At 39.8% G+C, this 144179-nt stretch overlaps 1 protein-coding gene and 1 long non-coding RNA gene across 4 annotated transcripts; one reads left to right on the top strand and one right to left on the bottom strand.

Moving 5' to 3' along the window:
- Positions 1-3537: 3537 nt before the first annotated feature.
- SYT9 (synaptotagmin 9) lies at positions 3538-72945 on the bottom strand. 3 transcript variants are annotated; one of them, XM_058026237.1, is made up of 8 exons: positions 72724-72945; positions 41420-41771; positions 37756-38302; positions 11438-11558; positions 10240-10411; positions 9512-9641; positions 8779-8935; positions 7702-7791 (listed from the first exon to the last, which is right to left on the bottom strand). In XM_058026237.1, exons 1-7 carry the CDS (start codon positions 72869-72871, stop codon positions 8828-8830), a joined length of 1578 nt encoding a protein of 525 aa, XP_057882220.1. In that variant the 5' UTR covers positions 72872-72945; the 3' UTR covers positions 7702-7791; positions 8779-8827. The 3 variants fall into 3 exon arrangements, with proteins under 3 accessions (XP_057882221.1, XP_057882220.1, XP_057882222.1); XM_058026238.1 differs by lacking the exon at positions 8779-8935 and having other exon boundaries at positions 3538-7791; XM_058026239.1 differs by lacking the exons at positions 7702-7791; positions 8779-8935 and having other exon boundaries at positions 9544-9636.
- A 28292-nt stretch (positions 72946-101237) lies between these two features.
- Positions 101238-116470, top strand: LOC131085026 (uncharacterized). The gene is made up of 3 exons (XR_009114605.1): positions 101238-101375; positions 108878-108984; positions 116417-116470. It is a non-coding gene; the product is annotated as an uncharacterized LOC131085026 (long non-coding RNA).
- Positions 116471-144179: the final 27709 nt, after the last annotated feature.

Raw genomic sequence — 144179 nt, forward strand, 5'->3', positions numbered from 1 at the left:
AGTAATAATAACAATAATAAAATAATATACAATAGTAAATATTCATAATAATGATAATAATAACGATAATAATAACAATAACAATAAAGTAATAAAAATAATAATTTAAATAGATAAATAATAGTAATAAAAATAATAATAGTAGTAATAATAACAATGATAAAATATTATATAAAATAATAATGATAATAATAATGATAACAAAAGTAATAAAGTAATAATAGAAAATAATAATACGAATAGATAAATAATAGTAGTAACAAATAATAATAGTAGTAATGCTAATGCTAATGCTAATGCTAATAATAATAATAATAATAATAATAATAATAATAATAATAGTAGTGGTGCCACCAATTGACAATTAAAATGAAGATCTGTCAGGCACATACGTAGGTACCACTTGGAAGTTATTTCTACTGGCAGTGGAATTTCCAAGGCAAGTGGTCTCAGATCTTGTGAAAAGCTGCAGAAGTTTGGAGGTTCAGCTGAATTTTGCTGCTCTGCCTTGGCAGGGCAGGGGCAGAACAGGGAGTGAGTGGAGCAGAGTGGGACTCCAGCTCTCAGGCAGATTGGAGGAAATGGAAAAGCAATTCAGCAGAGCCCCACACCCAGTCATAAAGATGCTCCTGATGAAAGGAAGGATAAATTTTTTTTTGAGCAATCTCAGCCTATTATTTGGAACAATAAATTTTTATTTAAGATGGATTTATAGTAAGAGTAGGAGGAAGTAATTTCCTGTCCTTCCTCATCAAGGGACGACACAGCTCCAATGTCACATCGGAAATTGCTCCTCCCGTTTCAATCCACTTTAACTTTTCAAGTAGTTTAAGTAGTATAGAAAGGAAAGAAGTCTTGGGGCATTTACAAACAATTGGGTAAAGATGCAAGAAATGAATTAATTTGGGGCAATCTGACAGAAAGCCTTAACTCCTGATAAGAATAGCAAAACTTACTTTATTTTATTGTCCAAAATTGTATTTCTAATTGATTCAGGGCCAGACTTAGAAAAGATGTTCTGAGAACTTACTGTTCTTTTCCTGAAATGTGGTCTATATTACACCCATTTGAACTGAAAGGAAAATGCCAACATGTTTGGAGAGCTGAGGTTTTGAAGTGAGGAAATACCAATATAAAAGGTTATCTTCTGGCAGATGGAAGAGATATTTTCACTGGAACAGCAAATATTTGGACTTGAGTTTCACTAAAATACAAAACTGATTGATTATTTCAGATTTTTTCCTCAGCTATGTGATTATTCTTCAGATGTTTTCCAGGGTTTTTTTAAATAATATTTTATGTTGGGAATGATATATTTTTTTTAGGAAGATAGAAGTTATGGAAAAGGGTCCAGACTGTTACATTTTGAAAAGATGGTTATTAAAACTATATTCAATTTTCAGGATGTAATGGCTACCTAATGTAGCTGAAGTCTATTTAATATATTGCTTTAAAACTGCTTTTGTGTCAGTTACCAGGATATAAATTATAGGATTACAGTGACATTCTTGAAACAGAAATTGCCTGCTAAATTGAAAATTACAAAATAAGGGTTCCATATACAATTTGTTGTTGTTATTATTGAGAATGGTTACTCCAACTCAATAAAAATATTTTTATTGAGAGTTTTACCTTTGGGTGAGGATCTAACACTAGGTAGCTTATTGACACTTCTAAATGATTCTTTAATATTAGACAGCTTTAGTCAAGCTCTTTGAACCAGACTGTTCAGGCACTTCTGACATCTTGGAATATTTACAGATTTTCCTACATGTGCTGGTATTGGAACACGAATTCACTGAATGTTTTTTGGCAAGTTTTGAAGTGGTTTAAAGCCATGACCTTTGGGATGGCGTGGTGGGCTAGCTTGAAGTGTGTGGTTAATTAATATGGGAATGATAAATGCATGAGTGCACCCAGAGAATTACGTGATTCTGTTTAAATAGCAATGTAAGAATATCAATCAGGGAGAAAAAACCACGTGCTGCTTACATGAGAAACCTCATGCAAGCAAGCATTGTTTAACCAAAGGTACCTGTGCTTACAGTGATTGGATGGAACTACTGTCAATGTGCTTTTGCTTTGTGTGATTGGGCAAAAAACTTAAAAAAGTGAGTTGTGACATTGAGTTCTGTGTCTGCTGGCTGGGATGTGAGCTGGTGGCATCTTCCCATTGCCATAACCATGAAATGAGGCTGATGCTGGAAAATCAAACAGCTCAAGGCACGTTCCACAGCAGTCCCATCCTGTTTGTGATTTGTACACAGCCCCTGGCCAGCAATAGTTTCTCAGGTTTATGGCTATGTGGGATGCCTTGCTATTGATCAGGCTTCTCCAGGGAAGATTCCCAAACTTTGGCTTGCAGGCATTAGCAGGCTGGTGCAACCACTGCCCCTTTTCAGGCCTCTGGGCTACATATAAAGACTTAAAGGATGATTCTGCTGGAAAAGTGTCTCAGAAGGAGAAACGTGTGGGCCCATTTTGACAGAGGAAGAGGCTTTTGCTTGCTTATTAACACAGAAGCAGAAACCAGTATTACCGAAAGGCATTAAAACTATTTTGAAGTTCATACACCTCCTGTGCTGAGGTGTATTTTATAGTGACATATGGGCCAGAGAGGGATAATTAACATTGCATTCACTGCCAAAATGCCTATAGATGTGTCCCTTGCCAATCATCCGTCTCCAATACACCCAGGGCCTAAAGGTGTTCCCACTATTAAAGACAGTACCAAGTTCAAAACTACAGGCCTGTTCTCATCTCTTTTCCATGCCTCTGTGATATCAGATATTCCCTAGAAGACAGCAGAATGAAATTAACTTCATAGTGGCATGGAATATTGTTTTGTGTCTTAGCAGCCCTTTATTAATGTGGTGTGTGCAAGCAGGCCAGATATGCCAAATGAGGAGAGACTGAACTGACCCCTAAAGGCACAAAGAGGTTCTCAATTAGAAGTCATGGACATGTAGGGCTCTTGCTGATGGATGTATAAGTTCAGTTGGTGTAAAAGAGAAGGAAAAGGACAGGAGTGCCACCTTTTTGGGCGCAGTTTGTGTGGTCATACAAGATATATTTTTGCTCTTTTCCATTTGTTTCTGGCCTCTGCCAGGGAACCTCTCAGAATTTCCTGGAGCTACATGTCAGGTGTTGACAGGAGGACTGCTGATTTTGCCAGCATGCCATGCTAATTACTAATTTTGGTAATTTAACAAAATGTCACTTGATAGAAACACTTCTGTAGCCTCTTGATTTTCTTCTTAATATGAAACACAGATGAAATTCACCACTGACATGTCAAGTAATCTTTCTGCCATGATGACTGTGGACATGAGATGAAACATGAGGTTTCAGTATCCAAATTCCTAAATTATGTGTGAGTGCTGTAAAATTAAAAGCTTTTTCTCTCTGGCCTTGTATACTTTATCAAAACATGTTATCTGCGGAGAAAAACTGAGCAATAACATTTCCAAAGTGTTTTCTGGCTTTCTGAATAATGAATTGAACTTTAATATTTATTAAATACAAAATAGTAATAAATTACAATTGCACAATTTCTTACAGTTTTTATTAAGATCAAAACTTATTTGTTCAGACTAGATTTATATAAATAAATCACAGTACATTTTTACTTGTGTTCAGAAGATTGTAATACATATTACAAAATTAAGAATTTCTTTGTCCCTCGAACCATCACCGCGAAAAGAATCATGCATTATTTCTACTAAACAAACAAAATGCCCACCTAATTGAGAGAGCCTCGATACAGGTATGGCCCTGCTCTCCAAAATTAGACATGAAACATAGAGATACCAGGACTACTTACTGAACAAGAAATAATAAAGTATAGTACAATGCTGATGTGCTACTGAAACCAAAAGGATACCAGAAAACAACACACCTCTCTTCACACACCTTCGCGACGGGCATCGAGGATGGCAGCTGGCCAGCATGCAACCGAGTAAAACACCTCAGCTTTACAATGTCTACGTTTGAGCAGAAAGGAGGAGGAGGAGGAACTAAAGAGCCCAGACAAAACAAAGGAGCCAATGAAGAGCCCAGATGTTTGCAAGTCCTCCTGTCACCTTCCCCCTCGCTCCGCGGGCAACGCTTTCCGCGGTGGGCAGTGCCACTGCCGCGCTCCAAGGAGACGGATGTGCTGCCAGGGAACTGCAGGGCCCTGGAGATGGATGTGCTGCCAGGGAACTGCAGGGCCCTGCAGAACTCCCAGCTGGGGTTCCTTGCCCAACCCACTGTGTTGGAAAGGAGCTGTGAACGCAGCTCTTGGAGCTAGCCATTCTTGGAATGCAGCTGGCACCTGGCACACGCGCTGCCACGCTGTCACCTTCAATCGTGTTGGCACTAATTGCAGCAAGGTTCAAGGTCACCAAGTCTGTCCTGCTGCCCTTTTCTGCAGCACAGGGGGCTCCTGTTAAATTCTACAGTGTTGTGGATTACTTTCACTATATGATTTTTTCCCCCCCCTACTAGATAAGAGATCCATTGTTTTCTCTCTTGATACTGAGATGCAATCGTTTGGCAATGCACTGTTCTAAGGGGAAAAAAGCATTTCATCAATGACACTTCAGATGGAGTCACCTGATCGACTTTTATCACTTCCTTCTGTTCAAACAAAATGTATTAACAACAAAGTCATTTCTGATGGATTTCTAGCTGGGTCAAACAGATTTTTCAACTGAATTTCCTGGTCCCCGTTTATTGTTTGTTACTTTTAAACCAAACGAGTTTTCAGCTATTTTTTATTTCAGTTGCAGACACATCCCCTCAGTGCTGGAATGTTGCTAGGTGATAAGCATGTAAATCAATATATCTCTTGTGTCCCTGCCTTTGGGTGCTCATGTTAATATAGCTACATACCATGCTTGGTGTTTAAAACACGTGAACGAAACCAAACTAAACCAAATCAAACCAAACCAAAGAATAAAAACAACCCAAAAGCCCCCTCAGCAACCATCCCCTCAAGCCAAGAAGGGTGGACATTTTTTTCATTCTTTTGCATTGTCCTTTGCTGTTGTTTCATTTTGTATTGATCCAGGAGTTCCCCTATGAGCAATTGAATTGTACCTCAATGTAACAACTGTCTCACATGTGCTGCTTTTGTGTTTTATGGATCTGCTGGCATGGAAAACTGAGCCATGCAATGGCTGGTGAGAACAATTTTAACACTGGGCTTTTTATGCTACATATTGTTTTTCTGTTCTGGTTGTCCCTGCTTCCCCAGACTGAGATGAATGTTTGCTTATCCACCGCCAGGGCTTTTTGCAGGGAAAAGCAAAACGAAGAAAACAGCAATGCTTTTAATGTCTTGTGATTTCAGTGGAAGCAGATAAAGAGATATGTGTGCACTCAGCTGCAGAGGAGTTGTGCTGTGAGTGTTTTGTCATGGGAATATCAGGGCACTGTTCATGGGGCTCGGCCTCACTGTTAGTAACTCTGAAGGTTTTCCCATTGCCACTCACTGCTTTGTCACAGAACAGCACCTGACACGGAGGCTTCTTATGGAAAACTAGAGGTAACAATTTAATAGCAGGTTGTTAAAAAGCAAAATGGGATTAAAATCTTGCTGAGATGCATTTCTAAGCGATTCTCTTTTCTATTTTAGAGTTACGACACTTGTCACACAGTGTAATAATGCATTCACAGCAAATAAGAAAATAAATGAGGGTTTCAGCTTTGAAACCATTCTTGTGAGCCTACTGGTGATTACCACTGAGAATCACAGCTCAGAGAAGAAAGACTGAGCAGCATTGGGACCATAGCTTTCCCTGGGTTTCCAGTTGAGTTTGTAGCAGAATTATCCAGTCCTTCCAGGCTGTGGTATTATTGTAATACAGCCCAAAGATAGCAGCAGTCTACTGGCCAACCAGAACCATAACAGAAAATTATTTAGGGTCTAGGGAATATCACTGGTTGAGTTTAAAGGTGAAGAGTGAAGTATCCAAATATATAAAATCTCTATCACTCCATAGATGCACTACTATGATAAGGCAGGTATCTGTAAAAAGCACATAGTAATGCCACAGCCTGAGTAACAGTTTGCAAGTCATGAGCAAAAATTAGGAGAATTCAATAAATTTAGGGGGTTTTCCTCATCTCTAAGCCTTTGAAGTCTGCTGGATTCCACTTGAAATGCTCATGGTCACAGAGACATCTTTCCGTGTTTTAGAAGAACTCTGTTCAAAATAATTCTTTTGATACATTAAATAAACTGAGCATTGTAATAAAACAGAAGAACTGCAACCCACTGGCAATTATAATAATACCACTTTTCAGCTGATGTCCCTTTGAGCTGTTGGCTGATTTATACCTGCAGCATACATTTACAGCAGATCCAAGATCTCCTGCAAGTTCCAAGATATTCTTTACCCACAAGTAATTCTGATTTTGTGAAAGATCCTCATAGATAGGTTATAAAACTAATTTTTTAGACTTGAGGCCAAAATGTTACATATTTCTTCAAATCTGTGCATGCATATTTGTGTCAGCAGAGGTGCAGGTCCAAAATGCTTGGTGAACACTGATCACATACAAGATGTGAAGCAATGTGTGTGCACATAAAATTATCTGAACTCTATCTAATGACCAGTGCTCCCTCTCTGTAAGTACACAGCAGACAGCTGTATTGTATAAAACATCCATATTTTGCATTTGCATCTTTTAAACAAAAAAATTCCCATGTAAAGATGTGAGTCAAGTTCTCTGCAGAAGACACTGGAGGATGAGAGAACTCCATGCATGGCTGAATGAGTGGTGAAAAATTTATTCCAGGGTCTCCTGCTTTGGGGTACAAATTTCATTACGTGACAAAATGCAGTGCTTTGATTCATTTTCTTTTAATGGTCAGAATTTGTCAGAATTTACAATATACCATCATGTAAAACAGCCCTGCTAACTCTACCACAAATAATAAAGGAAGTCTTCACAGGCACTATATATTTGGAACAGCATTTTCAGACGACATGGGGGTGTGTGTGTGTGTGTTTGTATGATCCAGCATTGCCACCTGGGACACACTTCCAACAGTCTGCAGTGCCGTGGACACGACTCAGAAACGTTGACTGGAAAATCATCCACAAAGGTTGAGGACTAACAACCTCCATGTTATACAGATGGTTATCTCCTCCCTCAAAGAACATGCTGTCATTACAAATACCATATGCATCTTGTTCTCACCCAGCAGAACTTTTTTTACAGTTTTTCAGATTTGAAGGATTTCTGCAAGGAACCATATTAATTTGTTTTCACGTCAGGTGAAAGGAGGCACCAGCTGAGACTGAGGACGCAACTTGTCATCAAAAAATAAGTATCTGATGGCAATCATTCTTGAAAAAAAAATACTAAGAAAGCTAATCATTCACAATACTGCACCTTTTTTGCAAGTACAAGGACAATATCTGTTGCTGCTTCCCATATTTGTTGGTTTACATTGCTATCATTTTGCTTGTAAACCTGAGTTATTCTACTGAACAGAAATGATGACTCCAATTTGGGTAATGCTTACGACCATACAAATAATCTATCAGTAGCAGTAGTGTCAGCTGGAAAATTAATGCTACAAGTGGATAACATCACGCTATTTGAAACCAATAGCTCTTCACACAGTAGAAGACTGAGGGTCCTATTCAGCAAATATTCAGGGTCCTACGGCTGTGGCCACAGAGGTTCCAGAAGCTCTCGCTGAGTCTAATCCTGATTCAGGAACCAAAATGATATGCTGTGTATATATTTCTCTGCACAGCCTGGATGCGCTGGACACCCTCCCCCACTTGATTCCTGGGAAGGAAAAAAAAATGTCTCTGTTCAGCTTTCAGTGACATGAAAAGCAATCCACAGCAATGAAATCTAAAGAAGTTAGCCAGGCATGTATGAAAAGAACAGGATGCCTGTGAAAAGGGAAGAGCTGTCAAAACCTAATTGTGGGCTCTGGCTGCAATGAAATTTATCAAAGAGGGAAGACAGGTTGGATATAAGGATGTAGACAACTTCTGCTAAGAGACACTTGTTGTGCTCTGGGCGACAGTAACCCTTACACCACACCTCGTGTGCCCTGTCAGGACGTTCCTGCCAACACTTGCCTGCAGCAGAGAGCTCCCAAATGCCCAGGTCAGCATTTCAAGCGTGGCACTTCAGCCAGCATCACCCTGTCACTGGGGGCACAAACACCTGGGCAGAGCTGCCCCACTGCTGGCAGCAGCTGTGCTCAGAAGGCATGGAGCCTTCCTCCTGCCATGGGCACTCCCTGCTCAGCCTGCGCTGCTGTGGCACCAGGAAACACAATTCCCTATGGACACAGGACAAGGCTGTGGGATTATTCCCAGCTTGCAGCATCTTCATAATGCTTGGCAGTCTTTTCTGGAACTGCCTATGGCCAGTGCTCAGAACCAAGCAGGGAAATCTCCAGTGGCACTGTGGTAGCACAGCTGCACTCTGGTGCAGGAAGGAAGCTCAGAGGGGCTGTGAACTGCCTGCCTCCAAGTATTAGTGCCCACAGCATCACTCCTGGCTTCATAAGGGCTCTGTGCTCTTTCCTGTCTTTCAACATTGAGTATAGCTCTGGGGCTGTTCATAAACAAGACACTTCCCTTTGACTGGGAGCACTGCCTGACTCAGCCAGTGAGAGCAACAATGGGAGCAAGTCATGGTAACTTTAGGAAGCAATTTAGTTCGATCTTTGATGAATTTCTGTGTCTCATGACTCAGGATTAGTGTTCCCTGTATTGGGGAGAGGATTAGACAGAGGGATTAAAAGGACATCTTTACCCCACTGGACTCTGTGGAATAGCCCCTGAGGATATGGCTAAGAAAGAGTTCAACAGGAATGCCAAATTTCTGCTGAATAGGTTAAAAGGGTGAGGAAGCCTCTTCGGCAGCCATCCAAGCGCAGAAGACCTGCATAACATTCCTGCTGAATAGGGCCCTAAAGACAAAAAACAAAACAAAACAAAACAAAAAAAAAGCCATAGGAACCTTGAAAAGCTTTTCTGATTGTGTCGCTTCTTATGAGCGCCTCAGATCTCCAAAGACACTTAAACATATTTTTCTCACTGCAGTTAGGCATCCTTTGAGATGTGCTAGTGCCATGGATGTTATATTGTTACAAGAAAAGAAGTCAAATTAGGTTGTTGTATATAAAAAAAATAAGTCTTGATTGCTCTGTAAACAAGATCCATTTCTTTACATCAATTAACGGTGAAAGTTACCCAAGATCTTAATTCAAAAGCAAAACCAAACCCTCAATCAAGTGTATAATGTTTGGTGTTTTCATATCTGCATATTACAGACAACAATTACCTTCTGTCTCCCTAAAATTGAAAGGAGCAGACTTAACCTGCGTGTCACATTTCAACTTTAAAGCATTTCCAAACCCTTTTCTAGCATTCACCTCGTGCACACGGATCTTGGGTTTGCTCATAAAATTTTATCCAACTTCTAAAGCCGTGTGGGAGAACATTTCTGATCACTGCAAGGGGGAAGCAATAAATGAGAGCCTTACCTCCACAAGAGGATGCCAGTGAGCGATGGGCTTCCGAGGGTACGAGAGCATTTCGTTCCAGTGGTCGCGACCTAGACTCTCTGCGTCGTTGCCTACTTGACAAACTCCAATGACCTCATTGTGACCTACACTGTGAAAATGGTCCATAATATTTTTTTCTTAAAATTTTACCTTTGGAACCACACAAGTTGCATATTTCATTCAGAAACGTTAACCGTGGGGGTTTTAGGATTAATTCTTGCCCGGAGAACACAAAGCACTAGGAAATACGTAGGCTTGCTCTTTGCACTTCCCACTGCTCAGAACAATTTGAAATATTGAAATATTTCCCCCCTTGTAGCACACAAAAGGTTCTTTGGTTCTTTGTCTGTGTTCTGTAATTAGCTGCAAAGGCAAACAGGCTCTAAGACACGACTTTATAAATGGAGTGTGTGTATATAAAGGCTTAGCATAAATGTACAAACTGAATATCAGTGCTTAAATGACCAGTTACTTCAGTTCTGCCAAACACATCTGCAGCTTACTGATGTCAGTTATGGATGCAAATCTATGTTTTAAAATTTAGTAAGGGAGTTCTGCCTGGCAAAACAAAAATTTTGGAGACTTCTACCAAGCTCAACCTGACATTAATTCCCCACTTTTAGGGAAAAAACCCCACTTTCTTTCTGGGTGCAAATCCAGCATGCAAGATTCTATCAGCCAATATTTGACAGCTACAGGCATCTCACCGGTCATAATCCATAACAGCTATCGACAAGTTAATTTGGTCAATGTTTTCTGGAGGGACGTCAAAGACTATGGCTTCATTGTAAACGGGATTTAGGGTGTTCCTCTTGGTGGAAGTTTTCCTTTTCTTTAGCCGCCTTCCTTCACACATTAAAGAAACCTTCACGTAGGGATCTGTGTGGATCATAAGAACAATGTTGATTTTTTTGACAAATGCAAATGGAAAGTGAAGGGAGACTTGTTGTGTGTCCATACCTGCTTGAAGGATTAATCTCCTGGACCTGACTGGGATTGGAGCTTCTCTGTCAGCATGGAATGCACGGGAGGCAGTGCAGCTTTGAAAGCTTTACCTGGTTGGCTGCTCATAATGAACTTTCTAGGATCAAGAAGCTCCTTGTTGTGTACCAACTTCTCAAAGGGTATTAAGATATCCACTGAAGCATCTTATACATGACTATTTTATACAACAGCCTGTGTATCAGCCTATCTATAGCAGCCTAATTACTTGTTAGATTTGTAGGACAGACAGATGATGACAATGTTTTTCACAATGGGATTTACTGATGTATGGTTAAATACAATTCAGAGTGCAACAATTAGTGACTTATATTTCTCAAGAGAATTATAATTATTTTTAAACTCCTGAATGTATCAGAAAAGAAAGCTATTTCTTTGTAGCTCCTTTCTGAACTCTACAATTCCCTGCTAGTATTTAAAAGTAATCTATGAAATCTTATTTATGTTTATACTTTTTTTTGTGGGCTTTTGAAAGGGTTGCTGAAAGGATTCTGGGATGATCACCTCTTTCTCCATATGGTAGCAACAGCAGAACTGGCTCAGTGGCTCTTGGGGACTGTCAGAGAGGGCCAGTCTGTGTCATAGCTGTAACAGTCTGCTGCACAAACAAATGCCCAGTGTTGGGAATGCATTTTGGCCAGCTTGTTTTACTCTGAATTACAGTGGCATTGGAAATAACAATCTTGCACTCTTTATGAGTGATAAACTTGTTTTAAACTGTTGCTTGGATCTAAGAGAACTAAAATGTGTTATTTATTTCTCATCAACTTCTGTACTCAAGTAGAGCTCACAGTAAAATCACCCCCCTCTCAAAGACCATTCTGGGATCTGACAGTGTTGAATTCTGTGTCTTCGGAGGGAAATGGGACAGAAATCCACACTGAGAATTTAATTCATTCCTACCTGATGCTCCTGTGATATCCATTGCCTTTAGATTTCTTGCCTTTATTATTGTAATAGTTAGTCTACCAGCTGTTGGAAGGTAGCAGAGCGAAAACATAAGGTCACCAAGATCCACGTTATCCTGTTCCAAGAAAAGAAAGATAATGTGAAGCAATAATAATTTTTCTGCTCCTAGCAGGATTTAAAGATAAAAATATACCTTTGGAGATCTGCAGTAAAAGCTGAATTCTCATTCTGAAACATATCTGAAAAAAACAGCCATCCATGTGCATACAAAATTCAAGTCACTCTGTTGCTGCACCACCAAAGTTCTCCAGGGTAAATGAGGTTATAGTTTCTAGCACTCAGTCCTTGGAGATGACACACATTTAAATGATGAGGTACCCTGTGAGGGACTGGAAAACCTTTGTTCTATTTTATGTATTTTAGTGATTTGCCTGTTTCACTGACAAGCAGCCACAAATGTCTGTGCCTTTCTCTCTGGTCTGCAGGATGAAACCCACAGAGAGAGTCACAGAAAAAAATGTTGGAGAATTTTGCTCAGAAATGGCTTATAAGGCAGCTGTGAGGAGCAAATTCTCACAGCCTGTTTCAGTAAACAGCTAAGTTCTCAAGCCTGTCTTCAATAAGATGGAGTTCTTGAGAACTTAGCTGTTTACAGAAACAGGCTGTGAGAATTTGCTCCTCACAGCTGCCTTATAAGCCATTTCTGAGCAAAATTCTCCAACAAAAAAACCCCATAGTTTGGGCAGGACAAAGCTTCTTCCAACTCTTAAGTTTGCATGAACTCTCGTGTGACAGGTCTGAAGTGTCTATGGCAATGGGACAGTCTCCACCAGAAGAAGAGTAAGGGTTATTATTAATTTTTGATCATAATAATTACAATACTAACAAAGACAAAATCCTGTGCCTCACACAGACAAGCTTCCTTAAGATTTATACTTCTGTTTCATTGATAGAATAATTTGCAACCCTTTCCTCTGTTGATGGCATCAGGGCTCCAGAAAAATGCTAGAAAATTTACAAACCCTGTTTGCAGTTACAAAGCATCACTATTTTTTAAGAGGGAAATCCAGCTCTTTCATTAAGAAAATATCAAAGGAAGGATTGTATTAAATGATTTCTTTTATTTGATTTGCATTTTTTTGACTGAGCAGCGAATTCACACTTTCACAGACCTGCTTCCTGTAGCTTAATATTTCATTCTTGACTGAAAAAAAAAAAATAAATTACCTGATCCTTGAAATTAGCAATATCAAAGCCACATTCCAGGTTTTCTAGGGAAGGGAAATGCAGCTGTTGTGGGGTATGTTTATCTTGCTTACTTAGCTTTGTGCAATAGCTTCTCATCTTTCCCAAGCTGGTTCTTTCTCTTTCAGTCACCAAAAGCTGAAGGGTGGTGGGTGACACAGAAGGAAATAAAAATACCTGGAAGGAGCCCCTAGCACGGGTTTGTGTCTGAGGCAGCTGCTGCCCAGAGCCTGTGTAGTCCCTTTGTGTCACTCCAGGAGTTAGCAGGGGACACAAGCAGAACAGAAAGCATTGCTGGCACACAGCTGTAGAAAAATGTTGTGTCAGAAGGGAATTCTGCTCAGTGTTCAACCCCTTGCTCAAGAGAGGCACCTTTGCTTTAGCTCACAGCTCATTCAAATTAAAAACCCAACAGGGACAGTCACTCAAAAGTGAGTCCTTTCCTTGTGCTGTTATTTAAGAGATGCAGCCAAAGAAGGAAAAGGCTGATATTATGGGCCATTTGTCAGGAATAACCAGCTTTTAACCTTATCACCTTTTCCATTCTGAAGATCAGTGTTTCAGGGTGGCTGAAAAGTTAATAAAGGCTGGGACAATATCGAGGTGGCTGCTATGACTCAGGCTGTTTAGTGCCTCTTGATAGCTCCCACTTGGAAGCAAACCTGCTGCAACAAATTGTGCCACAGACTCACTTGGTGGGAGGATCAAAGCTGCTTGGGATGCTGTGAGAAGTCCTACAGGTTAAAGAGGTGTCAGCACATCCAGCAGAAATTTCTCTTGGCTAACACCTGCCCTTATCATTACAGGAAAATAACTGACCTCTGAGGTTTTCCCAGTGATCAGCTGGAGCTTGGTACCTATAACCAGGAAAACAGGAAGCAAAGTTTTCACTTGTCCTTCCCAGTGTGAGAGCAACTTCCAACGTGGAAATGTACTTCCCCAGCTCTGAGGGGCTGAGATTTGTAGCTGTGAAATTCTCTCTTGTGCTGCAACTTTAGGGGACCAGAATTTCAAAAGCCATTTAAAGATATTACTGACTGAAGCCGTCTTTTGGGAATTTGTCACTCTTGCAAATATTGATAGGTTGTTTTTCCTGAATTGGTCACTGCCCTTTAGAAGATAGAATCAGTCAGGTTTTCTCTGACCACAAAGGAGCCCATCAAACATCTGTTGTTTTAACTGTGTATTTTGGCATACTTCAATATTGTCAGCTGTGGCATATGTATATGCATAAATATGGACAGCTACTGATTGAGGATTTTACATAACTTTTTTGTAATTTATTTTGTAGCACTTTGCAGTTCATCTGTATCGGATAGGGGTAAGTTTGATTTCAAATGTTTCAGAATGCACTGACACAGTATTTTGGATTTTAGGTAATCATGGAAGTACTTCAATAAACAACAACTGACCTATGCACCACTGAAATAGATATATATGTATTTTATATCTGTAGTGCAGAATATCCTTCTTATATATTTTGTACTACATTATGTTAGACACTCAGTATATTATTACTTGATGCAGATATGTTTTGTGTGTCTGAATACAAAATCCAGAGACCTATTCCATATTGAATACTCCATATTCAACTCCAGTGCTCCATGTGGTGACTAGGAATTCATTCTGTGAGTACTGTGAATTTACTGCCTCTACCAAATACAGAAGTTTCCACTCCAACTTGATCATCCTTAATGAACAATTTAAAAAATGTATCCATTTTTTATCAAGGAGTTTATAGGTAAATGAATTATTATACATTGGTTTTAGGAATTGAATTCAGATGCCGAGCAAAATCAGAGAATCATAGAATGTCCTGATCTGGAAGGAACCCACAAGGATCACAGAGTCCCATTCCCATCCCTGCACAGAACAACCTGAAGAGTCATACCCTGTAAACATAACTGCACAAATGAACTGCTTAGGAAAAGAATGGATCACATGTGTTGAATGTAGTATTAGGAATTAGGCCATAATATACTTACCCAAAAGCTTTGCCTTACAACTGAAAAATAATTGTCACCTGCACGGTGATGAGTTTTTAGCAAATGCTGTGATATATATAATATACGATATACGATATGTAATATGTAATATGTGATATGTAATATGTAATATATAATATATAATATACAATATGTAATATAGTATATAGTATATAGTATATAGTATATAATGTATAATGTATAATGTATAATATATAATATATAATATATAATATATACTATATACTATATAATATATAATATATAATATATAATATATAATATATAATATATAATATATTATATATAATATATAATATATAATATATAAATGTGTGATATATATATAATATATATAATAGTTCTTTATTAATGCTTCTTGAAAAACTGCACTGGACATTACATGGGAAAAGAACAGAGTTATACTGGAAACAGAGCCTGTGATTTCTTTAGCCTTTTCCAGTTGTACAAGTTGTAGGTGTTGCAGCAATTGGTCACAGATGATTGTGAGAGGGTCTGTTCACAAGTCAATGCCTGAGAATGTGACTGAAGGGCAGCCTGCAGGCAGCAGCAGGGAAGAGACACCTTTTGCCAAAAAATCCTTCTGTCACTCTGAAAAAGAGGCCTTATCTTCTCATACTTTCATTTCAAAGTGTAGGGAATTAATGACTACTCCATCGTACTGGCTATTTGTAAAGGTTTTCTAAAGTTTGGAAAGGATTTTTATGACAGAGAGAGCCTTGCCCTTTGCCCTGGCTATTCCTCCCTGTTTTCTCTAACCAAAGGGCAACATTGAAAATTGTTACAAACAATGGGTCCTCAAGGTTCATTTAGAAAGGTTTAACGAGGGAATGTTCTTCAGAGAGCCCCACAAACTTTGTCTGCCCCTTGTGGTGGTGAAACAGCAGCCAAAGGCCTAAAAACAGAATCCTGACTCGAGCCGACATGAGAAAGCTGACTGCTCTTCCTTAGCATTATCTCTGGCTGATTGATGTATTGTTTGTTCTTTGGCTTCTTTATTTACTATTTGTCTTTCTAATGCATCTTGCAATCGCTCTACAAACCGCAAATATGGCTCTGTAGCACCCTGGCTCATGGCTGTGTAGCTTTGAGCTGCTGTGGACACGTCAGCCACTTTTAATATTGCCTGCAATCCCAGGTCTTCAGGCTGCTGCTTCATTGCCAGAGCCCCCCAGAATCTGCAGGTGTGTGTTCATCTCTCTGGGGGGATGCCTTGTCACAGGCATCACCCTCACACCCAGCACACACAGGTCTCCCCTTCAAATTCAGCTAACAGAATCAAAGCCAACGTGTCAGAGCACCGAGAGGATTAGTGCACATCTTCACAAGTTTAGAATCACTGAGCTACACAGCTTAAGCCACGGATTGTCACTAAAGGTGTGCTGTATTAGCAAGGAATCACTTTGAGGAACAGAATTAACAAGGATAGAGGGCAGGATCTTCTGCAAGGATTAGTTCCTGTTTGAATTGAGTGCTTAGGCATTACTGTGTACGCTCCACAAAATGTGGCACTACAGGCATTACACTGCCAGAGGCATTTTGGAATTCCTGCTTATGAGGAGATTTCATAAATAGTATAGGTTATCAAGTCATGCATGTTGTACTTTCCAAATTTGTGCCTAACCTCATTCAGTGTGGTCGAAATACCATAATGGGCATGTTACAGTGCAACTGTGACAGCCCCAATATAACCAGACCTAAAGGCTGGTCAACTCAAAAGAAAATAATCAGAAGATAATGAAATTGAAATGCTAATTTACTTATATGTACATGCTCTATATTATTTTTCCTTTGGTCCCATTCAGCAGGAAGCATAGCTAAATAAATATCTCTAACAAACATACCACTCTCCCATTGTCCTCAAAACCTGCCCAGGCTCAGAGGTGAAAACACAGCCTTTATTTTAAATCTGTATTCTGCCTGTTCCTGTATTCTAAAAAAAGTGAAACAAGGTTGGGATCGGCTTTGCTTTTGCAGTGCTCCAGGCTTGGGTCCCAGGAGTGCCTTGATGTTGTGAGCTGTGCCTTACAGGGAGCCTCTGATAATCCCACCTGGATTTGTCTCTGAACCCTTGCCGTGTTCTTGCAGCTCTTTATTCCATGGAGCAAGAGCATGAAGATTCTTCATTGAAAATGTCCCAGTCTTATCTGGGAGAGTTCAAACCAGAGGTGTAAATCACAAGGTTTGCCTGAAAACTGCAAACAGGATGAATCCTATAATCCATGAAACCACCAGGTAAGTAAGATTGCTGTTAGGAGCATGGAGACATGCCCCCCTCTCATATCAGACTTCCTTCTTGTTCTGTTCCTGGTGGAAATACTTGATACATTACAAAAGTCATATTTTTTAGCAATTTTCAGTGGTTTCTACTGAAAATTGTTCCTGCTTTTTCCAGAAAACATTTCAGGTTTTCCCCTCTGTAAAACTACCCCTTTGAAAATGCTGAATTCTAATAGTAACATTATTAGGCTTTTAATCTATAATCACACATGATTTATAGTTTTTAAAACTATTCAATTTTGCTGGAGATTAGACTGCAGGATAAATCCTTCCCCAGTACTGTCAGCAGCTCCATGCTGTTGCTCAGTGAATATAACTCAGCATATTAAACAGGGCAATGTGCAACCTCAAAGAGGATGGTGACTGAAATGGCCTCACCTTTGATGCCTCTGAGGCTGCATTAAGCAGCTCAGGGTGGATCAAACCTCCCCAGTGAAACCTCCAAGCCACCTGGTTGTTAGGGATATTCTGACAAATGGGAATGACATTTGGGATCGGAGCTCTCCTCTGCCTCCTCATAAATGCGTTAGAGTGCAGAAAATGGGTATGTAAAGCAGGCAGCAGGGGATGGAAGAAAACAAGACAATTTATATAATTTTGCCTCTGCCTCAGATCTGGAAGGAGATTTGCTGTCCTCGAGTTAGGCATTCATGAGGTTTGTGCTCATTTCTTTGGCAACTTGAGTTTTGTATTTCTGGAGCAGAGAAGCTGTGATGGGCCTGCACCACGCAGTGCCTGTGCCACTCTAATTAAAGCATATGTCTCAATTATACCAGGTTCCTCCCTTCTCCAGCTATAAAAAGACAGACACTACTTTGTCACTTTTCTGCTATGTTGCAAAACTAATTATGGGCTGTGAGGTGCCCACATGTATTTTTATGCATCTCACCAAGCTAACATTAACTGGAGCACTTAGCAGGCACTGATGCCCTTGCTTATTTCCTATTAAGTTGGTAACTCTGTGGAGAGGCTTTTGAGGCAGAAGTGGTTTTAGGGAATTTGCTAAACTCCTGCTGCTGTGTCAGATCTGCACAGCTCCATGGTAGCTCTGCATGCTGCCTCCTGCAGCAGCTGGACATGTCTCTGCAAAGGACACAGGAAAGCAGGAACAGAGCAGAGGTGGCATGGAATGAGAAGGTACCATTTGAATTGCACAGAAAGGACAGTTTGCCACTATTTTATTGAAGTCTCTCTTTCTTCTGGCTCCCAACCTGAGGAGCATTGGTTGCATTTTAAACAACAATAAAAAAAAAATATTCCTAGTTACTTCCAAATCTTTCCTGGAATTAAGGGAATTATACTGTTCCAGTGCAAGATAAGTTTCACTGTACATCATTCTAATATTTGTTAATGAGGGGATTTGACTTTTGCAAGGATTTATTTCAGAGGAGTTTCACTCAGCTAAGGCAAGGATGAGTTAAGTACACTGGGTATATGTGTTAAGCCCAAATGACTTACATATGCTTTAAGTAGTGTTATCTGCTTTTTGGGATATACATTTATTAAATTACTTATCTGTGTTGAGAAGCCTGGAATAAGATTTGAGTGATAAGATACTAATTCTGCTGAGGAACATGGCCAGGACACAAATATTATACAAATGCCATAGACTATAATCTGTTTGGGAATGACAGTAAAACTAAAGTATCTAACATGAAGAATTTGTGAAGTTAGCTCTACTTTTTTTTATAATTTCATCAGAGTCATTTTGAGTTATATCTATGAGAAATATATACTGATAAAAACTCTTTTGAAATGTTGGATTTTAATTGAATTTGCTTGTGACTAGAAGAGTGCCAGTTGCTTCTCATTACATATTTTGAGATGAATAGAAAAGATATGACTGGAAAATTCTATTTTCATGACATCTTAAATCAAAGAAATGAACCCTAGTAGAGGAGATATTTATTAATGCCTGAATCAATCCCTATCTACAGAGATGTGATTAAGTAAAGTAAGTGGAAAATGGGAATGGCCTATCTTTTAGAATTATTCTTTCAATACATCAATGTCAGGCTATATTTCATGTTTTAAGTTAATTTTCAAGGGGTACCATTTTCTCACTGTAATTTCATTTTTTAAAAATTTTATTTCATTGTCTCTATTTCTTTTCTCTATGCTTTTCGTAAAAAATGAAAGCAAATAAGCAAAGAAGCCTTTTGAGCTTGGTACGTTTGATTTCACTTATTGGGAAAGAACATGAACAAACAATTCAGGAGCTTGTTTTAACTGCAGTGAAGGAATTCCAGAAAGCTGAAGAATTTGATGTAATTCATTCTGGATTTTGCACTCATAGTTTCCTGAGCATTTTGGCAACTTCTCTATAAAGACAGTATCAAAAAGAAAGTCAGCACCATATCCTCTGTCTTCAGAGTGTGAACATCTTTAATATGGATTTTTAGAGTTTGTGTTTTGGGTTTTTTTTGGGTTGTTTCCTCTCCTGATTCCATTATCCTTGTGTCATGACTACTTTTCTTTAATCCAGGCCACATAAGACAACTCTGCTGTCATAATTTATGTCCTAAAAATAAGGTGGCAGTGATCACCTGAAACCTTCCAATTGGTGAGCTGCATATCATCCTTGGGATGCATTTACAGGACATATTTGTTCTTAGAGTCATTTCAGACTTCATTGGTAAATTATTCTGTATTAAGATCCTTCTATAAAAGCCTCCATTGCATGGGATAAACTTTATCCCATAGCTGTTCTTAAACATATAAATATATATATGTTCTTAAACATATATATAAACCTATATATATATAATATGTTCTTAAATCCTATATGTATTACTGCCTTTGAATCCTTTATGCAGATTTTCAGCTCACAACAACTACAGTGGTTTGCTGAATCTGGGCCTAAGAGTGAATCTAATGAATTATCCTGTAGCTATTGAGATAGAAATAATGTCTTAATTTGTTCCAAACTAAATTGATGAATGGCAGAGATAGTCTGAATTGAGCTAATGAGAATTAGCAGAGACATGACTGCAAAGGCTGCAGTACTTGTCCAGTTTGTGTGTGTCAGAAATTGATTTCATGGGAAAAGCAGAAATGAGGCCTTCTGAAAGTGAAACTTCTGTAGAAAGTTAATAGAAGTAATTTTTAACTCCCTCATCAGTTATTAAGGAAAAAGTATAGAATTGGTTCTGAAGGTTTGCTAGATGGCATTGTTGGCCAGAGAGAAAAGTTAATTGAAGTGCAAGTTTCTCCTTGCAAATTAAACTATTCCTCTGAAAGTTATGTTAGTTTCTTGAACTGTTACTGCCTTTTTAGAAATTATTCTATGACGTATCCCTTTCTGGAAAATGAAAATTTCAGTATAGATTTAATCATACAAAAATTTCTGCCCTGCCCCTTTTTCTCCAGGCTGCCTTGGATAATTTTGGTTGGTGCTGGGAGGCAGGGTGTGCTTATGGATGGGTGTAGGACAGGGAAGGCTTGAAAAGTAGAGGAAATAACTGTGTCTTCACGATGGAATGCATGAGAAATGTCATAACCTGTGAGACATGGGTTCACAAGCAAGGTGCTGTGGAGAAATTGGCTTCTCCTCTTCTCCCACCTCGAGGCATCCCCACCTCGTTGGTGCTCACACCTTTGGAACGACACCTCCAGAGCCTCCTGGGGGTGGGTTTGGTTTCCCACTCCTGGAGCTCTGGCACAGAGCTGAGTCAGACCTTTCCCTCCGCAGGGAAGGCAGTGGCTGCTCCAGAAATGTTGACAAGCTTGGGAATAGCAATGAAATGCAAATTGCCCTAGACAGGGAAATGTGTTTGGAGGGCATGTGCTTTCTCTAAAGGAAATGAGGAGGGAGCTTCCACGGGGAAAAATAAGAGTGTTGGTGTCAGGTGAAGGTGGTGGATATGGAAGGACAGGTAGGTCAGGCAGACAGGGAATGTTCCACACAGGACAGTGTCACAAACCAGTGGAACGCTGCAAACCAGTGGGACACTGACTGGATTTGTCCTGAAGAATCCATTGCCTAAATTAAGGACAAAAGTTTTTATGAATGTCTATCAGCATCTGTCATGTGAAACCCAGTAATTTTTCCACAGGCTGTTAGTGATTTGGATTAGAACTCTATTTTTTGTGAAAGAGTGAGACTGAAATGACTAAAGTGAAGCAGAGGTTAATGGCATTGTAGTATGCACTACCTTAAACCAGTTTAACCTGGGGGGGGACAACCTTGCAGATTAAAAAAGAAAACTTCTAGTGAACATCACAGAGATGGAAAGAGATGAGAAAATAACCCCCCCATAGTTTCAAGGCTGAAGGCTGGTTTGCTGTGTGAAGGAGAGGCTAAATTATGTGTTAAGTGTTCAGTATCTCTAGGCAAACATGAGCTTGAAGAAAATGAAGCAGCAAATCCATTCTAATGCATAAAATTATTTCTACCACGAATTATTTGCCAGTTACCCTTTGCTTCCATTCTGACATAAGTTGAAAGATATGTTCAATTATCTCCATATACCACTAATAATGAAAATTTCAAATACATCCAGGAAAAATTGCAAGGGAGGAAGCTGATTTTAAAAGGAAGTTAACTAATCAAAATGTTTTAATCCAAAATGTCTTGCCTGTTAATTTTTTTCCCCCTAGTGTTTTAAAATGAAAATGTCAATTTAAACTAGATCTGTATGCAAATGAATGGATTGGCCTTTCACTCCACCTTGAGTTACAATGGCTGCACGTGAACTTACAGCTCCACTAAAATGTGAATTTCATTCTGAGTGCAGGCATTTTGTGTTGTGCAAAGCAGCTGTCTGTTACATCATGTATTCTGAGCACATCACTCTGAGGAGAGAAACAAAGTACCTGGGTAATGCTGCAAAAAGATGGAGAATGTCACAGTATCAGGGGAAAAAAAGTTCTTTTCAGTCTGCAGAAGAACCTGTAATGTGTTGTGGATGTACACATGGTCATTACACTCACATTAGGTGTTCTGTACTGACTTGGCTCCTCAGGCTTAGCAAACTGAGTTCACAAAATGGGTAATAAGGAAAGGCCATTTTCACAAATCTAAATCTACTATTAGTCTAAGTTTTCTCTACAATTTTCCAGAAATCGATACAAAAAAAGAGAGTAGTCCAAATAGCATCGTGCTTGAAAAACAGAAAGTCAATGTCAAACTCTATGCTGCAGTAGCCTGCCATTCTAGACATTTTCTCTGAGATATGTTTAATTTTTTTATTTAATCAGATGTCTCTTGATAGATTTTTTCCATCTGCAGTGGAATTCCACTCCAGGTGTGATTTCAGGGAGGAAGATGTGGTGGCCAGTGCAAAGAATGCAGAAGCTGGAGAGGCACATGTGCCTTGCTCCCTGCAAACAGGCAGCAAAGCAGCACTTGCATCCTGATCCCCTTGGATACACTGTGCTCCCTTCACAGATCACAAAAATAACTTTAGTGCCATTAATCCAAACCCTGTTTGATAATTTAAAAATTCTGCCGAGTGGAACAGGCTGCCCAGGAAAGTGGTGGGAAGGATTTAGAAGACATAGGGATGTGGCACTCAGAGACGGGGATTAGTGGTGGCCTTGGCACTGCTGGGTTAATGGTTGGACTACCTGATCTGCAGGGTCTTTTCCAACCTAAACAATTCTGTGCTATCAGGATATCAAATCCGCATTCAATGAAACCCCTGGTGCACCTTTTCTCTGTCTCTCTGATCCCTTTTGACTTCTCATCCCACTAAAAAGGTAATACAAGTGTTATTATCTAAGTTGGACTTTACAAAAGCAATATTTTCTGTGAGTAGCTCCTTTTAAGTTCAGTGCCAATTTAGCAGGTGGGGAAAGCAGCATCAGCTTATGAATCTATTTCTCCTACTTTTTATTCCCTATGATTTACAAAGGGATTTTCTTCACTGCTATTAAAAGTTTGGTTTGTTTTTGTTTTTTTTGGGGGTTTTTTTTGGTTTTTTTTTTGTTTTGTTTTTTTTTTTTTTTTTACTTTTCCTAGGCATCCTGTGATTCTAAAGCCAATAATCAAGTGTCTTTCTGCTGAAATTTCTCCATGTGTTTTGTTTGTCTGGAGACAATTTTGTCATGTTGTGCCATGCATGCCCTCAGGTCAGGCAACAGTGAGGATACTTCACATGAAGAAGTTGTTTTTGCTGCCAATAAGCAACTTCATTTCTGATGCTGAAATTCTGTTACCTTCAACTTCCTTGCTATTAAGTGGTGCCATTAAGTACTAAAAAAAATAAAAAATAAAATACATTTTCTGATCTGTCACCTGTGTAACAGTAACCTAAATAACTGTGTTATTTAGTGCCAGACTCCAATGTACCATCCACAGAAAGTTTCCTCCACCTGAGAAAAGGTGAAAAGGGATCATTGTGACTCAAAACCAACTCTGAGAGCATTCCATTGGAACAAATGCACAACTAAATTTCACAACATGCATTGTACTAGTGACACTCCTACATAAAATTGCCCACTTTTAAAGACAGAGAAAATGATTTCCATAGAAGTTTCATTTACTTCTTTATATGGGTAATATAGAAAAGAAAATATCTGCATATTTCAAGGTGAAGCAGCCAAGGTAAAGAGAATACTTCACTGCTGGCAGTATTCTACTAATGGATGGGGGCAAAGGTGTGCAGCTGTAGTGCTTTGAGTGTCCTTGCACAGCCATTCCATCTTAACTGCAACTTAAATGGAAGGATAGAATCATGGACTTTAATCCTATAAAACCCAGTTTTTAAATATGTCAATATGGATGAAACTCCTACATCTTCAATACTGCGAAATTATCTCATTTCATAACGTAGAATCTCTCTGGTTTCCAAATACAAAAGGAATTAAAGCAGTAGTGGGAGGAAGAAAAAGGATGACAAGAAAATTAATGATGACCAGACGGCATCATTCCAGAAGTGTGGACAAGATGACAGTTTTCATCCTTTGCTTCTCAAACCATGTTAAAAAGACAATTACACATTTGAATCAGGAGAGATGCTGGGGTTTTGGTGATGGTTTTTTGAGGCATGGGGAGAGATCATGGGAGAGAATGCTCTTCTGTTTCCTCCTAGAGGTGCTACAGACGATTTCATACCAGTCTGCAAAACCTGCAGAGTGCACGTCCTGCTGAGATTATGTGGGTATCCAACCCTGCCTCACCTCCCAAACCAATGCCATGGAACCCATGGTGATCCACTTCCCTCAGGCAGTACCAGGAACATCTCACTGCCTCTTGGTCCCCTCACAGCTGGTTCTGCCCAGAAGCTCATGCAAATCCTGCTTTTCTACAGAGACAGCTCTGGGCCATTGTCATTAGGACGCAAATTGACACACATTAAGATATATGGATCTGGTCATAAAGAATTTATGCTGTTGATGTGTATCATCCCCCTGCCTTACAAATAAACAGAATATTTAAACAATGAAGCTGCTAAGGAGTTTACCAACCCAGCAGTGTGCTGAAAAAAAAAAAAAGAGCTTTAAAGTGAAATAAAAGGCTGAGGAACCTGAAGGAAGGTGAAGAGAGAAGACAGGAATCCATTTTAGAAAATGCAGACTCTGAAATCGAGTGTACCATCCATCCAGGTGTCTGCAGCGTGAGCAGGGGAAGATGTGATTGTGCAGACTGTGATAACAGCTCTTTTTCTGTAGCACTTCTTCTCTATCACATGTGTTCCTGCCTCCCCATTATATTTAGATGTGCACTGGAGGCAATTTTAGGGCCACCTCAGTGAGCACGTTTTTTCTCCCAAAGAATGCACAGTGTAAGATGTGAGATAAAGAGAGCACTAAATATAGAAGTGCTTTAGTGCTTTAGGTCCACAAAGATGAGTCGACAGAACCCTCTCCTCCTAGCACATTTTTCTTCCAACTTGTTTTACCTTACACATGCTACATGTGAAACACACCTAGAGAGGAAAATTAATGTTTTCTGCAACTTGTTCTGCTATTCTCCACAGAATTATGAGATGAGTGTGGTGAGCTGCCCAGACTTAGAGCTGGTTATGACTATATTCAGAATAAATGGCATTATTCAGTACATTCTCACTTATGGGTAGGGAAAAAAAGTAGCACTGTTATGCAGCTTGTGACTTAAAATCTCAAGGTCACTTAAATGCCTTCTCAAACTTTCAGTTTATTTGAATCAGTTTGATTTTTTTTGTAATTTAAATAATTTGATGGTTTTAGATGAGAGTTGTAAACTGGCTTGTCCTAAATTATAAGTATACTTTAGAACTTTGTTAATCTGATTTTGGGTACTCGATCTGATACCTTAAAAGGGCCTAACTTCAAATTTTTTTGGAAGTATGATTTTGAAAGAATTTAGTGTACTTATCTCTGACCTTCCTGACTCAAAACTGTCAGAAAAGAAGGATGTGTGTGCTGATTTAGCACTGAAAGGTTTCCCAAAATAAGTAACTTTTGAGAAGAACATGATGATGGGGATGAAGACAGTGAGCATCTAATGCTATAGATACATTTGTTTTTAAAAATACCTGTATTGTAATGAAAAAGGTATTACTGTTACAGATGGGATGAGAAGCTTTTTCTATCTCCTTTTAGGATAAAAGCTTGGTGTCAAATGGAATGTTTTTCATGGCTTCCCCAAGAATGCTGGTGTTCTATATATTAAGTAAAGTGAAGGAGTTGGGAAAGGAGTTGGAAAATGGGAAACAATGCTGAGCTACCAAGAGAGATGGGTCAGGGTGCTCATAGCAGAAACCTTGGGGGAAAATAATCTGTCTTCATTCCAACAGGATGGCTGCAGCCAGTGACAAATGAAAAAGCAGATGCTGAACTCAGGTAATTCCTGGTGGAGAGAAGCCTATCTGCTTTCTTCTAAACCAAAGCTGATAGCTCACGCACACTTTAATCATCAGATTTTTGGGAGGAGGTCTACCTTCAGATCTTTCTTGAGGAGGTCATTGTCAGATGTTTCTTTTGTAGAGAGGAACAGAAGGGTGGTAATTTGCTCATTCTTCAGTTCTATTGCATTTCCTGATGCACAGCTCAGGCTACCTGTTGACATGATTTCATTTGTCTTTTTGTACTGTTTACAAGATACTATTGCCAGACTACAGCAAGAAGATGTGCATGAAATCTGAGCTTCGGTGGGAATTCTTTCCCTGACTTTACAGTAGAGTCAGGATCTAATCCTGAGCACCACTCATTTCCACCTGCATAAAATGTGGCGGTCCCAAAAGAGTGAAGTTTACAGTTAAATTAGCATTTACTGTAAGATTCTGTGCTCAGTGAAGTGCAGATATTGAAAGGTTTTCATTATTTTAAAGTGATTCCTTTCTTCCTGATGATCATAAATATCTCTCTAGGGTGCTTGAAACCAAAGTCTGCTGTTTTTTCTATCATTTTTGTACACACTTTTGTTTCACTTTACTGCATACATATTTATTTTATTGTTGGGGTTATTCAGAAGAGTTTTCATAATGCAGATCAGATGGTTGATTAAATCACAGCTGGCTTTTAAAAATACTCATAAAACCCCAGCATGCTTTTAAAGAGAAAACACATATAGAGTTCAATGAATTCTGAAAACAGATGTACAAAATACAGTATGGAGAATTGTTCTTTTGTTCTTCAGAGTTAACCTTCAAAGTGTTTCTTCTATTCACTGCTCCTTTCCAAATAATTTTACTGCAGGAAACAGGAGGAGATGTTATGTAGGGAAGGCAATGACTTTAGACACACATTATTCTGAGAATGTCAGTAATTGGCTGCCTGGCAAGAAAGGGGATGTTTCCTGATGTTGTGATAAACTGCTTTTTTTTTTTAGTTGTCAGGTTTGCCTCAAATACCTGAGTGGGGGATTTTCCCCCAAAAGTTCATATAATCCACTGTGAAAACCACCAGCTGTCAGTTGCTTTCTGCTTCCCTGCCCATCACAAGCAAGATTCCACCACGAGGCAGGAATCCTTTTCCAGATGGTGTATGCAGCTTTAATTTGAAGTTTGTCTGGTGAAGGGAGTAGTGAATGATTGAGCACTCACTAAGGCAAGAGGTAGCTTGTGACTCCTGTTTTCTTGAGTAAATAGAGCAAGGTGTTTAATCAAGCAATGAAGGGCCAGGAGAATGTAGCTACACAAATCTCAAATGTCATGATAGCACAGACATTGCTAATGCATTCCCATCATTTGAGCCTGTCACTTCTCCACAGTACATGGTGTGAAATGCTCACTCTAAATCTCTGCTAGGAAGCCACAGGAAGGCTCAGACACTGCAAAAGCCTCTCTGCCTCATTTACCCCTGTGAATACTTCCAGTAACTTCAGCAAGACTAGCTACAGGGGTCATAATATCCATGATTTTAGAATTGGAGTGTGCACTGAGCCTGCACTGCCTTTGTGAGAACCAGGGCAGAATTCAGAGATTTGTGTGCCTGTCATTTAATCTTCCCCAGGCAAGCACAAAGCGATGTTGCCATGGCCTGTTGGATTTTTTGCAGGCAACATCACACTTTTCACGTTGTTCCTCATACCCATGTATTGAGAATGTTTAGAGAAATGAGCACACATGACAGGAAATGAAATGAAACAGTGAATAAAAATGAAGCTCTCTGCTGCAAAGGCGTCATAAGGCTGGGGCTGATAAATCTCCATGAAAAAGCTTTCAGTCAGGTCCTCAGTTCTGCCACTGTTTCTTTAGCTCAGCTCCCAGAAAAATAGCTCACTTAGCATGAAAGAGTGATGCCTCCTGCCCCTCTTCCCCTGGGTGGTTTGGCTGCCTGTTTTTCACAGAGTGAACGAATGGAGGAGCAGAGCTGTGGATCTTTCTGCAATGACCCGAGCAAGGTTCTCTACAGAGAGAGCCCTCGTGCTCCGAGGGGCTGTGACTGAACACAGCAAAGCCGCCACACACCTCCACCTCCATGGCCACCCAGGGCCTCCACAATACCTGCAATTCTACTTATCACAGCATGACAGGGAGTTGGAAGGAACCCCCATGCATCACCCAGCCCAACCCTTCAGTGAACAGCCCTTACAGGGGTTGAATCCACAACCTCAGCATTATCAGCACCCTGCTCTGACCAGCGCAGCCAATCTTGCACTAAATATTGTCCTTTGAAGTTCCTACTGTCATTCACGGCAGTTCAAAGTTTCCTGGATGAGGAGAAAAGCTAGAGAATCTATACATACATATATAGATACATAATGTGGGAACAGTACGTCCTTCTCCTCAGGTCAGCTCCCACTTCAGCTGCAGTTTCTAATGTTTCCCCCCTGCAAGGGCAGTGGAGAGGCCTGAAGACAATCCTTGTGGGGTTATTTAGTGCAGGGGCATACGGTATGGGTACATGAAGGTGGTATAGAATGAAATCTTATCCCCTAAAGAGTTGCAGCTGAGCCAATTATTGAGGATTAGGAGCAGGCCTAATGTTAACAGACCACATCTGTAGCCAATAAAAGGAGTGAGAGAAAAGACTGGATTGGTGGGAATTGGACTCAGCTGGCTGCTGTGAGGACAAGGAAGAGTTAGTGCCTAGAGGAGATGCCTACAAGAAACATCAAGGAGGTACAAAACTCTGGTAATATGGAACCCTTGCAATGTAATGACAATAGAACTCTTGCAATATAATGACAACAAACAGCGACCCTAATGTGATTCAGGAAAAAGGACTTAAGTACTAAACTATGTGACCTCATGGATTTGGGATGACCCCATGGATTTGGGACTAAAGCTATATGACCCTGTGGATTTGGGAAACAGGACTTGAATACTAAACTATTGGTAAAATATATCAATTGCAGCTATTCGTGTTTGTTAAATATGAGTATAAAAGATTTTGAAGATAGGTACTTTGAAAACTGAGAAAAGCTGCAAAACTGGACCAACACTCAGAAATATATATATTTGTACTGAAATATGTTGTCTGAACATCTGTATAACTATTAGTTCTCAATGAAATATATGAATATATCATAATGTTAATTTATTTGAATACAAACTTCTAGAAATGCTTCAACTCTGTAATTAAAAGAAAAAGGAGGAATTGTTGGGGGATACAGTATGGGTAAATGAAAGTGGTATAGAAAGTAATCTTATCCCCTAAAGAGTTGCAATTATTAAGGATGAGGAGCAGGCCTGATTTTAGCAGGCTGCACCTGTAGCCAAAAAGATGAGTGTTATAAAAGAGTGGGTTGGTTGGTTGAGGGGAACTGGAGTCAGTTGGCTGCTGTGAGGACAAGAAAGAGTCAGTGCCTAGAGGAGATGCCTACAAGAAACATCAATGAGGTACAAAACTCTGGTAATATGGAACCTTTGCAATGTAATGATAATAGAGCTCTTGCACTATATAATGACAGCAATTTAGCAAATGGTGCAGTCTTATCGTAATTTTGGCAAGATCTGTAATTTAATCTCATGCCTCCTAGCACTAGTTAGGATCCAGCAATTCCTCCTCTCTGTGCAGCTGGTATTTTTGTCCTCTGTTACAGATCCTGGAATCCTGAGAGGTGCCATCCTCTAACAAGACTTTGAAGGGGGCCAGACAAAACTTTTGGGGAGAGACGAGTCTGTGTGTAGTGGCACTTTCTCTCCCACCTGTTTACCTGGGCCACAGGTGTGCTGGAGGAGATGTAGGATGTGCCCTGGCACACCCACATTTCAGGCTGTGTTAGCATGCCAGCTTGTTGGATCTGGAGGTGCTTCCCAAACAGATCTGCTGTCCCCTGAACAGGGCACCCTTACAGTGAACCCCTAAGGAAACTGGAACAGAAAAAGTCCACTTTCTCTTAAATAAAAAGCCCTGCCAAAATAACATGAGGACTGAGTAAACAGACTGCGCAGAGAGGGAACTGTAAAACTCTGAAATACCCTGTTTGGTGGAGAAAGATGCCTGATGGCTGTGATATCTAGTGGGGATTAAAGGCTAAAAATGGCTTGAGGCTTTTCACATAAGCACAGTATGTTCAGAGGGAAGAATACTTTCAAGTTTGGCTCCAAATATTGAAAGTTAATTTAAAGAGTAGGATTTTGCAGAAATTTTGATAAATCCATAAGCTATTGAAATGCTTTTTGTGACCTCTGCTAGAAAAAAAAGATGGAGGAAGCATTCCCAAAACTGTTCAATAATTAAATGTGTGTTTGAAATTATTTTTTCCCTCTGCCTCGCTAAATACATGTTTAAATTGAAAGTTATATAACCCTGTAGAAAAAAAGGCTATGGCACAGTCTAATCCTGAATTATGTGCAGAATGGTTACAACCAAGATCCCTTTAATACAGCTATTTTAGTCCCAGCACTGTGCAAATGCTCTTTGCTTGTCTTCAAGAATTGCTGCCTGTGAATTGTAAAATACTGGGGGCAAGGTTTTTTTGGTATTTGCAGCACCCACTGACAATTTTGGGTGGCATAATTGAAGGACAGGCTTGGCTGACCGGGATCACAGCCTGACTTTGGTTTATGTGCAGTCAGTGCTGCTATGAGCTTTTTCTCTCCCAGAGCCTTGCCTGAGAGAGATTTCTGGGGGGAAAAAAAAGGATTGGCAGAGGAGGGTGAGAAGAAAGGAGAAGGGGGACGTGTGGAACAGGGACACTCAGAGACACTTTCACTTGCAAGGAAGCAGGAATTTAGGATGGTGTCTGACCTTTTTCAGCATGCAGCTAATGTGTGGAGGAAATTATTCTTCATACACCACTGCTGTTCTTGGGGCTGTTGTACCAGGGAAACATGGAGGGTACAGGGACCATGGAGAACTCAAGAAGATGCAGCACTGATAGGCAGGGAAAGTATCAGTTTAGAAAGTAGTATTCTCATCTGATAAGGGATTTTGAGTTATTTCTGTTTTGAAGCAGAATACCCATCACTTCACTCAAAACAATTTGCTTTCAAAATATTTTAAAACATAGTCATAGAAGGGCATTCCAAATGAGAAGTCAAAAGATCTTATTTTGAAATTTCAGTTTTCTCAAAACACTAACTCTGAAATATCTTTTTTCTATTAATTTTTTTTTAATCTGGAATGATGCCATTTCTACTACATAGCTTTTGGTTTTATTCTTTTGACTGCTTTAGTTTGCTTGGGTTTTTTTTGTATGTAGGGTTTGTTTTGGTAGAGAAATATCCATCCTGAGAAAGCTCCCTTGGAAATTCTGATGGCCACACTCCTGGGCTCTGTAAACTTCACATGGTGCATACACAACTCTCTGAATTATTATTCCTTTAAGCTGCTCCCAAACCCCTGGTAAATGGTAGCTGAAGCCTCAGTGATATTACAGGATCCATCCTGTTTCTGGCCATGCCTGTGGAATTACAAGGCTGTTTGGAAATGCCTTGCATGAAACTTCACTCCCTTTAGAGCCAAGCTTGCAGTGTTTGTACCGCTGACTTGGGACCAACAGAAAAAAATTCCTTATCAAACCACTGCTCTCCAAGGCACTTGGCTTTTTTTGGCTTTTTTTTGGGCTTTTTTTTGGGGGGTTTTTTGGCTTTTTTTTGGCTTTTTTTTGGCTTTTTTTGGCTTTTTTTTGCTTTTTTTGGCTTTTTTTGGCTTTTTTTTTTGCCTTTTTTGGCTTTTTTTGGCTTTTTTTGGCTTTTTTTGGCTTTTTTTTGGCTTTTTTTTGGCTTTTTTTGGCTTTTTTTGGCTTTTTTTGGCTTTTTTTGGCTTTTTTTGGCTTTTTTTGGCTTTTTTTGGCTTTTTTTGGCTTTTTTTGGCTTTTTTTGGCTTTTTTTGGCTTTTTGTTTTTTTTCCCCCCGCCGACCTTTCCCAAGTTTTGTTGTTTATTACTCTCACCATCACCCATTTGCCCCAGCAGAATTAGGCACATGCTGCCTTTAACTTTCTGAAAAGCTGGGAATAGTTTATCTCTACCCTGTGTGATTGTACATAACTGTGTCCTTTGTTTAGCCATGCTGAGCGCTGGCCCCCAATCATTTAAATGCATGGCATTCCTGACAAATCTTCTCCTACAAAGTAATTATTACAATCATTAAATGTACAAAGCAAAAGCCCCCAAAAGACAAAAGGAAAAGCCCAGCTTTGAAAATTAATGCATGTAAATAGTAGTTTAAAAGGTATTTAAAAAGAAAAACACTGTCTGCAGCTGTTCTCTACTGTACACTGAGTACTATACCTGTTATGCTGATGCTGAAGCCCAATTAATTTTTATTTCCTCCTTACTGTGGTAACCCTTAGGAATTGGAAGGATTAAAGATCTTTGATTTTCCAGCATCTTTTGGCTATGAAATGATTCATTACACAGGCACTTTCATTTTTTTTCTGCACAGTTGATTAAGAATGGACAGAAAAAATCATGCAACAAAGGGTGACCTTGTGACTCAGGAGAAGATGAATATCCATTAATCTGCCTCTCAAAGGCAATTATGTTTTCTGGTTTTGTTTTTCTTTTTGAGTACTTCTGGTTTTGATTGTGGTTTTTTGTTGTTTTTTTTTTTTTTTTTTATTTAAAAAAATCATTAAACAAGGTGAATCTTATCCCATGTGTTTACTGCCTTAAAATAGCCATAAAATAGTTGTTGTTGCTGCTAAGATTTGCCATGTTTTTAAGATTCGTGGGTTTGCAAATCTGTCTCTCCTAAAGAGACTCGTATTTGCAAATCAATTAAATAGGTACATCTCCACAACCACAACTGGTTGCTTCCCTGATGCCAAAGCCTAAAGAAATAGAACACCAGGTTAATACAGGATAGGTTTTCTGTATTTAAAAAAAAAAAAAAAAAATAAAAATCAACTTTTGTTTCTCTTTTACTGACACAGAAAAAGCAGATATGGCACTTGACATTGATGGGTTGGATTCGAATTCATAAACAGAGACTTGGTTTGTTTTTGTTCCTCCTCAAATTCAAAAGTTCTGTTAACCACTGTAAATATTTTAAAGGCTTTTCTGAGCTCTTGCTCGCTGCCATCACTTCTCCAAACCCTGCAAGTTGCCAGAACAGGGTTTTCAGAAACACTAGCTAAAACATCTTGACAAGCTAAACAGTTTTTAGAACTGGAGTAGGTGGACTTAGCTGACTTCCTGCCAGCTCCAGAGTCTGCACACTGTCGAGGGAGATAAGCAGCGCAAGTAGAGCGGATTAAGGCTGGTGCCAGGAATATGCAGATCCTGGGCCTGCTCTCATCCCTGCCATTAGCAGCGCCGTGTCCTGAGCAAGCCCTTCCTCTGTGGGTGAGCTAGGGGCAGGATTTACCTATTTCTTTCAAAGAATGTTTATTTTCCTCCATTTTTGAGGGTTTAAGCCCTCAGCCTTATGACCTGCACCTATTCATGTGCATTTGGCAGATGCTGAACTGCTCACAGCTCTTAGCAGGAATGGATTTGAGCAATGCAGCCTTTTCCAGTTCAGATTTCAGTATTTTATACTTTTATTATGCTTTCCATGAACGACTGACTGAAAAATTTAGCCTCTTTTCATCTCTCTTCCACACATACTGTGGTTGGTATGAACATCTCCAAAACAGGGAACTTGAAACTTCCTTCTGGTGATGTTATGATTCCAGTTGCATCTCAGTTATACAACATAAATGCCTAAAAATACAAATTCTCAAATCTTTCTTGCTTGGGCAAACTCAAGAACAGCAGCAGTGATCAATTAGCATTTTTTAGAATGCAGAATTTAAAATACTTATAGACACCCTAATTTTTAACTCTCTCCTTGCCAAAACATTAACATGCATTTCAACATGCATCCTAAATTAATTTTTTTCAATAAGCGTTTATTTCCTGAATGTATGCAGAAGGAATTCAGCATTGTCTGATATACTGTTTTGTTTTTGACCCAGACCCTAAAATAGCTTGAAGATTCTTACAAACAGATCAAATCAATTTCTTGGCTTTGAAATTTCTGGCATACGCCGGTTCTCTCTGGATGTCAAAGTGAACAATTTGATATACAGCTCATGTCTCTTCACAGCTTTGAACTATCCATAACTTTCTTTTGGGTTTTAGTAAATACATTTCTTAAAGTCTGTGGCATGTTACTTCTCAAATTCTATCTGTATTACTCAGGATCTTGTTTCTGTACTCGTTTCTCTCTTAGATGCAGAAATATTTCCCTGTATTTCCATTTCTATTTGCACCTTGATCTATTGGGGATTTTTGAGATGAGAGAAAGCTGCCAATGGGGTGTTAGGAATAGGATATTTTTTAAAGTGTATATATGAACTTAAACATTCAGAAAGAAAGAGCAGTTTTTCTTCCATGCCTAGATATTAAACATAACTATATTTGACAACTGAAAAAATAGCATCAGTGGCAGAAGCTATTACACTCTAAGAGTAAAGCCACAAATTTACCTGCTAAAATGACTTCCTTACTCCAGTTATCCCCCTCATCTAAGTTGAGAAAACTCCTCAAGGAAGTTCACCTGCTTATCTGAGCACTTTGAGAATCCCAAGAGCCAGGAGAAACCAGAGCTGTATTTCCAGCTGGTTCTCTGTGCCTTGCAAGTGATGTTTAACAAGCCAAGGATTTTCCTTTCTAGGGGCACAGCAAGTTATGAAAGAGGACACTTGGCACCTTCTGAAAGAGAAGGTTTTCCTTTATCTGAAATGGACCCTCTGACACTTTCCTGCTTCTTATCTGACACCTTCTTCTTTCATGGTTTTCCATTTTATCTTGTGACAAAGCCATGTGGTTTTGCTTGATCCCACTTGAGTTTGAAGATGGCAGCCAAGGAAATATCAACCCCTTGTTTTTTCTCTTCAAACATGCCATCAGTTCATGAACAAATACAACCAAAAACCCTACCCCTAACCTTGACTATGTTTTAGAGGCTACTAAACAAAACATGCCAACAAGAGAAACTCAGACTAAAAATCTAAAAATAGAAAGTATCTTTTTTCCTTGATAAGCCAGAAATCAGTGTAATCTGACTGGCAGATACTTAAAAAAAAAAAATAAAAGCTTATCTTGTTCATTTCATGCTCATGCTACAGTTGGTCCACTTAATTATTTCTACCATCATACAGCCCACTGCTGCTTTTTTTCTGCTTGGAAAAAGTGTCAGTGTTACAGTAGAGAGATTTTATATTCAGAGAGCCTTGGATTAGAAGAACAATCATTTTGATATTGGAGATTCATCTTTGGCACCAGACTGCTTTTAAGCACGTAAAAAATTTGTATGCTGATTTGTGTCTGTGTTACAAAATAATTTCAAACACTGGGATGGAAACAGATGCTATAGGCCAAAGAATGAAAACTGCTGGTTTAGGAAAAAAACATCTTCCAGTGTTATTAGAAAACAGAAGAAAGCACATGGCATAATAGGTCAGTTTAATGGCATTGTTTGCAGTAAAGCTGACATTTCAAGCATAATCTGCAGCGCTCACTTGAAGTAGGACATTTTGCTGGGCAAAGAAGGTTTTGATACGTTCTTTTATATTGCTGTGTCAAATTGGATTAGAACACAATAAAATGGAGAATGTAAAATAAAGGCCTTTGGGCTCGCTGCTTAGGAGTGTAATAAGATGCACAAGGAATTAAAATGAGTTGTACTCTTCAGAAGTATGTCAAACCTGTCATGTGCAGTTTGTGTGGAGCTTCCCTTTTTCTCATTCATTTCCTAGGAATATCCTTCCTGTGTGCACTTTCTGCTGACCTACATAAAGTGAATTCCCTTCAGTGACTTTGCCCAGCATTTTTCTGTTCTCCTAATTATTATCTGAAACAAGACGATGTTCGAATATGAATTATTGAAAACCTGTTACAGTTGATACAGTTTTGGTTTCCAACCATAAACTTCCCAATGGGGCTGAAAACTTTGCCAGAATTTCTTCCTGAGTTTCACTGGAGCTGCCTGCTGGCCTGGAGAGCAGCCACAGGAGGATTCACTGCAGCACTGAGTAGCCCTGGATCAGGATCCAGCTCCTGCTGTTAGGCTGAGAGAAATCTCAGCTACACAGACAAGAAAATGGGCTGAAACTTGGTTTCTTAAATGATGCGTGGAGTATTTCTCATAACCTCATGGAATGAATTCTAACCTTTGAAATTTGGGAAATGTTAATCAGTAAGCTGGGTACTCCACATTTTCATTTATCTGCTACTCTTATCTCAGAACTCACATTACCCAAAATTGGATTTGTCTCCTATGTGCCATGAGTCACTTGCTTTGAAAAGGCCTCTGTTAGCTGGAAAGCCAGTGACAAGTCTAGATGGCAGGGCTTGTGTTCTGTTTGGATAAACAGGGTTACACTTCATGGGAGAATTGGTATCAGGAGGAATTAATAAATGACTCATGTTGCAGTCCTGAATTTCATTTCAGATATTACAGAAAATCTGAATGTAAACGATATGCTGCATCACTTTTGAAATTTGGAAGAAGTGATTCAAAAGAAAATACCAGAGCCAATCTTCTGCCTAAGTTAAAGCAGGGAAAAATGACCTGTTCGCATCAAAGCAGCTCCAGTGTGCGTGCACTTTCAGCTTTCAGTTGACTGTGAAAAATGAAGTTGATCTTTGGACACTTAATGCTGTATGAAGGCAGCCTTTCACTTGCAATGACTGTCATCTGCTCTGTCACATCCTTACTTTTCCCTTGCAGCTGAGAAGCAGTAACTTCTCCTACAAAAGCCAGGTTTATCCTTCCTGACACCAAATGTCCGTGCCCCTGCCCTTAACCCCCCCAAGCTTGCGCTGCTGCTGCACTTCCATCCTCCTGTGGGACAGGACTGTGCAGAGACTTCTCCTTAAGGCTAGGAAAATATCCACTTTCATAAAGAATTTTCCAAGAAAAAATAATAAATGAATCAATTTGGTCTTTCATACGGCATGTTACCAGACCACAGAGGTATAAGGTGAGAGTCTGAATTCAGGCAAGTTATCTGTCTCAGAAAATCCTTTCCTTTTCAATGACTTCTTGTTCTCAGCTAAGCAGATGTTTCAGTGCTTTTCTGAACCGAGGTCTGACAAACTTACCCTTTGATCTTACTGCTAATGATGTCTGGTTTATTTGACTCTAAAATGTGCACTGCACTGGAGTGTGGTTTGACACAGCAAATGAAATGTTTCCTGACACTTGGCACTGGTGGCCTCACCCCTGTGGATTTCTGCAGTGTATCATTCTCACTGAAGGTCTGTCCTCCCAAGGATGTGTGGGATTCATCTCCAATGGCACTGCAAGGTGGTTGGCTCCTGCTCTGAGTAGAAAGCTCCTTCTTTTTTTTGGAAGTAATTTCCATGATTTTATACCTAATTCCTGTTTGGATTCCTGCATAGAACTTGATAACAGGGACTTTGAAATACAGACTTCTAAAATACATTCCTCATTTCCCTGGGAATATAGTGATGCCGAACAAAGAGTTAACCAATTCAGTGTGTTAAACCATTCACTGCTTTCATGGAACAGCACTGTCTGAACTCTGTTTGGCTGGATTGTAGCTCTGGGGTTTTCTGACTTTATGAGAATCAAGTCTTCAGTCTTTTGAAGAACCGAAGATTGCTACATAAGAAATGTTGAATCTGCAGTTCTGGCTGATTAGTGTGCTGTAAGTTACATAAAAAATCATGCAAAACAGGAAGACAGGCAAAATAAGAAAAGTAATATTTCCTTAAGTAAGTTTCAGATTAAGTAAGATTAAAACATTCTCCAGCATTTCTGCCCTATCAGCAGGGCAGTGACAAAACCCACTGTCTCCTACATAAAACATTCTTTAATATATCCAAAGAACAAGAAATGAGGACTGAAAATGTACTGTCAATTTCCCTGGATTAAGGTCAAAGCTTGAGAAAGAGAGTGAATAGAGTATTTTCCTTCACAAATTCAACAGACAATTTCAGTTTTAATCAGATTAGGGAAATAAAGTCAGAAACGAAAAAAATTCAAAAAGAAGAATTATAATACTTACATTGGTGACATATTCAATATCCTTCCAAATATTACATTCCCTGGGAAAATCTGCCAAATCTAAAAAATTATCCACTACCACTTGGCCAATCAAGTCGTGCCTGGAGAATCTGTCAAAGTCATACACAGAGAAATGGAGTTTCCTTGTGCTGAGATCATTGTAGGGCACAGTAAATAAAAAAACTTCATCAAACACTGGATTTAGGGTCTTTCTGTGCACTTTAGTCTGGTGCTTTGTTTTCCTGTCGGGGAGCAGATAGATCTTCACGTAGGGATCTGAAGTTCCAGAGAAGTCCTTGGCGGGCAGGTTGACGGCCTTGTGGATCTTCACTATCAGCTGCTCCAGATCACAGTCATACTTGAGGATGAAGTTGAGTTTTCCACAGGCCTTGCTGTTGCTCCTGCGGCCGTCATCCGTGTCCAGGGATCTCTGCTTGTACAGCTCGGGCTTGATGCGGCCGATGCCTGTCAGCTGCTCCTGCTTCTGCACCTGCTGGATGTTGAAGTCAGGGTTGGACAGGTTGAGCTGCCTCCGGAGAGAGTTGTGCCTTAAAGCCAAAGGGAAAGAATTGAAACAGGCTGTGTACACACACGCTGAAAATCCCGCTCACCTTTGGTGTTTCCATAACGTGGGGCTGGGTTTTTGACAAAGGGATGAACCGGCGCAGCGTTTGCGGGAGCTGACCCTCAGCACCACACTGCTAATGCCACATCAGTGTCTGTTCCCATGTCTCAAGCTGGGCTGAAATGGTTTGCTGATCACCCCAACAATTGTTTTCCTTTTTCCCTCACACCTGATGTAATAAACTCTGTGGTACTTTAGGCTGAAAAGCTCCTTTACTTTCATTAGCTGAGGATAAGAAAGTTGCTTTTAGCTTTAATAATTCTCACTTAGTGTGACTGAAATTTCTCCTTCATGGATGGTAACAAAAATCAAATTTGCAATCCCCGTTGAGGTGGGGAGATGTGAAAGTGAAAGTAAAATTAGGTAAAAGCTTAATCTTCTATGAGTTCCATTTTATTGTCCTATTCATATGCAGCAATCACTCAGTGTATTGGAGCACCAGGAGCTCAGGTTGAACACAGAAAGAGCATGTGGAAAATGCCAGCACAGGATTAATCCAAAGCTATCTATATTGAATGTAATCAGCAAGAGTTCCTCTGCTATAATTGTTCATTCATTCCTGGTAAATATCTGTTTACCCATGCTTACAGCAGGAACAGCCTCATATGTGCTATCCTAATTTTTTTTCTCTTGTTGCATAATAAATACATAATCTTATGACTCTACATTAGTCATTTCCAGGATAAAATATTATCATGTCACCGAGGAAAAAAAAAATTTAACCCTTAAGCTCCTCATGGCAGTGAGAGGCACAGAATATCCTGTGGAGGAATAAAAAGAAGAGCCACTAGCAGAGAGCCACTGGGCTAGCGCTGCACCTTCTCCAGCCGAAGTGCATCTGCTTTGACTCAGATATTTACTGGCTCTTCACATGCTGATCCTTATTCTTGATGTATGAAACATAATCCTTTTTCCACCTGCCCCTGCACACACTCTGAGCCTCCCCCTTTCCTCTTCCCTCATGTACTGGTTTTCCAGTTCCCCTGGAGACTTCACTGGCTTGTGTTAAGTCACTCTTCTCCCCAAAGTCATGATTGTGGCTAAAACCTATGAGTTTTTTAATCCTATTTCTAACTCTTGCAAGAGTTTCATTAGCTTGCCCTACTTTTCTTTGGAAAAATCTTTGAGGAGATATTACGAATGTTCAGCACCAGTGCTAAGTGCAAATGAATATGCTTTACAAGCTAAATGTACACTGTACTGGTGCTTTTAAAGGATGCAGGGCTCTGTGTTATCCAGCTCCTGAGGGAAAAGCCCCAATGAGACAGTAGTTGTGATGTCTTAGCATTTTAGCTTTTATATTTTTCATATATTTGTAATCCTGCAATTCTTTAGTGTGTAACTCTAAACTCTATATCAAGTGTTAGCTACTGTTCTTCCAGTTGGGTCAGGCAGAATAATTCCTCTCCAGGCCTGGGAATCAAGGACACCTCACTATCTCAGACCCCAAGAGATGTAAAAAAAAGTGAGTTAGGGGCAGCAAACTGGGGGTAAATGGCTTCATTACCTGAAGCTGTAAGTGGAAGATTAACCCCCAACATGCAAATGGACCAAAATTATAGAAGTATGAAAACCTGTGACCTGTCATCCATTTTGGGTATAGGCCCTGAGGAGGGCTTTATCTGCCCAAAATGTACCTGAAGGCCTGCCAATAAATATAACTGCATTTTAGTCCCTTAATTTTGTCTGGCCTCTGTTTTTAGGTAGTCCCAAAAAGGCACCAGTTGTGAGAAGAGTGGAACAGGATTGTGATACAGTCGCTTTGACCTGCAAGGTTTGTTGGGAAGGATGAAAGTTTGACAAGAAAGTCTCACACATATGTGTGCTTAGCAGAAAGATTCTTAACTGTAGAGTCTGATGAAGGAATAGAGTTGGAAGCAAGTTTTGATAAAGAAGAAAAGAATTGCTGAGCCAGTCTTATTGGATAACCAAGGAGGCAAAAGGTGTGCTAGTTAGAAGGGGTTTTTATGGCTTAGAGCAAAGGATAAACCCACCCCAAACAAGAAGATGTTTGTACCAAGCAGAAAGATAGCACAGGCAAACAAGCCTGCTGATGTGGCAAGTAGAAAAAAGGTCTCAGAATTTTCCACTGCAAGAAAACTGAAAAACAACTTCTAGCTTAAACTGTAATGTACTGACTTTTAGTGATTGGAGAACAGTAACATGAATTTGGTAATTACAGTAGTTATGGTAGGCTGTAGAAAATAGTTAAGGTATAGATTGGTTCTGCTGTATTAAGATGCTCAGCAAAGAAAAGCATATAACGCATTTGTAACCAAAAGAACAGTATATAATGCATTTGTAACCTAAACCAAAGGGTCTCCAGGCCTGCCTGCAGCTGGAGCTGACAGCTGTGGGCACAGCTCTGTCACCTACGACCCTGGACTGCTGTAACCTCTTGGATGGAATAAATTTCATTTTGGAGAGCTGCCTGGAGTCCCACATCCCTCATTTTGGCTCTTACAGAGGTTTGTGCCCCTCAGTGAACAACTTCTGTATATATATATTTTTATATATATACACATATGTCACAGACATCTTTTATGAAAAATCCTTTCTTTAGGATTTTTCCTCTTGAGAAGCTGAGAGGCGTCAGGAACAAAATGTAAACATTGATTATCTGCTGCTGTGGAATGCAAGTAAATCTTTGATTGGCTCATATTAGATGTTTCTAATTAACAGACAATCACAGCCCAACTAGCTCAGACAGAGTCTGAGACAGAGCCTTTGTTATTGTTCTTTCTTATTCTATTCTTAGCTAGCTTTCTGAAGAAATCTTTTCTTCTATTCTTTTAGTATCGTTTTAAGGTAATATATATCATAAAATAATAAATCAAGCCTTCTGAAACATGGAGTCAGATCCTCGTCTCTTCCCTCATCCTAAGATCCCTGTGAACAGCATCACATACATATAAAAAAAAAATTAATATATATTTTTAAAGGAACATGGCAAGAAAATTAAACCCTTTTTCCGATCAGTGTGTGGCTGTGCTTTTTGGGCCGTATTCACGAAAAACAGAGACAAAAGGGAGCTACTGACCGTGCAGACGAGGTGGGCTCGGTGGTCTGGCGCTGCATGCGCACGTTGGGCACGCAGTTCTCCTTGTCCCCCGCCTGGGTGTCCAGCGGCAGGTCCGGGGAGGTGTGGCTGATCTTCATGGAGGCCTCGGGGAAGGCGGCGGGCTGCCCCAGGTACTCCTCGCTGTAGTCGCGCTCATTGGCCTCCGCACCCGCGTAGTGCAGCGGCTCCTGCTTGCTGTCCTTGTTCCCGAAGGGCAATCCCCGCTCCCGCCACGGGATCCAGCACAGCTTCCAGGACACGAACAGGGACACGCCGAACAGAGCCAGGCCGCAGGCGGTGACAACCAGGGACAGCAGGCTTATGGAGATGTCTGCGAACGAGAGAAGCGCATCCCTGTCACTCCGCGTCTCCAGAGCGCCAACACGGAGCCCAACGCCTCTGGGCTGCAAATTTGCTTTCTAATTTCTAATTCTTTCCCCCGAAACAGCTTGGAATTCAGTATAAGACTGTCACTATAGGACACAAAAAAACACGACGCGGCCACGCAGCTTTCTCAAGGTGAAGAGAATTTTTAATTTTTGACTCTCTCGGAGTTTAGTTGTTAATTGCAGCCCCGAGATGTGTGAAAGGTCTCTGTTTCGGCCTGCACGTCCAAAGAACAAGTCAGAGCGCTTCAGTTTTCATTCTTAAGTTGTTTATTAATTCTTATCTATTAAATTTTCTTTCTGCCCAGTCAAGATCTGCTCAGGCACTCTGACCATCCCCAGGGCAGTGTTGTCTTTTTATACTACAAACTACGTATAACGTATTTACACTTAATTCCCAACACCTATCACCCATGTTAGACAGTGCACTTCTACTCTAAACCAATCCCCAAGGGCCAAACATCACTGCAGAAAATGGAGAACAAGAACAAGAAGAAAAAAGGCTAGATACGCCCAGATTCCTCTATCTTGTCTCTAAAACCCCCATTCCAAAAATCCTAAAATCTACATTTTCACCCTGTGATAATTTTATTATTATACTATTTAAACTTCTGTGACCTTCAGGTTCTCATACAAAGCTGGTAATTTGCTCCACGGGTCATAATCAAATCTCCAGGTGTTCTGGGTTGCATGCCAGGGTCTCTGAGCCCCACTGTGAGGTCCTTGGCAACTCTGGACACCCGGAGGGATGAACTGAGTTCTGACATGACTCCAACATTTGAAAATTTCTAAAAGTGACAGTGGATTGGAGGGTGACAGTGCCACCTCTCCAATGACACTGGACAAACCAACAGTCTATCAAATTTCTTTTCTCCCACAAAAGAATGAAAATCAATAAGATATTTACTGAAGGCATGTGAGAAAGTTCATTACAGGAATGTAAACATCAGAAGGCTTAGAAAAACTTAAAAAATCAGGGCAACATAAGACTTGAACCTAGCTTAAAATTACCCTCCACAAACTGGGTGAGATGAAAGGTCATTCTAAATCTCAAAAGGGTTGTTTGCTTGCTCACTCAACTTCCTGTTGATGAAAAAGCTGTGCCTGCAGTACATTTTATCTTTTTGGTTTTTTTTTTCTTTTCATATAGGGCACGTCCTCCACCTGTTTTACCAGTTCTTACTAGGTTCTCTTCTAGAGCCTGTATTAGGCTTAAACACCATGAAAATATGCACACAAGCACCTCTGTGACATGAATTTTTAAAGTATTTCACTGCTGTATCTTGGTTTATTATTTTAATTCCATTCCATATAATTTTAGACTCATTCCTATATTTGCAAATTATTTTTCACTATCAATGCATGCCTTGCGCTTTGTAATTTAATTACAATACCAATATCTCTTCAAAACTGAGGTTTTACTGGATTTTTTAACTCCAAAGGTTCTTTCTTTACTTTTTCCAAATTTCTTGTATAAAAATGAATGTGCAGATGAGTTTTCTGTTGTTTTTCCCCACATTTCCAGCATTATCCTACTCCATCAACAGAAATTAGTTACTGGGAGTGGGTTTTGCTATGTTTTGCTTTAAGTTGCAGGTTGGGAAAATGACTCAGTGGAACAGCTGTTTTTGTGGTTACAATGTTTTTGAAATGAATCTCTCTGTGGATTACACAATACATCATGCCTTGAACACAATTAGTGAGGATTCTATTTTACTGCCTTAAATTATAAACACAAGCTGATCAAAGCAATTTTTCACACTGTGTGTAGGTTCAGAGTGTCAGGCTGCATCTCTCTAAGCAAACAGCCAGCCTGAATTCTCAAAGGATGGCAGAAGGTTGAAATGTACTGCTTCTACTAAGACAATTATTTAAAAATGACAATTCAGATGAAACAGCCCCGGTCCATTCCAAAATAAAAATAACATTTTTTTTAAAAAGGAGAAAAGTCAATACCTTCTGCCCCTGCTGTGAGTCTCATTCTCACCAGCCAGACAGATTAAATTTCCACAGTGGGGGGAGTGACACTGCAATCCATTTCACACAGGAGCTGTCCAGTTTATTTTGCATGCTGCAAACCAATTTCAAACTATTTTAGCCAGCATGGCCTTTCTGTCCTTCTCCCAGTCATATCAAGACAAAGCTCATTAAGAGTGGGGACAGCACAGCAGCTGCTTGGAATTAGAGCAAAGAGTTTTTTTAGAGCTAAAATTAATTAAAGAAATTCCTCCCATGCATAAAAGGGAATTTGGGAGAGAGTGGAATGGTAGTTCTTGATAATTTTTGAATATTTATTGGTAAACAAATCTGGCAGTGGAGGCAGGGCACAACCCCTTTTTGATTAAAAAGCTGAGGATCAAGGATGAAGAAGTGAAAGACGGCCTTTAGAATAAAGTAATTTGTCTTGGATTCCCTGGAGAAGAAGCAAGAAATACATGAGAGGTCTGCAAAAAGGCCATTTCTGTCAAAGAACTGATTCAAATAAATGACCCAGCATTGAAAGAAATGAGACATCTGGAGTTATCAGAAGCAGCCAGAAGATTACAAGGTGAGAACAGAAGACTGCCCAATGATAAGGGTGTGTGAATATGAAGGTGAGGAACAATTTGAAAAGCAGACCAGCAGTCCCCTACCCTACCTTGAAGGTGACTTTATCAGAGGAAGTTTTCTAGAGAAGAGACACTGAGAGAAGGAACACATGGGGGCAACATGAACTGTTTTTCATTTGGAGAGTCTGGGGGGCTTTAATAACATCTATAACACCATCATCTCACAGCTTGCTTGCAGAGAAGCTGGGCAGTAAGCAGTGCAGTTCACAGCAGGAGAGGGGAGTGTTTATCCTTCATCCCGGCTTCACTTCTTCCTGACTCCTTTGTGCCAGGAAGAAGTTTTTGTATGAAATTGTTGTTTCTGTGGGTAGAAAAGAGACCATCACGGATCCATCTTGCTTCTGTGGAAGACAGCAGACTAAAGGGTTGTGCTCCTAGCTTTTCCCTTTCATCAGACAGTAATTTTCACATCCTGTGTGCCTGGCAGGCAATTTTCAACAACAGTGCAGATGCATGGTGAACATCTGAGGTGAGCACAGTCCCACGTGAGGAGATTTTTGGCTGCATCCCTGAGCTGCTTTGCTATTCGCCACTTGTGCTGCTCCATACTGTATTTTCTGTGTAATTTTTACTCCATCTCTCCAGATGTCTCAGTTTTTCTAAGCCTGTTTAGCTGTATTATCCTGTGGTAGCAGTACTCATCTGATGCCAGTGATTTCCTCTGCTTTGTACTGAGAACAGGGTAAGGCTTTACTACTTTGTCCTCACAGAAATGAGATCTGCAGCACAGAAAGTGCTCCTCAGAAACCCCTCTGTGAATGCCATGATGCCAGCCAAGCGTCTTGATATGAATCCCAAGTCAAAATTTCATAGTTCTACCTTTGTCACCATGGCTGCACTAAGAGCTGATCTCCCGAATCCCAGCATGTCAGAATACTTGGATTATAGCTTATTGATTATGGCATGTTGCTGCTGGACAATGTGTTCCCCTCTAGCAAAGGAGGCCTCTGAATAGACAGAAAACAAGAGGACAGACCTTTAGGGTGGCCTCAGATGAAACATTCTTGAGATTTGGTAGCTGTCTCTAATCCTTTGTCTCTTGAGGCTGTGGCTTCAGTGTAGAGGACTCAGGAGGCACTGCCACCATTTCCATGCAGCTCCAACCACCAGGAATTCAGCTGTGGTTTCCAGGAAGGACAGAGGCTCTCTGAATATCTTACTCATGGCATTTTCTTACAGATACTCTGATGCAATAATCAATTTTTGACCAGGTTTCTATGTTTCAATCCCTCTTATTCTACTGAATTCCAACTCATTTATCTACTATGCTTATCAGCATAATTTTTTTTCTGTTTTTTTTAATCTGTTTGTTTTGTTGTTGTTGTTTGTTCGGTTTTGGTTTGGTTATCTTTTTCTTGTAGCAATCACAAGGTTAAAAATTATGTGGAAAAAACACGCAAAATTGAGTTTTCTACCTGTGGATCACACCATCAATGGTTACCACAGATTGGAGAGATGAACTTTCTTTCTGTGACAGATTTTATTACAGTCAGTGAGATAAAAAAATCCTCAGCCCTTTTATCAAAAAGACTCAGTTTGGTCATTGCTGAATGCTGAATCTTTTTACATTTTTTTACTTACATTTTAAAGTAGATCTGTTACACAGAAAAGAAAAATTCCACTTTTTATGTCAAGGAATTATAGGAATATAAATTGTCTTGTCTTCAGATTCTCCTATTAAAGAGAATCACAGAACATTTGGAGAAGGGACCCTGCAGATCATTTAGTTCAACACTCTGCCCAAGCAAGGTTACCTCACACTGAATATGCCCTGATGAAATTTCTCCAAAGATTCAGACCTCCCCAGCCACTGTGGGCAGCCTGTTCCAATGTCCGAGAGCCACCAAGTAGGTTCATAGCTTAATCTCACTTTGGCAGGGACGAAATACTAAGTGGGTAACATTTTTTAGATCACAATAACCAGAATTTAAGTAATGTTGCAAGACATAGCTGCACTTTGCAGCTTATCTAGTAAAAAAGGAAATTAAATGATGCTTCTATTTGTATTTCAAAGGTTTTTAGTATAGACCCACTGAACATAAAGTTTTATACTGACTTTGAATAAAATCATAGATTGCTCTAGAAGAATTTGAGTTGTCTTGAACTTTTACATAGATGGTGCATGAGTGTTGTGTAGATAAGACTAATGTGTAATGATTCCATTCAAATACTGACAGTACCACATTTGCAAACCTGTGACTTGTTTTTCTGGAATAAATGGTTGTGCTTTACCCTCTAAAACTCTGCTGCTGAAAAATCTCACCAAAAAATCAGGCAAGCAAAACACACAGAAATGTGTTTGTCTTCTCATATGTGAAACAAGGATTGAAGTATTTTTTTTCCTTCTTGTATTTATTAAGTTACCATTTGGATTGCTAAATTTTATACAAAATAAAATATCTAAATTAGCCAACAATGGGAAAGGTCAATAGCTAATGCAGATCAATTTATGTGTCTAGACATGCAATTGGAGTTGTGGAGTCAAAAAGCACAAATTATGCTGTTTGGATTTGTCTGCCTCCAAAAGATTCAAATGAGAGCCAACATATGATAAATAAAAAACAACTGAACGGGCAATTTCTCATCATCCAGGCACAGAGATGACATTTAATCAAAGGAACTGCTGATCAATAATGTAATTACTTAGACAATCAAGTTGTAGGTTGCCTGGATGTGACTGGTGTTCTACCAAATGAACTCATTTCCCAACAAACTGGCTGCAATTTGGTTTAACTCGAGGATGAATGAGTTTTACTACAAATCCCAATTGGGAGAGTTCTTTACACATTCTTATCAAAGTACAACAGGCTTTCTTTTCTCTGCTGATTTACTATCATTTTTATTAAAATGACTATTCTAATATTCCAGAAGCATTGTAATACACAGTTGATCTGTTGGGTGAAGTTTGGCTGGCAAGTGGTGAAACAAACCTTAGCAATTCAAAGTCTTGCAATACAGATATTTTTAGTCCAAGACAAGCAATCTTTCCCTATTTATACCCAACATATTTCAAAAGACATTCAAATAAAATAATGAAGCTAATTTTTTTTCTGAATAATCATATTACTAGAATATAGGATATATTGAGACAGATCAATCTTTGCAAATATGATTCCATCCAAATTCAGTGGAAATTTCAAGCTGTCATTTTCTGAGGGGAAAAAAAATACTCTTCTCATTACATTTTTGTTGTTTGGGGGTAGGTTTTAAGCAATATGTTCAGAAGTCCAGTTTCTTGAAAAACAATGAAAACATCAGTGCCTACTTCTGAAATCCTAGCTGTGCTTTTGACAATCTAAATTGTTTTTCTTTTGTGCAAATACATCCATGGAGGGCTAGTAGCCATCATTCAGCTCAGTAGTTGTACAGCAGGAACAACTGGAGGGGTTTTTTAAACCTAAAAACCTAAAACCCTAAGCTTTTGAACCTAAAACCCCAAGTTTTCCATTGGAGAATGGTTAGGATCAAGTACCTGAAGCAGTTTTAGCCTGGTATTGCACTGCAGTTTCCTCTGTGCTTCACAAGTTTTCCTTAATTAACATAACTGGCATTTGTTCAGGATGGAAGGTGTCCCTTGGCAAAGACTCCTGGGACAGAGAAATAACTCCCAGCCAATGTATTCCTCTCTGAAATGCTGTTAATTATCCTTAATACCACGTTTAGAAACTTTCAGTGCAATTCTTTAAAGGAAGGCAGCTGAAAACCAAGGGAAGGAATCTCAGATTAAATTCATTTTATAACCCGTACATGCTCCACCTGCATCTGACCCTGACATTTATGAGTGTGGACCAACAAAGCTGGCCTCAATGAGATCAGTGTCAGGGCTTCACATGGCAGTGACATTCTCCATGCTCTGAAAATGTATTTGTAGCTGGGTCTCACTGGTATCTGAGGCTGTTATTAGCTTTTAGTGATTTTTTTTTTATTCCCTGGTTGTGTGTTCTACATCTTCTAGGTAGGCTTTAGGGTATGTAAAGCTCTTGTGTTGGTTAAGACACTGTTCTAATCCTCTGAGTGGCTTGCATGTCTTTTTATTCCTGAAAAGTGTTACGAATTCCAGTTTATCAGTGTGTGCCTTCTCTTCATCTGCTTTGCTATGGTTACAAATTTGTTTAATGTTTTTTGCAGGTACTGTTTAACATTGACTAAGTCTCATAAATATAATCCTAGGACTTCACCAAAGTACTTGTCAATCAGTTTAAATCTACATAAATTTCACAGCACAATTTCAATATGAAATCAGAGTTACTAAATGGCCATACAAAATATTCACAATAAAAAAGGAAAAAAGAGTGAAAGATTTGTTTGTGCAGAGTATTTTTCTAGCAGGAATCACTGTGATACAACTCCAAACTGACATAAGGTTGACATAATAGTTTATTGATAAGGTCAGAAGACTAAAGCTTTAAGCAAAAAAACAAAACCAAAACCAAAAACCAAAACAAACAAACCAACAAAACCTAAAGCAAATTGTTCAATGGACATTAAGTAACGAGAAAAAAAGTACTCAAAACACAGTAAATTACACCTTTTTTTGTTTTGCAAAATAAAAGTTTTGCTTATTAAGATGAAAAGTTACGTAAGCAGAATGTCTTGTTTGTAATTCAGGTAAAGTCATTTCACACTCAGATAGTTGATTAATTACAATTGAAATTGTAAGTGAACTTGTTCTAAGAAGAATTTATTACTGTTTACACAGCGGATCTCTAATATATTTAGTCTGCATTAATGTGAATATCTTTGACAACTTAGCTGACACATAATACTGTGCTACAGTTTGTAAGTGACAAAAAAGCCTTCCCTAATCAGACAGCTGGCTGCATGAACAGTGAATTTTAAAGACAGACTTGAGAGGAGTCGTATGTCCAAGGGCTTGCATTCTTCCCTGCCATCCTGCAGGGGTATCTGCTGACAAGGAATGATGCTGTTCCTCTGGTGGAAATGAAATCTTCTGCTCCACAAGTGACATGGTCACAAAGTGCAGTAGAAAAAAGAATTTTTCATGTCTGCAGTAAGATTTTACCAGGTTCCCGTGCCTCATTCTTGCTTCTTTTTGCTTATTATTGATTTCTCTTTCAATACACACTTCACACAACTGAAAAAATGTGCAAAATTACTGTATACCTGTGGTTTTGTAATGCTGAGTGTAAAAAATTATAAACTGGGGGAAAAAATCTATAAATTAAAATATAATAGAAGAGAGGACAGCAGTTCTAAAGACACCATGTGAGATTTTAAAGTCCTCTGTGTATGGAGATGGCTCTATTTTACCCTGTTAGGAAAAATCATGGGGAGTGATGCATCTGCAGGACAGGAAAAGTAGCTGGAGCAAAGGAACACGAAATCTTCTAAAAGCCATTTGGCATTTGAGGCATGGTTATGTTTTAGCTAAAAGGGAAAGCTGGTGATATTGATAGTGGAAAAGAAATTTTGGGGGTAGACACTCACACTGCAAATTCCTGTGACCATCAGTCCTGTGAGGTCCTTCACAGTGAGAAGTTGTGCTTTGTAGGACTAAAGTTCCTGTGACTTTTTCTGCTTCTTCTTTGCTCGTGTTAAATCACAGAATCAGATTATTTATTCCAAGAAAACGATTAATATGATACACTTTGACTTTTCTTTTTCTTGCAGGATCCTTCACAAAGTGAAGCAGAGATGTTAATTAATGTTTAGCAAGTGTTTATCCTGGCTTTTTTTATGGTATGCAAAGTAGAAGTTCCTGCAGTAATTGAAGAATTTAACTTCTCATCTAGTCAAACAAAATGACTAGTCACTTTTGGCAAATACAGTGTTGCTCCCTCATTAGCAGAATGAAAGGTTTTAATAGCAAAATGAATGATGGAGAATGAATAAAGAATAACCTACGAGAAACTTTCCAGTAGAAATTTTTTTTTGACAAATTGCGTATGTTAAAAATCATGAAACCATCAAGATTTGTGAATATTTTAATGACTAAGCCATCTGAGCTCACATTAATCTTGAATATTATGACCCTATGAATAATAATGAAGAGAAATTGCCATTTATTTCTGCAGTATATAGCCAGCAGCAGGAAGCCCCCAGGTTATGGAAGAGCAAACAGCTCATTTGAACCATGCCAAAAAGCGCCAGGTTCCATTATAGTCCTTGAAAGCCCAGTAAGCTGCAATAGTAGTAAAGTGTTTTAGAGTACTAGAGGAAATGACAGAGCAGCATTTCACTTCCCATTTGTATGAAACTGTACAGTAATATTCTCCCAAAGTGCTCAAAGCAACAGCCAGAGAGATCATAAAATCATAGCATGGTTTGGGTTGGGAGGGACCTTACAGATCATCCCATGCAACCCCTCTGCCATGGGCAGGGCCACCTTCCAAAATTTGTGAAATTAAACTAAGTCACAAATTAGTGGGAGATGTAGACAGAGCTCTAAAGAATATGAAGGGCTGTTTGAGCTTCCACAGCATTTAAGTTTCACATTAATACCTGAAACCTAAATATATACACACAAATCTATAACCTGATGAATATGATTAACAGATACTTTCTCAGAGACAAACAGTTAATAGGAGCTGTGTTGCTCATACATTTCTAGTCAAAATCTGTATTTTTCTTTCAAACTTCCAACTTTTTTCCTACTAGAAACACTGAATTTAACATACCAGTGGTCTCTCCTTCATAATCTTATTAAGTCTAGTGGAAACCCTTAGACTTTCTGATTTTGAATAACCTAAAAAAATATCTATTTTTGAATCTTTCTTAATTTTTAGCTGTATTTTGGTTTTGGGGTTTTATTTATTTCAAAATAAATATGTAAGAAATAAGACAGTATTACTTTTCTGGGCAATTTACATAGAGTAGAAGTGCAGGCTTCTCTTTAAAGTCAGATTGCTTGCAATGGAAACGAGGTCAATTATTTCATTAGCTTCCTTTTCAGAATCAACGACTCTAAGCCTACATTATGGGAGTCTGGCACTCCACAGTGCTTCAATATTTACAATACTTGCTTTACATTGAAGGAAGAGCCAAAATTCATTTGCTTTCTCTATACTGGCACATCATAAAAAGGTTGTCACAAGTGTTGAAACCTCTCAAGGGACTTCAAGAAAGTTGCCTGCATAGACTGAGATGGATAAGGAGGAACTTTATTGCTTGTTGCCATCACAAATCACTAACATCTTACACTGATTAAATAGCCTGATTTTTCTTTTAAGAGGAGGTTGCTGGCACAAAGGGAAATAAAGGCAGCCTTGAAAGCATTTATCTTTCTCAGATGAGGAGCCAGATGCACTGCAACACTCACATTAACTTCTCTTAAAAATATTTCAGCCATGGCTAATGTATTCTGGGTCTGTTGTTTTTTGTGAATTAAGGGTTCCCACTTTATAAAAGGAAGATAGATTTGTGGGCTGATCCAGAAGTATTAGGGTGTGATGAAAGACTTACTGGCAGGGATATTTACTACTAGAAAAGATAATGAATTAATAATGTACCATTAAATCATGTCTACTATGAATTCACTGTTAGAAAAAAAATATGGAATATTTTTTTTTTTTCAATTCATACTCCACTGATAGAGAGCAAAAGAAATTGCTTAAGACTTTCAGAATTATGAGTGGGTAATTCTGGAAGTCATAAAATCATAGAATCATTCGGGTTGGAAAAGATCCTTAAGATCAAGTCCAAATGTCTTGTCTGTCAACAGCACTGTCTAAGAGAAAACTGCAGAACAGATATGAAAACAGAGAAAATCAAGAGAAATCTGAAGTGAAACATCTTAGGAATGCAGTAGCTAAAGAACAGAACTGAGAAACAGATTTGATAATATTATCATTCAGACTGCTCTTCTTCTTTTTCATTCCTAGACATGGATTATTTTAAAGCTGAGATGCTTTTGGAAGCCTTCCTAATTCTGGCAAATCTGAATACAGAAAAGAACTTCAACTTGCTTATTTTTGCAAAGCATATACTAAAGAATGTATGCTTTGAGTAAGATTTGAATATATCTGGATTCCTGTTTTCTTGGGTTTAATTGTACAGCCATGCAAGACATTTTATTTAAAAGCAATCTGTAGAAAGAACAAGAAGCAACAACTCTTGTAAACAGAACAATTTCTTATGAACTGAATCATTTAATGTTGTATTTAGTAGTGAATATAAAATTGAAACTAGAAAGCTTGAGGGGTTTTTCTTCTTGTGTTTCTCATTCCAATTCTGCAGCTTTCTCAGGGAACAGCAAACTGAAGGTACTGTAGCACACTGAGGGATGAATTCAGGGCTTTACTCTCTACAGCTGCTGATTTAAGCACTTTGAGCTGTGATAGATTAAAAAGAGGAAGAAAAAAATCAAGTTGACAATAAATCTGAGCCATGCACCTCAGCATCAGTGAAGCAACCGTGGGATTGCTGCTCTCCAACATAAATGTCAGAGTTCACGGATGGGATGCAAAACTTCTGTCAGTGACTCAGGAAGATTAGAGTATTAATATGCCCTTAAATTCCCTAAGTGCATGAATATGCTTCTAAATTTCCTGAGTCAAACTGGGCACCTGGGGAAACATGGCCCTGCCACACTCAACAAATCACTCACTGGGAAAAGGGCAGGAGCTGCTTAGAACCTGCTAGATTCATGAGGAAAACAAATCTTTACAAGGAGACAGGTGGGGGACAAGGGACAAAGATGAGACTTGGCATAACCCTACATGCTGTCAACCCTGATCCCTCTGGTACCTTCCTGTTAACAACACCCATAGCTTTGGACCCATAGAATAATAAACCAGAAATGCCACACAACAGTATCAATAACTAATTCTTTAAGGCTAGAAATCCTAGCAACTATCAAGATGAAGATATTTCGGCACTTATGAAAAACAGCCCACTTTTGCCTTTCTGCCTCTATGTAAAACCAGACATTTTCCAAGAAATGCAGTCCTGCAGAAGGGCCTGCTGTCCTAGAAGTTAATTTATTTTTCATTCATCTTGACATAAAGGTCAAGATAGTAATGCTTCAGCATTTCAGGGTTTTAAGGCTGATAGTAGCTTCACCAAGCACATTAGCCTTGCATGTCTCTGGAGGTTTCAAAAGCTGCAAGGGGCCTTGTGGTAGATTTTGCACCTAAGAAAAGCAGGAGGTGTTTTTATTTCAGATATTTAAAATCACTGTGAGCCACAACTCAAGAAACCTCTGAACACCAGAGACTAAGGCCAGAGAAAGGATCAGAAGCTGTTGTGCTCATACAAAAAGTCATTTACAGCACTGGCTGCATGTTGAACTCTATTTAAGGGTATCAACCACTTTAAAGAAGTGTATTAATTTGATGCATGTAAAAATATCCAGCCATTAAAACATTAATTGTTAATATCTTAAAACTGTCCTGAAGATTTTAATCTATTTCCCTCTATGACAATGAACAGGCAGACTTCATACACTCCATTTTTCCAACAATGCAGATGGATCCACACCCATTTATTTTGCTTTGTGTGTTGAGAAGTTTCCCCTTCTCTTTCTGTTCTTCTCCCTTTTTCCATCCCTCCCCTCTGCCATACACACTCACACAAGACCATCCCAAGTCTAAGATACATCAGCATGGGTGGAAAGATAAGATTCTGAAATATGTATTAAATACATATAAAACGACCACTGGCATAAGCTTAATAAATAATATCTATTAACAAAAGCCTGAAGGGCTTTGGTGGTTTAAAAAATGACTAATGCTGAGCAGGATGGCTGGAGCCACAGGTCCTTGCTGTGTTTTGATGGAGCTGTAAGGGGCTGAGAGAGAAAGCCAAATGCAAGCTTCCCTCGTTGAGCTTACAGGGGCTGTGTCTCCCTCCCTGGAAGTGTTTGAAAGGTGTCCATGGCACCTTGGCACTCAGGGCCAGGTTTTTTGTGGAATTCCCAGGGCTGGCTTAAGAGTTGGACTCAATGATCCTAAAGGGGCTTTTCCACCCTTAAATATTCTATGCTGTGATTCAATGAAGATGTCATCAGTCATCAGTGAGCTCGGAATTACAAAGGTAAACCATCTAAAGCACCTATGAGAGCCCAATTTAAGGACTCATTTAATTACTCTTCAGGAGTGATTAAGAGGAGTTGACACTTTCTTGTCCAAGTCTCCAGACCACCTCTCTGATGCACAGTTACTTCATTAATGTCCATCAATTTACAATATTGACCTCCTGGATTATGACATGAAGGTCCATTAAAAAATATTTTTCTCTGGTGCTTTCAAATATCATACTAATAGGAAAAGATATGAAAATTCAGATTTCTAATCAGAAAGATGTAATTTATAATGTTTTAAAGAGCAATTTGTAAGCTATCTTTTTTCAGTCTTTGCTTAAGTTTAGTGACCTCTGCTATTTATCTGGGACATAAGTGATAGCCTTCTGTCCTTATTTAAATCATCAATGAATCTGCTGTTGTTGATAGGGTATTTTTTTTTTTAATCAAGATTTACTCGTGAAAGCTGTGAGAATGTGTCTGGACAGACACAGTTAAAACCACTGTGAATAAATCTGTATCAGTAGAATGTTAATGGAACGCAAACAGCACAGAAATGTGTTCAGAAACCCTAGTGGATATTTGAAGAATTGTTTGTTTTTCTATTCACAATACCAAGTAGACCATAGAACAAAGCTGTTAAATTATCTCAGTGATTAAACTGTTAAACACTAAGTAGCTTTTCCATTTATAATCGTCCAAGTTACTTAAATGTCTTTTTAGAAACAGGCAAACCAAGACACAGAATGGAAACGCACGACACAGCACAGCTCTCAAGGTGAGCCTTTGGAAAAGAGGTTGAAAAGTTAAAAATGGAACCTGGATCTTCTCACTCCTCACTGTGAGTCTAGCAGCTTTCCAGTTGCTTCTAGAGAAGCGTGATGCAACTAAGAGGAGGGAGGCAGGGGGCTTGACAAGCATTGCTCAGCCCACAAGCAAGGAATTGACCACCAGACAGCTGGGACAGCTTTTTCAAATTAAAAATCCAGTTAAAAAGGAGTTAAATAAATAACTGAGTCCTGAGAAAGCTGCCATTTCTCCAAATGCACCTGCTTTCAGCAGGCACACGGCCAACACGTGAAGGACTGAGAGGATGAACAGATTTTGGAGAAGGAAGGTGATACAGGCAGCTGAAAAGCCACGTCACCAAACCTGCAGAGTAAAAAACCTCATGCTGAGAATAATTTCTTAGGTTGTAAAGCAGAAGGATTTCTCTTTTTTTCCAGACTAGATTCTAGGAAGACTGAAATACCATGAATCACTGATATCACTGAATCATGAAGACTGAAATATCATGAATAGAATGGTTTGGGTTTGGAAGAGACCTTAAAAACCATCTACTTCCAAGCCACCTGCCAAGGGCAGGGACACTTTCCAACAGACCAGGTTGCTCGGAGCTCCATCCAACCTGGCCTGGGACAATTCCAGGGATGAGTCACCCACAACTTCTCTGGGCCTCACCACCCTCACAGCAAAGAAATTTTTCCTAATACCTAATCTAAACGCACAATCTTTCAGTGTGGAGACATTTCCCTTTGTCCTGTCACCACAGGCCCTTGTGAAAAGTCCCTCTCCCTCTTTCTTGTCAGCTGCCTTCAGGTACTGGAAGGCCACATTTAGGTCACCTTCTCTTTTCTGGGCTGAACAAACCAAATTTTCTCAGTTTTAACTTGTAGGAGAGATGCTCCGTCTCTCCAATCATCTTGTTGGCCTTCGGTTCATATCATTCCTGTGCAAACTACAAAGCTCCAAATCAGTTATAATCAATATCTGTAATAAAAACTATGAAATAGAGCTTTTGATAAGTGTAGCAATTCTGGAAGATCTAAGCAAAAAAATCCAAGAAATGGTATTTATGTACAATCTTTAATGATTCCTACAGTTAAGATTTGCAGTTGTCTTCCATGCCCCAACTGATACACCCCATTTTCTCGTGGACTGTAATGCTACATGCAATTGCTGTCAAAGTTAACAGCCTCTTTCAAGTTGGAATTCTGCAGATTTCAATCTTGCTGTGTTTTCTTCTGAAGCAAACTGCAGCACTTCTTTTATAATCTTTTATAATCAAAAGACCATTTTACATATTACATAAGAACCTTAATCTGATAATTAATTGAATGGAGAATAGCAAAATAATTAACAGGATGAAAAGTAAGATCTAAACTAGTTTGAATATCCTGGAAATCAGTTCATGGTATTTAGGCTTGCTTTTTTTTCAATTTGCAAGAGTTGAAAAAAAAATTCCTTTTTTCATCCAGCATTCTGATAAAAGATATTTTTAATGTTTTAGATGTACAATTATTGCCACTATTTGTCAAATCCAGACTCTTGGAGATATTTTGTGCTTGCAGCAAGCAGAATCTACACTCCCTACTATAAAATGTATTAGACTGGATTTGCATTTTCAACTTAATTAGTTGGATCTGTCTCTTGCCTCCTGAAATTATTTTCTCCAGAAAAAATTAGAACAGCTAGTTTCTTAACATGAAGAATTGAAGAGTATCCTCTGCTTTAGCAAGGATAGCAATGAAATTTCTGAGTAGAAATTTCCAACCAATCCACTACCACATGAAAAGAGCAGGTGCCTCATCCTAAAGCTGAGAACCAGACCCGTCCTCCAGCATCCAGCCTCTGGATGAGAACAGGAGACAACGCATCTCTTCAGTCCTGGGAAGGAAAATTTTGCAGATTCCTGTTGTTGATCTGTGAGAACAGCTTCACTTTTTTTTTTTTTTTTTTTTTTTTTTGCTGCCCTAGACTGTTTCTTGGCAAAGCTCTTCATTTTATTGAGGTTTCTAGACAGTCCATGCTAATTCTGGAGCCTTGGCTGCTTAAACAGCAAATATTGCCAGGATAAACTGGCAGAGGAATTCATGTGAGCCATTCAGTGCTGTTTCTACCTTGTGACCTCGAGGATGTGGAGCAAATACATTCCTTCAAAGAACTCCAGTTCCACATGCAGAAGGAATTGCTCTGTCTTACAGGCAGCACAAGAACTTGTTAACTTTGGTCCTGGTGTGTAGAGAATCCAGCTCCTCTTGCTGTGTCCCACAGTTTGGTAATGGAGATGGACTTGTCCTGCCTTTATGCACAAGCTCCTGTCCCTGAAGCCAGGGAGATTTCAAGTACAGGAGGGCCATGAGTTTGGAATGTGGATGGTAGTTAAGTCTCTGTAATTTTCTACTCTGAAGAAAAGTCCCTTACCACAAAGGTCCCCTTATTTTGAGTTGTGTTTTTGTAAGCAATTAACTCACCATTTTTGAGAAGCAAACATCAAACCAGCAATGTGCTGTGTGCCTCAGAATAAATACAGTATAGCAATTATGGTTAATTGCATATGAGATTCTCAACGAGACTGGGGATGAAACAAGGGTGACAAGCAATTTACCAGACTGCACTTTCAGTGCCAAAATCAATTACAACATTCCAAATCCTGTAAACATTAATAGCAAACTATGTGTCATTGTGCAATGTCCAGCATGTACTGTCTAGCTGTGGGGAAGATGCAGTAACAGCTCCTTTAAAAGACAGTCAACAGCACATATTTATAGAGGGAGAACAAAATATCTGCATGTACATAAAAATATCTGCATGTACATATATTGCTCCTGAGTGTTTAGGCCAGCCTCTGGATGTCATTGACAGCATAAATACAGAGTAATAATTAATTAATTTCCAAGCAATGCTAAGCAATGCAGAATGAGGCTGAGCATGAGGCTGAATTCATAGCACCGAGCTCATTATTCAATTTGGCTCACTACTGGATGATAGTACCAGGGGATTACAAATCCCTCTGGGGGTTATTCTGCAGTGAAATACCACCAGTTGCACAGTATCCTACTTCTAAAACAGAATTTCAAATGTGCTAGCTTCACTCAAGCAATAAACAAGAAAGAGAAGATAAACAACCTTACCAGAGAGAGAAATTATAATCACAGGGTATGTCACAGTTTTTTAAGATGAGTTCAATTATAATCAGTGGTACCCTTTTCACATGATGCACGCACCAGGCTCTCCAGGTGGATGCACACAAACAAATGGGATGTAGAGAAGGGATCACCAGCCCTGAAACCTTCCTCCTGCAGACTGCTCTTCCTTGGGCCTGTTCCAAGGGGAGCACCCCTGCTCTCCTCATCTCCCTCCCAGAATTACAAGGAGTGTGAAGGAGATGTTGGTGTCAGCCCCTTGTTCCTAAAAACCACACCACCACTGCTGTGGGATGCTTAAGAGAAGTGGAAACACTTGAGCTTTCATGTCTTCTCTCCTCCTCCAAGACTTTCTCAGCTGGATTGCTCTCAAATCTGGGGTTTTCCTTGCCTTCGAAGAACTTAAAAAGTTCTGCTGCTTATAAGGGAAAAACAAACACAATGGACGGTAAATTTATAGCCACAGTGTTTTCAACTTCTGGTCTCTAAAAATAGTAATGGGGGTTCTCATTTCTCCAGAAATGCGTATCTCACACTCCACTTTTCTTGCTAGCTGGAATACACTGATGGGATTTGCTAACTTTTCAGCCACTTCAGTGGAATGATTTTAGGATAGCTTTGGGAACTTGGTACTTTTTTCTTTGTCATCCAACACAGGGAGATAAGGCACCCACCAATATCTACTTCTTATTCTGGTTCTACATGGCCCCTCAAAATAAATAAAGAAATGAGGTCGAAAGAAGAAAATAACATCACTCATCTGATAGCTTGATTATATTAGGGGAAAAAATATCTAAAACTGAATTACAGAAATAGTACTGTAAATATTTTCTTTAGACTCAGGTGCTTGTACACATCCTTTTTTCAGGAAGTCCTTGTGATCCTATGTCCTTAAAATCAACACAATTCCCATCATTGGGTTGACTCAGATGATTGCAGGGAAAAAAAAAGGAATAATTTTTTGAATGACTAAATGCGAATGTTAAGAAAATAGGGAACGTTTCACTTGTAGGCATGACATTACATTCATTAAGAAAAAAACTGACAAAAAAGAAGGGAAAAGGACCAAGCACTTCCAAGAACTGCATGTTCCAAACCTCCAGACTTGTGCAAGTTTGCTGTTAGTGGGTTGTTGAGAAGAGTTACCCATTGTAATTTCTCTAGAGCACTTTCAAATAAGGGGTGGGTAATTAATTCTGTACGTTTCCTAAACACGAGCACAACATACATTGAGGCATCCTGAAATGAATAAACAAATAGATATCCTTAAGAAAAAGTAAACAGAGCCAGTAAAAAGACACTCTTTAATCCCAAATGGGAAGGGGACCCAAACTGAAAATGGGGCATGTTAGAAACATGTCTCTCTCCAAGAAAAAGTATGTTTTATTCTGCAATTCTGCTACAATAATGTGAACAGAATTACCATGACCATATTCCTTTCAGTTTCAGTCTCAAATGGTGTCACACCAAGATGTGCATTTGTAATCCAAGCTGGGCCATGAAAGCAAACACTCAAAACTCTGAAGTTATGCTGAAAATGGGGCAGTAAACAGCAAAATGCTGGGATATGCAAAAGATTACCTAAAGTTACCCTGTTAGAGCTGTTGCTGTGTCAGATACAGGCTGGAGCAAGTGGCATGATTTGATTCTGAGAATGTAAATCCAAATTTGCAAAAAGGTTATCATAAATAAATTCCATAGCTGAACAGATGAAACCCAGCACTGAAATAGAAGTTTTGAAATCCATAAATAATGCTTTTATTTATATGTATTTTGAATTGTGTATTCCACAAAATCACTGCCTCTCAATTATGGCCTCCTTGCTGATAACAGAGGCACATTTCTATTTGCTAACCCACACAGGAGGAAAATGTATTCTGTTTATTATTTATAAGAGTAAAGTGCTGAGAGGCCCCAGCAAAGCCCAGGCTCTTATTTCGTATTTGCTATGAAAATAGAGTGAGCCATATTCAGGCTGGCTACTTTCCACCTAAATCCTTGGGCCCACAGTTTTCTCTTGGCTGCTTTTTAGGCTGTTTTCTGCTCAATGCTTTACTGACATCACACTTGAGACATGCCCTGCTTTCTCCGCTGATTACAGACATGGCATTAGATGGAATTCTTACTGCATATCACTACTGAAAAAAAAGCTGAAAGGGTAGGGAAAACCAGCACTGAGAGATTTCTACAAGATCACATCTCAAGTGCACAATTCAAAAAAAAAACAACAAGTATTAGTTTTCACAGTCTCCAGCTAGTAATCTATGGCAGCCAACTAAAGCATGACTCCTGTCTCTAAAAAACATCCCTGAGTCAAACACATTTGTATTAACAGATTGGTGAGTAATACTTGATTAGCAGGCTTTACAGGCAGGCACCTCCTGTGCTGTTTTGTGTGTTCATAGCTCTCCTCAGCTGGGGTGAAGTCCTTCCATTACCTTGAACCAAGTGCGTCAGCATCGTTCCCTCCATCCAACTGCTGAGTCAGGAAATACTCTGTCAAAACTTGCTTTTTTCCCTTTTTTTTTTTTTTTTTCCAGAGGCTAACAGGTAAAAGAATAAGCAACACTTGAGTTTGTGAAAAAAAACCAGTGGTATTAATATTTATCTCAGGATGACCTAGGATCTCTTTGCTGTCATTTACTTGTCATTTACAAGAAGAACAGTACTTCTTGAATGCTGCAGAAGGGGAGCTTCCCTGCTCATCAAGGCTGGTTATGCAACACTTCTGTATCTAATGTGTGTTTTCTATTCCTGTCCTAATAAAACTATTTTTATTTATTAGCAACATCTGCAAATTTAAGAACCCCAGCACATGCTATACTACGTACAAGGAATCCAAGGTCTTATGTGAATACCCACTGTGAGGTGATGTTTCCTTTAACGTCAGTGAATCTATGCCTGCAATTAGTAGTTGCTAACTATGTTTCAAACAACTGGGACTGCCACAAAAGAGAAAGAATTGCTCTTCTTTTACAGCATGGGAAGTTTTATTCTGCTGGAGTCCAAGGACTTACATATTTCCCAGATGAAGGACTTACATATTTCCCAGATGCAGCTGGCTGTTCTTGCTGTCATGCAACCCACTACACTCCTTTACTGATTGCTTTATGGCATCCAGTTTGCTCACATATCTTTGAGATAACATTTTAAGGCACTAATTTTTCAGCTTTCTCATCTGCTGTGCTTGGTGAGAAAATAAAAAGGGATTTTCACTGGCCTTGATGCAGCAGTGAAGACTTGAGAAAGGAAAAGAGAAGAGGATAGAGGAACTGCACAGTTTCCTTGTCTCTCCATCTCCTGTACAGCATATGTCATAGCAGATACTGTCAAAAGGGCTGAGGAAAAGAAGCAGACAATGGAGAAAGAAAGGCAAAGGGAAGAGAGCTGTTAAATTTACCCTTGGCAAAAACACCCCACAAAGCCAGCAAGACCATCCTGAGAGGAAATCCAGAGTGGGAGAAAATTTGGGAATGCTGCTCAAGAGAACAGGACCTGGTGAAATAAAAGGCAGTCCTGATTTGGGGTTTTGAATTCCCTAATTCCCCTCCTCCCTGGCTCTCATGATTTTGAATGAAACATTAATACTGCTTCAGATGCTTCTTCCCTCCAAGGCCAATCAGCTGCTCGGCAGGGCGTGAAGCGGTTGTTCATTTGAACAGCTAACGAGGGACTGGAAGGACAGAGCTGATTCTGAGGCTTTTCCAGCACTGCTGAAGCTCACATTTGTCTTGACACACGGGAATGACCTGAAGAGCCTCTGAAGAAGAGGAGTGGTGTGTTAATTCTGAGTAAACAACCCCGAGTTGTCAGCAGGGATGATTTTTCACGATACGGCCGTAAACATCCAGTTTTGAGGCTGGAGTAGACAACTCGTCCTGCTTAGTGCCATGGCAACAACTACCACTGTAAATCTTCCACAGAGAGAGGGGTGCAGAAAAAAGGGAGGTAAAACTGCCAAATGACCAAAAAATGTTAGATCCCAAGCTTTCCATTATAACAAAATTACTGCTTCATCTCTCAGTGCACTGAGCCTTTAGGATAAGAAGTGAATCCAGAGACTGAATTTTGGATGTTCCCGAGGGTGAAAAACTGCTTCCCCCTAATCTGGGAAGGAAAGAAAAGTTGAAGTGGCTGAAGATGCTGCCGGTCCTGTTGCAATTAAGGTCTGTTCTGGTTTCCAGCTCCCAAGAAAATGAGAAAAGAAAGAAGAAAAATCCATCAAAAGAAGAAAGACCAGTTTTTGTTCACAGTGCTGGGTCTGACTTGTAGCACTACAGAAGGACCTATAGAGTAATTACCATCCAATCTCTCTGGCAAACCTATACCTGTGCACTGCTATTTTGGGAACTGCTTTTAGCTATTTTATCATCACTGGCTCCTAGCAGCAGCAGGAAAGAAATCATCTTGACTAGTCAATTTGCTCTATATAACACAATGACAACAGAACAAGAGACAGGTACAGAACGAATAAGGTAGGCAGGAACAAGACATTAACTTGAGAATGAGAGCAGATATAAAAATGTTACACCTTCTGCAGCTTAGAAAAGCTGGCAGGAACAGTGATGCTGCTGCACAGGGAAGAGTCAAGGTGACAGCTTTTCCAAAATAGGGGAAGCCACAATGGCCAAGCCTTCTCTTTCCTCATTAGCCACAGCCCAAATGTCAGCAGCAAATCCTGATTTCTCAGGCTGGCTTAGAAAGCTACTGAACCCACAAAGAACCCACCAGCCAACAAACAAACCAGTGAGAGGACCCCAAGACAGACAAAGAATTTGGACTGATCTGCTTTATCTATTTTTTTTTCCTAAATCAGACTCCACGAAGAAGCTCATAAAGCTGCAAAAATCAGGACAAAAAAAGGTAAGTTTTAGTGTAACATAAAACAGAAATAGAAATTCTTACAACAAAGGTATAACACAGCCTATCTTGTCCACTATGTCCCCCCAGGCAGGTCCCCAGAACCCCAGACTTCAACTCTGCTAACTCTAATTCTCAGGTGACAGCAAGTCTGCTTGGTGCTCTTTGTTCTCTTAGGAATATGAGTTTTATCTCTCTCTTCAGAGGCCTGGATGCTTCTTCTGCTCCTCAGTTCCATCTCCTGAGCAGAGCAGGTAACCAATCCTGTGCCTGCTGCACCTTTGTGAAACATCCCTGAACTTGGAAAAAAACCCAAACAAATGGACAAAACTGGGACAGCCCCTCAACTTCTGTTTACCTGCTAAGCCTAATTTTTCACCTCTGCTTTTTTTTTTTTTTTAACTCATTAGTCATCTTTAATATTTGTCAGCTTAAAATGAAAACAAAAAGGAAGAAAAGTTTACATTAGGTTTTTGTTATCATGGATGCCTTAGTGGCATCTGGAGAAATAGTACCCTTTCTTGATGCATGATCTACGGCAGGAGAGAGCACTATCACAGAAGAAAACAAAATTTGAGCAACTGATTAGATTTGTGTCTTGTGTTACCCCGAGTAAATTGGTATAGCTTAAAAGAAACCCCCAGAATTGTACTGATAAGAGAATTTGCTCTTTAGAGTTTTACATATTTTGAAGCAATACCAGCTCTGTTTTCTCTTGTATTTAGTTGCTAATGGACCTAAAATCTCTTTACAGCAGGTAATGCCACTGCTACACATATTTTACATCAGCCCTACTAGGGGGAATAGGAGAGCACTCAGCAAGAACAACTCAATCTCTGCTGCATTTCCCTGCAGCCAGGCTCAGGAAACTCTCTTCTACTTTCTGCTGTGCAGAGAGAACTTAGCATAATGAACACTTGAGATCAGCCTATTCAGGGTAGGCTTCCCAAAAAGAGATGGAATAACTTGGCATCAATCTTATCCATTTCACTTCTCTAGGGGGAAAAAAGATAAACTCCTCTTTAAAATGGGTAAAACATCTGCTACAAATGGAAACAGAAGATCATAAGACTGCTGGTCTCATTGATCATTTCCTAATTTGCATTGTACATTCCTTTCTGTAATAGTGGGATAATTTGTACAGAATTACAAGTTGCAATTATTTATAAAATTGGATAGATGTGAGAAACAGCTTTTGGAATGTCTTAATGGGTACTGGTGAAACCATGAACTCCATAGCCATGAACCTCCTGCAAACAACAAAAGAAGCAGAAAGTTTTAAAAAAGAGCTGAAAAGGAATTGTATATACAGACAGATGCCCAATGAAACAAGAAGTGTGTAAGATGGGTCAAACTTTATGTACTGATTGCACAGCTACTGAAGCTCTCACTGCATTCTGAAATTTTACTAAATGTGAGAAGAAAAACAAACTATATTGCTGAAGTCAGACAACTAAAACAGAGATGAATTAAAGAGATTAAAAATAGGGCAGTAAATAAAATGAGATGCTGCTTGAGAAAAGGAGTAGGAAAACCCCAAGGGGCAAACACATGGAACATTGGTGTATATACACATATAATTTAGAAAAGGGATGGAGAAACCAGGCAGAAAGTAACCTGGATGGGAGTGATGAAGACTGGTTTACCAGAAGAAATTTTCAGAGATAAATATTAAGTGTTTTGTATACACACAGGAAAGGTCCATCACAGCTGGAAAGGAAATATTTAGGGAGTTTCACAGACTGTAAGATAGAATTAGGATATTCCAAACAACTCCCTGATGAACATGCAATGAACTGAAGGAATTTATATCCAAGGGAAGTCAGCAAGACTTTCTTGTGTGCATGTGAAACTCAACAGGAACAAAAAGAAAGTGAGAAAGTATCCTGGCAGGAATTATCCTATTTCAAATCCTCATTATTCTTATTTTAAAAAGAAATCTGGAAGGTTATTGAAAAAGCCCTTTGAAAGTTTTAACTCCAAAATCATTAGTGCCTAACATTTTTTTGTCAGCATGGTGGATTTACAGCAATAATCTGGAAGCTTTTTCTGACAGAATTATAGCCTGTTCCAACCTTTAGCTTTGGTAGACACATATCACCTGCAAATTGGCTTAAACATACACACACGTGCCAGTTTTGACTGCATCTGCTGCATTTGTGAATTCCAGCTAACCTTGGGAGATGCACAGGATCAAATCCTGCAGTGCACATGCCTGCCAAAGGAAGCCAAGCTGATCTCACTGGGCTAATGAATGTCTAAATCCAAAAAAAGAGAGGCAGCTGAACGTCTTGAGCAGCTTAAGCCACACAATACCCAGCATGACCACAACAGCAAATGTAAGAAATGTGCAAACCACCACCTGTTATGCACAACACTTTATTTCTGTACTCTCCAAATTAGTGGATCGTGTACTCCCTACTTAACAATACTACAAAGCATGCAGAAAAGATCGATCTTGTAATATGATGAACTTTAAAAACTGCAGTTGCAACTGACAGCATCTTTAATTAATTATTCTAAATTTTTATCCCTTGGACTAAAATTTTGTTAGCAATATGAAAGAGACATAAAGCTTTAGGTCAAAATAATCTCTCTTTATCTCTTTGGTCTAAATAAAGCCACAGAAGAGCTTAAATGAATGACAAAATACAGCAAAAAAATGCACAGTGCAATGTTCTTAAGTACAGCTTTGCACTACATCAACAATGATCATTATTTTCAGTGGGGGAAGAGCTAAACCCTAGAAATGTGGTTTTAAACAAAAATACATAAATTGCAGTTTGTGCTCAGCCTCTACATATTGCACATCAAAGCTGGTACAGAGCTGCACAGCCTCGAGACTGAGTTTAAGCAGATCTGCTGTTATGACAGCAATAATTTTGGACTTACATTTCTAGGTCTCTGAATTGTCAGTGTAATTAAACTCACACAAATTAGTTTGGAAAGGAATTTTTCAGAAAGCTACCTGGGGCAACATGTGGCTGATCATTTGTATTTGGGTCACTAAATGTGTGGATCACAAAAATACTTAACAGTTCAGTATTCTACCATAGTAAAACTCTAAAAATGTCATTATTGTAGCACAGGTTCTTGGGGGTTTTAGGATTAATAACCCATAAATCTCTTACAGCAACACCTCTGCTTTAGCAGTCAGAGCTTTTGGTGACAAATGTAAACTGTGGCCTGTACAAAGATTTTGGGTAAGCATAAGGAAAGCACAATTAGAAAATTATTTTCCCTCTCCCCCCATCTAGGAGAAATGTGCAAACCCCATTGAAATAGGAGGTGTGGCAAATGCAGTGATCAAGATTTAGTGGCAAAACCAGTTTGTATGTATAAGGCCTTAATTAACCTATTCTCTTCATCAGCAAAACTGGCACTTAGGACAAGAATTCAGGTATAAGACAGACTGTATTCAGTCTAGGCATCCTAATTTTCCAAAGTCATTACTCTTCAGGCCGTTTTCAGTGATAGATATTTTTGTTACTCCCAGTTGAAAATAACCTGTTTTCCTTAATGTTCACTGCACACTTGCATGAACTGTGTGGCTGCAGAGACAACTGATTCCTGATTCAGTTAGCATGTTATTCTAACTTGCAGCATGACTTTACAAATGGGCTTGCAATGACTTCAGGAAATAAGTATTATTTTTATATATGTGTTGTATTTGAGTAAAAACTTTTATATATGTGTTTTATATAAATATATATTTATATATATATATGTCATATTTGAGTAAACACATTTTTTTCTGTTAAATACAAAGAGGTGTAGTTGGCATGAGTCTACTTAACACAGCGTTACACATTGCTGTAGTTCCAGGGTATGAGGCAGACCATGAACAACAAACATTTGGTGAAATCCCCACATAAGTGAGGACTAAAACCAAAATGGAAACGGGAGCTCCCACTTTCCACGCCTGTAGTGAATCTGGATGCAGAGGCCAAGAAGGGCTGGAAACCACATTCCTCCTGCCTTTTTCTCATAGACTTGAACCATTTCTGCTCCCCACAGTGTGCACAGGAGCAGCCGTGGGACAGCAGGGGAGTGAGGTTTGGTCACAGAAAACCTCCTCGTGTTTGGCTGCTCAAGGCAAAGTGCAGCTGCTCTGCATGTCCGGAAAACAGAAACTGATCTCAGCGGAGCAGGGCTCTTTCATATCTGAAGAGTATTTAACATGACTGTGTTCCAGCCTGATCAAAGCTCAGTTTTATCATGAGGAAAATCTTTGTAGTTGTCCTTTTCTCTGGTTCTGAAGAGTAAGTCATAACTTAGCACCTATAATTCTTTAGGTTAGCTGCAAAAGAGAAAAAGTGCATTCCAGGAAAATGTTACATGTGGTTATAATAAATTAAAATCTTTAATTTTATTTAAATTGATATATCTTAATTATAGTTTCAAGCCATTATTAAGTGCACAGGTAGTCCCTTTAATTTGAACATGATTTTCTCTTTTCTACAATTTGTTTCAAAATTTAGTTATCTGTTTAAAACAGATTTCCAAGGAGAAAAACAATATTAAACTTCTCCAGTATCACAGAAAAATCTCTGAGAGCCTCTTTGTTTAGAGGGAATTAAACTAGCAGAGCATTTTAGAATTCAAGCAACAGGAAGTAATTGGTTTTACCTTCTTCAAACTTGTTCTTGACTTTTCAAAAGAGAAAATGAATACCTACTTTTAGTCTTAAATACATGACATCACTGTATTTTTTTCAACTCTTGAAAAAGCACTTTGGTTCTCAAAACCTAAAGGAACTTGGGCCTCACATTTGCTCATTCATTTCACCTCAAAAGAGGAAATATGATTTACACTTGTCCTCTATCCTACAAAGTCTTGCACTAGCAGGGTACATTGAATACTATCAGGAAAAGAAAATTTAAAAATATGGAGAGCAACAGCTCACAGTGAGGAAAATAAAATGAAAAAACACACTGGAAGTTATTTCACCCACTCAAATGTTTTTTAAGTCTTTAAAACCTGCAAATGCTTTTTAAATTTATCTAGATGAATCGAGATGTATTAACACCCTGATGAAACTCCACAGCTTGTTATGCTCCTGGAAAATTTGGGGAGCGAGGTGGGAATAAATCAGGAAGCAATTTAAGGTATAAAAATTTTAAAACACCTTTTTAAGGAACCAAACTACTTACTGAAGACAGGTTTTGTTTTTCAAGTCAGTTCTGAATTAAAGGGAAAGTTTCTGAGGTACAATTTAATTGCAAGTGTTAACTTTCTAGGCAATGAGCAGCCTACTGGAACAACCCCTTCCACAGAAAACCTGGGCTCTCACATCCCACCAGAGGGATGGGAGGCCACGCTGAAGCGTCTTTGCCTTTCTTTTCTTTGTGCTTTTCTCTGTCCTGAAGCTGAAAGTAGACATGAAAAAGTAAAGTACTGATTCATAAAATGCATAAATTCTACTGCAAGACCATAATTGCAGTTTCACATACATTTTTTCTTCGAAATCCATCACATTTCCACTCCCAGATTTTTTAATTTCTTGACTGTCAACTATCTTTACCTCCTTCAAGTACTAAAATCTGGCTTTCTATCACTGTGAAATAATTATCTCATACTTATGACCTGTAAAACACTTTATGCCATCATTATGCCCACAATATTCATCATGTATTCTGTTTTAGCATCTATTAGTCAATTTTAAAGAATGTAATTAAGAGTATTATAAGACCTTGATGGCTCATCCTCAAAATGTGCAACCCAAAGCAACAGAAAACTTTACTTTTTTATTTATATTTATATAATTTTTCCACTACAAAATTAATGAAAAATTCACTATGATTAGTGAATTTTGTTAGAACCTTTATTTCATAAACAGCTTTTTTGTCCTAATTCTCCTTTTAATGGTCAGTCTCTCTATCAATATTTTCTGCTTTCACGATTTTGCTGTTGTTGTTTTGGTTTACTGGATTTCTCTTTTTTGACACATTCAAGAAATTCTTCTGCTCATTCCTCCTCTACAATATTTGCTTTATCATGTATCATGGGGTGATATTCCGTGATCTTGAGTGATTGTTTTCAAATGCCCATATGACAAACATTGTTTTTACTTGAATGCTCTGAGAGGTCCATCTGACTCTCCTTTATGAATGTATTACATACCTGATGTGTTCAGATTTTGCAATTCCCCCTCACAAAGCCCTTCAGTGATACAGAAATATTATTGACATTTTACAATGGAACAGAAAACGAGTCAGCTTATTAAGGTATCTAAATGCTTAAGGATGCCTTTTGGGGATTTTCAAGGTTGCTCTGACATATAACTCTTATTGAACTAATTGAAGATTTTTCACTAAATGCCTAATTTGCATTTTCAGTTTTCTGAAAAGCTTTAAAATCTGACTCACTCGTGTCACCCTTGAAATCCAGTGGACCAGCCTGTTAAACCCAGATCTCATTAACCCTTAAACTCGTGCCCGAAGCACGTGCAGCTCTCCCCAACATAGGGGAAAAACACTGAAATACCCTGAAGAACTGAAAAATAAAGATGTGGCACACACCACAGGCATGCAGTCCCCTCCTGGCCTGAGCCACGCAGCCAAGGGCATCAGATATCAGGAGAGGATCTCCAGGGATCTGGCTGCTCCGTGCTGGGGCTGAGGGGCACCAGGAGGCTGAGCTTGGACACAGATGCTGGCACCAGCCTCAGCAGCCCCTCAGCTCCCTCCTTCCCCACCTAGGGCTGGGATTTTCCAGCGTGTCCTGACAGGGGACAGAGCCAACATCCATGAACGGCTTCAGCCAAAGGTGCTGCAGAACTGTCCGTACCCACCATGGATTCAGGCAAGTGCCTACTTCAGTTCAGAAACACTTTTCAAAGCACATCCCCATGCTCTAATTCCTGCACAACACCTGGTCATGTACCTCATCAGCCACTTAATCATGCACTCTTCTCCACTCTGACGCTGAAGATCTTTCTAGATTGCTGTTTTGGGTGGCCTGAGAGCCAGTTACTCAGTTTGACTCTGGCACATCACTTTCACAGGCGCAGGGGGCAGGAAGCTGGAGCAAGGACAGCTTCATCTTTTGCCCAGGTCTCCACAATCATGCCAGTTTCTCCACAATCATGCACTTTTGCCCAGTTCCCCACAATCATGCACTTTTCTCCACTCTGATGCTGTAGATCTTTTCAGATTGCTGTTCTGGGCGGCCTGAGAGCCAGTTACTCAAGCACATCACCTTCACAGCTCGGGGTGGGAGCTGGAGCACGGGCAGCTCCATCCTTCGCCCAGTTCTGCTAAGGAGACGCTGTCCTTCAGCACCACTTTTCTCCACATCCCTGTTCAGGCCTCTAGTGGCTGGAAAGGGAATGGATCAGCTGCCAGGGCTTTTTAAAGGCCGCTTTGCCCTTGTTAAGTCAATGAAACTCACTACACACAGCAAGCCGGGTCTGGTCAGTGTTATTTATATTATTATTCCCTTTCACTGCGAGTCGTATTGCTTCATTTTGGAAGTCATGTGCACTCCCTTCTTACAGCCCAGCTAAACAAACCACGTGCACAGCCATACTGGGGTAAGAAACACATTTTAATCAAAGAAATACGAGAGTAGGTAAATGAACGAATCCCCGACGCGGCCACCTCACAGAACCATTTCCCAAGCCAGGGTCTGTGGGTAACGTGTTGCCTGCCAGACCCTCTGAGACCGGCTGCAGCTGCAAAAAATAAAAACGTTCAGATGGAGGCCAATGGGAAGATGCTGCCTGCAGCGTAATTGCTCAGTGTTGTTGCACATTGGCTGGCAAAGGTTAGGGACTGCTGCTCTGTGTAATCGAGCAGGTTCACAACAACACCGGAAGGCTGTTGCGTAATAACAGTTCAAGCAAAACAGGTAGGAATAAACACACTTTTTCTTTTTTTTTTTTTTTTTTTTTTTTTTTATCATCTTTAGGTAGAGGTGATAAATTTTTACTGAGCATGCCGTGTTTTAAAATCGCTCCCAAACAGATGCCAGGTATTCTTTTTGCCTGAGGCTGATGGAAAAAAAAAAAAAAAAAAAAAAAAGAAAAAGAAGCAGGTAGCTTCTGAAAGAAATCTGAAAAGCTATTATCAAGTGGTGGGGGTTAAAGTCTCCATATGCATTTCAAATAGTTTTGTATCCAAAGCGAGCACTGATTTAAGCAGATGGCTTTGGAATCATGACCTGATACACAAATACATGACTGATCCTTTAGGAAATGAAAATTACAGAAAATCACAGGTGTCTGTCCTAAAATTACTGCTTATATGAACAAAGTAATTAAATCTGCCTATATGAACCAAACAATTAAATTTGTCTACTTTTAAAGAAACCCTATCAAACATTGCATGAATCACTCCAATTTGAATATTTTAAGTAGTGAAAAGCCAGAATGGCTGCAAATAGCTTTGGATACAAGCAAACTGAATGATGGAAAATTCCTTATTCATTTGTTGTGACAGCACATCTTTTTCCTCCCTTGAGTATTTTTTTATTTAGTTTTACTTGTTTTCTCCAGGCCTCCAGCCTATCCAAGGATTTGTCAGGAAGTTGCACTCTGAGTGTTACTTCGGGATACTGAATTACAGAAAAGAGTGTCATTAGACTGCCCTGTGCTAAATGGACTGATTTATTTCAGAGAATAATGAAGCAAGGAATACTGTGCTGTGATGACTTGCTGATCTAACAGCAAGGCTTCCCAGTAGTGCAAAGGTTTATCAACTTCTGTCTTAACTCACTAAATTTCTCCCCATACTTAGCAACCTCAACTTGATGATGTAAAAACAAATATAATAAGCTCCTAATCTAAACTGCAATTTGCCCTCCCCTGGCATCCAGAGACAAATCCTCAATCTTTTCTGCTTTTGTCCAGCTGGAGCTCAGCCTCCTTATGAGAAAGCTTCCTTAAGTTAAAGTTTTTAAGTAAGACTGTTATGCCACGATGTGGAAGCCATAACCCTGACAAACACACACAAACCAACCCAGCGCGCATCCTGTCAGACCCGCAGCCCCACATCTGCCACAGGAACGCGAGGAACACTCTTGTTAGCTTGCGACACACGGAACCGGGGAGTTGCGTTAAGCCGCGTTCCAGTCAAACCGAGCTGCGAGGCGCCTGGCCGCTTCACCCCGAGCTCTGGGAGGGCCGGGGGAGCGGCGGCGGAGCGGCGGGGCAGCCCCGGCCCGCCGGCACTGCAGCAGAGCCCCGGCGGCGCCGGCCAGGGCGGCTCCGACCCGCTCCGGGCGCGAAGTTGCGCGCCCGCCCCCCGCGCTGCCGCACCCGCCGCGGGCTCGGGCTCGGGCTAAAACCCAGCCCGGCGGCACCGAGCCCGCACCGGGCACCGGCGTCCTCCCCCGGCAAACCCGCCCGGCAAACCCGCGGCCCCGGAGCATCCTCTCCGCCACCTCCTTCCTTCCCTGCGCCGGCAGGCCTCTCCCCGCGGCTCCGGCAGCCCGGGGATGCTCGGGGGAGCTCGCCCTCCTCCCGCAGCCGGGGCCGGAGGGAGGCCGCCGGTGCCCGCGCCCCCGAGGGCGGCGGCCGTACCTGAGTCGCTGAGGCGGGGCCGGGCTCTGTCCCGCAGGTAGTAGATGAAATCGCGGCAGTTCTCGTTCTCCACCGCCCCGACGGAGCACAGCTCGGCCAGCAGCTGCAGCGCTTTCTGGCAGATCTCGTCCTCCCTGTCGCCGGGCATCGCCCCGCAGCATCCTCGGGAGCGGAGCGGAGCCCTGCGGTCAGGCGCCGCGCCGCTGCCCGCCGCCCGCCTGCGGCCGCCGCGCCGCCGCCCGCATCCTCCTCAGCCGGCGGCGCCCGCCCCGCCGGGCCGAGCCGGGCCGGGCCGGGCCGGGCCGCCCGCCGCTCCCCGCGGTGCCGCGGCCGGGGACGCACGGGGGTCCCACCAGTTGAACGCGAGGGCGGGGAGCGCCGGCGCCGCGGCCGCCCAGCCGCGCTGGCGCAGCGCTGCCGCCGGGGGAGCGGGCGGGGGCCGCCGCGCCCCTCTCCGCCCCGGGGGCAGGACCGGCCCGGGCCCCCAGCGCGCGCGCTGCTCGGGGGAAACTTCAGAGGCGGCGCCGGAGCTGGCGGAGCGCGGGTCCTGACGGACAGCGCCCCGTCCCCCGCCTCCCCATGGCGGGCAGGCCCGGCCCTCTCCGCCCGCTCGTCCCGGGCCGGGCGCCCTTGCGGCTCGGTGCCCGCTCCCGCTCCGGAGCCGGCGGAGTGCGAGCGAACGCCTCGCTATCCGGAACGCGCGCCCTCGCAGCCGGCAGGGGAAAGTGTTAGAGATGTAGCCCGGGCGGAGCAGCGATCTTCGTTCCGCGGATTCGTACGGACGGGTTAATAAGAGTTAAAGCGCGGCTGAGAAAGCTGAGGCACCTGAGAGCCAGGCAGAGCCGGAGGGGAGGGCAGGAGAGCCTTGGCGGAGGAGGAGGGGGCTGAGGAGATGTCTGCCATTAGGCATGTTTATCCTGACAAGTAGGAGATCCGTAAGGTGCTGCTTCGCTTTCTGGGTTTGTAGGCTGGGAGGCTGGTGGGTGTCATGAGGGGAAAAGCTGAGAAACTGGCTGCTCCATTTAACTTCATTTCTTTTTTCTCTCTCTCTCCCTTTTATAATACTTCAGGCAAATATCAAAGGCCACGGTAAGCTCGGGAAGTTCAGACTGGTGTGGATGTTCAGCCTCCCGTTTAAAGACTGCTGATAACGGTTCTAGAAATAGCATCATCTTCTAGTAGACGCTTTTTTTCTTCTTAAAGAAAAAAGTATATCATCGAAATGATATGCATTTTGGGAAAGGAGAGGGTATTAATTAGAAAAGATGTTTACTAATATAACTTGCCTCCTAGTGCTTTGGCAACATTGCTTATGTCTGAAATAAGCAGATTTCCCTCCTCCACCTCTCCACCCTTTTTAATATAAAAATGATATCTGTAAAACATGATTGTATAAACCAGGCACAATTCCACCAGTAACCAGGCGACTCGCTCAGGCTGGCTTGTCATTGTTAAGAATTAATAGTATATAATAAAATAGTGTATAGCTGTTACAGTTGTTACCATTGAAATCATGTTTTTGAGGGCCAGAGATTTTGGTGCCATCAGTATGTGTTTTTACATCTAACTGAAAGTCTCTGCTAGTCTCAATAAATGCTGCACAAATGCTCATCTTGGTGCTGGATGAACCAATGTCATTTGTTTGTTTCTCCAAGCATGCAGGGAGAAGGACAATTCGTGAGAGGTGCTGTCAGTCAGAACTCTTCCTCTGAAACTAAACTACTGTCATCCTGCTGCTTACCCTTCTGCAGTGAAGAAGGGTCAAATTTTAAAGAACTTCGTAGACCTAGAGGCACCAGAATGTCTTCTAGGGAAAAAACAGGTTCAAGAGGACTATCAGATTATTTGTATGTATGTAAACCCTCAAAGCTGTCAAAGCTATCAGAGATATCTGTATACAAAGCCCAGTGATCGTGTGTGACCAGATTTTTAATTACTGTAAACAATTTGCCTATAATTTTTTTTATTTTTCATATTATTTAGCTATAATTTGGTAGTTTGGCATTGAACAAGACAACTGTGCTGTTCTATAGCTTGACCTCTCTCCAGGACAGACAAATATATCAACTGCAAAGGGATATTAATGCCAGAGTGTGGTTTTTATCCTGTGGGACCACAAGGCCATTGCTAGCTTGGGATTCAGGCTTGCTGCAGAGTGAGCTCTGGCCAGCCTGGTGATCAAGTGGTAATTTCTTTATCCTTCTCCTGTAACAAAAATCTTGCTTCATTTTTTTGAATAGCAGCAATTTGAAGGTGCTGAAATGCTTGCAATACAGGTGCTTGGAGATGGAAATTTTTCAGTCTGCCAGAGGAGAGAAACTATTTGGACATCACTGCTTGTAAACAAAGGCATCTATTCTCCAAAGCTCTGAGCTCTAAGTGCACTGTGTGAGCAAATGCCCATGTCTCTGGAGATAACAGCAGGAAATGTAATCAGCTGTGTCTCAGAGCAAGAGCAACATTTCCCTCCTGATCTTGCCTCTGAGAAGCGGTTGTATCTGCCAGTGTGTTATCATTGATTGCATGTTTGTCTTCTTGCAGGTTTGCTCCTGTGTCAGCAGCAGATTTCCCCAGTCAAGGTGACCATGTTACATTTGAGATCCCTCATGAGTGCTGCACTAATTAACTTTGGTCCTAGAAGGTCAATGAAAGTGATGCAGTGGGATGCTCTTATTAACCTTATCCCGAGAGTTACAGTCTGTACTGACACAGTAAGTCTATTTTGTTTTTTCCTGTTTAGCTCAAGCTGCCCTCACACAACACAGTGTACTCAAAAAAATCCCCAAGCCTGCTACACACGGAGTCAGAATAAGTTTAACTGTTTGACCTACAACAGTTCTGTCATCATCAATTGACACATTCGTCTTTCTTTTCCTGAAATAAAGCTTTTCCCCAGTGTTCTGGCAGCAGCACAAGGATTGCCGGCAATGAAGTCACCTTCAAAGCTGAGGCATTCATGAAACAAATGCATTTCTGGAAGCAAGTAAGGCAGCTTGCATCAGAATTTTTGTTATGGCTGTGCTGCAACCAGAACTTATCAAGTGTTTGTGCTGAGTGTTTGTAATTGCTTGACTTCCATTTGCCCATTTGGGCACAGCTCATCATGGGAGTACCTTTTTCTTTAAAAAAAGGGAGGAAGGGAGGCCAGGGTTGTTTCAGGAAATCCAGGAAACACGTAGAACAGCTAAGTCTCTAATGGAACACAACAAGCAAGGCTTTTTTTTCATCCCAAGAATTCAAAGTTTGTCATTAAATAGAAGGACAAAATGGCTGAAAGCAAGGAGAACATTGCTGTGGTTAAAGAAGGACATTCCACCAAAGGCAGTCACCTCTAGTCCAGGCTGGAGAAGGGAAATGCCATTGTAGGCCGAAGGATTAATATATCTGTCAAAAATGTTTCTGTTATTGGCTGTGCCAGACTCTCTGGCTCATTCTCCTTCTTATTTACAGTCACCCTTCTGTTCTTAATGGATATATCTTCTGCTGCTGCTGAAAAGTAGAAAATGCTTAGGTAAACATACAAGAGAATGGAATTCTGAGTGACTACAACTGGTTGTTGTTTTGAGATGATGTTTTCTGAGCAGTGTCATTCTTGAGATGAGTTAGTTATTCTTCACAGAAGGTTTTAGGAATTCTTTTAAGGGGAGGTTAGTTAGAAAATAGATATGTTCCCCATATGGGCTTTGCCTCATCATTGACTTCTAGAGGTCATATGGAAACAAGTTAGTGTTACCTAAAGGGAAGGTGGTATCATCACTTTGATGGTGTTAACCCGAAAAAATAGTCCTTGAGTATAATGGAGTCATTTGAAGATTTTGAGATCAGAATTACATACTCTGATGACAGAAGGGATAGTAGTGTATTTTCCTTATGGTTTTTATAAAATCTTAGGGCTTTTTGTTTGAACTCACATGTCATTTATTGATGCATGCTCACATTTTTAAAATGTAATGCATAAACCCAGTGTTAAATGCTAGGATAGTACCAATCTTTGTACTTTCCTCTGCAGGAGGCCTGTGAGCTATTCCCGTGTCAGAGCGAGTAAAATGTCATTTTGGGGTTTTTTGAATGATGGTAGGGAGCTTTCTCTCAGCAGGTCCTGAAGGAAAAGCCAAGTGTCCCTCCTGAGCAGAGGAAAAGTGTGTCAAATGTCTGAGATGCCATCAAGTGTCACTAGAAGCTGTGCTGTACCAGAGCATTAGGAGTGTACATCTGACAGCCAGTGTCCTGCTACAACTGGGACTCAGATATGTTCCACAGAGGAGTGAGCTGAAGGGGTATGGATAAAGAATGAGTTGTCTGAATGGAGGTTATGAGCAAAAACAAGACTGCAGCGCATCAATGGGATTTTTTGTGGTTCCTTTTTTTTTGTTGTTGCTGTTCAGTTGTTCTTTTCCCCATGCTGCCATTGGACTAAATTTTGCTGCCTAAGGAAAAGTTGCAAGCTCAGAGTAGGGGACACTGCGCAGAAGGCTGTAAACAGCTCAACATGAACACAAGCTTTTTGGTATGATGGAGCACTTTCATGGCCTCTTTATAACAGATTACCATTTTTTTCTTGATCTTTATACCATTCACATTGTTAACAAAGAGTACTCTGGGTGCTGTAGCATGTCACATGAAATTTTAATCTGTTTTAAGAAAGCTTCCTTAAAACCTGAGAAAGAGGGAGGAAAACACATCTCTTCTGATTTGCCTTCTAATTTGACAATCTCTTCTTTTGACAGCTTTTGCAAACTCTACTGGGAGAACAAAAAGAAGTGTACTGAATAATTCAGCCTTGAGAGTGAATTGAGCTTGAGGAGAATTGTTGCATTCCCAAGTCTGTGGTTTGTGGTTTCTGTTATTGACTGCTCACATGGATTGAAAGTCTTGTCTCTGCAGTCAGTGGTTTTTATCTCCCCTTCGGATTCTGCAGTTTTATCTGGCTTTCCATCCCTGAACACCAGCTCTCTGTTCTTGCAAATAAACACACAAAAAACATTGAAGGACCTTTCTGCTTCCAAGGGGAGCCATAGATAGCCTGCTACACTAATAAATCAGAATTTAACTTTGGATCTGAATGTTGAAGATAGTCCAGTGAAAGTTAATGGAGTCATCATGCTGAGTATGAGGCACTCTTCCTACTCTCCTCTCCTCATGTGCTGGAATATCCAAATCCTCAGGGAAGGTGAAAGTTTGATGTCAGAAAAGAACCTCCTGAGAATGAGGTATCTTAACTCACCCTGAAATTGGTTATTTATGTTAAAATGCTTATGGAAGCCAGACAATAACAATAGGAACTGGTCCTGCATTTTATGCATTGGCAGCCAATAAGTAAAAAACCCCAAGTTAATATCATTTGAGAATTTGTAAATGCATAAAATATAGAGCCTATTTTCTGCAAGGTGAAATGATGATGCAATACCCGTCACTGAAAGTAGCTTGCCCAGAAAAATGCTATAATTGTGAGAATCTAGCCAGTATTCAGGACTCTATATAAAACCTGAACCATGCTCATCATTTCTTAAAGCCACTGAATAAAGTAAATGTTACTACCTCTAAAGCATTTTTACCTAGTGCAAAAAGCAGATTCATCTGCAGAAAAAAAAAATATAGCCTGAAAATTGTTGTCACACTGTCTAGTAGAACTTTTATTTTATTATTTTATTTATTTTGACTCTTATTGACAATCTCACTGAGTGGTATAGTTCATATAAGTAAATATCTGAGCTCAGTCATAGTGTGGACTGCTGGAAAGCTCTGCTAATGTATTTCCACTCAGCTGCTTGCAGCTACAAATTAACATTTCCTAACCAAAAGAAAGAAATTAAAATGTTTGCTGGTTTTATGATGAATTTTTAAGAGAATGCTAAGGAAGTAACTTTCAGTGAGGAGGATATGGTCCCTTATCCTTGAACTTTAAGAGATAATAGAACCTTAACCTAAAAAAGGAAAAAACCCAAACGAAACCAAAGCTTACACCGAATTCTTAATATCCAAGAAAAAAACCCTCCTTTTTGATTCATGGAAAATTAATGCTTTGTAACTTACAGATATCACATGTGTTTCTGTAGTCATGGACTTCTTTGAAAGATAGCTACATCTAGAAAACATTTTAAATTAATTGACAGGTCAGATGGGATCTGCTTGCAAGTGAAACAAATCCACAAGTCTCCTTGTGGAAGGATGAAAGTTTTTATTCCTTTTAGATCTACCTTTAGTTCTGATTAACATATAATCAAATAAACTGGAGTCCATTCAGAAAGCAGTTTTAGTTAAAAATAGTCAGTTAACTGCATCAAGAATATGCTTTCTGCAAGGTATTCTTGAGGTAGGAAATATAGAAATAGTGTCTGTTCTGGGGTAAAAATCCTTTTTGCCACAAGCAGGAATTCAAATCAGAGTTGTAGCACATGCATGCACACTGTTTCAAGTGCCAGAACACTTCTGGTTTCAGTTAAAGGGAACAACCCATGTCCCTAAAGACAGGTGCTTCCCAGTGTTAACCAGGGCTGCCCCTGGAGGTGTAGGGGGATAGAACATCGGCAAATAAATGTAGTATAGAAAGTCATCTTACCCCCCCCCCCCCCCCCCCCCCAGAGAGTTGCAGCAGAGCCAGTTATTAAGGATTAGGAGCAGGCCTGATGTTAACAGGCCACAGCTGTAGCCAATAAGAAGAGTGTCACAAAAGAGTGGGTTGGCTGTTTGTACGGGGAACTGGAGCCAGCTGGCTGCTGTGAGGACAAGGAAGGGTCAGTGTCTAGAGGAGATGCCTATGAGAAACATCAAGGAGGTACAAAACTCTGGAATGCAATGACAATAGAACTCTTGCAGTATAATGAACACGTGGAGGAGTCCTGGAATGCTGCTGTGAGGATCCTGAGGCAGAATCCTTTCTTCAAATCTCTGGCTAAGGATGACAAACTTACCTTGAAACTGCCCAGCTTTTATAACAGCTGATTTGGGCACAGCCTTGCTTCTGGGCAAGGGAATGACAGGAATAACAAAACCCTCTTATGCAGGTGAAGGAGGAGAGGAAGGAATCCTGAGGAACAATAACAAATCCCTCTTATGTAAGTGAAGGAGGAAAGGAAGGGATTCCAGGGAAACTATAACAAATCCCTTTCATCCAGGTGAAGGAGGGGAGGAAGGAATCCTGAGGAACAATAGCAAATCCCTCTTATGCAGGTGAAGGAGGAAAGGAAGGGATTCCAGGGGAACAGGATGCTTTGGCCACATTGTGGTACCTCGGTGCAATGTGTGCCAGCCTCCTGCTCCTGTGCAGCCACAGCACCCAGGGCTGGGCATCAATCTGCACAAGGACAAAGAGAATTTTATGGGATCTTGGGCATCTCCCTTCCCAACAGGCTAGCAGACAGCTCCTCTGCCCTACTGCAGTTGAAACACTGGGGGAATAAAGGAACTGTGCTGCTCTGTGAGATATTTTTGAGGGAGAACCAGGTAAGCTGTTTCTTTGGCAGAGGCATAATTTAAACTTGTGACTGAGTCCCTTGTGTAAATGAGTTTTTTCAATACATTATAAACACTTCCATCAGCAGAATTGTGTTTTTTTAGAAATGTATCTCTTTGTGATGCTGAGGCAAAAGACGCTGCAGTTTGCTTTATTTGTTGTAATAATATAACTTATACCTTATAACAGCTTTTTCTTCCACCCTGTGATCACATCCCCAAACAGCTAGGAGCTATTTTTCCTTCTCTGAGGATGTTCTGATGAAGCTGATGCTGTGTGGTAGGTCCTGGCCACCTGCTTTACTTGGTCATGTGAATGTTTTCCTGAGTCATACTCCCAAAATACATTGTTGCCTAAATCTTGGGAAAACTGACAATCGGTAGCGGTTGAACTTTCATATTACAGCAGAATTTGTGTTAAAAATAAATCCTCACAAGTGATTACTTTCTGGAATACATGAGTTGCTTGCTAAGAAACCAGGTAAGCACCTAGTTCACTGTGTGAGAAGGGTTTCTCTTGCCATTAATTACTCCGGGAACTAAACCCCATACCAAAACACTACATAGGAAATTGAGATTAATGTTCCATACTTTTCTGGCTAAATATTGTAGCTGTCAAAGAAATGTTCACCAGCCTATGTCAGCTGCTGTTAGCTTTCAGAGCTCCTTCATCTTTAGGCACTGACGTTTTCAGCTCTGTTCAACCCAGGAATATCCCTGCAGCCAGAAGAGTTAAGGTTGCTTTAGCAAGGCAGAGGGCACAGGCCTCATCTATAAGTTGTTCTCTGGGCCAGAACCTGTGGGAAAAAATATTTTCTGTGATGAAATTACTCCTGGCCTCACCTTTCCCAATGTGATCTATGTGAGATGCTGTTTTACTGAAATCCTGCTGTTCTGGCTGCTATGAATTTTGATTTTGGAACAGTGCCTGCCTTTGGGAGAGGATTCTGAACAGCATTCCAGGTGGCTGCTGGAGCCCACCTTTGAGGGGAAATGTAAAGTGTGGTGCTGGTCCCAGTGTTCCCTAGGGCTGTCTCTGCAGTGGTGCTTGGAGTGGTTGATGCCAGCAATCTCCTTGGTCAGTAACAGAGCTAGTTTGAATTCTGCTGAGGTGTGTGCCTGACTCCATGGATTTTGTGTGAAATTCAGTGGCCTCTTTCCCCCGTATTAGAAAATAAAAGGTGAAGAATGCATAATCCACCCTGTACTTGTGCTGGCTGGAGCAGGGTTTGTATGCTTGTGGGGAGAAACAAACAGAGTGAGTTGACAATGTGAAGCTTTTGCAAAAAGAGAGAAATGTGACTCTGCAGTTTATGGTGAGGAATATTGCATGAAAGACAAAGAACATAATTGTTCTGATTTGAAATTGCTGATGCTTCATCTAACACAAGTTTTGGATACTGCAGTTTCAGATATAGATGAGTTGAAGAGTCTCCAGAAAAAAAGAAACGAAACAAAAAATAATCTTACAAAGCAATGATTTGTAAGCATTTCCTGTGAGAAAAAGCTAAAAGAAATAGGTTTCATAAGCTTTTCTAAAAGAAAATGATGTTATGACTGTGGAAAAAATTGTTGGGTTTGTAGTCAGGTTTTCTGGCTTCTTCAAATAGAAGTTGAGTAGGATTACACAGAAAAAACAGGGCAAAATATAATCAACACAACATATAGGAAAGTAAATGCAGTTAAAAGGTGATCTAACTAAATAAGAAAAGAATTTAAGTGAGAATGCATTTTTGTCTCAAATGAAAATCGTGCAAAAGCATTTTTACATTGATGTCTTAAAAGTGGTTTAGCTTAGTAAAATTTTATTTTGATTTAAACTATTTTTTTCTTGAGATTCATAAGCATGCCTTGCTGTTGAATATGTATTGAGTTAAAAAAAAACCAAACATAAAAGGTTGTTCCAAATGCAGCCCATCTCCGGTCATTCAATATCCAGTGCAGCTCCCACCAAATTCCTTGTGAATTCCCTCCTTGGGAAGACTTGTGGTGATTTTTTTCCACACTGTAAAACAGCCTTTACTCCCAAAGTTGGGTAAAAGCAGAGTGATCTGGGAGGGTGGCTGTGTTTGGTGTATTTCAGTACATGGCAGCAGCCAGCTCTGAGATTTGTTTGCTGTGTGGGGTCTGGGGGTTTTAGTTCAAGGTGGATCTCATCTTGTCCTCTACATTTAAAGTTCCCACTCTAAATTGTGGGCTCACTTCAGCACTGCAGTGTTGCACAGAACCAAGGGATTAGAAGATGAAACCTTTACAGTTCTTTCTTCTGAATCACACAGTGGACTTCACTTTTCACACTTTCTCTTTTTTCACTTTTACTCCAAAAATGCGAAATGATTAAACCAGACAGGTGTGTCTACTTCTCAGTGTATACTTTATCAAAGCACAGATGTGAGCAAACTAAGGAACGTGTGATATGATTTTTTTTTTTTTTATTGGTAGTTCTCCTCACTGAACTGTCAATGGTGACTTAAATTTCTCTACGTTACATAACAAAGATGTTATTGGTAATAACTTTGCTCTTCCAAATGTCAAGGGTACAGAAATTTAATCTCATTATCGATAGCAACTAGACATTTTTAAGATATCCATCAAAAAGATCTTTGAACTTTTTGTTCTGTCCAACAACTTTTTACTCGGAAAACAAGGAGAAATTATACTTAAATGTGATCACCGTGTTTTTTCAAATGCTCATCTGTCTCTCACAGGAGATTTTAACCTTTGATCAAACTACACAGTAAAGATCTTGATAATTAACAAGTCAAGATTTACAGTCAGTTATGTCTCACAACATAAGCCGTATTCGTGTGAATGTGAGACAGTCTCTTCTGACTGGGTTTTCTGTTTTTCACATCGAAACCAACATTGATTAAAAAATTTTAATTAACTTACTGTAGCTTTATATAATCAGAGTGTAATTTCTTAAGCTGAGAGTTTCTGACCTGAAAGTTATATTTACAGTTTGTATCTGAATATAACTTTCATTTTGTTCATTAACATGCACCCAGAGATTAATGAGAAGTATCTTTACGATTAATTGAAATTTGGAGGACTTTTATGATAGCTCCTGTTCTAGCATCGGCAGAAAACATGTTTTTTTTCCAGAGTGTTTTGGAGTTTTTTGGTTTTGCTGATAGAAGTGGAGCTGTCTTCATTGACCAAAGACTGTCCTCTTGGGAAAAGAGCACCCTGAACCAAATGCCTGATACCTCCTTCTATGTGAGTTTGCTTCCATTGCTTTCTCTGGATTAGGAGGAAGGAACAAAATTTCAAATTCTTTTCTCCTTGACTCTCTCAGAAAGTTTTTCTTATTAGCATGCCTGAACCAAATGAAGACACTGGGATTTGCTTACAGAAACCTGTTCAGTTAAAGCCTTCCTGGCAGTTTGTGTTGCTGTCTCTCGAAGCCTTTGGCAGAGCGAGTGGTGAGTGGGACTTCTCTATTTTGGTCCCAGCATCTGGATTAGAGCTTGCTAACAAGATTCTTCTTCCTCCCTTGAGACCTCAGATGCCTTCCCATTTTTTTGTATCTCTTGTTGTTGGGTTTTTTTCCCTGTGTGGTTTTTTTTTTTTTTCCTGTGATTGTTTATTTTTTCTCTTGTGCAGCTCATAAAGTCTTTACTCACAGACATGAGGGGTTGGATTACTTGCTTTCCTGAGGAGTCTGAGCTCTTCAGTCCAGGCTCCTTGTTGCCATTAGGTCAGCAGACTGGTACCAGCCTGCTTACTGCAGATTGCCCTCACCCCGTGCAGCCAGCTATTTTTCCCTCAAACCATGTGGAAAAGGAGAAATGATCCATAGCCAGCCATAGTCTTTGGTTTTTTCCCTGCTGTTCTGTTTCTGTTCATGTGCAGGCTTTTCAATTTCATGAAGCAGCTTTACATGAAAGATGAAATGTAATTGCATCCTCCTGAGTAAAATGGACAATTTCTGTGCTAACCATGTTTTTAAAGAATAAGATTACAGCATTCACTCTGCTGTATGCTTTCTCTGCAAGCAAATCCCTTTGCTGATGTAAAAGGATTAAATATTCTAAGACACCAGCCAGACCAATTCTATATAATTCCATAAGTGTGAAGAAGATCATTATTTTTGTCAGGGGAAGAAGAAAACATAACAGGGAGGCCTCTTTCAATACACCTTGCTTTACTCTAGCAAATACAAGTGAGGATTCATTTCAGCCTACGTCGTGCTTGCTGTTCCTCTCAGCTCTCCATGTTAACTTACACTATAATTTCCTTGAGGAGTTTTTGGCTTTCTGGTATGCCTTGTAGAGCTGAGGCAACAAAACAAATATTGTACAGTTTTCAGTTTTTGCTTCTTTGTTTTAAACTGAAGCCCTGGAGTATGATAACATTTGTTATCCTAGGGAAAAAAAAAATAAAAGGGTGCAGGGTTGCGAATGAAACAATTTCAAATATCTTTTTATGCCCTACTTTTATAGTTTCTAGTACTCTTTGTCTTGCTCATAATATCTTTATATGGCTGTAGGAAACAGGTGGTTTTCAGTATTTTGTCTTTCATTGATTGCACTTGGTAAGATTTCCAGGCTCTACTCATGCATTTTATGTTTGACTATGGGCAGCCATAAAATATTTCCTCATAGTTATGTTGTGAGCATGACAGTGGTGCTGTATCTCACTGTCTTGGAATAATGGATGGATTTCTGTTCTCCCTGCCAGATGATGTTGCAGACTTACCAGAAAGAATACTTGATATGAAGATGATGCAGTGTAGTTCTTGTTACCAAAATTTGGCTTCCCCATCTCAAACCTGCACCATCCTGCCCTTAACATTTATTCTCTCAAAGCCATCTCTGGTATCTCTCAGAGGGTTGCCAACAGCCTAATGAGGAGAGGCTAGGGAAAATTGCACTCTGGCTGCTTTAGGAGAGGTTTTATTTGCAAAGTTGGGAGAAGTTCCTAAACTCAGAACAACCTGAACTCAAGGGAGGCTGGGCTCTCTGGGGCGATACAGTTCCACTTTGGACACAGCAAAGATAATTGGATAATATGGTTAAATTGTTAAGTCTTGTAGCCTCCCTCCATCTGGGAGCTGCTGGAGGGCTGGTTCCCACTGATGTACAGTCCAGCAGATGTTCTGTGCCATGGGGTGAAGGGGGTGACAAGCTGCTTCTCCTCTGGTCGTTGTCATCCCTCCTTGCTGCTGATTGCAGGACAGACCCTGTGGTGCCACAGCAGTGACTCTGGGAGCACTGTGTGCTCATCCCAGGCACACAGCAACAGCCAGACAAACCCCAAGGAGCCATTAGAGCCTATGCCTATAAAACAAGATTATGTTCTGAGAGATGCTGAGCATCAACTCTGAAAAAAAACCAGCAAGAGCAGAGAGTGTGCAGGGTGACACAGAGAAACACAGAGGAGGCTCTGTGAGTCTTAGAGCATTGGAACTATGAAACTGTTATGAAATTAAAACCAGTGAAATGTATTTAACTACAGTGCAGTAGATTGGATTATATACCAATGAGAACACTGCTACTGCGGGGCTTGGGGGAAGAGAATTTAGGTGGGTCATCAGAAGAGCTGAAAATGCCTAGAGAAAGAACTAAAACATCCTAATCCATATCCTCATGTGATGTCAGATTAATGAGTGAAACTTTAGGATGGGATTATCATCTTTGTGTGTCTTTCTGTATGGAAATCTAAAGGGTTCTGACAGCCTTCTTTTTAAGGGAATTCTGTAATTCCTTCTTTTTCTCCATGAGTAATCGTAGAAATTTTCTTTCTGAAATGTAAGGTGCTAAAAATGCCATGATTTTTTTCCTTTCTCATTGCAAAGCACAAAAAGTCTGCATTTTCAGAGAACAGCTGGCTATTACTGTGTGTTTACTCACTGTTAACCTTACAAAATCATGAGAGAAGTGCCCATGACTAACCTAATTTTAGCCAAATTGAAGCTGCCTTACTCTTCAGTCTCTGACTGAACAAAAGCATGCATCAATCATCCTCATGAGTTCACTGAATCCTAAGATTACAGGCAACTCTTCAATCTTGAGCCATTGTTGTGTAACCAATGCCAGATGTCCTTTAACAGAGGCCCCTGCCTAAAACAAAAATGGTTCAATGCTGTTGTATTTTCTGTTTTCCTTTCCAAGGCAAGCAGTTCGCTTCTTTCTTCTTAGTCCAAGCCTGTAGCTACTTCAGCCTCACAAGGTCTGCCTTTCAAGAGATGCTTAAAAATTCCAGAGAGGTAGTACTTGAAACCTGAAGCCAATGATTTTCCACCACCTGCACTACTTGTGATGCATGAAGACCTCTGTTAGCTGGTAAAAAGAAGAGTGCTTTATTGGAGACTGCTGGTGATTGCTTGCTCTTTTAGGAAGCACTGATTTTGTGTGATATTTGTGTGGAGCATTACTTGAGTCTAAAGTTTAGTCTTTGATGGCAGATATTTCTGTCAGGCCTTTAGATCTTTCCCATTGTATTTGATTTTTTTAGAAGGCAGAGCCTATGCTGTTGGACAAATGCAAACTGAATTGGCTGTGCTCAGCACTCAAAGAGCCATAGCAGCCTTCTGGGGGCTCTTATTTCTAAATCCAGCCTTTTTTTGCTGCCATAAATTGGTATCTGTCTCAAACAGAATGATAGATAAGTCCTCTCTTCTCCCTCCAGTCTTCATTTTTTTCTGTGTGAGGTTTTAAACAATCACCATCAATTTCAGCTTTCCAGCTCTGCATTCCTAACTTTAAACCAGCCTAACCTCTCCTTTGGATTATTGCCAGAGGCTCTGTACCTGCTGTAGCAGCAGTAATTCCTCTATGGTTTCATTCCTGTGTCTTCATTTCCCATCTTTGACAGTCCGTGGCTGTTTTCACCTCTGGACTCTCTCTGTGCCTGACCAGACCCAGCCTGAGCTGCACCCACGAGTCTCACACCAGCTTTAGGAGGAGTGACATGACATTGCTTCCTGCTTCTTCAAGCTCTTATTTTAGCTGTGTGAGCATGTCAAGCTCCATCAGCTGCATATGCTGTGCTTTTCCAAGCTCTATCCTTAACCTAATTTCCATCTTTCTGCTGCTGGATTATTAGGACCCACAGAGCTGAAATGAGGCAGGTACAAGTCATATTTCAGGTGTAGCTTCTGCCTTACTTACATATTTTTAACATAGTTTTACTTGTGGTCTTGCTTGTCACAGACATCTTTTATAAAAAAGTCCTTTCCTTAGGATTTTTCCTCCTGAGAAGCTGAGAGGCCTCAGGAACAAAATGTAAACATTGATTATCTGCTGCTGTGGAATACAACAGGTGCATCTGTGTTTGGCCCATGTTGGTTATTTCTAATTAATGGCCAATCACAGCCCAGCTGGCTCAGACAGAGAGTCCGAGCCACACGACTTTATCATTCTTTTCTATTCTATTCTTAGCCAGTCTTCTGATGAAATCCTTTCTTCTATTCTTTTAGTATAGTTTTAATGTAATATATATTGCAAAATAATAAATCAAGCCTTCTGAAACATGGAGTCAGATCCTCTTCCCTCATCCCCAGACCCCTGTGAACACCACTACGTTTGTCTTTTAAGATTTAATTTAATTTCAGCTTCATGAGCTCTCCTTTCTTGAGAGACTGCAGTTTCTCCCTGATTACAGTCTCAGCTGTGACCATTTGTCTTCCCATGATCTAGTACTGAAGAATTTTTGTTCCCCTCATCCCTTAATATATCCCCGGCCACATGACTTTCACTTCACATTTAAATTATAAATCATTAATTAATCATTAACTTGTGCTTACACCCTAATTGTATCAGATGGAGGAAAGATGCATCCCTTACTCAGGTTGAAACTGAGGAATTTGAGTTACATTTTGGAAAACCATCCTCTGTAAGGAGCAACAAGTCCAGATTACATTCCTATATAAAGAGAGCTTTTTATCTCATTTATCATAGCTAGAATCAAGCATCATCTTAGAGCTTCAGGCCCAGCTTTCCTGATGCCTGTTCATAGTCTGAGCCTTATTCCAAGTAATAAACCTAGCCAAGTGATACCAGCCTGATTCTCTAGGCAGCCAGTCAAGTGATTTTTGTCCAAAATAGAGGTTTTCCTCTATTTGTTTATTTTAATAGGTTTACGGGCCTTCCTATGGTGATCCTTAGTACTATTTAGTCCACCTGCTCTTCTTCCCAACCTTCAGGCATCTGTGTATGGATTACTGAATTTAGTTCTTTATTCTGTTTCCTGGACTACAGACTTTCTGCTTGATACCTCTAGCCTAGAAACATATAACTGTTAATTTCTGTGCTGTGTTTACTTTGGTAGATAAATTGAGTTTATACCTAAGCAGGGGAAATCATAACTAAAATTTTGATTGCAAGCCTGTTGAAATAATGCATTTACATGAGCAACTCAGTATGCATAGACACATTTTCACTCCCAGAGGTGGCTATTCTACAGAAAGCTGTCGTACTCACCAATGGCACTAGAAGCATTTGTGTAGCCTTTTCCTGTGCAATTAAATTACATTTAGAGGGTGTGAGGAGAAAGGCTCAAGCTCCCCAGCCATCCCTAACCTTCCCTTTGGGCTAGATTTTTCCAAGAAGCACAGGGAGTACTTTGTGTGCTGTGCTCTCTAGAAAAATGTGTCAACCTGCTCTGATCTCTTGGAAAGCCTGGCTCCCATCCAGGTGAGCCAGCATGGGTGTGTGTGGTGAAGCCTTCCTCACCATGAGACTGTTGAAAAAGCAGTGTGTGCACATGATTCTTCAGGTTGATTAAATTCAGTCCAAGCACATTTGCACTGCTGCATTCCAGTGCTTCTCAGGAAGGGATGTCTCTAGGCAGCTGCCAAAGTGCGTTTCTTCAGCCATTTGAATGGTAGGATTTTAAAAATATTTATTCCTTTTGATGATGAAGGATGTTTATCAAATATATTCTCTCTTGAAAAAATGAAATGTATCAATTTTACAAAGGAATCACTGTGAATTTAATGCAATATCCTACCTGTAAATAGCAGAATTTAGGTTGGAAGGTTGATGTTGTCAAAGCAGATTGGGAGCAGAAAACCCAGATTAGAATGAATTTTTAATCACAGTTTGCTAATACGACATCAGTAATGGAAAAATCAGTCTTCAGGTCTTGAATTTTCAGAATCAGTTTTAAGATCTTTTCAGACTGAATGAGATCTTCTCAGAATTGAATGAAAACTGTTGTTTTTTCTTTGTTTTATTGAGAGATTTCAGGAAATGCTTTACATCAAGGCTAACTGCATGCACAATAGTTATTGTCAGCTTTAAACTCTTTTCCAAAAGGTACGAGGAGCAGAGTAAACGACGGCTGGCAACACCTAAGATTCCTGAAGTGCTCCAGATGTTCTGAGTGCTGAGGCCTTGCCAGCATCCTGCTGCCTGGGAAGATCATCAGGCTGGTGGTTGAAGACAATGATGTTCAGTGATGTTAAGCTAAGTGCTTACAGCCAGTAGCTGTGAGCCTCTGGAAGAATTCCTGCTGCAGGCACCCTGTGCTTTCCTGTGATAAATTACAGATAGAATAGCCAATTCCATAATAAATTTACATTGTGGCAAGTAAAGTAGATCCTTTACTTCCCTTGAATAAAGGTTGAGCAACAGCAAATAAAAATTACCTGGTTATTGGTAAATCACAAAGGGCACAGACCTGAAGGGCTTTGATTGTAGAAACAAAAATGAAACTCATACACTCAGCCAAATTATACTGCAGCTTTTTGATTTCCAACTCTTTGACAGACTTGTGGTTTTGAAACTGTTACTTTGCTTTTAGTTGAGGACTTTTGAACAGTCCAATGCTTTGTTTTTTGCCAGTGGGAGAGAGAAGACCTTTTGTAAAAGCAGCAGTTTTAGTGAGAATTCCATGGCTGAGGTTTATAATAGTCAGACCTTTCTTTAAATTGTAAGCAGCAGTCTTTTTTTTTTTCATTTCTGATGAAAAGAGAAGATTTGATAACCCTGCTTAGCCTTTCTCCATGCTATGTGATTTACTTTAATAAAACACCACTTTGCCTTGGGCTTTCTGCTGACTGCGCTGTGAGACTTGTACCCCAAAACGTCTTTGTCAATCACTGCCGCATCCTTTTCTTATCTACCTTCATCTCTCTGCCTGTTTATGCAACCTTCTGTATCATCCAATGCTTACCAGCACAGGAATTCTGGAAAGCACCCTGCCACAGAGCTCCCAGTGTGGGAGGCCTGTGTTTCTCCTCTTGCTTCTGAAAGGATGCCGCATGCCTGTGTCACGATGCACCACACAGCTGGGAGTGTCTGAGGGCCTTGGAATTAGGTGAGGAGAGGGAGGAGCAAGCACAGGACTGTGAATGCTCCACACTTGATTTCTGATTCATTTTCTTTTCTCTCCCTGGAACGAGAGCTTGCAGCGCCGGGGAGATGCTCTGTGAATGAGCTACGCAAATTTCTCAGAGAACCTCTGAGATGAGGAAGCTCAAAAGTGGTAACTTCAGCACTTTTTCTCTAAAAAAAAGTTTCTGTGTGTACTGATTCTATTTGTCCCATACAAAGTGAAGGACCATCCTTTATGTATACAGGGGATTACAAACCAAATGAGTGCAAGGCATGCTTGACTGGTCAAAGGGTAGAATATGATAGAGCAGCACATATATGGCAACAAAAGGATGTGAAAATGTAGAAATCTGTAGGAGAAAGAAGCCTGGATTACAGCTGCTTGCCTGTAAAACTCATCAGAAATAGTGAGTAAAAAGCCTGAGTGACAATTCTGCTGTTGAGTTGGGAGGGGATTAAAGCCCTGCACCTGAGCATTCACCAGGCCCTTGCCATGTGGGTTTTCTTCTGTTATTTTCTCTTCTGTGTGTTTTTTCAACTGCAGGATCCAGGGAAATAGAACAACTAGATCAATTCTCCAGCAAGGTACCCTTATCATGTATGTTGGAATTTTCTGTGGTATTGGGATTTTGCTGGTTTTAAAGTCTTTTCCTTATTTTGTTTTCTCTTATCACCAACTGTGCTCAATATCTGGTCTCTTACTCTTCTCTGAAGATTAAGCAAAGCAGGTATTGAACGTGTTTGGGGAGTTTTGCATTTGCAATTTGTCTTATTGGAGAAATCCTTGTATTTGTCTAGTTCTAGTTCTTTTATGTTTCTTATTGCTATTTGTGTCTTTCCACAAATCCATTTCACACTGCAGCCCCCAATTCTGGCATTAAATGGTGATGTTTTTTCCCCATGTTTGTTGGCATCTGATGCACCTGTGAGTTTGACCTGGAGCTGTCTTGCTCCTGTTCAGCTTTTCTCACTTCTTTTTTTCTGCAGCATCATTGGCGCTGTCTCTCATGATCTCATCCAAAACACCTTCACACATTTATATTCCCAAACGCTTCATTAGTCAGGTCTAAAATAACAGTTTCTTCCACCTGATTTTTTTTTTCTATCTCCTGAATCAAAACTTTTCCTCATCATTTCTCCTGAGTTCCTGGTTAGCCTGTGTCCAGGTAGATGTTTAGGATGCAGGAACTTGCCACCAACACCTTGAACCTCTCAAGGGCACTTTCCCAGCCCTACTCTAGAAGTAATGCAAAGCTCTAAAGCTGATCTTGGAATTACCACAGAGAACCCATCAATCTGCTGCACAATTACAATGTGGAACAGCTGTCTAGGGTTTTCATATATTTTAATGATTTTTTTTTTTTACATCCTTTTATTGCTGTCAGCTGAGCTAGATCAGGACAGGCTGAAATGAGTCAGAAGTTTCCCCAGGCATGCTCTTTGCTCCCAGCAGCATCCTGAAGTCCTGCAGATCCCCATCTCCATAGCATTCTGCCTGAAGTGAACACATGGAGGAGCAACAGCAGGAAAATGGGGGTGAGCCACACAAGGAAGCCAAAATACCTGCAGGTACTTGGGGATGGATGGTAAATTTTAAATTGAGAACTTGAAGCAATTTCTCCAAGAAAAAGCGGGTTCAGTGTTTCCCTAGTGTGTTGAGAATGTGTGAGGGACAATAGGGACGTGGGGAAAGACTGGGAATCTCTTTTAACTGTGCACTTTGCCAAAACAAATCTGCTTTTTGTAGATTAGGAAGGCATTGAAAATGTGATTGTACATCCTGTGGGTTTCCTGAGCTTGGCTGAGGAAGAAAGCAGAATCCCCCAGAGATTCTGGAGTGCTAAAATAGAGAATTGCTGGCACGACATAAATGTTGGCTTCAAGGCGTTGCTGCTGGGCTGTGGAAGGATGGATTTTGGGTCTCAGGAAGGTGTGCCCCATGAGTGCCATAAAGTTAGATTATTGCCCCTGTTGCTGGTTGTAATATACTCTCTGTGCTGCCATGGTGGAGCCTCTCCTGCCTGTAACTTTGCCTTGAAGTAAAGATTGGTAATACCTGTCCCAGAGAGTGCTCTGTTAAAAGGAATCTCGGGAACGGACACCAACAGCAAAGCAAACTACCCAAGCTGTTAAACTTCAGGTTTGAGCAGCAGATTTTCTCTGCATCGAGCTACTTTCTTATGGCTTTCATGGCATTACTTGCTTTGATATGACTTTGATGCACTTGTTAGGAGAAGTCTATAGAGGTCACTTGTCTCCTTGGAAACCAGAAGACAAAATTACTCTAGTTGTATCTGTATTTTGATATAAATAAGCTTTTTCTTCTCCAAAGTATTGCTGCCTAGACACTGAAGCATTAACGATTTTGTAGTGATTTTCTGTCTTTTGCAAGGTTGAGGGGGTCTTACAGTAGAAGAACAATCACAGCACTCTTAATTGACCATCTCAGTGGTACTATTTGCTTCAAGCATCTTGCATTCTAATTAGAAATCAAAGCATTGCAAGATGTTCCCTTCACCTCTTGCTCCTGATAGTTTTTGGAGTTTCTTTGTCTTTTTGTCCAGTCTTCAGTGCAAGGTTATTTCTATGCAAATGCTTTAAATAAAAACTTTGTAGAATATGTTCTTTCTATAAAACTTAGACTTCTGTTGGTAAAGAGATCATTTCTAATCCATGGCACTGAAGCAGCTGTTATTATGGAGTTACTAGTGCTGCCCTGCAAAGAGGAGGAACATGGGAAGGTGCTAAGAATCCACTAACTGTGGGTCAGAAACACTTTTAGCAGATAAAATAGAAGTAGTATATTTGCTTTAAAAGATATAGTGTGACAAGTGGTTTTTTTACCTAAGGGAGTTGTGGTAAAAAGCAGCAACTAGACAGATGTGCTCTTAGGAGATTTAGTCCCTAAGCATTTTATTTACTGGACTCTTTCTTGTACATTGCAGTGCTTAATGCAGGGAAAAATGACCACCTGCAGGGAGCTTAATTGATCTGTAGCACAACTGTTGACCTTATCATTTGGCTTCAGGCATTAGAAAGATGGCAGTGTAATAGGAACTTTCTTCAGTACAATGTGTACATATACATACAGTGCAATGCATGTACTCTGAGGCAGAGAATTGCTCCTGCCGTGCCAAAAATTCACTTTTTGCTCTTGTGGTGCATCTCCGATTCCTCTCCACATGACACTTCTGGGGTGTCACATAGGTTACAGCAAAAGCCTGAGCTTCTCAACTCCTCATTTCCTCTAACCCCTGTTCTCCTTATAGAGGGGAAACCACAAGGTTTGCTTCTTTGCTTGGCTATTACAACAACCAGAACAAATCCAATTTTGGGACTGAGCAAGGCAGTGCATTGGGTATGGATTTTGACTTGAGAAGATTCCAGATGACCAAAAATCTAGTATGAAGTTAATCTGCTCAGAGGAATCTCATGCTAGGACAGCCTGAAAGTCCTCCTGTTGAACAAACTCACACAGAACCTGTGAATCTCTGTGGGAAAGGATATGTTTTCTTTTTTTCTGCAGATGCATTGCTGAATGTTTCCTCTAGCAACAGCCAGTTTAATTGCCAGGAGTGTGTTGCACCATTCCAGAACAGCAGCTATGTTTTTGCTGTCCCATGTGCCTCCAGAGCTGACTCCTTCGCACATTGCGCTTTATTGTGGGCTTAGGCTGTCCAACTGGCAGATTATTTCTCCACTACTTATAACAGTTTTGTAATTAGTGCAACATGCAATCCACATTGTCTCTTGTGAAAATTCAGTCTCCAAGGCTGCTCTGTTCTGTTCAATTTCTGAGCTGCTGAAAATGAGGAAGAATTTCCTGCCTGGTACAGTGTGTGTTCCCTTTCTGCTCTTGTTGTGTACCCTTATTTTCACTGGAGGCTGTTGGTGATGACAGAGCTGGAGACACACTGCTCCCAGCAGCATTCTGATTCTCTTTTCCTGATTTTTCCTGGTCAACAGACTTTCTCCTGTCCCCATGCCAACCAACAGCAGTTCATCATCATCAATTTTGTGGCTGTGTCTGTTGAATTTCAGAAGTTCTGTTGTGTCCTGCTTGGAGCAGGTTGCTGTACAGCTAGAAACAGTTTGGTGAAAAACTGAATCTGAAAGTGAATTTGGGTATTGGTGAAGTGTGGCACATGTTAGATGGCAATATGGTTTTGGCATTGGAATAGCTTGCAGATGTATTCTTTCTCTGACTTTATACCTCAGGACCTGATTTTTGGTAATTTTCATGTGTTCCAATGAGTAATGGCTGGAGCCCAACTTTCAGTGCTACATTGATTCTCCTGAAGGAAAGCTTTTTGTAATCTGAAACAAAAATAGAAAATAACTTCTTTGTGTCTTTTTGTGCAAAGAAAACCTTGTTAAGGGATTTCTGTGTGTTCAGGTAAAATTATCCATGGAGAAATAGACATGAGTTTCTATTAGCATTTAATGTTCTGCAGTATTTTTCTCTAGTTAACCATTAGTGAGTTTCAAATGGGCATGATGATTAAATTATGCGCAGAGGTGGCCTTTTATCATTTATATGAAAAAGTTACTACTGCTTCTTCTTCCTGACTTATAATATAACAAGGGATAACAAATTGAGTAGCAATAAATGTAGAAAGATATGCCTGCTTAAAACTTTTCTCCATTTTTATTCTCTCAGAACATTTTAAGTTGGGACCTACAAGTATCTCCAAAGAACAACTTCTGACCCTGTGATGGGGTTCACAGGGATCTGGGGATGAGGGAAGAGATGAGAATGTTGACTCCATGTTCAGAAGGCTTGATTTATTATTTAATGATATATATTATATTAAAACTATACTAAAAGAATAGAAGAAAGGATTTCATCAGAAGGATAGCTAAGAATAGAAAAAGAAAGAATCATAACGAAGGCTTGTGGCTCGGATAGAGTCTGAGCCAGCTGACTGTGATTGGCCATTAATTACAAACAACCACATGAGACCAATCACAGATGCACCTGTTGCATCCCACAGCAGCAGATAATCAATGTTTACATTTTTTCCTCAGGCCTCTCAGCTTCTCAGGAGGAAAAATCCTGAGGAAAGGATTTTCCATAAAAGATGTCTGTGACATGGCCCTGCACAGGGCACCCCAAGAGCCACACCCTGTGCCCCAGAGCATCGTCCAAACATTTCTGGAGCTCTGCCAGGCTTGGTGCTGGGTCACTGCCCTGGGGACTCTGTTCCAATGCCCAACCACCCTCTGGGGAGGAACGTTTCTCTGATACCCAACCTAAACCTCCTGTGACACAACTTCAGGTTGTTCCCATGGGTCCTGTCACCTGTGACCAAGCAGAGATCAATGCCTGCCCCTCCTCTTCCCCTTACAAGAAGTTGTAGCTGTGGTGAGCTCTGAGTTCAGTCTCCTTTTCTCCAGGATGAGCAGCTGATGATGTCCTCAGCTGCTCCTCACACAGCTTCCCCTCCAAAACCATCCCCATTCTCAAGGCTTCCTCTGGATGTTCTCGAGTACCTTTACATCTTTTTTTGATTGTGGCATCCAAAACTGCCCCAGCTCAGGGCAGAGTGGGACAGTCCCTCCCTTGCCCTGCTGGTGATGCTGTGCCTGATGTCCCCAGCACAGGGATGTCCCTTCTGGCTCCAGGGCACTGTTGGCTCACGTTCAGCCTGCCAATGACTCCCAGGTCCCTTTCTCTGGTGCTGCTTTCCATCCCCTCATTCCCCAGTCTGTCTGTACAGCCAGGGTTGCCCAAACCAGGTGCAGAATCCAGCATTTATCCTTGTTAAAATTAATAAAGCTGGTGATTGCCCAGGCCTCTAATTTATCAAGATCTTCATGCATGGCCTCTCTGGCTCGAAGGAGACAACAGCTCCTCCCAATTTTTCATCAGCTCCCGAAATCCTGTGTCCAAGTCATCCAAGTCATTCAGAGCACAGGACCAAGGAGGGAGCTCTGGGGATCCCCATTAGGGGCAGGTAATGTGGTGTTTGTAGATTTTTAGATCATGTTTTGATGCTCAACTCTGAGTTTGGGGAGATATTTTCAAATGTAATGGATCTGAAGACAGCCAAGTGCATGGCTGCTAGAAAATGCCATGGAAGCTTGCAATGAAAAAGCAATAATAAAGCAAAAGACTGCATGTAAATTGTACATGATCCAAATCAAGTTGAAACTGCCACAGATTAAGTCTTATATGCAGAATTTACAAGGCCAAGATAGAGACTTATCTTTTTAGGCTACTCTGGAAAAGAAGATCAAAAGCCCAAAATTTTTCACTAAATGCTTCCCAAAATAAAAAAGAAAAAAATCTCTACAAACTACTATCATGGCACCTAGATGCCTGTATCAGCTGGATTTTTCTCTAGGGAAACTGGAAAAGACTTGTAGGAAGTGGGGATTAGAGAATTTTTTTCTTTAAAAAAGCACACAGCATTGACTTGTTGTTGCCCTTTTTGAACTAGACATATAACTCCATGTAATTTAATTTAGCTTGCATGGAAATCAATTGTGAATTGTCTCGCTCTTTCCCAGTCAGTACTAAAGCGTTTTAATGGTTCAGGATTGATCTAATGAGCCCTGGAATAACGTATATCAAAGTGATTTGGTAAAGACTAATTTAATTTTTCTGACTAATACTGTCAGGATTTTAGCCTGTTGGGAATAATCCTGGAAGCTGAACGGGTGCACTAAGTGGAGCTGAATGGGATAATAAAGCCTTTACTGGCTGTAGGTGGTGTGATGTTCCTTCACTTCCAGAAAAATGCTTCTGAGCATTCTTCTTTATGCTTCTGAGTTTTCCAGCAAAATTTCCAGTTTGTGTCCATGATTCTGGTGTGAGTATTCAACAGCAGAAAGAAAGCAGCATCAATAATAGAATTAAAAAGTGTTCCGTACTAGAAGAGTGTTGAAATGAATAATTTGAATTTCAGCTGAAGGTAAAGTTTGTGCTGCTCTGCTTTAAGTTTGAAGTCAGCACTTTGTGACTGATGATAGATGTTTGCCTTGTGGAGGATCTCTACAGCTAGATGTATTTTAAGGAATCTGTTTTTCTTTGGTGTACACAGTTATATTAGTAACTAACTGCAGCTTGGCTTGAAATATTTTTGTCCCATCCAGAGGGAACTGGGAAAAGAAGCTGAAAAATAAAAGCAAACATTTTGTTCTAATACTAATGCACAGTTTTCTTTGGAGTTTATAAAAACCCTGGAACTTTTAAATTATTTCCTGCTTAACACTGTGAATTATTGACATGAGTCAAGTTTACATGAAAAAAATTATCAGCAAGGTGGAATTTTCAACATGAAACATTTTTGAATAATTGGGATGCTTTGGGTGTTTTACTGGATTAACCTAACACTTTGGTTTTGAGAGATTTTGCATATCTCTAAAAAGGCTTTCCAGGAGATTGCAAGTGAGCTTGCTTTCCAAAATGCTTGAGGTGGGTACAGTTGAAATTAATTAGAATGTAAAATGTGATGCAGAGCTTCTCATGTTTCCTATCTAATAGATATAATGTGCAGGCAAGGCAGATTAGGAAGCCCTTGTTCTGTGGAAAGGTTTTTACTCTGTTAAAACTTGGTGACTTTGATAAACTATTCATAGATTAAAAGTCTCTTGAGCAAATGTGCATTTTTAATATGACCCCAAGGGATACGTATGAAGTTTTAATATTGTCTGAAAGAAATATATTTATGTTATTTCAGTCATCCCCTCTTACTCAATTTCATCACTTGATGCTGTAGAGTCTGTTATACAAATTCTAAAACAACCAGTCGGTTCCAAAAATTCTGTTTTTTTAAAACAATGTCTTTGCACAAATAGCATTTTCTTAGATTACTGGGGAAACCAGGACTCCATTGGGGTGGTTTTCCAAACAAAGCAACTAATTTCATAATTCTTTCAGTTTATTTGTTGTAGCTACTGCAGTACTAGAAGGTAATTTACTAACTGTTGCATATCCTGTTGATCTATTGATTCTGTAAGTTTTACAGAAACTTAGAAAGTACTCTAGTTCTTAGAAATATTAGATTTACCTTTCTCATTGGTTTAAAAAGAGAAGTAAGAATGTTGGCTGCATTAGGATATTGGGGCTGATTGCTAAAACCCATTTTTGGGTAATAGGAATGCTAGATTAAGTTGCTCTGTAAGAGGCAATGGAAGTGCTGATTCTACTTGCATTTTTTTTTAGGGGAAAGATACAACAGATGTTCAAGAGGATGTTGGGAAACAGCCAGAGCATTAACATAGCATCCAGTTTCTTCTTTTGCCTTGCCATGTGAAAATAAATGTGGCAACAAGTGCAGCTATTTTTGCTATTTAACACAAATCTAGAGTAAGTTTGTTTGTGACTTTTTATAATTCGTCATGACTAGTCAGGAATCATTACATGAGAAATGTGATTTGGATAATGTTATTTGGGTTTGACTTAGACCAAATCTGAGCAGTGCATTCCTGGAACATGATAGAAGACCTCCAGAGCTGTTATATGCACATAGACCACCATTAGGCAAACATAAATATGAAAAGTAATTAAATATTAGAGCGTTTGCAGAAGAGTCAGGAGAAATATCTAAAATACTTGGATAATTTCCTGGTTTTTAATGAATAAAAAAAAAGACCTTTTTAAGACATGCTGTAATATCAAGATCAAACCTCCCCATGCAGGCAGTTGGGTGCAGTGTGCAGTAAAGAGGTAGCAAATGTTGAAAGTCATCAGAATAAAGTGCTGCTCTTCATTACATTGAAATTAGCCTCTTTTTTCTTGTTCTATTTTTGTTCCATTTCTTTAAGGCAATTTCTGAATCAAACAGAAGTGGCTGCTCCCAGACATTCAGAAAGCAGGAATTAAAACATAGAATGTGATAGCTATGTTGACTTCAAAGTAGACAATGTCCTTGGAAAAATTTCATCTTGCCCAACTCCCTCTTGAGCTGTTGGCACCAGCTGTGTGGGATGCAAGCTGAAAAACTCTAATGGGAGATAACTACTCAATGCTGACTGATTTTTTTGTTTGTTTGTTTCTTTATATTTGTTTCTTAATTCTATAATTTTTAATCTGTACTGCAATAGGTTGACCCATGGAATGAGGAGCATTGCAAGGGTCCTTAAAAGTTTTCAAGTGTGAAAGGGTTTTTTTTACTACATCAGTGATCTGTGCTGGACACTTATGCCATGTGCATCATTTAGAAATATGCATCATTTGAGTACATGTGGGAAAAAATACAATTAAAATTGAAAAACACCATAACTTTTTGGCTCTAGCTACAAAACTTCTATCTCAGGAGTTAATAACTGGAGTTTTTTGTCTTCTGAAAAAGACTATGCTGAAGTAGTTCTGTGTAGATGTGCAGTGCAAATGTGGAACATCACCAAGCTTTGCAAGAATTGAACGAATCTCTGGACTTCCCTCAGTCTTGTGATTCAGTTTTGTGTAGTCCTGAGAGCAGCAGGAACTTGGACTTGGTGATCCTTGTAGGACCCTTCTAATCTGAGATGTTCTGTGTTAATTTATGTTATTTTTATTTTTGTTTAGCAATGCTGCTTTTTCTTGGGCTTTGACGTGAAATTCCTTGGCAATACTGTTGCCACAAAAATTTTGAGCTCTTGAGGATGTTTTGTTTTGGTTTTCCTCTGAAATAGTTAATTAAGAAGCGAGATTTACTTTTGCAGGATGCAATAGGGAACAAAACTAAGTGTTCAGAAAGAAAATTTGATAGAGCTATGGAGAAAAAATCCCCACGCTGATGTTCAAGAGGCTTCAAAACAGATTGCCAGAAACAAATTATCTTAGAAAAGAAAAGCCACCTTGGTTTTTGAAATTTGTTTCTTTGTTTTTTTTTTTTTTTTTTTTTTTCTCTAAGATGCTCTTGGTCTCTGTTGGAGAGCATCTGATGAAAATATATAAGTCTGTGCTGAGGCCATCCTTAGCTGGACTGCCTGGCTGTGTCTAAATATCCTTTTTTCATACCTTAATCTTTTTAACACTGACTGGATTTGGATGTAGAAGGCGGAAACAGAAAAGGACGATGGGGAGAAGGAAATAGTGGTCACATGCCACACTTCCCAAGGCTGTCCTCTCCACATGAAGCCATGGATCTGGGATCTGGCAGGCTCCAGACATCCTGCATCCTGCCATCTGCCACAACTGGTTGGGTTAGAACAGTTTGTCCATTGCTCTGTCTTATTTTGAAACATACTGATGTGTTTAGGGGATAATGTGCATGAAGTGGCATCCGTGTGCAAAACCTGGTAACTCTGAGCCAGATGCTTTTCAAAATTATTTACATATCTGCTGAATAATTCTGGCAAGGGAAATTCTGTACGATCCGCTCGTAAATAACTCGTGACAGTATTTCTCGTTGCAAATTTGAACTACCTGGATTAGAAAGAAATAAAATTGTGTGGCTCTCCTCCTTGATGGGATGAGGCATAACTCTTCATAATAGCAAGCAAAAGATGCTGTTGGTTTTTTCTGCCACCATTTTAAGGCTGTTCCTTGCAAATGTGTGCAGCTTCTCTATCTTTTCAGTGGTGAATTCATCATTCCACATCTCTGACTTCAAAAATGCAGTGATACTAATGTTAATAATTCATCTTGGGAAAGCACACTGCAATAGCTATGGAAATGCATTTTGCAATGTACTGCCTTTAGAATTTTGTTATCACTCTAAATACCTACATTTTTTCTGAGTAAATATAATTAGAAGTATGTAATGGAGTCTTGTTAGGAAAAAACCAACTACTGTTGGGGTTTTTTTTCCCTTCTATTCTGCATTGAAAGCTTCTCTCTCTTCTTATCCCTCACTATTTTCTCTTCCATGTGCAAGAAAGATTTGGCAAGTGTATTTGAGGCTGACTTGAACAGGAATCTGCAGTGTCTTTAGAGTCCAACAGTGACCTGCTGGACCACCAGAAACCATCAAATCATGCCTGCAGGTGAGCAATGCTTTATAATGTGACTAGGAGTAATTGAGTAACTCATATTTTCTGTACATTTTTACTTGGCTTGTGAGGAGCCCATTTTTGGTACTGAAACTGGTGAGGACACTGGGCCCACATGTCCCTAAAACACGAGTTTGTTGTGGTGGGACAGAATGTTTTAATGGTCATAAAATACCAAATGTTGTTAAACCACATTCTGTGGTCACACTGCTTCTGTCTTAACGCAGTAAAATTTCCTCTGAGGTGTGTGAGAATTCCCATTAGGTTGGATAAGCATTGCAAAAAACCTACCATTGTGTTTCAAACCTCTTTGATTCAGTGTGAGAACATAAATCTGTTACCTGTATTAACACAGGCAGGGATTTCAACAGGGGAGATGAGAGAATAATGCAAGAGCATCTTGTTCCAATCCTTGCAGCTCAAGGCTTAGAAAGGCATCTGTTAAATGCTGGATGGAGATATAAATGCTTTGGAAATGCTTTTTTTTTTTTTTTTTTTTTTTTTATTTATTTATTTTATTTTTCAGACACCATCATCCTAAATTTCCTGGAGACATGTTCTGTTTGTCCTGATAGCAGAATTTCAAAGAATGATTGACTGATTCTCTTATTAAAGACTATGCCCAAGAGGAAAAAGCTGCTCAGTCTTTTGTCTGTCAGATTTTTTCATTGCCTTCTATGTGTTTTTGTTAATGTAATGTAACAGTTTGTATTAATTACAAACTGAAGCTTTATTTCAAATAAAGTATTTTTGAAGGTTTAGCAATGATGAGTGTTTGTAGTGAAGCACAAATGTAGGGTCCTAATGATGTTTTATTTTCTTCCTGCTGTTCAGCTGTGACCAAGCTGGTCTAGCTGAAGCCATCCCTGAAGAGAAACACTTCACAAGAAGTAATGGGTTTGGGACTCTGTCACTCTACAAACTGCCCTGAAATATTTTAGCTCTAGAAACTAAACACAACCCAAAACCCTGCTAAGAAGGATGGTTGGGGTTTGTTGCCTTTCTTTTCTGGATGGCATGGAGCAGGATAGCTGATAGTGCTTTCCAGCTGGATATTAGCCAGAACTTGGGGCATCTTGGGGTGCTTTGGGGCATAGGATAACTGTCAGAATCATGCTAAGTGTGCACTTTAGTCTGTTAAACTCAGTGCCCTGGGGACTTCAATCAGCTGAGTTGTGTCAGACAAGGCCTCGTGACTGGCCCAAAACATTGGGCAGAAATGACAAATCCATTGCAAATCTTTTGTATGGTGTTGGTTTTTTGTTTGACTTTTTTAACCATTCTCAGGCATTTACCTGATTAATTGGGGCCACTGCTTTGAAAGCAGATTTATTTTATTAGAATGAATTAAGAGTGCACTTGGTTGTTGCTCTGTTTAAAAGAGTCTGATTTATAGAAATGGAAGAATCATTTCTGAACCTGGATAGCTTAAAAACAGGTGTGTGTGACTGATTCTCTTAAAGCAATACAATGTCAAAAGATGAGTTGAAGAAAGGACAAATAATGTAAAGTGTTGAGTGCATCTTGTAAAACTCTTTTGGTGAAGCCCTGGTGTCCTTTTCAGCACAAGCTTAGTTTAGCTTAATGTTCTGTGCTCTGAAAGGCAAAGATGTTCAAGATGACTGACTTACTAAATAGCACATTATGTTGTGCTGGATCTGCCAGGGAAGAGTCAAACATTGCAAAAACGTTCACCAGCGGTCTTGCAAAAGAAGTTTAAAGAATTAGATATACAGGCAACTTCTGAAATTTCCCAGAAAGAATATCCACAACATAAGTAAACTCACTAAGTTGCTAACAGCTACTTCTGAAGGATGTAGCTGGTAGCAACTTGGTACTTTGAAGAGGGTGCATTAATCAAAGTTTCATGAGGCAAAGTAAGTTTATAAAGAGGAATTTTGAAATATTCCAATCCTTTCAAATCTTCATTCACATGTTTGGTAGCTGCTTTGAAAATTCCGTGGCTAGTAAAGGAGACATAGCCATTAAACTCCAAACAAAGATGTTTTATTGCAATTCCTGTTTCTATAAATAGCAAACCTACACTGCAGCTGAAAGAGTTCAAACTTAAATGATTCACATAATGTTAGTAAATGCACCTTGAGTTGTACTTTCTCAAGAATGCTTTATGTACTATTAATTATGCAGACAGAGCAGTAATGCTTTGTAAGGCAATATATGTCTGCTGATTAGTTACTAAAATAAACCTCAGCAGTTTGGGGGGAAATACTGTCTAATAATGAGCCATAACTTTTAGAAAATAAATATTCATTTCTTGCTTTTTAACACAACACTTTGTCTACTACATGTATGATATCTGTACAGGCTCAGAGAAAATTCAGGAGCCTGTGGAAAGTTGCTCAGTTAGTGAAAGGTAAATGAAAACAATGCTTTGGAAAACAAGCCATGTTTGGTGGGGAGAGAACTGTCCTGGGAGAGAGTGGAAATAAGATTGTTTTAAAATTTTCTGTGCATACCATCTGCTTAAGCCCCCCAAAAAAATTTCCTTTGCTTAATTTTGAAAAACATTTCTTTAGCTTCCCCAGCTCCTGCCCTTAATAGGCAGCAGTGTACATTATGAGGGATGGGCCTGTTACATTAATATCCTGTGGCAGTGTGTGGATTTAAAAGATGGAGTACATTGTTAACTGCTTAGAAGTTTCTCTCAAAGGACAGATTTTGCTTCAAGTTATTGTACCAGTTGTAAGGAAGTTAGGTGAAAGTGAAGAACTAGCAAGGAGAGTAAATTTTCTACCTACACTCCAGCAGCTTTCATGCTTTTTTTATTATTTATGTCCCATGAATATTCTAATGGAAGTAAAGCCTGCTTATGAGCATCTGGGTGGGAAAGGGAGATGTTAGAGAAAATATTATTTTATACTCTGTCTCACTACTATAACTATTCAAAGAACAGTGTTTCCACCTCGAATAGTTTTCAATATAAACTTAAAACTAAGCCAAATAATAAGTAAAAATTAATACAGAGGTAACAATCAGATGGCAAATAAATCCTGACAGCTTCCTTTTTTTGTGAAAAAGGACCAAAGAGGAGTTTGAAGATGTGAGATCAGGGTGTCTGGTCTAACATTTTCCAGCAGCACCGTTGACACAGTTTCCATCGGGAGCGTTTGTTTACCGCGGAAACGCCGTACAAAAATAAATCCTTGGGAAGAACAGATATTTTTGCTGGCTGTGCTGCGAGCACAGTGTGGCTGTGTTGGTGTTGAACTGGGGACAGACACAGTTTATGTCATCAGCCCCTTCTCAGCTCTCCCTTTCTGGGTCAGAGCCCGCGCGCCGATGTGCGGCGCCCGCTCGCCCGGGGAGGATGAGCTGCTGGAAATGCCACAGACACATCTCCTGAAAAAATCCTTTCCTTTGGGTTTTTTCTCCTGAAAAGCTGAGAGGCCTCAGGAACAAAATATAAATAATAATTATCTACTGCTGTGGAATGCAACAGGTGCATCTGTGATTGGTCTCATGTGGTTGTTTCTAATTAACGTCCCAGTCTCAGCTGCCTCAGGCTCTCTCTCTGAGACACAAACCTTTGTTATCATTCCTTCTTCTTCTATTCTTAGCCAGCCTTCTGATGAAATCCTTTCCTCTATTCTTTTAGTATACTTTTAATGTAATATATATTATAAAATAATAAATCAGCCTTCTGAACAGGGAGTCAACATTCTCATCTCTTCCCTCATCCTGAGACCCCTGAGAGCACCATCACACCTGAGGTGGCCCAGCCAAAGGGAAGCCCAGGGGAAAGCTGTGTCCTTGCTGCCCTGAGGTACAGCTGGGGTATTTCAAATCTGGGCATTTGAGACTTTGAGAAGTGCTGGGTGATGCAGTCTGTGTGAGCCAAATGTCAGCTGTTCTCCATATCCACTTGTGTAAGGGCAATGAACCCACTTTTGGGGTTGGAAGTCTTATGCCTTAAAACCCACGTTTGAGACTTGTGCACATCATTGTTTCCAGTCCTGCAAAAGACATGGCTGCACTGAAAATACTGCTCCAGGGTCCTGATTTGCAGACTTTTGTTTGCTTGGAAGTAAGGGATTTGATCAGATAAAGCCCAAATGGTCCCTTTCAACCTTAAAATTGTTCTCTGATTTTTGCTGTTGGTTGGATATGTTAACAGGAGGAAATGCTGGCTGTAATAATCTGTAGCATTTCAGGGATTGCTTAAATGCTTTCTGAGAGGCATTTAACATCTATCAGCAAGCACAAATAACTTACCAGGGCCTTTTATCCACTAACGCAAAACATTTCTTTGAGAGTTCTAAAGCGAATTCAAAACAAACTCAAAATGGTTCTGCCACGGATCATCATCTCAGATCATTAGCTTGCTTAATTATGGGCTTCACACAGAACTCTGCAGCTCTCTGTAATGTTTTTGCACTACCTGTGAGCCTCTAGAAGTTACTCATGAATGGTTGTTTATCCAGCAGATTTGGAAAAGGGCTTTTTCAAACTGATCGTGTCCTTTGTTTGGGGATAGAAAAGAGGCATATGGCTTTCTGCATTGTTCTGCACTGCACAGTTTTAATCTGTGCGTCAGATGAGTCTGGGAGGGCTGTCATGAGCAGCTGTGCTGTGCCAGGCAGTCCCTCACTGAGCTGCTCTGGGTGCCAGGGCAGGGCTTGGCAATGAGCTGTGCCCCTTGCTCCTCTCCGTGCTGGGCAGCAGAGCCTCTGCCTTCACCCAGTGCCTCATCCTGCTGCCTCTGGGACTGAGGCTGCCCTGGGGAATCCTCCAGGAGCAGTGTCTGGCCATGGTTTCCAGAGCTGGGGCTTCTCCCTGGTGCTGCAGTGCAGCAAGGTTTTCAATGATGTCTGCACAGCACTGCAAATGATGGTCCTTGGTGTGAGGAGGAGAAATGACCAACAGAGAGGAGAACAGGTAATCCTCTGCTAAGCTGTCATTTGGCTGTTGCAAAGCGTGCTGAAACTTAAATATCTTTAAGAGACACTGTGAAAACAGGTAATGCTATCAAATCCTTTAGATGAAGTGGAAAAAAATTCCCTAAATTTGAAATCTCTTGGCACCCTCAGGGTATCAAGCACTGTGACCATGTTCACAGGAGTCTGGGGATGAGGGAAGAGACGAGGATCTGATTCCAGGTTTCAGAAGGCTTGATTTATTATTTTATCATATATATTACATTACAACTATACTAAAAGAATAGAAGAAAAGGTTCTCATCAGAAGGCTGGCTAAGCTAAGAATGGAAAGGAATGAATAACAAAGGTTTGGGCCTTAGGCTCTCTGTCTGAGCCAGCTGACTGTGATGGGCCATTAATTAGAAACATCCAACACAGACCAATCACAGGTGCACCTGTTGCATTCCACAGCAGCAGATAATCATTGTTTACATTTTGTTCCTGAGGCCTCTCAACTTCTCAGGAGGAAAAATCCTAAAGAAAGGATTTTTTTCTTGAAAGATGTCTGCAACAAAGCACTCTTTCTGTATTTATGATCTTAAAAAGACCATGCTTTTAGGCTGCTGTTACTTTATGATTCTCTCTTTGATATTCAAAAGTAGGAAAAAATATTCTAAGCTGCACCATGGTTTTATACTGGATAAGTAGTTTAGTGCTGTAGGCACGAAAGAATACAGGTAAAATAACTTAGGTTTTAATGGTTAGTTGTTTTGTGTCACTTCTGCCAAGGAAAACCATTCAGGTGTAAACCTTGGGAAGCAGCTCCTGCCTTGGAGAAAGAGAGGTCTAATTGTTATCTGACATTGCTCCAAAAAGAAGAAAGAAATTGGCCCTGGTGAAATGCTGATTGCATAGGCTCCTCCTGAGTGACATGTGGGGTGTGCAACTTGTTGTAAAGGTTGTTCAGATGCCTGATGAAAATAGAATGTATGTGCAGCCATTCTAGAAAAAGACAGAAAGCATTTGTGAATAAGGTTTATTGTTGTGTAATGACTTCTCGCTGGTTGTGAAATCCCTGTGCATTGCATTATAAACAACAGCTGAATGTTCTTCCTCAGCAGAACTGTTGCTTTAGGGGGTGGTTGAGTGGTGAAAAGGGCCATGAGTATGTTTGGTTCATGGGAGCCCTGCATTTGTGCCACAGCTCATATTTCTCTGTGTTACTTGCCCTGTTCTCAGTTAAATGGCTCCACCTCAGCCAGATCCTTCTCTGGGTGCACTGCCTGCCTTAAATCCCAGACAAAGTGGATTTCTGCATCCCTACTCTTAATCCTTCCAGTTTCATATTTGCTCCAGAAGAAAGACGGTGGCAGATTTTTGATTTTCCTTTTTGTGTGCAATTTTTAAATTCTGCAGCAGAAACGACTCCTGTTATAAGCAACCAATGATGCCCACCACAATGTTATTTTTGGAGACATTTACCAGGAGGGAGCCCTGCTGCCTGCACAGCTGGGACACCTGTCCCAGTGCTGGAATTTGCAGTTTCCCTGGTAGGGAACACCTGGCAGTGGAACAATGAACACCTGGAGGGATTCATAACCAGAAACTGCTTCTCAAATCTTGTGCATGGGTATTAGGTGCTATTGTAGAAGATAATGCAATGATCCAACTTTGAGGTTATATTTTCTCCTTCTCTCTTTCATCTGGTGGTGTTACATCTCATGTAAATTCTTCCTCCTGTCCCTTGGTTGCTGTCTAGCGAAGCTTCAGCCTTTGCAGTGGCCACAGATCCTATTCCTGCAGCTCACAGGGGATCTTTATCACATTCTCAGGAGGTGGTGCAGTGATTAGGCAGCTTTACAGGGAGGCTTTGCAGCCCTTTCAGCCCTGCTGTATCTGATCACTGGGTCAGGACCGTGCCCTGTGTGTTTAGAGGATGCAATAATGCACGCAGTAAATAGAATATTTTGAGAGAATTGAAAAATCCAGTGGGTAGCAGTAACAATGAACCCCAACTGCAGGTTAAAAGCCTCTTCAAAACACAATACCTTAAGGAGTTGGAGTGAAAAGAGAAAAAAATCTAACACAATTTTCCTCTTGTTCATCATCATGAAACTTCAAGGAAGCTTTTTATATAAATTACCATTTTCCTTGGTTTAGCTGCAAAACAGGTGGAAATGCAGAAGTCCACATTAGAAATGATGTTTTAACTGTAAGGGTGCCAAGATTGTTTGCAGAGTGGAGAAGTTCTGTCAAGATATTACAAGGTAATTTTTCTTAATCCTAATAAATGTATGGATGGAACTTGAAGGGTTGTAATTGCCCATGTGGAAGTAATTGTTGTGGGAAAATAGCTGCAGTATGTAGAATGTTTTTCTCCACATTTTCTCCACATCGTTGTCTAAACCAACAGTTTGCCAGTCAGTTAATCAACCCAAAAATCAATGTATGCTCTTAACCATTATTAGCAAACAGATGTCAGTTTTTTGTTTGTCTATGAGACTCAACCCCTTGGGAGTACTGTGGGTAATTATCCATGGATCAAAAATTGTCTTCTACCATGAATTGCTTTCATCTATTTCAAAGACTATTCAGTAAAAACTTTTCTCTCAATTCACAGGATATTTAAAAGCTCACTGCAGCCTGAGAGACAAAACCAGAATCACAATGTGGATCCTGGGGACAGAAATTACTGGAAAAAGTCCTGAAATAATGCTTTTTTTCCAGGTAGGATGCTAATCCCATATCCTAAAATTATGTCAGATTAACATTACATGTTTTCCTTTCCTGAAACACTTGACACCAAAACATTTATTTAAAGTAAATATTTGCCATATGCTATTAAATCCATGCATTTTCTCATTTAACAATTAATATTTTTATGACCAGCAGTGTATTGTCAGGAGTATTTAACAGTGCCAGCTTTATGATGTTGATGCACACACACACAATGTGCTGTGGATGGTTTGCCCAATTCCACTGTGGTATAACCTGAAAGGTCTGGGTCAGTTGTTGAAATATGAAGAAATTTAGGATGATGTTTATAGGATAAAGGAGTTATTAGCAACTGTTTATCTTCACAAGTGGATTAAAGAAAGCAGTTTTAGTGGGGCCTTTATTGTAAGGCTGTTTAATTTTGTGAAGGAGCAGATCTGTGTGTGAGAGCATCATTAAAAAAAATCCAGGGTGAACATTTCAACTTTGTTTTTAGGTTTCTTGGTTCAATAAAACCTAACAATGCTTCCTAACTTTTTGGCAAGAGTTTGCAGTGCCCAAGGTGGATCTGCTTTGCTATGTTTGAAGTTGCAAATAGCCAAATGATATTTTGGATCCTGTAGCAAGTGCTATCTTGGTACCCCTAGTTTACTATGGGTGACATTTTAAAAGATTTTACAGTCAACAGCCAGATGAGGAACTGAAAGGATTGGATTCTTAGCCATTGTGTGCCATGAAATAAGAGAAAAAAATCTAACTGACAAGTGCAGTTGTGTTTAGACTTCAAGTGGGGATATTTCAAAGCAAATCTCTGCTCAGCTGTGCATTTAACTGTGATTTTTATTTTGTTTGCTTTCAACACTTCAGCCTTTCATATAGAGAGATATATGTCACAACACAGTGATTAACAGCTGAGTTGTGGAAGTTATGGCAAGGACTAGGAGTGATTTGGTTCCCAGTGCTGAGAAATAATATCTCTTCAGCATGGAAGCACTGCTTTGATTGATATTGAAGGTATTTTCTGAAAATATTCATTGACATCCAAAAATTTATAATTTAATATGTACCTTAAGTCATCAAAAAAGCTTCTCTTTGTACTCTGCTTAAAGCCATAACTCACTGTAATCTCAAATATATGCTCTCTTCAAAGACACTTCTGAGGCTGGCTATTGAATTTTGGCTCTGTTGGAGCTGGAAACACATTTCACATGACCACACACTGCAATTCCATTCTCAGGTAATTTACAACATTCTTCATGCCCATTTGACTGGCAGGCTTTCCCATGTCCCTGCAGCCTGCCTTTTGAGCATGGCAGACAAACATGCTTTCTTTTATCATTTTATTTTCATTTTTTCTTTTATTATTTACATTTCTTTCATTATTTTCTTATTCTTCCAGCCTCCTGTGCTTCTCCTGTGTCCTGGGAGAAGCTAATGAGTCACCTCTCTGCGTTTAGCTGCTTGGGTTTTCAAGTCACAGAGAGGTTTTCAAGTCCTCACATCCCCCAAAAGAATATCAGGTGCAATGGCAGAACACTCTCATGGTGCTGTGACATTTTTGTAATCTCTGTAAGAGGGAACAGCCTTGAAAAAGGGTGTTTTTTTGATGTCAAAGACTGTAATCTCGCTTCTCCAGACACTGATGATCTTCAGGGGATCTCTGTTTCAGGTCTGCAGTCTCTCAGGAGTCATTTTAGAGAGAGGAGAATTATAGAAAAGTGATGGGATAGCTGATAAAAGGGTCAGGCTGCATCACAGAAAGCAAAAAGGAATTAGACTAGAGAGAAAATCAGTAGATTCAAGGATGAAAAGATAAATTCCATGATAAAAGAGATAACGTAGGCATCTGGGGGAAGAGTAAATTCAGAGATGTGTTATTAGTATGAAAATGAAGAGAATATAAAGCAGAAATCAAATTAAATCAAATGGAGGGTGTTTCAAGAAAATCACCTGAAAACTGGGAAAAGAAAGTTAAAGAAAGGTGGTACTATTAGGCACCAAAATGAGCTGTAGGGACCAGCTTAAAACAAGGGAATTAATTTTAAAGAATGTGTATATAACTTTGAAAAATGGAGATCTTGCAGCTCTGGCTGCATGTTCTCTGGAGCCAGTGGTCTTGATGACCTGAGAACAGAGGCTAGACAGAGTTAAAGAATAAAGTAGGGATTTATTAAAAGGCCTTCAAAGGACACACCTGGGGCAGCTCAAGAGCCTGGCTGGGGCTACCCCCAAGATGGATGACAGGTGATGAGTTTTCACACTTTTGTAAGTTTTGGTCCATTTCCATGTTGGGGTTACTTGTCCAAGGTAATGAAATCCCACCCTCTCAATTTGCTCTCCTCAACTCATTATTTTTTTTACACTTTTTGGGGCTGAAGCTGCAGTGGTGTCCTTGGGCTGGAAAAGGATTGTTTTGTCTAACTAGACTGTGAGGAGAACTTTATGTGAAATTGAGAGTTATATACTAAAGCAGTACAAAATCTGGAAAATATGAAAGTGAAAACTTCAGGCATGAGTCTCATTCCTTGTAAGGAATTCCTCTGCTTCCTGCTCCCCTGTCTGCCACTCACTCCAGCAAGGATGACCTCTGTTCCTCCACATTGCATATGTTCTTCTGAGTTCTGTTGGAGCTGCAGCTTTTCCCCTTGTCAGTTTGTTCCTTTTTCCTTCTAAATATAGCTTTTATTCCTGTGAACATGCATTATTGGCCTCACACACTGCCAATGGCAAGAAATAGATTGGTACATAAAGAAACCGTGGAGGATTACAAGACCACAAATGTTTTCTCAGGTTAATTGTGTGAGAGAGAGTGAGCAAAATACAGTGTCCAGGCTTAAAGGAATGCTGCTAGGAATACATATTTTTATTTGTATTCTGAACAACCCTGCAGTGAATGTTCCTGGCTTCAGATATATTGGAATTTTATTTTTTCTGTGTAAGCCATTGACCTTTTGCTGCTGCACAAATATTTTTTTAATTAAATGGGAAAAAGTTAAATTTTATTTCTTTGAGTTTAATCAATTCATAGGAAACTTTATCCATTAAAATATATTTATTTGCACTCTGTCATTTTTAGACTTCTTATAGATGACCCCCAAGTTTTATTTATTAACTAAATATTGGTTAACATCTAGAACTGCTGCTGGCATGGGCAAAGCTCTTAAGTGTTTGAAGTTAATGCCTCAGATTTCCTCTATTTCCATGCTAGGCTACTTAAGAACAAAAACAAGTTTTTGTGGGCAGCTTTACCCTGGGGTGAAGTTTGTGGTACAGGAATATTCGATTATTTGGGGCTGAATGTGCCTTATCCCAAACCTGTGGATGCAGAGCTGCCATCCTGAGCATTCCTGGGCAATCAGAAGTCAGCAGAAGTTTGGGAACATTATTAATAACCTGAATATTGATACTGATATCTCCAGGAGGCAGATTTGCATTAAGGTAGAGGTTTTAGTCTCTATTACAATATAAAGCATTATTTGGGAGTTTTATACCAAGTGTGATTCTTATAGTGTGATTATGCTCACAGCTAGAACTGTTTACCCTGAAGTCTGTTCCTTACTGCTTGTAATGGAAAAAAAAAAAAACCACTTTGCAAATCTCAATATGGATGTTAAATTCCTTTTCCAAAGACATTTTGGCTTGGGACAGCACTTTCTGGGGGAAAAATGCCCATGCAGGATGTCACTTTGCTGCCTTCTTTGGGTTAAGGCTGCAGGGTGCAGCAGAGGAGGTTTTACAGCAGGGGCTACAAGCAGCAGCATCATGTTTGGGCTCAGATACCTGAATCCTGAGAGGCCAGTGTGAACTGGGCTTCTCCTCTAGTAAGCATCCATGAATTAGCATGTGCTGTAGTTAAAGCAAATTTAAAGAGCTGCTTTATCAGTTCTGGTGTTTTTTGCCCTCATTTTCCCATTTTATGTTTGTGTTGGTGTTGTGTGCACATATGAGAACTCATATTTCTTCCTCTGGCTTTTGAGGTCAAACTGGAGGGATTTTTATTTGTGCAGTCTGTGACAGAATGTGTTAACCCTACTCAAAGATAAATTTGAAGAAAAATTACTCTTTCAGTGTTGGAACCCTGGTTACTGAGAATTTCAGACTTTCTGTGCTGACCCCTGAAGAGAGCACTGCATTTCACCTGAGGCTGTGGAGAAGGCTTCCAAAATTGAGTGATAGAATTGGGATTATGGGTGTGGAGTTTGAATAGAAGTGTGATATATCACAGGGGGGAAAATTTAGAGTTAAAGATTCCAGAATATAGTAATATATATAAAGCAAGATGGAGGTTTTAGGGTGGAAGCTGTTCCTCCTTCTTCACCTTCTTCTCCATGGGTTTGGGTGGTTTTGTGTAATTGGATAAAAAGTTCACATTGTGGGCCGTGGGTGGTTGGTTATTGGGTTAAAAGTAAAAATAATTTAGGTGTCATTTCTTAATTGGACAGTTTATCCTTAAAAGGCCTTGTAGAGAGGGAGATACAGCTCCATTTTCAGTTTGTTAGAGTGCAGTGCTGTAGAGCTCACAGTTTGTGAGATTGTAACATAGATAAGAACCCATACACATCTGAGTCCCAACAAGAAATTCCATCTCACACATTTAATCCCGACCTTAGCAAAAAAGAAGTTAAGACTCCACATTTCAGTTACATTCTTTAAAAACAAATAGTAAAGAAACTCCTTTGTGAAGGGTGTATCCAGGTGTTTATGAGCTACACTGTCATTTTCATTCCAGTGATGATTTGAGCCTGGGTTGGTCCCTGGATGCCTGATTCAACTAAACATTTATTTTCTTCCAATTGTGATGAAATTGCATCAAATATCAGTGCTGCTCTGCTGTTCAAGTCTTGGCTTGGGCTGTTTGCAAAGGTGCAGGGGTGAACCTTGCTATGAAATAGCACTGAAACACATCCAGTGCTCATGGATTGGGGTAGATGAGGAGCTTGGGAGGCAAAAGTCCTCTGGTTGTCCAGAAAGCACATGGTGGGTGCAGTTCTTGGAGGTCCAGATACAATTTGATCTGGGGATCTTAACAAAACTGAGAGTTTATTTGGGTCATTTTTGCACCCTGCAGCTTTGAAAGGAAATTGTTGATGTTTCCCATTTAATTGAGGACAGAAATCTGCAATCTGAGAGCTGAACTGAAGTCGTGAGTGCTGCTCAGGTAGTCAGCCAGAATGCTTTTGGATAGCTGCTTCCAGGAAATACCTGGAATTAATAATGAAGGCTGCATTTCAGTTGCTCTCTGAGTGGTGAAACATGTGATGTTCCCTAAGCCCTCATCTGGTGATAAAAGTTTTTAGGGTCAGAAAGTTTAAAAACACAATTTACTTCTTGATTTATGGTAGAATTTATGTCTGACAACGAAACTCATGTTTTTGTTCTGGGAGAGCAAGTTCATTCTGCGGCCTTCCCTGTCATCACTAGGGACTGCAAATCCCTGAACATGTGATGGGGTTTATAAACACTTCCAACACCTGGGGATTTTTGCATCTCCATTGCATTCAAGGAAAAATTGCAGATGGCGTTATAAGTCATGCAGTTTCAATGCAAAAATCCCATTTCCTTAAAAAGATCTGGCTAAGAAAGGAATTTGACCGTGCCTTAAGAGCAAAAAGTTAAATGGGAAAAAGATTTTAGTTTGTAGCAGTTTAATAGAAAGCACCAGCTGAGCCTGATCCATTTAAATGGCAGCAGCAATTATTGTCACTGCTGCTCAGGTAAAGCCTCATTTGTTTAAAACTGTCCAAAAGTTTTTGCTTTAATCAGAAATGTAAAAGTAGCCACTTTGTTAATCAGTGTGTAATGAAGGCAGGAACAGGGGAATGTGCCAAAGAACTTTTGGGAAGGACTGTGCTGGCCTGTATTGAGGTACTGGGATCTAATTTAAGTAATATTTGTCATTTATCTATCTGGTGATAGTGGTCATTGGGGGATTTCTTTTGGGTAGGAATTCTTTAAGGAATATAAACAAAGCTTATTTGGTGGACTTTTATTTTAAATTAGTTTAAGAATTTTTCCAAAGACAATTTTCCCTTTAAGAATGCAATCTGAAATAGAATAAACAAGTAAAATACTGTTATTCCAATTCCTGTGCCCATAGACTATAATTAAATTAACTTAACTATCTCTTTCCTAAAAAGAATTCCTAGAGATTTCTGCTGGAAGTGCTGTATGTCTTTGTGATCCTTAAAATGCTGGATTTATAGAAGGCTGTTGCAATTCTCCATATGACTTTTCTTTTAATTTGGGCTTTTTAAAAATCCCCCCATATTTGCCCGTATGCTCTCATATTCTCCCTAAAATGTTAAGAGCTTTGTATGCTTGTCTCTTTTCCTTCTGTGGTTAACATTTTTTGGCCTGAGACTGAGCTTTTAAAGAAGACTCTTTTGAAGGACTAAGCCTTGGTGGCTTGCCAAGATTTTTTAATTAAAGCTCTCTTCATCAGATATCTGTATTTTCTTTGAAAAAATAATAATCTGCCAGAACGATGATTTCAAAACTATATTGGTGGAGTATGCTTTAAATGTATGATTAGTTTTTAGGCACTTGAAATTTAATTTTACAGTTTTCTCCTACCCCATGAGTTCCCTGCTGTGACCTAATTGTTACTGGCAGTGAAAATCTGCAATAATCTCAAAGACATCTGGTTCCCTCAGTTTTATTAACTTGAAGCAGACAGGAGCAGATATATTGCAGCATACCTATGCCTCAAATACTTGCAATCTTCAAGAATATTAATCATGTCTCATAAAAATGGCTCAACCTTTTGTGCACAAACTGTTTAGTTTTCTTAATGTTGGGTAAAAAGCATTTAGAACTTGTTTCTTGTCTGAGCTGTGAAAATAACCTGATGTTAAAGTCACATGGAGTTGGAGAGCTACAGAGGGAGGAGGTAAAGATCCAGACCCTTCTTTTATTCATCCTTAACACTCTTTTAAAAAACCCATTTAATTTCACCCTCCTGTATCTGCATTTTGTCTGCAATGCCACTATGTGCTGATATTTTCTGTAAATATATAAAATACTTGCAGATGTGACTGAATATCTAATGGAAACAGTTGTGGTGAGCAAAACACATCATTTCTTAACCACCTTTTCAGCATAGACACACATCATCATATAGAAATGCTTTGGCTTCCCGATTTGATGATGTTGTTGTTGTTGTTGTTGTTGTTGTTATTATTATTATTATTATTATTATTATTATTATTATTATTATTATTATTTCTTCTGAGTAATTATTATTAATTAAATAATCGTGGAGACTTCTCCTGCTGGAAGTTTTGGAGTGGTTAAATAGAAATACATATTGAAAGCAGCATCACATTTATATATTTATATATATATATATATATATATATATATATATATATATATATATATATATATATATATATATATATATGTGAATATTTATATTTTAAAAAACTTTATTTTTTTTCCTAAGTGCATTGTAAAGCTCTGTGGAGTAATAAAGCATTTGAAAGTTGTTCCACATTAGGTAAGCTATATTTGTTATTTAAAATGAACAAATAATGTTGAATGACAGCAGAGGGTTGTATTTAGTCTATAAAAGGCTGTGTTAATGAGGACTGTTGTTAGCACTCATGATGAAAACAAGCCTGTTTACTGGAGGTGTGAATCAAAAAAAATAGGCAAAAAATGTTCTGAATTAAAACAGACTCAAAACTATTTGATTTACTGGGGGAAAAGGACTTTTGTTCAGGAAAAAACTCAAAACAAGAAAGTAGACTCATCATCGAGGCAAGTGGGTTAACAGCTCAAAGACTTCTCTTTTGTTCTAAGTTAGGGTGAAATACCAGATTCCTTATTTCTGTAGTGTATTTTGCTGTACATGATGTCCTCTTTGCTTTTTTGGTGTTTCAACTTGTATTTATTTATTTATTGCAGAATCCTAGACGGCCATACAGCACAAGCTCTGTGGGAGCCATTTGTCTCCAGCCCAGCATCTACTTCTGCTTCCTATATGTTCTTTTAATGTCTTTTGAGAGCTGCCTAAGAAAAATTTAGGGAGCAGAATTTCTTTGAGCACTGTGGAAGCCCTTTTGAGTTTAGAATATTTTAAATTCTTTCTATATTATAGGCATTATTCCCTGAAACCAAGTCAGAAATGGGAGAATATAATCTGACAGTGCAAGTAGGGAGGTTTCGATGACTGCCCAGGTGTCCAGCTCCCAATTTGGCCCTGACAGGACCCCACAGATTCCCAGTCATGTTTTTTTAGGACACTGCAATAGGAGGAAAGGTGTTTGGTAGCATTTGTGCGTGAAAAATTAAGGTAAATCTCTTGATAGTAAGAAATATGCACCAGTTTGTGAAACTCATGAGGGGATGGAGGGAAAGGCACTGCTGGGCACAGGTTCAGCATAATTTAATGGTTTGGGGATCTGGAGCAACCACTGTAATAATTTGCTCAAGTTTGACAGGAATAAAGCTTAGGCAGGAAGCGTTACTGGCATTGCTGCTACTTATGTCCACTAACTCAGACCTTTAAACCACAGCAAAATAAATAAAATATAAAATACAATAGGATAAGAGCAGCAAAGCACAGTTCTGCCTACTCAGCTCCTTGTTGCTGTAATAAAGCAGATGGAGAGGACAACATATTGAATTATTTTGTGTGCAGAGACCCTGATGCATTTTCCCCCATTTTTTCCTCTCCTTTTTCCTGATAGTGCTACCTCACAAATGCCATTTCAGTATCTACCAAACGTTGCATTTGCCTGGGAGAATTTACTCCAATTCTAATCTAATCACTGCTCACACTTGGTGTATCATGAGAGAATTTCTAAACATTAAATCAAAGTCAATGAGAGACCAAACTTTTCTTCCATCTTTTCCTTCATTTGATGTTGTAATGATTGCTCCAGGAAAGCACATTTGAAATGAATGTGAAAATAGCTCTGTTCAAAGCAGCAGGATGAGTTTGGGATGGGGAAAAGTTGAATCAGCACAATGTCAATTACATAAATATATTATATGATATAAGGGTATTTTTTTATTTTTATATTTTTATATATTATTATATATATTATATAATATATATAATATATATTATATATGTTATATAATATATTATATATTTATTATATTATAGTGTATATATAACATAACATAATTCAATATAATATAATAATATAATATAATATAATTATATAATATTATAATATTATATACTATTATATACTATTGTATATATTATAATATTATATACTATATTATATTATAGTATATTAATTATATATGCCCTATTATGCTATATTATAATATATGCTAATATATATTATACTATATATTAATAACATAGTATATAACAATATACTATATTAGTACTATTATTATAGTATATTATTATATTTTATTAGTACAAGGACTCACTGTGTATTTTTAGAGTTTTAAAGAAATTCAGAGCAATATTTTTAATAATGATCTGCTTCTGTGAAAGTGATGGTAAAGCCACTGTTTTGAAACAAATGGAAGATTGCTGAATATTTTTTAACACAGGGCCTAATTTTATTATTTATTATTTCCCATTGTGTTCCCTGCTGATTAAACTCCTGCATGAACTGTAGTTCAGAGTGTGATTTTTTTTCTAATAGGCATCAAACTCCTCTTTACTCTGTTTTATCTTCTTTTTCTCCATAAAAGTGGTAAAATGATAAAATGATGTGGAATAGTTTTTAAACCTAAGTAAATATCTTTTATATTTACTTCATATTATGCAGGCAGAATGGGGACTATCCAAGGATGCTGAACCAGAAAAACAGGGTTAACCTACTTATCAAAATGTTTTGAAAAACAAACTCCAGAAATTGTGTTATTTTTAAAGAGCAGAACAAGGGAGCTGCAAGAAGCAGGAAAACACCCTGCCAAGAGGTGAACCTTTGCTCAAAGAGCAAGATACAATGGCTGGTGACTCCAGCAGGTTAAACATAAAAGAACAAGAGAGGGAAGGGGAGAAAAAGATGAATAATAAACACATATTTTTTCAAATATATCAGAATTAAGAAGCTAGAGAGTAAGGCTGATAGATGATCAAGGTGTAGAAACAACACTCAGAGAAAATAAACCCGCAATAGAAACCTAATCTTCACTTTTACTTCTGTGTTCTTCACCCAATGTTATCAGGGTGTGGAGACCTTTCCAATAAGATGGCATAAATTCTGCAAGTTTACAGAGCTTTACATGTTAGTGTAACTGCTTACAAGTCCAAAACCACGTCTGCAAAGATATTCTCAGTTGCCTTTTATAATTGCCTTACAGCTGGGAGATAGCAGCATTTGAAATGTTAAAACTTAAACAATTTTTTATTAAGCAGGCTGGTTTTGAGACTTGTTATGTGTCTGTAGTACTGAAGTTTGAAGGCTGGGAATTGTAAATGAAATTCTGCTGCTGGGCTTTTTCCTGGTGTTTTCCTTGATTGTTGTAGGGAAGGGACTAAATGAGGAAAATGTGCAATTTTAATCTGTTCATTTGACAGTTACTAGATGGTTATCTGGTATTTGAACTGCAGTTTGAACTGCAAATGAATGGAAATATTTTTGATTTGTATGCTTTTATTTATATATATATAAATTAATATTTTATATTTTATATAATATATAATTTTTAATTTTTATACGTTATATATACATATATATATATATATGTATATACTGAGATGAAAGATGAAATTTTTAATACCTATTTAACATGTTCAGAAGATCTCACCCTAATCAAATAATCAAATGCTGGAAATTCTTAATTCATATTGGCTTCATTGCTTAATCCAATATTAATGTTGTGCATCACCTGCTAATGTAAGGAAATAATATTATCTGTGTCACCAACAGTGGATAGAAGTCCAGGAGGACTTAAGGCAAAAGCTCTCAGCTATTTATGGATCTGGGCAGGCCAGGGAATTTTCTGCACTGTTGTGATCCTGTTGACCAGGGGCCTCACAGATCTCTCTCTTGCTTTGTTGAGGATAATACTGTGGATTTACTGATGCACGTCTGCAGCTCAGTGACTGCCATTGCACCAGTCAATTCTTACATATTCACCTCCTGGTAATTCCTTTCTAAAATCCATGTCCTATATTGTCTTCTACACCTCAGTAGCTGCGCAGTGAGAAGAAATTGAGTAAAATTACCTTTTCAACTCCTTTGTTAGTTACTGAGTGACCACTGTCAGTGCTTTCAAAGCAACATCAAATAGATTAATATAAATTATTGCCAGTGCTAGTTCAGCCTGGCCTGGCTCAGCACAGAAATGTACCTGGGGCATTCATAAAACCAGCTATGGTTAATGCAGTCATAAAAACTGTCCTGACTGCTCCTCAGCCATGAATTTCTGCAGGGTTTTCCATTGCTCTACTGAGTCTCCCAAGATGAAAATGGGAGAGAGGCTGATTTCCTTCTGCCCTGGGCTCTTGGTGGCTTCCAGATGAGGTCAGAGGGTCAGCTATTGATTGCCAACATGAGTGGGTGCTAAATCGATTGAGAAACTTGGGCACAATGAAGAGGTATAAAATTAAACCTTCCCCTGACTGAGTGAGCATGAATAGTGATAAGTGCTCAAGCAGAGGTCATGAGTGACAGAGCTATTCACCTATGCCAGCCACTGGGATAAATTATGCATTTTCCAATTAATATTTAATAAATGTCACTATTAAATATGGAATTCAAAACCACAGCTAAGAAAACAGAGCCATCGTCATCTTCGGGCCCATTTGGAAGGAGTACATTATGAATGCTGGTTATGGAGTGGAGTTTTGAGAAATGAATTTTTCAGCAACCATACCAAATTTATGTAGGTCTAAATACCTTGGAAGCAGAGCTCTTGTCCAGAGTAACCCATCATCCCGAAGTTCCCTGCTTGGAAGTGAGGCGATTGATGTTTCAATTGTGCACAGACAACAAAATGAAAAGAGTAGTGGATTATTTAATCTGAATTTGAAGCTGGCTAGATTTCAGTGTCTGTGTTTGCCTCTTTTCCTCCAGCTGCTCCTTCCCCAGCCCTGCATACCCTTCCCAAGGGGTGCCCACCTGCCCTCTCCTTGGACCACTCTGTCTTCTCTCCGCCTGAAACTCTCCCACTCTCCTCCCTTCACTCAGCAGCTCATCCCACACACCCTCAGTCCCTGCTCATCTGCCCTCTCTCTGCTCTCTGAAGAGGTTCCTGGGAAGGAATATCCTGTTTGTGGGGAAAGCAGGGTGAAGGCAATGCCAACAAATCCCCTGGAGATTCCATTCTCCCCTCCCTAACTCCAACTTCTTCTCTGAGGGAACAGATGGAACCTAATGGGGTGAAGGTGTCCTGCTCTCCACACAACCTGATGGTGATTCAATTTCATGAATAACAGTGAAAAACTGAATGTGCAGCTTCAATATATGTAATGGCATCTGATGCTATATTTGTTTTGGTTTGGGTTTGGCTCTGGGAGGAGAGTGATTTTAAACATTTTGGACTGCCACAGAAATACCATCTGTAGCTCTCTCTAGGTTTTCTAATCCTTTCCAGGTCACTGATCACTTTTGGTGGTGGAGGTCTAAGCTGAAGAAACTGCACAGAATTCATCTCACCCTTAACACAAGATAAATGAAAAATGGAGGAGCGATACCAGTGACAGATGCCAAATGCTCAATAAAAAGTTTGATTTGACATAAGTTTTGTCACACAAAGTTCAGAAGAAGAAGGTTATTTCTTTTTTCAACCGAAAACAGGAGTAAATGTAAATTTGGTTTCATTCCAATTAATCTTTTCCTAAAGGGAATCCTGGAAAAGTGGAGACAAGGCATGCAGTTACTACTCTATAACTGCATTAGTATGTGGCTTCTTAACGAGCAACCTGAGGGAGGTCTTGCCTGTTGATTAATAGTTTATACTTTTAAAATGTGTTAAGCACTTGACTTCTTGCTCCATGGTCCATGGGGAGTTTTACAGATGGCTGAACTTGCATCAGGGGAACACCCTGATGTTAATTCAGTCTAGAGATCCTACAATGACTAGGGATTTCTTTAAAGTACCCTGTATCCCAAACTAAAAAAAAAAGAAAACAAACAAACAAACAAAAAAAAACACCAAAAAGCAACAAACCGAACCAACCTTCAGTTGAGATGTTTGCATTTGGGTCACAAAATGTTCTTCATAAACTCACAAGTTGTTTTCAATGCGCAAACCAATCTTTAGTCCAGGAGAAGCACCACCACCAGGTGGGCTCTTATGATGGTTTTACAGGAACAAGAGAGTTACAAGCAAAGGGGATTTTCTCCTTTCCAAGGAGCAGCTCCTGGGTGGGATGCTGACCCTTTGCCCAGTGGGCGCAGTCCCAGTGCAGCTTGTGGCACTGCCTTGCCTCTCATCTCTTTGTGGCATGGGGGCTCTGCCTGAAGAGAACAGGATGGTGATGCCCAGAAGGCACCTCAGGAATGCACCCTCAGAGGTCTGAAACCCAGAATCCAGTCCTCAGAGTCCTACAACCACGTGTGAGCCAAGCTTGAGAGGTGTCTGCTGTGAAACTGCTGCTCAGGTTGTTCCTTTGGGCTTTTTAGCATGGGCTTTGCTTCTGGATAATGTTTGAAAGCCTAAGGCAGGGGAAAATGCCCAACTTTACCCTTGGGAAATGTTACATGGATATGTGTATATGGATTTTTTCCTTGTTTCACTTTGTGATGAACAGAGTTTCAGAAGTTGAAAAACCAATTTTCTCATGCTGAGCTTTGTTATGGAGTTACATAAACCATCCATCATGCAAATTCCAAATACATTAAGCTAAGTGTTTCAGGCTAATTGACAATGTTCCATTAATTTCCACTGCTGAATAGGATCTGGAACATTTCTAATGCAGTTTTTTTTCCTTCCAACTCGTGCATCACAATGGCCCTCTTAGTGCTGCTTTTGGTCCATTCTCTTCCAGTTTTAAGAAAGATATGTGATACAGCAGTAATTTATCAGGTTTTTAGCTACCTGCCTCTACTAAAACCTGGGGAGTTGAGTTTTGTCTGCTCACAACAGGATCTTAAATTATTTGTTTCATTACCCTGCATTAGTCTGTTGTCTTGAGATAATTATAGTAATAAAGAATATATAAGGATAGAGAAAATTGTCTGTAAGTCAAACTTCTTCTGTTGACTGTAAAGAGGAAAAGAGAGAATAGGGTCCAAACCAGCTGTTGTTGGTTTTGTAGTGTTGAAATTTTGCTTTGCCTGAAAACCACTGCCAGACGAAAAGCTGCAGTGCTGAGAGGAAAATTATGGAGAAGTGGCCTTGACATTTAGAAAGTAGGTCCCAAGCCTTTTAAGTGGTAAGTGAGGATGTAATTTCTTAAGAATGATGAATAGCCATAAAGGACATAATTGATTTTTATTTATTTTAGTTTTTGTACTAGCATTTTTTGATGCTGATTTGTTGAAGATCATGAATTGGAAATACGTGTGGGTTAAATGTATTCTTTTCTTCTTTGTGAAAGTCCAAACAGCTGCCACAATATTTGCAAATTTGTACATTGCTGCAACACCAACTCTTTGAATAAGGGTAAGAAAAGTTGATTAAGATCAGATACCATTCAAATCAGTTAGAGAGCCTCCAAAGGAATTTAGACATGTGATACTATTGCTGAGAAAGTTAAAATTAATAGCAGTTTGTTAATGGAGGCCACGTTCAAGTAGTTACAGTGCAATGCTCTGGCAGATCCCCATCAAGCTGAAGAAATTGGAAAAACAAAAACACGCTTTAAAACATTTTATTTTGCTAAAGCTGCTCATTTTGTTTAGCTTCTATTTGAGATGCTAATGAAAGGCACAAAATAAGTAGCAGATCCTGATTTTCCTTCCCCTAACCCTGTTGAGTCGTGCCTTAACATACAATGGCCACATTGTATGTTATGAAATGGGCTGAAATCAGTTACAGAATAATACAGAACAAGATATTGCAGAATAATATATTGCCATCAGTAAGAATGGATTTAAGCTGCAGCTTTATTAGCAGCAGTAACAGTAGTGTGGAGTTTATTTTAGTTATGGATTTCTCTGTAACATCTGCTGTGCTGGGCTGATTGGGCCAAAGTCTGGAGCTGCAATCTCAGACATCTTTGTCACTCAGTAATAAGAGTGAACAAATTCTCTGTTTGAATTGTGCACAAATACCTGAACAGTCACCTTTCTGGAGGAGAATAAATCCTTTCTGGGCAATGCCCAGCCATGTTTCTCAAGGTTAGAAGGGTTCTCTTGGATTGTGCTTTCTCTTTGCAGCACTGGAAAGGTGAAAAACCAAAGACAAGGCTGTGGAGACAAAGTTTTGTAACATATTTGTCATGCTAGTATTACCTGGTAAAGGAAGGTACTTACAGGCCACTGTGAAAGTTTATTTGCATTCTTTAGCAATGCTTTACAAAGAAATTCTCCTTGAATTCTTTCAGGCTTTTGAAATTGTATGGATTTTGTGAAACTTCAGGTAAACAAGCTGAAAAGAATATTTTGCAGCTTGTCTTGTATGAAGGCGGGTATGGGAGAAGATAAAGCAAACAAGATTGGCAGAGCTTTTGTACTATTTCTCTTCAAAAACCTTTAAAAAAAAAAAGGAGGCTGAGTGAGTGACTGAGTCATATTCAGTAGACCAGAAAGAAAATTTAATCTCCTTCGTACTGAAGTGCATGGATCAGTTACAATGGGCACTTCAGCAGGCTTGTGGGCTTTGGCAGAGCCAGACCTGCCCATCACTGGCAGCAGATTTGAGAATATCCTCATTGCCAGAGTTCTTCTGCAGCCCGTGGGAGTTCAGCTATCCCTCTCTGATGCTAATTCCCCCCGCTTGAAAACCAGGGTGAAACTTGTAACTTTCTGTTCAGATATCCAGGAATGCTGAGTTCCAGGTTCAAATGACCAGGAGCTGCATTTAAATTCAGCAAGACACCACTGGCTTAATCTCCTCATGGGAATGCAGGTGAACTCTAATTACCTTCAAAAAAACCAATTTTGTGTACAAAAATAATATAGCACTGATTAATTTAACAAAATTAATCCTCGTGTTGCATAATAAACTAAATGCCTAATAATAAACATAATAAAAAAATAAAGCATAATAACAAGCAAGCATAAAGCATAATAAACAAATATGCCTAAAAATAGGCATGTTTGTGTCTGTGTAGCATAACACAAATGTAATAGAAACAAAAGTGAAACTTGTGTTCCACAGCTAGGCTGGCAAGAGCCCCCACCTGAGGGTGTGGGCATCAAATACTCCCATAACACTTTGTGATTTCTCCAGGCTCATCAGCACTGCTCAAAGTTCTAGATAATTATTTCTGTGCTTCTAAAGAAATACATTATTTTCACGCAGGCATGTATGTATAGAAGTATTTTAAGCAGGTGTTAGGGGCTGAAAGCAGGTGACAAGCCCTCAAACTTATAGAATAGTAATATCCCTTCTGGAATATAGTTCAAAAGTTTCTCAACATGTTTGGAATCTGGCATGTTGGCCTGTTTCTCTGCTTGACACTTCAGGTACCACAACCCTTTGGCAGAGTGGGTATATGCCCTGTGATATAATATGAACATGTAACACCACTCACTTTCCCTTTTATTCTATGTAGAGGAGAAAAAGCTTTCTTAAAAATTCCACCCTGATCTCTAGCCTAATTCACTCTCCTAAATGTGTTTCAGAACATTCCTGTGTAAATTATTCAGGAGGCTATATTCTCTGGCCCTGAATTTTGAAGATAAATCCTTAAATTTCAGATAAATTCTTCCTCCTTCCCTCACTGGAGCCTGGTTTGTCCACAAACCAACTCAAACCCACTGTGCTTGCTGATAAGAGGCTCTGTCCTCCTCTGCATTTCTGGGGACTTGTAGCCACATTTCTCCTCACAGGGAAAAGCAGGGCACAGTTCTTCCCAAGAATATTTCTGAGATTCACATCCTCTGAACCTCAGAGGAAGGTAAAACAATTTTCATTTGCTGTGCCTGTGTTGTGCCACAGCAGAATGCAAAATGGAGATTGTTCACCCACAGTGATGGTGTTCTGTTGGTGTTTTGTTTCCTTGGCCTGTCAGGGCCAGCTGTGTGTGTGTGTGTGTGTGTGGACTGTGGGTGACAGCCACGAGATTCTGGGCACTGTGTGCAGGGTTGGGTGCTTGGCAGGTTAATTTTAGATGTAATGTAATGTCAGAACCCAGGAAATCCCTCTGGCTGCCCTGGATGGCTGCAGTCCCTGCCAGGGAGCTCAGAGGCCTTGGCACAGAGCCCAAGACCCCTGTGCCTTTGATTTTGACCCATGGGAAAAAATTACCAACCTTTATATGAGGATTTACAAGCCATGAAAGTTTAAGTAGAAGGATAGTTAAGTTTGTCGCAGGGTGAAAAGTAGGATTTTAGGGTTTTTAGAATGGGGGCTTGGTGTCCCAAGATGGAGAAGTTTGGTTGTGCCTTGTCCTTCTTTCTCCTTCTTCCTGGCCTTGATCTTCTGGGTGATGGTGGCATTTTTGGTTTGGTTTAGAGTAGGAACACACTGTCTAACATAGGTGATAGGTATTGGAAAAAATTGTAAATAAAGTACACGTAGTTTTTAGCATAAAAAGACAACACCACTGATGGTGGGCAGTGTGCTGTGGAGAGACCTCATCAGCTCAGAGAAAGAATGTTATTGATAACAGAAAATAAATATGACCATGTTCACAGGGGTCTTGTGTTGAGGGAAGAGACGAGAAGTTTGACTCCATGTTCAGAAGGCTGATTTATTATTTTATTATATATATTACATTAAAACTATACTAAAAGAATGGAAGAAAAGCTTTCATCAGAAGGCTGGCTAAGCTAAGAATAGAAAGGAATGAAAAACAAAGGTTTGAGGCTTGGACAGAGTCCGAGCCAGCTGACTGTGATTGGCTATTAATTACAAACATCTACATGAGACCAATCACAGATGCACCTGTTGCATTCCACAGCAGCAGATAATCAATGTTTACATTTTGTTCCTGAGGCCTCTCAGCTTCTGAGGAAGAAAAAATTGTAAGGAAAGGATTTTCATGAAAAGACGTCTGCGACAAATTAACAACCTTGAAAAGCAGAAAAGAAGAATCCTGACTCAGGCCACCCCCAGGTAGCCCTGATGTCCCTGCAGCTCCCAGGACATGGGGTTGCTCTGTGCTGCCTGCCCAGCAGTGTTGTGCAGTTTTTGAGATTTCCCATCAGCAGAGAGGGAAATGAGTAAAATCATTCACAGCTGTGAAAGCACAGTGTTAAACCCTGGAACTGAATATTCATGCTGGGAATGCTACTATCATCCAGGCTTTTAGGGGGCTGCCTGAATGGGTGAAATGAATTCTTTTTCCATTTAACTCCATGGCCAAATTTACTCGCTTTAGTGGGAATAGGATTAAAGTCTTTGATAACAGAATTTCCTGAGGAAGGAAAGTACAGTGTGGCCATGGACAAATCTAATAATTTTTCTGCTCTAATCATCTTATGCCTCAAAGAGGAACTTATACCCCAGGGGGGCTAGTATTTACATAATTGTAATTTATTGGGTAAAGATTTTCCTAACGCAAAGGAACATCAAAGTGTTTGTCTTTGTCAAGTTCCAGAACAATTTTGAAGTTCACATGGAAACCAAAGGTAAAGGAAAATATTCCTTTTAGACCAATTAGACAGAAATGGCATGCAATATTTGAAATCATATAGGCTGTTAGAATATTTTTAATGGAATGCAATTAGCATTTTGTGATGAGCACTTATCAGTGCTGTCTCTGGGTATAATGTACATGGCTGAGGGGGTGGTTTGTTGGAGAATCTGATTAAAATAATTGGTGATGTGTTTGAGCAGGGTGCTTGTGCTAACTTTACAGATAAGGCAGTGCTTGTAGAAAAATGAGCTTTTCCTGGCATTAAAGTTCTCTCCAAAGAACAGCATTGGGTATTGTAATTTCAGTAATTCTACTGGAGTATATCTGTTTAGGTGAAATACTGATTGTTTATCTGTTACCTCAGGCTGCAATAACTCTAGCTGTGCTGCTTTTTAGTATGAAATTGTGGTGTTGTTTACTTAATACTTTCACACATCTTCCCTTAAAATATAATCCAAGTAACTCAACCTAGCAGTGCAGCTCAGCTTGCTGTACAACAATCTCGAGGTGTTTTAAAGCCATAAATTACTCAAGCTTAATTGATTTAGCTTCCCAAAGATCTGGGAACTACTTTGCTGTTTCTGCAGGCAGAAAAAAAGAAGCAATGGAAGGAAAATAAGCAATGGCTTAGGAAACGGCGCAAGATAGATTCTCAAATTCAGCCACAGCCTCTGGCATTCAGGTTTCCTCACAGCTGCAGCTCATGAGTTTTCAGTGTTGAGAACATCAGACGGAGCTGGTGTTGTGCTGTAAGGAGAGGAAGGAGGGCTGTTGTGGCCACAGCTCTCTTCACAGAGAGCAGCAGGCACAGCTTCCCAAGAATTTTTCCTGGGAAAGGCAATGAGAAGCTCAGAGAGAAGAAGAGAAAACAATTCTTACCTCTATTCACTGCTCCTGTTGTTTTGCACCTGTGGAATGCTTTATATAGATTGTTTGCTCAAAGTGATTTGGTTGATTGGACATGGGTGAAGGTTGTTTCGAGTGATTAGCCAGTTCCTCAAAGCTGTGTCCTGGCTGTCTCAGGCAGTCATGGGTTTTCCTTTAGTATAGTATAGTACAGTATCTCTTTAATATAGTATAATATTAGTGTAATATAGTATAGATTTAATAACACAATTGTTCAGCCTTTCTGAATCCTGGAGTCAGAGCACTTTATTCCCAGCACTGGGGGCTCCTGGCAATGATAGGATGTTGGGAAATATCTTTTATGTTCATGAGGAAGGGTAGCAGAGAGCCCAAGCAGCAGATGCAGGTGGCACAAAGGAGCTGGGAGCAGCCGCCCAAAGGCTCTCAGCCTGAAGTGCATTCCCTTCTGTGAACCCTCAGGAGCTCCAAGGGGAAGGCTGGAAGATTTGAAATGTAAGATTTAGACTTTAACCTTTTTTTCCATTTGAATGAGAGCCCCATGTTTCTATGGATTTAATACAGAACATAACAACTGTATTGTATTTAATACATAGCATAACAATAGCCTAAGAGGCTGGAACCTCTTGTGCCACAAAAGCAAGTAGCAAAAACATAAGGGGCAGTTAAGGTAGTTGAATTGGAAATAAGTTTGTTTCAACATATTCTTATGTGTTGGCACTTATTGAACACTTCAGTGTCAGAAAATCTCACAGAAAAATAACTTTTTGGCTTGTACATTCAGCCCTGATGGGGGTGGCTTTTAAATTTGCTTTATACTGGAATTTTCCCTAGGGACTTCACTGTGGAATTTCTTCTTTTCCAACTAAGGTGCAGAAACATTGCTATTGATTGGTTTATACTCCAACCTGGCCAAAGCCCTGCACATTCAAATATTGAAGGGAGAGCTTTAGATAAAAGAGATGCTATACAATCTCAGAATCTGAAATAACAGGGAAAAAAATCTATTTTCTCTTATTTTGAGGGCAGAAAATGCCAGCCTTACTTTAACAGATTATAAATTGCAAACCAAAACTTTCTGTTGATAAGGTACTCTTCCCAAAAGGCTTTTCCCAAGCTTAAGCACCCATGCCATTTAAGATGATAAAAAAGTTCTGGTTTTAATGGATAAATAATGGCTAATAATCTACTGTACTCCATGAGTTACCAAGCAGAAGTAAAAATTTCTACATTTTCCTCTCAGGCAAGGGTTTTGTAATTTTTGCTGTTTTTTTTTTTTAATTTATTTGTTTGCTTGAGCTGTGAATTTTTTAGTTTGTTTTCTGTAACTCAAGTAAGTTTTTGTTTTTTTGTTTTTTTTTTTTTAAATCTCACTGCTTTAATTATGGGCAATTCAAAACAGATAAAAATAAAATAGGAGAAAAGGGAATGCAAAAATTAGTAGTAAAGCTGTTGGAAGCAGCAAAGTAATGGTTCTCCTTTTACTTTGCTGCCTCCCCATAAAAAGGATTAGCATTTTCTAATGAGCACCTTGGAAGGAAGATGGTGACTCAAGGACTCCTGGACCTTGGGATTGCACCAGATCCCATCCCTGGGTGGATGTGGGGGGTTCCAGAACAAGAATTTAACAGAGGTTTACAGTCTGCCCCAGCTCAAAAGGTTCAAGCTGCTCCTGGATGCAATAGATCTCTTGAGATTTGCTACAGAAAATTAATTAGCATTCATGAGAAGTACTGCAGGGGCATTTTTCTTCAGAGTTTAAAAGTAGCTGGATGATTGGGATAATTTCTCAAACAGTGTATTTTCTCTCTAGTCTTGTTTATTAACAGAAATAATACAGTGGAGAGAAATTTCACTCCCTCAAACATTGTGCTAACATGTTTGCTTTGTTCTGTTATTAATCCTCTCCATGAAATTCCTACTTTACATCTCAGTAGTGGCACCAGTAATTGCTGTTCCCAGTTTTATTTTCTCAGAAGTTCACAGTTAGTGACAAGTTTTCAGTGTTTTTCAAGGATTTTATTTGATTGGAACTCCTCAATCACCTCATATATGAAACACAGAACTTGAATTTTCCTTTTGCAGTTTATTCTAGTGGAAGATTTAAAAAGAAATGTCTGGCAGAAATAACCCCACAAGGCTTTGGTCTGAGCCTTGACCAATCACATACTCTAATCAATAAGTCTCTTTCTATGAATGAGGCAGGGTTTTAAATGGACTCTTTTAAATGGCTGTTTTGTCAGATATTTATTTCCACACCTTCCACCTTATTTTACTTCAAGAAGAGGTTCAGGAGAACAGTCTTTGGGTTTCATGATAAAGTTTTGAGGAAAGATTTTCATCCTTTAACATATATAGTTCAGGTGGTGCAGCACTAAGGAATGCCTTGCTTTGATTTGTACTAGAAATGCCTCTAGGAGGTTTGCATGCTGTTGGTAAGTGTTTTGTTTGGACAGAGTAGTATTTTCTTAGCCTTGACAAATCCTCAAATTTGTGATGCTTGAAGTCTGGCTTTGACCCTGTGCTCCCAGCCAGCCCTGAACCTCGTGCTGCTTCATGAGATATTGACTTTTAAATTATTGTCTTCATTCAAGGCAGAATCTTGATGTGACATTTCTAAAAAATTTTGTGTTTCCTCTGTATGACTGAATTATGTCCAGAGAAAGCAGGTAGTGGCTAGAATAAAGGAAGGACTCCCTGGAAAAAAACTGGGATTTTCTTGCTTTTCCACTACCCTCTGGGCACCAGTGGCAAAATGCCATTTGGACTGGCTCTTCATGATGTGATGCCTCAGGTTGAGCTTTTCTATTTTTCACAATCTGTGCTGCTTTAGTGTGTGGGTCTGGCCTTCACATTCAGGGATGGTGAGCTCTGTGCACAGAGCAGGGAGACAAAACAATTCCTGCTCCAGCTGGGCACCAAGGACAAATGATCCCAATCTCAGCCCCAGAGCACAAACCCCGTGGGCTGCAGAGAGAAAAACAAGCAGGGTGGGAGTGCCTGGGCTAAAGCTGGGCTGGGACAATGAACTGCAAGGTGCAAATGAAGCAGAACTGATCCCAGGGAGAGAGCCCGGGAGCGCTCGTGCATTTTGGGGCCATTTTGGGTCATCTTGGGTGCAGCCCTGGCTGGGCTCTGGTGCTGCCCAAGGTGGATCCATGGAGGAGATGCTTTGAATCAATCCCTGCTTTATTCTGTAGCTCTGTCCAGCCTCTGCTCTAGGGCAGCCTGCTCAAGGCATCAGATGCAATTGCTTGTGAATAAGGAGACTGCAGGGAAAAGGGCATAAAAAGTATGCAGAATTCACTATTTACTAATTATTGATGGAATTGTTGTTTGGGCATTGCTTTGGTTTTACCTTCTAGCATTTATTTTAGTGATACATTAATTATCACTTATGTCTATGTATTCTGACTTATTTCACTTTTGGAAATCTCTGTAATTAACAAGCTTTTTTAAAAAAGTGCAGCCCTTTTGTCTTCCAAACCCTGTGTTATTTTCTTTCCTCTGCCCTCTGTCTGTGCTTTGTGTGTGTCCCTTCTGGGAGGGTGCTTTCAGCAGGCCCCTGGTGGGATGCACAGCTGCCATGGATACCAGCAGCACAAGATGAGGAGGAAATTATCAGATACTGTAAGCAACAGCAATAATGGGTGAATGTCCAATCTTGTACGAGTGTAAATTGTCATCCTGCAGCTTAGGTAAACTGTGAGTGTATCAGAAATTAATTTTCTGCCTCCTCCAGGAGCAAGTTTGTATTTATGTACTTTTAAATAACCTTGGGTTTTATTTGTAGGAAGAACAGCTTTTTTCATGTAATGACTCCCTTAGATATTAGATTTCTTCAGAAATTGCAAACCCAGTGGTAGTTGCTGAGGTTTAAGCCTGTAAATCAGCAGGAGGAGCTAGTCAGTGAATTGGAGACTTAAGTGATGATCCAGAAGAACTGTGATGTGTTTGCGTCCTCAGATGCTGAGAAGTGAATGAGCGGGGAGTTGGAGACACAGCCAAAGTGGGATATAAAAGCACAGTGAATATTCAGAGTTTGAGATGGCAGCGCTGACGTGCACACACAGCACACCGTGTGAGTAGCCTGCTCAGTGGTGGGGAAAGCAGAAACTCCTCAAAGCTTGAATCGGGGGTGATGATGTTGCTGCAGAGTTGCGCCATTTTATAACCACAGTAACATGCTTAATTTCCCTTGCAAACATTAGCAGGAGGGCAGCTCTGCTACAGGTGAAGGTAGTAGACAAAAGCAAGATATTTCTGAAGAAACTGTTGGGTCGCAGACATCTTTTAGGAAAATTCCTTTCCTTAGGATTTTTCCTCCTGAGAAGCTGAGAGGCCTCAGGAACAAAATGTAAATATTGATTTTCTGCTGCTGTGGAATGCAACAGGTGGATCTGTGACTGGCCCATGTTGGTTGTTTGTAATTAATGGCCAATCACAGCCCAGCTGGCTCGGACAGAGAGTTCCAGCCACAAGACTTTATCATTCTTTCCTACTCTATTCTTAGCTAGCCTTCTGATGAAATACTTTCTTCTATTCTTTTAGTATAGCTTTAATATAATGTATATCACAAAATAATAAATCAAGCCTTCTGAAACCTGGAGTCAGATTCCCATCTCTTCCTCAACCTGAGACCCCTGTGAACACCGTCACACTGTTGGGACAGGTCATTTCAGCTCTGAATGAGGTTAAACTGTCTCATTTACCTCAGCCCATTTTGTAAAGAGAGAAAAAAACCTGGTTTTGTTATTTCTTTCTCAGAGTTTGTGAGGTTTAGGCAGCAAGGAAGCAGATTTAATGCTTGTTTGTTGTGGGACTCAGCTTTGTCTGATAATATATAGGCAATTTACACTGCATTTGTTTCAGTCAGCCTCCTCTGTGTACAGTTGGATAAACTCATTCATTTTTTCCATCGTGGGATTTTACTGCCCTTAAAAACAGAAATGTGGATGAAATGTCCCACAATACAATTGAATGAGTGGTTTTACCCCAGTGGAAGTGGTTTACCTTCCTCAGATCCTGAGGAATGAAAAAAGAAAACAAGCATGGACCTTCAGTTTCCCCATCTCACCACTTTGGGTCTGAAACAAGTGCAAACATGATGCCTTGTGCTGGCTGCCCTAGAGCAGAGGCTGGACAGAGCTACAGAATAAAGCAGGGATTGATTCAAAGCATCTCCTCCATGGATCCACCTTGGGCAGCACCAGAGCCCAGCCAGGGCTGCACCCAAGAGGACCCAAAATGGCCCCAAAATGCACGAGCGCTCCCGGGCTCTCTCCCTGGGATCAGTTCTGCTCCATTTGCACCTTGCAGTTCATTGTCCCATTCCAGCTTTAGCCCAGGCACTCCCACCCTGCTTGTTTTTCTCTCTGCAGCCCACGGGGTTTGTGCTCTGGGGCTGAGATTGGGATCATTTGTCCTTGGTGCCCAGCTGGAGCAGGAATTGTTTTGTCTCCCTGCTCTGTGCACAGAGCTCACCATCCCTGAATGTGAAGGCCAGACCCACCCACTAAAGCAGCACAGATTGTGAAAAGTATAAAAGCTGAAACCTGAGGAACCAAGCAGGGAGGATTTGGCAGGCTCCATACTTGTGCTGACAGAGGGACTCTGAGATGAACTGCACCTTAGGTTTTCCCCACCTGCAGAAACTGTCAGTGGTGAGAGTTAAGAGGGGTGGATGCAGTGCCAAGACAGTGGCTCTGAGGGCCCTTAAGCTCTGCAGAAATCTCTGAGATGTGATTTAAAGCAGCTTCACTCTGTGCTATATGTCATTGCTCAGTGCACACGCAGGACCAGGTTTGGTAAAAGGTACTGGCTCATCTGTCAAAAGATGTGTTTTGAGCCTAAAGCAAGGCTTTGGAACTTAATTTTTTTTTCTTTCCTGTTTCTTCCTCTCGCTCCATTAGCGTGCTGTGCTCTGAGGGCCAGGCAGGAGTGCCCAGCTCAGCCTGGCAGGGTCTCTGGGTACAGCTGGGATGTGAAGAATGTCCCCATCAGCACAGCAACATTTTTTTAGCCACATTTAACATTGCTCAAGCCAGGCCAAAGTGCCCGTGAGAGATTCCAAGAGCAGCTAATGTGCAGTGAGGATTGAGTCACTGGGAGGCTGTAAAGTCTCATGGAATGGCTGCAAGGGTGCTTTCAGAAGAAATAAAGCTCAGCATATGTCAGCAGGCTTGAAAAAAAGCAATCCAAGCATCATCTCATGCTTTTTGAATCTCCAGAAATCGAGTCCAGTCTGACTGCACACAAGTGATGCCCTTTGTTATCTCTTCTCATCCTCTCACACCTTCCATACAGAGGGGAGTTTCTTTCACTTTTATTTATTTAATTTATTTTATTTATTCTGGCAAAAATGTGCAGCACATGTTTTCATAAGTCTACATGGAGTAATTCCAGCTGGTAGACGACCAGAAGGATTTGGTGCCATTCACAGTAAATGTGTAAAAAATTTCAAGGTAGCCCTTTGTCCCCCTAGTATGTGCAAGCTGACTTTTAGCAGCATGATCTCCTGAGAAGGTCATGTATACAGGCAGCTAATTAGGAGATCAGAATACTGAACATGTGAATTAAAAAGGGTGACATTGGCCTCAAAGATTGAAGTACATCCTTTCAGTTTATTACCTTACAGCTGTCCCCTGTCTTTGCCTCGTGGTTTCTCCAGTCAACCTGGAGGGAAAAAAGGCATAGATAGCTTCAATGTGTGTGGCAAATGAGATGTGCAGTGATTTTTTGGCTAGCAAACTGAAGTCTGATAGCCACATGAGAGAGATGAAAGGCTGTCATTTGCTGTTCAGAGCATTTTCAGTGAGAACACAGCCTCATTATATGGAAGCAGGAAATGGTAGACACAGGAAGGTAAAAGGGCTGGAACTGGAGTCTAAGAATTCTGAAAAAAATATTGCTTACTAAATATGATAAACCCTGAAATGGTTTAGAAGAGGGAGAACAATTATTTAAAGCAAATGTTTCAGATCCTCAGTGAATAGCTGGTATAGCTCTAAATAACTTCTGTTTCAGAAGCGTTTCATTTTTCAAGAAGGACTGTCTAATGTGACAGTCACTGGAATAAGACTGAAATTGAGGACGTCAGGGAGATGACTGTGTGTATGTTGGAAGTGTTGCTGATGATGCAGTAAAGAGATGTAGGGGGATAGAACATAGAAAGTAATCTTACCCCCTTGAGAGTTGCAGCTGAGCCAATTATTAAGGATTAGGAGCAGGCCTGATGTTAACAGGCCACAGCTGTAGCCAATCAGAAGAATCTTATAAAAGAGTGGATTGGTTGGTTGAGGGGAACTGGAGTCAGTTGGCTCCTGTGAGGACAAGGAAGAGTTAGTCCCTAGAGGAGCTGCCTACAAGAAACATCAAGGAGGTACAAAACTCTGGTAATATGGAACCCGTGCACTATAATGACAACAGATGGTGACCCCAATGCGATTTGGGAGAAAAAGGACTTTAATATTAAACTATATGACCTGCAGTGATTTGGGGAAAAGGACTTAAATACTAAACTATTGGTAAAATATATCAATTGCAGCTATTAGTGTTTGTTAAATATGAGTATAAAATATTTTGAAGATAGATACTTGGTAAACTGAGAAATGTGGCAAAATTGAACCAACACTCAGAAGTATATATATCCATACTATAATATATTGTCTGAACATCTGTATAACTATTGGTTCTGAATTAAATATATGAATATATCATAATGTTAATTTATTTGAATGTGTACTTCTAGAAATGCTGCAACTCCATAATTAAAAGAAAAAGGGGGACTTGTAGGGGGATAGAACATGAGTAAATAAAGGAAATATAGAATGTAATCTTACCCCCTAAAGGGTTGGTTGAGGGGAACTGGAGTCAGTTGGCTGCAGTGAGGACAAGGAAGAGTCAGTGCCTGGAGGAGATGTCTACAAGAAACATCAAGGAGGTATAAAACTCTAGAAATATGGAACCTTTGCAATGTAATGACAATAGAACTTTTGCAATTTAATGACAACAAAGAGACAACTGAAATAACAGAGAAAATGATCACAGGGTGGGCCAGGCTGGAAGGGCCCACAGTGCACACCTGGTGCAGCCTCCCTGCCCCATCCCAGAGCACGTGGCACAGGATTTGTGACCAGATGGGTCTGGAACATTTCACTGAGGGAGACTCCACAGCCTCTCTGGGCAATCTGTTGAGTGTGTGGTCACTGCACAGTGGAGAAGATCTTCCTTAGGTTCAGATGGAACCTCCTGTGGGTAAGTTTTTGTTCATTGCCTTGTGTCTCATTGCTTGGCACCACTGAGAAGTGCCTGGCTCCGTCCTCTTGGCTGTAGATATTTATGAACATGGATGAGATCCCCTCCCTGTTCTCTTCTCCAGACTGAACAGGCCCATCTCCTGCAGTTTCTCCTTTTAAGAGATGCTCCAGACCCCTGACCATCTTGGTGACCTTCCACTGGACCCTCTCTGATAGTTCCGTGTCTGTTTTTGAGGAGCCCAGAACTGGACACGTTATTCCAGATAAGGCTGGCAGTATCCATTGGGAAGTGGCTGCTGTGGGAAGGGTGGAAATGCTGCCCAGAGCTGGAGCTGCAGGTTGCGTTAGAGCACCCCAGGTCCTGGATGGGGACCTGTGCTCTGACACACAGCTGAGAGCAGCCCTGACACCTCCTGCCACACTGGGAGCACCACCTGCACTCATGGCAGCAGGACATGTGTCCCTGGTGACAACACAAAATGCTGGATTTCACCAAATCCCAGGAGGGCCAGGCTGGAAAGTCCCACAGAGCACACCTGGTGCAGCCTCCCTGCCCCATCCCAGAGCACGTAGCACAGGGTTGTGGCCAGTTGGGTCTGGAACATCTCACTGAGGGCAATCTGTTCAGGGTGTGATCACTGCACAGTGGAGAAGTTCTTCCTCAGGTTCAGGTGGAACCTCCTGTGGGTCAATTTTTGCTCATTCCCTTGTGTCCCATTGCTGGTGCACCCCCTGACCCCTCCCTGCAGACACTGACAGGCAGGGATGGTGTCCCCTCTGTGCTATCTCTTTTTACAGGCTGAACATCTCCCTCAGCCTTTCCTGATAAAAGATTCTCCTATCCCTTCATGCTCTTTGTTACCCTCCCCTCAACCCATCATCTCTCTGGTGCCGAGAAGCCCCGAGCTGGACCCAGCACCCCAAATGTGACTCCCAGGGCTGAGCAGAGGGGCAGGGTCACTCCCTGACCTGCTGGCAATGCTCTCCCTGAAGCAGCCCATTGGCCTCCCTGGCCTCCAGCACACTGATCATAATAATTTGCAAAGAAATTACTGATTGTACACAACAAGGCTAAGCCATGGAACAGATCTCTGCCTGATGTAAATCAGCATAGCTCCAGGAAAGTCAAGATAGGAATACTAATTTGTGTCACAGCTGGTAGTTTATTTTGTTGAACATGTATTTTACTTCTTTATTTTCCATGCAGGATCAGAGTTACTCATCTGTTCATCTCTGTACTCCAGCCAGGATTCCCTCAGTTTGATAATCCTGCATTTTTGTGTTATATCTTAATCACTTCTGATGCAATTGCTTAGGATGTTGTGGCTATGCAGAGGATTGTAATTTGAAGCGAGAAGCAAAGCAGCTGGAACAGAGGAATTCATAGTGGTGATACTGAATTTTTCACTGTTTTTCATCTCAGATGCTTCATTACTTTGGTGATAGCAGTGGAGAATGTGGAGAGTGAGGCTTCTGTCATGGTGAAATGGCAACCTGTGGCAAAGCATCAGCAGAATTATGACAGAAATAATTGGTTTTGAAATGTTGAAATTTAATGGGGCTATTTCTCCTAAGGCTTTTTTTTTTTTTTTTAATTTGGTATATTCAAAGCAAATGCCTCCAGACATAGTTACTGTGGGATTAAAATCTCTTTCCATAGTAACTGTTAAATATATAAAATGCTGTAGTAGTCTCTACAGGGAAGCACATTCAAAGCAGGCACTGGACAGGTCATAAAGTGACTGCTCTCAGACCTTTTAACACAATAGAGTTATTTACAGACATTTGTTCCTCTGAGGAAACACTTTAGACCTCAGTCCTCTGATGTCAGACTGGGTTAGTAACATTTGATCTATCGCAAATCTCTGCGGTCTTTTATGACTGGTGCAATAATAGATGCTTCATGTTATGGCACAGGATGGCTTAAAAAAATGGCTAAGTACTGAAAATATAGTAGAAAGTTTCGTATTTCTATGATGCGATTCTGCTGGGATGGGCAGAGAATGGTACTTTAGAGCTTTACATAGCTCAAAAGTGCCCTGGGACTATGGCTATATATATATATATGTGTGTGTGTGTGTATATATATTTATATAATTTATGTATATATACATATATACATATAATATATCATATGTAAATCTATATATTATATTTATATATAATATATAATATATAATATAAATTAATATATTTATATATTAATATATGAATATTATATTTAAATATATTATTAATATAATATATCTTATATATTATATATAAATATAGATATTAATATTTTATGTAAATGTATGCATCTATAAAGATAATATATAGATTTATATATAATATATTTATAAATGAATTCCCATTTATTTTGGATAAATAGTCAATTCAGCAAGGTATGCTTTAGGTCATCACCAAAAGCCATTGTTATTAAACCAAAATTATTCATAAATGGGGGTCAAAGATGCAAGCTTTTTTCCCCTTTTGAGTTGTGCTTCATTTTTAGAGCTCGCAAAATTAGGCTTTAAAGGTGAAAAGAGGCATTGATTAAACAAAACGAGATTTCCAGAAACAAATTCTATTTGTTTCTATGAATTTATTTCAGCTGGAGCAGAGCTTTCCGTTGATGACAGACACAGGGGCTGCTGGTGGCAGGAGATGGGAGTGGGGAGTGTCTCAAATTACAGTTTGCAGGCGGTTTCCAAAGTGCTTCATCCTCCAGGAGCTTTTAGCTGCGACCGATTCTTCTGGGGGATTCTGTGACAGCTCCAGGGCTCTGCCTGCCCAGGTGACAGGAGAGGGACCTGGCAGTGCATGCTCAGCCCTTTGCCTGCCCACGTTGCCCTCTGGGATCACGCACTAAGCCATCCTACACCAGAATTTCTCTTCAGCTGCTGTTTTCCATCCCGATAACAGGGTACTGTGAGCTCTGTGTAAACTGATTATCTGCCCCTCGGGCCCCTCTTTTGTTTGTGCTCTGTAAGTCCTTACCAGAGGCTTTTGTTTCCTGCAGATGTTGATTGCATTGTGCTGCATCAAAAGGAAATGATCCCTGCCCAAGCTGGCTTTGAACGTGCTTTTAAACCCTATCCACACAATGATTGTTCTTGATTCCAGTGTCAGCCTTCAGGAACACGTAATCAAAGAATGATCATATGCAGGTGCTTTTTTAAGAGTTCTGGGTGTCAGAGGTACACAGACCCAAATCTGACCCTCCATGGTTTTGAGCTGAACATGTTTTATATTCTATTTTACATATTCATTATTAAACTTACATTGTTCTATTGTGTGCATTGATTTCATCCAAGCAGGGATTTCTCGTAATCCCCCTCAAACCCCTAACAGAGTTTCTCATGATTCTTTAAACAATAATTATATCTAATCCCATCTAACAGTTATACCATTTATTATATATTGACTACACAGGTGCAGTTTCACTTGATCTAGCAAATACAAGGCCTAACATTTCCCAGGGCCTACTAAGCCTAACTTTCTTTCCAACTCCCTGAATTTTCTATGATGTTAAAATCTTTTACTATCACCAGGAGAGGAAAATTAACATATATAGAGCCAGACACCTTTATGTTTGCATGAGTCTTTAAACAATAATTATATCTAATCCCATCTAACAATTCTATCACGTATCTTATGCTGACTACACAGTTTCACATGATCTAGCAAATACAAGGTCTAACATTTCCCTACTTTAACATTTTCCCAGGGCCTGCTAAGCCTAACTCCATCTCCCCAAATTTTCTATGATTTTAAAACCTTTTACTATCACCAGAAGGGGAAAATTTAGATATATGGAGCCAGACACCTTTATGTTCATCTGTCTGAGCATGAGCAACTAGTGTAATACTTCTTTGGACTTTCAGCGAAAACAGATTGAATTCTTTTTTTCTTTTGCCAGGAAAAGAAATTGCAGGGAGTTATGTCCTGAAGAGCTTTAATTCCTTTGATTGAGCTGAAAAGCAGCATAAATTTGTAGATGATAGATGGCAAAGGGATGCTGTATCATAAAAAGTTGATAGGTTAAGAAATTTTTATAGTGTATTGTAATTAAGAAAAAGTTAGCTTCTGATTATGATAGTGTGAATTACAATATATATTATTTTATTTTCAAAAAAGATTAAAAATAGAATGATAGACTGCAAAATGGGGAAAATAAAGAATAATTATTAAGAATTTTATATTGAAATATTAATAATAATATATGGATACAAATATCCATATATACTTATGTAATAATAATATATGGATATGGATAAATACATAAATGGATTAATAGACTGCAAAATGTGGAAATAAAGAATAATTATTAAGAACTCTATACTGAAACATTAATAATAATAATATATGGATATGAATATACATATATATGTAATAATATTAATATATGAATATGGATAGATATGGATTAATAGACTACAAAATGAGGAAAAAGAAATAATAATTAGGAATTTTATATTGAAATATTAATAATAATATATGGATATGAATATCTCTCTATATATATATGTAATAATAATATGTGGATATGGATAAGTATATATATAGATTAATAGACTGCAAAATGATGAAAAATAAAGAATGATTAAGAATGTGATATTGTAACATCAATAATAATAATATATTGATATGAATATCCATATATATAAATGTAGTAATAATGTGTGGATATGGATAAACATATGAATGGATTAATAGACTGCAAAATGGGGAAAAATAAAGAATAATTATTAAGAATTTTATACTGAAACATTTATAATAATAACATATGGATATGACTATCCATATATATATGTGTGTTAATAACATATGGATATGAATAAATATATGTATGGATTAAGAGACTACAAAATTAGGAAAAATAAAGAAAATAATTATTAAGAATTTTATATTGAAACATTAATAATAATATATGGATAGGAATATCCATATATATTTATGGATATTCATATATATATTTTACATATTATATATAATATTATATATATTGTCATCTATATATTATATATATAGTATTGGTATATGGAGAGGTATATATATGGATTAATAGACTGCAAAATTAGGAAAAAGAATAATTAAGAATTTTATATTGAAATGTTAATAATAATATATGGATAAAAATATCCATATATATATATATATAATAGTAATATGTGGATATATATATGGATGAATAGACTGAAAAATGAGGAAAACTAAAAATCCAGGTTATCTTGAATTCAAGTGTTGCAACACTTTTTGGCATTGCTTGTAGAAGCACAGAATCCAGAACCCAGAGTGTAAGATGGTTTCTGCACGAACTGCAATTGTGTTGGAAGAAGTGCTGCAGAATAAGGCCGGGCACATCTGAAAAGAGCATTTCAAGGCAGCAGGAGTGCAGCCCAGCCTGTGAGCACCTACTTTGAATGAGTTGAGAGAGAGAGAGAGCAGGGATGAAAATGAACTCATTGCCATGGAATCAGAGCCCCAGGAGCCTGGCTCTGTGTACATATCCCTGCGCCATCTGCTGAAGCTTGGTGCCTTTGGTGTGTGTTAGAAAAGTGCCCAGAGTGCACTCCTCCTAAATTGACTGGAAGTGCAGGCAGTGGAATGGTCTTTGATGAGGTGTTTGAGCCTCAGTTCAGGCAGTGAAACAGCAGCAGGAGCCTCTGGAGATGATTCTGCCTCCCTCCAGCACCTGCAGGAGTGTGAGCAGAGGGCGATGGAGGGGCTGGGGAAGGCGCTCGGTGTCGCAGCTCTTGGGGCTGTGTCCTCATGGCAAGGCAGGATCAGCAGAGCTCAGGTGGGAAAATGCATCCAACAGAGAGAGAGTTTTGCTCAAGGCATCCCTGGGGACCTGTGCCTCAGCAGTCTCCGGCTCCCTGTTTGTGTGCTTCCCAAAAAACAGCCAAGTTGGTGTCCCAAAAAAGCAAAAACCAGCGCTGGAGTTGTTGGGAGACTGCAGCAGACACCTGGAGAATTTGAAATTCAAACTGGGAGTTGATTCCTCCTGGTGTTAACTGATGGTTTTTAACTGGGATCTTCACTCACCCACCTAAATCTTTCAGCTTCCTGCTTCATGGCACTTTAAAAAGCTTTAAAAGCTGGTGCTGGTGTTTGAAGTTGAACTCAAAAATCTCAGAGTCCTGGTAAGAGTTTAGAAAGAAGTGTTAAATACTCCAAGTTTGAGGCTTTATATTAAAAATATTTAAGTGAAATTAAAAACTATTCCTCCTCATGGCTTTCCTTTATGGCAGAGCTCGCCCTCAAAAGGGTAAAAGGGTTTTTGAAGCAATATGATCAGTACTTAGTTTTCAAATTAGAATATCTTTTAAGGTATTTATTGGTAGGTTTTTAATTAATCACTCCATGATTTTTTTTTCAGGAAGACTACTTCATAAGGGAGAATTTTATCAACAGATTGTATTTCCCAAACCACAGGAGCATTGCATATTGTTGTGGTATTTACATGTAGGTTCTGCTAGCTGTTAGCTATTTCTTATTTTTTTTACCCTGATTTTATCACATTTTTTTTTGGTTAAGAGTATAAAAATTGACAATGTGAAATGTTAAACTGAAGATTGAATTAATTGAAACTTTTCATTCTCAATGCTTTTAATTTTAGTAATGCAGAAAAAAAATTCCAAATTCAGAGTCTTAGATCTTCTCATCAAAAAAGATATACTTCTCAGTAATAGGTTGTCAGGTTTTGAAATCTTTTGAGTGCTGAATATGTACTGAAAATAATCAACTAAACTGGTTTTGGCCTTATGAAACCAGTCTGTCATGGGAAAGCATTTCAAAATACAAGGGGATGCTTCACCAAGGTGGCACACAACGTTGTTGGTGCTGACATGTTCTGCAACCTCTCTGCTGAGTATGAGCTCTTACACCCAGATTTCATGCTCTGGAGTAAGGATAAAAATCCTTTGCATGCTCAGAAAGAGAGGAGGATTGAAATCAGGGTTAAATTGGCATAATCAGGGAGCTCAGCTGTGTAATAGAATAAGAACTGTGTGTAATATGTGTAATATAATAACAGGGAGTGATGTAAAGTGTTCCCTTCTCCATTCTCTCACAGATCACTGCTTCTTCTCTGCTGGGGTGTCATGTCACATCTTTCCTAGGTTTGCTGGAAGTCTCTTCTCCCGAGTTATTTGTTATTGAGGCTGATCTAGCTTTAGCAAAAAGAGTTATTCAGAAGTGAAAGGTTCTTGTTTTGACATGCTTTCTCTTAGCCTCAAAATCTCCATTTTCTGTTGTTCTGGGAATAAAAACACTTTGTCAGCTGCTGAAAGCAACCACCCAGTGCTGCTCTATGGTGGGTCTGATTTATTCTGCTGCCTTGTGCAGAGCACTCTGGTGCTGGCAGGTTGTGGCAGTCCAGGTTTGGTGCTGGTGGAGGTCCAGAGCCATCTGGTCCTGTGGTATGGCTTAGTGGCTGCAAGGATGTCCTCTGGCCACACTAAAACCCATTAAAAGTTATGTGT

The sequence above is a fragment of the Melospiza georgiana genome, chromosome 6 (genome assembly GCF_028018845.1).
Source record: "Melospiza georgiana isolate bMelGeo1 chromosome 6, bMelGeo1.pri, whole genome shotgun sequence".
NCBI classification, from domain to species: domain Eukaryota; kingdom Metazoa; phylum Chordata; class Aves; order Passeriformes; family Passerellidae; genus Melospiza; species Melospiza georgiana.

What these genes read in the sequence shown, in the direction of transcription:
- SYT9 (XM_058026237.1), bottom strand. Translation starts at nt 72,871, where the DNA reads ATGCCCGGCGACAGGGAGGACGAGATCTGCCAGAAAGCGCTGCAGCTG. An exon ending in GCCCCGCCTCAGCGACTCAG is followed by an intron (nt 41,772 to 72,723) that starts GTACGGCCGCCG and finishes TCTCGTTCGCAG; the next exon opens with ACATCTCCATAAGCCTGCTG. An exon ending in GAGCCCACCTCGTCTGCACG is followed by an intron (nt 38,303 to 41,419) that starts GTCAGTAGCTCC and finishes TTTGGCTTTAAG; the next exon opens with GCACAACTCTCTCCGGAGGC.